Here is a 144,179-nt window from a genome sequence, read left to right as displayed (position 1 = left end):
GGTCGGTCAAATTCTATTCTTCCTTGCCAGCACCTCCTACACTCCAGTTCAAAGTACAGGGGATGTGCAGAGCATGAAGATCCACTGCCCTAATCTGACTGAACGCCAATCGCATTCATATCTTCTGTGAGCCTGTCTAGTCCTTTCCCCTCAGCTCATTTATAGTGTTGGCTTTTGATGCTGTTAGTGAGGAAGAAAACCTTCAGCCAAGCATGCACTGTGTTAACCATTAGTCTCATTGTTGTCCACTGCTTCTGTAGTTTGTTCATCACACAACAGCACAAAGGTGCGTATCACAACCACATGGACTCTATTCTATCTGCATGGTAGTAAGATACCATTGGACGTGAAATGAAAAGCTCTGTGAGAAAAAGCATTTAAAAGCACACATTTGAGGACTGACTGTGGCTTTTGTTCTCCCAATGAGCCACAGAAGCACATTCTTGTGGCTGAGACTGCTGGTCCATCCAACCCTGTAATGCTTGCTCTAGCTGACAGCAGCTCTCCAAGATCTCAGGCAAAGATCTGACCCAGACCTTTGTTTTACCCAGAGCTGCTTGAGGTGTTGAAATATGTGCAAGTATGCCCCAGGGAAATTTATGCTTTGCATATTTTTTGCATGTCCCTTCAGGATTCCTACAGAGTCCTGCTGGCTCAGGCCAGAACAGCAGTTAAATTGGTTGAAAGTACGCTGAACAAAGCCACCTTTTGTCAAGAAAACAATCGCAGCATTCCTCTATTCACAATATTACAAATGGCAATGAGGAAGAACAAAATTCACATGATTATCCACTGAACCTGAGCATGTGATCTACCACTGATATTAGTGGGGCCATGTATTCTACTTTACAGGTGACAGTCCTCTCTTTGAAGGGCAGTCTGTCTTGATTCCTGTTTAAGATTTTCATATTTACACCTTGACAGCAGACTGAGGGGAAACATAGGTCACCTGGCCACAGTCTTCTTTGCAAGGAAATGTACCCCTTTTTAGTGATACGTTTCCTCTTTTTTGGCAGTGAGTATATGGTCAACCTGGGACGTGGGTGGCACTGTGGTCTAAACCACTGAACCTCTTTGGCTTGCCAATCAGAAGGTCGGTGGTTCGAATCCCCGCGACGGGGTGAGCTCCTGTTGTTTGGTCCCTGCTCCTGCCAACCTAGCAGTTCAAAAGCACATCAAAGTGCAAGTAGATAAATAGGTACCGCTCCGGCAGGAAGGTAAACGACGTTTCCGTGCACTACTCTGGTTTCACCAGAATCAGCTTAGTCATGCTGGCCACATGACCTGGAAGCTGTACGCCAGCTCCCTTGGCCTTTAAAGCAAGATGAGCGCCACAACCCCAGAGTCGTTCGTGACTGGACTTAATGGTCAGGGGTCCCTTTACCTTTTTATATGGTCACTTTTGTTGACTTCTGGGGCATTTGTGTACTACCTTTGGGGCTTTTTTAGTTCAGAAAAAAGGCAAGTAAGGGAGAACATGATTTATTCATTTTACTCATTTAGTAAATTTGTATGCCACCCTTCATCTGTAGTTCTCAGGACAGTTCACAAGATAAAATTACAAGGGGGGTGGGACCCACAAAATGCATAATAATAAAAAAAGAACAAACCAATAACCTCTCCCCACACAGGCAGAGGCAGTTTTCCATGGTGTGGAGGGTTAAGTGAGGTATGTTTTTTCACCTTCTCTTATAATCTTAGAATGAGGGGAGCCAGTGTGGTGTAGTGGTTAAGAGCGGTGGACTCGTAATCTGGTGAACCGGGTTCGCTTCCCCGCTCCTCCACATGCAGCTGCTGGGTGACGTTGGGCCAGTCACACTTCTCTGAAGTCTCTCAGCCCCACTCACCTCACAGAGTGTTTGTTGTGGTGGAGGAAGGAAAATGAGATTGTTAGCCGCTTTGAGACTCCTTCGGGTAGTGATAAAGTGAGATATCAAATCCAAACTCCTTTTCTTCTTATCCAACGAAGCTTCACGTTGAGAGAATCAAGATGAAGGGAAGCATTTCTTCATACATCACAGACTTAAATGATCAGATTTGCTTTCCCGAGCTGCTATGATGGCTACCAACTTAGGCAGCTTCAAAAGGAGGATGAGGCTTTCAGTGGCTTCTGGTCAATGGTGGCTGTGTACGTTCTCCAGTATCAGAGCCAGTATGTCTCTGAAGATGAGTTGGTGGGGGCCACCAGTGGAGAGAGCCCTTGTGCTCCTGTGCTGCTTACAGACTTCCCACAGGGATCTGGTTAGCCCCTGTGAGAACAGGATGCTGGACTCAGTTGATCTTTGGTGTGGTCCAGCAGGGCTCCTCTTCTTCTGAGCTTCTTCTGTCCATCAGGGGTTTTTGTCCTTTCACTGCTCAGCTATGAAGCTAACTGGGTGGCCTTCAGTAAGCTACTGTATCTCCATGTAACTTTCTTCTCAGATATTTTGAGGGTGGTGAATAGGACAAGACTTGTAAAACATGTTATATTCTGGAAGAATGCTAAGGAAGTTCTGAAAAATACACTTCTGTAAAGTTACTGTCTTTTTGGCAATAGTTTACCAGATTGCCGTATGTTGCCAGTAAATAAAACTTCAGTGGATAACCACTGTCCCATACAATGCATACAAACACTTATTAATTGCATCCTAATTAAATCCCTAACACACATATTGGGAAACATACTGGCCAATTAGTTAAACAAAGTTGCCTTGGCCAAGTTCTCAGTATTTGGCAGGTTGTTGACATTTCAATCAACACATACATCAAAAAAGGAGCAGGATATAATAAAAATATCTCTTGCTTTTCATAGAATAACTCTGATTCACTCAGGCCTGAGGGTGTGCAGAGCCAGGCCCCAATTTTAGATTTCCCCTTTCCTCCAACACAGAGTTCACTACTTCTAACGTGCTAATTCAAAACGTGTACAATAGGAGGGATGTGAAGGTAGATTTGGAAGTTGGAACTCTTATTCAGCTATTTTCCCTCTTTAATGTCATGCATAGAGTGTGTAGGAGTATGAGTGGAAACCACCCAGCATGGATACATTAAGAAAAAACATACATCATAAATTATCCCTGATGCATATGCCCTTTTGCCCCATTTCCACTATGGCTCAAAGGAAGAGATCAAGCAAGGGACCTTTTTCAGGTAGTCAATACATGGGTAGGGTGTATTTTCTATATCATTTGATTGTTGATTGTTATGGAATTATGCTTTTATTATGGGCTAATCCCATAGTGCTAACCATGTCCATGCAGAACTAATTGCTATTAGGTTCAGTGGGCTTTAGTCTCAGATAAGTGAGGGTTAGGACTTTATTTATTTACAGTATTTTAAAAATATTATATACCACAATCCCCTCCCTCTTTAACTATCTGCATAAACCTGGTGGCATAGAAAGGTTTTCAGCAAATGTTTAAGAATTAATACTGAAGACACCTGCTGAATCTCTATTAAAAGAGCATTCCACAAGACCAGATTGATCCCAGAGAAGGGTAGGTTTTGTGTTGAGATCAGATTAGCCTTCCCAACTTGGGGGACAACCTAAGATGCTTCTAAAGAAGGCATTCTCAACTGTGGGTACTCAGAGGCTGTTGGACTACAACTCCCATCATCCCAGCTAGCAGGACCAGTTGTCAGGGATGATGGGATTTGTAGTCCAACAATATCCAGGAACCCAAGCTTGAAAAAGGCTTTTCTACAGAGTATCTCAGTGATTAAGCAGCTGGGGAGGGTGGGATATAAATAAAATATTATTATTATTATTATTATTATTATTATTATTATTATTATTATTATTGAAGGGCCCAGATTCTCCCTAAGGTATTCTGGTATTAATTGTTCAAAACTTTTTATATTGATGCAATAACTTTGAAATTGGTTTGGTAACAGAGGGGCAGCCAGTACAGATTGCAGCCAAAGTGTAGTTTTTAATTACTTCGAGTTTGTGAAGGTGATTGTAGTAGGGGTTTTTTAAAAAAAAAATCTGTTTTTATGCCTTACACTGTTAAATTTTTACTCTGCACACCACCTTGAAATGGTTATTAACCAGAAAGCCAGGCGTCATTGCTGAATTGCCACTTTCAACACCTGCCCACTTGAGTGGGTGGATGAGTAAATGTAGCAACAATGTGAGAAGCAGCATAAACAAGTCAGGTGTTAGAAGTGAGCCTTCTGGGGCTTTTTCAGCTGGTTGAAAATGTGACCCTCTAGTGCTGGCCCTGGTTGGGCAGGGAGCCACATAGGGAAGACATCTGCACCATATCTTTAAATGACTCTTATATCATTTTAACAGTCATGACTCCCCCCACCCCCAAGTATCCTGCAAAATGTAGTTTGTTAAGGGTGCTGACCCCACATGGCTAAGGTTTTCAACAGCCACCATTGTTGCAAATACAGGACTTTTTTGGGGGGGGGGAGGGATGGTCCAGTAGGAAAATGCCATAGGAATTGTCAACCTCCTTTTCCTGTATAGGCCAGTTCCAATCTGGATTGGTGGGTGGGCACAGCTGCTACTTCTAAACAAGCACGGGAAAGTAACTGCTTCAGGTCTGGGGGCTCCATGCAGCCCTTTGAACATCTCTGTGTGACCCACGAGACTCTGCACGGGGCTTTGTACCCTCCTTGCTTGGGTAGAATGTCTCCTTGAGCCCTGATAATGCTCCTGAATTTCTTGGGTGAAACACAGAGAGGGCCATGGGAGTATGAAGAAACTATCCCACTGTACAAAAGTAAAATTTGCATTTACTCCTCTGCCCATTTTTGCCGCTGGTCCTGCCTACCATTTGCCCAGAAGGCTGAAAGAGAACCCTGCGCCCCGTTGTAATAAATTCCGCAATCGAGCCACATATAGAAGTGAAAATGTGATCACTTCTTCAACGTTAGCTGTTGACACAATATTTTGGACGATTGATTCTTGTTCTATTCACAAGGGCAACCAAGACATACACACCACCCATTTAAACATTCACATTTAAATGCCCTCGGAACCACCATTCTCCATGTGTTACAATTCACCATGCGGGGTCACTGAAATTTTGAAATAGAATGATGAATGACAAGCGGATAATAATGAATATCAGGCTGCTGGTCTGCGTGTGTGTGAATAATCCGTTAACAGCACCTTCAGGATATGTCAACCTTTTCATAAATAAATCAGCAGTCACACAAGTGGTCACAAATGATTAAACATATGTTGCTACAATGACAAAGAACATCTTAATGAGGGCATTTTGTGGCCTGGTCTTCAAATAATACGGGTAATATAATGAGGTGACTGCGAGCCAGAAAAGAAGGGAGTAGAGGACCTTTTCACTGGCTCAGAAATGTGTCATGTTAAACTGGAAGTTGCTATAGTGCAAATATATGATTCATAATTTAGAACCAGTATGCTCTGACACTAGACATGTCACACTCTGCTAAAGATCTATTCAAATATCCTTTCCAACAGCTGGGGAAAATCCTCTTTTCCCTTAAGATATTGGCACTGTTTTGAGAGCGTGATAAGTCATGGTGGGGCTTCAGGTTTGTGTACTGCCCCTACCATCCCATAAAGAAGTGTTTGAGATATTTTTGCTTCTGCTTTTGATTAATTAAGCTTGTTGTGTTATCCAAACCTGGCAAACTGTGGTTTCTGAGCACAATTCAAAGTGTTGGTGCTGTCCTTTAAAGCCCTAAATGGCCTTGGTCCAGTATTCCTGAAGAAGCATCTCCCCCCACATTGTTCTGCCTGGACACTGAGATCCAGCGCCAAGGGCCTTCTGGTGGTTCCCTCACTGCAAGAAGTGAGGTGACAGGGAACCAGACAGAGGGCCTTCTCGGTAGTGACACCCGCCCTGTGGAACGCCCTCCCACCAGATGTCAAGGAAATAAACAACTACCTGACTTTAGAAAACATCTGAAGGCAGCCCTGTTTGGGGAAGTTTTTAATGTTTGATCTTTTATTGCTTTTTTATTATTATTAATATTCTGTTAGGAGCCAACCAGAGTGGCTGGGAAAATATGGTAGTAGTAAAAATAATAATAATAATAATAATAATAATAGATGTTGCAATTCAGATCACAGTGTCCAATGCCATGGAACTTTCCTAGAAACAGCAAGCAGTGCAGAATGCGGTCCTGCCAGGATATTACAGCCCTGCTCAAAGATCTGTGCTGGCTGCTGATTTTACTATTTCACTGTTGGTATCCCTTGACATCTGAGGACCACTTTACTTGAGGGATTGTGTTGCCCCATATATGGCTGCTTGGCCACTTCAGTCTGTGGACCTTGCACTTCAGCAAGTGTCATACAATGTTCATTCCATATCTGAGGGATAACTTTAAATCTCCATGGGAAGGGGAGATAGTGGAGGAAGTGCAGAAGTGCGGGTTGTCCTCCCTTTATATAGAGTCCATGACGTATAGCCACGCAAAGGCAGTGATCGCCCAAAGATTAAGGGATATTGCGAGACAGGAGGACATAGCCCGTGTGAAACCTGGGTTGTTTCTGGGGGAGCAGTTGTATCGGGCTGCTCCAGCTCGCTACCTGGCGGGTATCCACTACGTGGAATACCGCAGACTATTTACTGCGGCTAGGCTGAATGTTCTTGACTCGGCGGTTCTGAAGGGAAGATATGGAGGAGTCCCATATGATCAGAGATTATGCCATTGTGTGTTGGGTGAGGTAGAATCCACAGAGCACATTTTACTGAGCTGTCCCTTCTACAACGATTTAAGACAGCATCTTATAACCCCATACTTACCCCAGCTTAGTCCCCGACAAAGAGGAAAGCAGACAGCATATCTGCTAAATAAGTCTTCTAGGAAAACAACTTTGTCAGTGGCTAAATTCCTTTTCCTGGCACTCAAGCGTCGGAAACGTACAATTGAATGCCTTGATGTGGGTTATCTGTGAGAGGTTTAGTGCTGTGGCCCTACCTTATTCATGTACCCCTATGATGTTTTAGTTCATAATTCTATTGTGTTTTATTTCTGTGTTTTATTTCTGACTATCGGTCGAATAAAGGAAGTTACTTACTACTTCTTCCATATCTGTGAAGAGTTTCTCTTGTAGTCTAGCAGCGTTTTTGCTTTGGAATTCCCTGCACGTGGACATTCAGCAGACACCTTCATTCTACAGTCCTACCTCAGGTTACGGACGCTTCAGCTTGTGTTTTTTCGGGTTGCGCACCATGCTGAACCCGGAAGTACTGGAATGGGTTACTCCGGGTTTTGGCGCTCACGCTTGTGCAGAAGCGCTGAATCGCGACCCGCGCGTGTGCAGATGCGGCACTGCGGGTTGTGTACGCTGCGGGTTGCGAGCATGCCTCCCACACAGATCACATTTGCAACCCGAGCGTCCACTGTACTGTTTTAGATCCCCACTAAAACCTTCTTTTAATTGCAAGAAGTTCATCCAGATATAAACTTTCATTGTGTTCATCAGGAAACTCTGCTAATTTTATCTGTATATCTTATTATACCACTTTATGTACCTAAGAAGGTTTTTTTTAATCAAATAGTGTATAAAAATTATTAAATAGATGAGGCATTTCCATTTACATGTTTCAAAAAGTAAAGGCATTGAATGTACATTGCTCACAGTGAAGGGGGTGGGAATCAGCTTGTCAGAACTGATAAATATACATGGTTTGATGGGGAAGGGTGGATGGCACAAGTCAGGGATTTGTGGATCTGACCTGATTCTGAGAAGTTAGTATTGTGGAGACTCTTTTGTCTACTCTCAAAATTCCACATATATTTTGCTTGCTGGTGAGCCTCAACTTTTGCATGTGGCAAACTGGCAACAGATGAATAATTCCTCCTTTGATAAATAATGCCAGTCTTACTGGGACTCCTTTTTCAGAGAAGTTAGAAGGCTGAAAATATGCCCATCATTCCACAAAAGTTCCACTGTGTTACAGACCAAAACATTTGCTTCACGTTTTGCTTTTAAGCGAAATTTCAGCGGCAGCTCCTGTGTAGCAAATGGTTTAACCAGACACTGCAAGTGAAAAAGATTATCACTGTCTAGGATGGTTGGTATTGGTCTGTAACAGATTGGCAAGGTCCATCAGTGCTTCTGTCTTTGAAGTGAATCCACAGGTGCAGACACACCAATTTAAAGCACATTTTCAGCACATTTTCCCCTGAAAGAATCCCGAGAACTGTAGTTTGTCAAGAGTGCTGGGCTTTCTAGCTCTGTGAGGAGTTTACTACAGTTCTCAGGGTTCTTGGGGTGTGCTTGAAATATATTGTATGTAGTATGTAGGCAGCCCATATCTCTATGTACCATATTTTTCGCTCTATAGGACATACTTTTTCCCTTCCAAAAATTAAGGGGAAATGTGTGTGTGTCCTATGGAGCGAATGCAGGCTCCTTGGCTTCAGCAATAGCAATGTGAAGCCTCCGAAGTGCAGAGGGAGCGCTCCCTCTGCGCTCTGGAGGCTTTGCGTTGCTTTCGCTGAAGCCTGGAGAGCGAGAGGGGTCGGTGCGCACCGATCCCTCTCGCTCTCCAGGCTTCAGGGATAGCTGCCTGAACCCTTTGAAGTGCAGCGCAAGTTCCCGCTGTGCTCCAAAGGCTTCAGGTGGCTATCCCTGAAGCCTTTGAAGCGCAGCGGGACCTCATGCTGCACTCCAAAGGCTTTGGGTTCCTTTTGCTGAAGCTGGGAGAGCAAGACTCCCCTGGCTTCAGCAGAGAGGGAGAGCTCCGCAGTACCCCTTCAGCAAAGGGGGAGGAGAAATGGAAGGGGCTCTCTTTCTCCTGCTGCTTCGCTGAAGGGGTGCTGAGCAGAGACTGGGAGAATTTTTTTTTTCATGTTCTCCCCCTCTAAAACATGGTGCGTCCTATGGTCGGGTGCGTCCTATAGAGTGAAAAATACGGTAAGTGCAGTTTTGCTTTGATGATCAAGCTGCCTTTTAAAATGCAAAGGCCAGGGCCCACATTCATGGCAGCCTTTTTTCAAGGACCTCTTCCCCTCTGCCTACTTCCATATTGTTTTCTTCCTCATTTTTTGCTTTAGAAAGGAATGAAATATTTGAAAATACAATCACACACATGGAAGGAAGAAACAACAACACCTGAAGGTCAGGGCAAATAGCTGCCATCTGGCAATCTCGGTGCAGCATAGCAGTGGAAGACGTTTTAAAAGAAAACAGCTCATTTCACTTACTAATGATTTCCCTCATGTGTATAATTATGGCATTTAAAATGTCCTTAATATTTGCCAGTTTTCAGTGACTTACTGGTAATTTTACTCAAGGAAGCTATCAAAAGACCCAGTAAAGGGCAGGGAGCCATGAATAAACTATGAAAATTCCTTTGAGCATTCCTTTAAATTTTAAAAAAAACCACACACACATACACACACACACATGAATCTGTCAGCCTATATAATTTTTTTTTAAGAAAAGCATAAAGCTATGAGCAGTGCAGTGCAGATGTCAGCATGTTGTCTCAGAGCTGCCCATTGTATAGAAGAATTGGATGTCTGCATATGAAATATATATAAAAAAATTAAAAATGTCCAGTAGCACCTTAGAGACCAACTAAGTTTGTTCTTGGTATGAGCTTTCGTGTGCATGCACACTTCTTCAGATGCATATGACACTGATGACAAATGCATATGACACTGATGACAAATACATAATAGAGCAGTAATTGGGGGCCTATGCATATAACATAGGCATGGGGCAGATGCATATGACACTGATGACAAATACATAATAGAGCAGTAATTGGGGGCCTTAAAGGGTAAAGGTAAAGGGACCCCGACCATTAGATCCAGTCATGACCGACTCTGGGGTTGCGACGGTCATCTTGCTTTATTGGCCGAGGGAGCCGGTGTACAGCTTCCAGGTCATGTGGCCAGCATGACTAAGCCGCTTCTGGCGAACCAGAGCAGCACATGGAAACACCGTTTACCTTCCTGCCGGAGCGGTCCCTATTTATCTACTTGCACTTTGATGTGCTTTCGAACTGCTAGGTTGGCAGGAGCAGGGACCGAGCAACGGGAGCTCACCCCGTCGCGGGGATTCAAACCGCCAACCTTCTGATCGGCAAGCCCTAGGCTCTGTGGTTTAGCCCACAGCGCCACCCGCGTCCCAATTGGGAGCCTTAACTTCATTGTAATTATATGGTTCAGTAGCAGACATTTGGGCTGAAAGCTTATGGCCCTGGGCTAAAGGATAGACTGGATCTCCCCTTCCAAGGTCAGAGAGGGAGATCTGAAATGGCATTTCCCTCCTGGCTGCCGTGGCAACTTCCAGACCTGTGCAACTCTCATGTTGATAGGGCTGAAGAGGGAGTATGTCAGGGGCAGTTTGAGGGGGGGGGGGTTCTCAGAGGAGGATCCTTCAGATCAGAATCTTCCTAGTTCCCTGACACGCCTCAGTCCCATGGGAAATTTATGCTGCCAGGCTTGGAGCCAGCGTCCAGCCCTTATATTTCCCTCCCATTGTTCCCAATGCGAGGGAAAGAACAACAACAATCAAAGATTACAAACGCAGAAAAAAGGGCCCCCTCACTTCCGTGTTCTGGCAAGTGAGCAGCACAACTTTGGATCAGGTTGTTAAGCTGCCTGCAGATTTCTCACTCCTCACTTTTTAGGATCGCACTGTTAAGAGTGAAATTTTCAATATGCTTATTCAGAAGGAAGTGCCCAATGGACACAAGAAGACTTCCTTCCAGGGTCAAGAAGTGAGAAGGGCACCTGCCTTTGGGCAGCAGCCCAGCAGTTTGCTGAGAACAGATTTAGGAAACTTACTCATACATGTGTCAGCCAGGCAGGATGGACTATGTTATAGGTACACTGAGGCAAACAATGTTGTGTGTCATCATAATCACACATTGGGTCGGATCCAGACCAAGTTAGCTGCACTTAGTTCCCATTAAAATCAATGATGCTTAAGGCATGAAAATGTATTTCAGTGTGAACCAAGTTCAGCTAAGCTCCCATCTGCAATATTCAGTAACTTTAAAGTAGTAAGTATCATACCACTTTAAACAATCATTGCTGCTCCCCAAGAATCCTGGGAACTCTAGTTTACAGTCATACCTCGGGTTGAAGTAGCTTCAGGATGAATATTTTCAGGTTGTGCTCCGCGGCGACCCGGAAGTAACGGATTGCATTACTTCCGGGTTTCGCCACTCGTGCATGCGCAGATGCTCAAATGGCGTCATGCGCAGGCGCGGAAGCGGCAAAACACAGCACATGAAGACGCATCTTACGTTAGCTTCAGGATGCGAATGGGGCTCCGGAATGGATCCTGTTGACATCCAGAGGTACCACTGTATTATGCATTCAAGATTTACCAGGAGACGCTTATTCTCCTTACAGAGCTACAATTCCCATTGTGGTTTAATAGTCAACCCCTCTTCCCAGGGAACTCTGGGAATTGAAGCTCTGTGAGGGGAATAGGGAATCTATTACAAACTACAGCTCCCAGGATGCTTTGGGGAAAGCCATGTCTCTTTAAAGTTGTACTGCCTTAAATTTATGGTGCAGATATGGCCTATCTTACAGCATGAGCCACCTAACCATGACTACTCAGAAGTAAGCCTTACTGAATTCAGTAGGGCTTACTCCCAGCCAAGAATTGCATCCTTAGTTTGGATTGAATTCATTTCAGAAATATATTCAACTAATTAATTTAATAGATTTATAAACTGCTTCACAGCCAGAAACCACTGGTGGTTTATTATTAATTAGATTTGTTAGTTGCTTTATTTTGCCCAGGGCAACCCAAAGTGATTTACAAAGAGACAGACAATAAACTCTACATAAATACATTAAAACCAAGAGAAGAGAGAGATACATTTTTTTAAAAAAGCAATCCACTTTTAAAAGGCCACAGATAGTTAAAGGCCAAAGGCCTGGTTATAGCAGAAAGTTTTTCCTGGCACCTAAATATACCTAGTGATGGCACCAGGCAAGCCTCTCTGGGGAGAGCATTCCACAAATGGGGAGTGAAAGGCCCATTCTTGTGTTGCCACCCTCCAGATCTCTCAAGTGATTAGTGCAAGGTCTGGGTCAGTTCAAATGGAGAAAGGTGGTCTTTGAAGTATTGCACTCCTGAGCCATCTAAGGTTTTATAGGTCAAAACCAGCACTTGGAATTGGTCCCAGAAACTAATTGACAGCCCCACATATACCGTATTTTTTGCTCTATAAGACTCACCTTTTCCCTCCTAAAAAGTAAGGGGAAATGTGTGTACGTCTTATGGAGCGAATGCAGGCTGCGCAACTATCACAGAAGCCAGAACAGCAAGAGGGATTGCTGCTTTCATTGCACAGCGCTTCTGAGATTCAGAATTTTTTTTTCTTGTTTTCCTGCTCCAAAAACTAGGTGCGTCTTGTGGTGTGGTGCGTCTTATAGAGCGAAAAATACGGTAATGTGTTGCAGAGGAAACAGGGAACTGAAGAACCAAGGCACTAAATGTGCTTAGCAAGAAGCTGCATGTTTCTCGTGGTTTCTCCATCAATGCCACTGACAGGCTGGACCCAGAATTCATATTAACAGCAGGTTGATTAACCAGGATCCAATCAAAAAGAAAAGAGCCATCACCAAGTGGGGGGGAGGCAACATGTGGATTCTCCCCACCTTCTTCCATGGGCAGGAAAATAATATCTATCTTTCAGGAGCTAATGCACTATACACGGCCCAGTATACCTGAAGGAGCATCTTCACCCCCATCGTTCTGCCCAGACACTGAGGTCCAGTGCCAAGGGCCTTCTGGCAGTTCCCTCACTGCGAGAAGCAAAGCTACAGGGAACCAGGCAGAGGGCCTTCTCAGTAGTGGCACCCGCCCTGTGGAATGCCCTCCCATCAGATGTCAAAGAGATAAATCTAACATTTAGAAGACATCTGAAGGCAGCCCTGTTCAGGGAAGTTTTTAATGTGTGATATTTTAATGTATTTTTAATCTTTGTTGGAAGCTGCCCAGAGTGGCTGGGGAAGTCCAGCCAGATGGGCGGGGTACAAATAATAAATTATTATTATTATTATTACAACAGATGTGATGGTTTCAAACCGAGTTTTTCGTTGTTTATTTTTTAAAGTTGACTTATAACATGTTGCAGTAATCTAACCTAGAGGTTACCAGAGCATAGGCAACAGAAATTAGGCTACCTAAACAACAAGACAATATATATGTTTGTGTGTATATATTGGATCAGTGTAAATAGCTTGGGGGGGGAGTGCAGCGAAACACAGTAAATATGTGAAATCTGGAAGGCCAAGAAAGCTTCTTTCCCCCTACTCACCCTATTTTATTTCGTTTCTAAATTGGTTCTCTAAATGGCTAAGAGGATGGAGAAGACCAATTCCAATGTGAACAGCAGGAACCATGATAGTGGAAATAAGAATTCGCCAGCATAGCATTTATTTCTTTCCCATGGAGCAATTCCCTTTGTAGTTATTGTACCAAAGAGAGAGAGAAACTTTCTATGTTATACTGCAGACCAAGCAGGTATGCTTGTATTGAGTCAACATAATTTTGTTTGGGCAACACTGGTTTATAGCCCCAACAGCCAGACCTTAGGAAAAGCATTGCCAGGTCTCACACTGCATCCTTAGAGGTCAAATATACCTTTGTGGAACCAAAACATATCAAAAGAAATACAATTCAGAATTCCCCTGACGGGGACAGGATTTTGGGCGTTTCCTTGCATCAGACATGTTTTTATACAATAATGTTTGCCCATAAAATGGGTTGCCGAAAAGTTACAGATGAGCAATTGTTTTCAGGGCGGGTAGGCATGAATTACCACTCTGTTGCCAAATGAGTGTACATTTCACACAAACTGTAAAAACCGAATGACATGTAGGGTGAAGTCCAAGGTTGAAAGATAAAGAGCATCACACTGTTGGTTTTACAACTTGTGACAAAAGAACTGTGTGTTGGTTTAAGACCAATAAAGCACAATAATATTCATCATCTATAAAAAGAAAATAAGGAAGAGTTATGCCAGGACTGTCATCACAGGATTCTAGAAATAAAATGCGGTTGTTGTTTTTAAAAAAGCTGTAGCTGAGCCAAAAAGAAAGGGGGAGGGGAAAGATTCCAAACATATACAGAAGATAACTCTATCGAAGAATGCAACACAGGTACATCCACACCAAACATTTAAATCACTATTAACAGTCACAGAGAATCCTGGGAACTGAAGTTTATTGAGGGTGCTGGCCTCACAGGATTCTCTGTGACTATTAAAGTGGTATGATAGTGCTTTGAATGTAGGTATGGATGGGAACAGGCATGATCGCAACGTGTACCTATGGGACCGCCTCTCCTGGCATGCCCCACAGAGGACCTTAAGGTCCACAAATGACAACATTTTGGAGGTCCCAAGTCCAAGGTGGTTAGATTGGTCTCAACTAGGGCCAGAGCCTTTTCAGTACTGGCCCCAACTTGGTGGAAAGCTCTGTCACAAGAGACTAGGGCCCTGCGGGACTTGACATCTTTCCGCAGGGCCTGCAAGACAGAGCTGTTCCGCCTGGCCTTTGGTTTGGACTCAGTCTGACCCTTATGTTTCCCTCCTCTTATGGTTTTGATCTATGGGCTGCTTTTAAAATGAGACTTTATCAAGGGCAAGACAGCCACTGGCTGGAATTTAAGATGTTACTTTCCCCCTCTTCCCTCCCATTCATTTTTCCTCGTGTGTTATGTCTTTTTAGATTGTGGGCCGAAGGCAGTGATCACCACTGAACATCTTTTTTGTAATCCACTCTGAGAGCTTTTTTGGCTAATGGGTGAGGTATAAATATTGTAAAATGAATGAATAATAGCAGATGGGGAGGATTCTGAACCCTCCCCCTGCCTGCTAGTCCACCTCTTTAAATGATCCCAGCCACACATTAGGATTATGAAGGAAACACAGTTTCCACCATTATGTCTATTTCCTCAGTTGAAGGGTGTTAGTAGTATTAAAGCACAAATGGATGACCACTTGAAACAGTAATTTTATTTTATTGTTTTTTTATTGTCTGTAAGCTACCTTCAGTTTTTTCCCCATACAAAAAGGTGCATATAGCATCTAATATAAATAAATATGCATGCATAAATTTAGTTTGTTTCATCTGAGCCACAATTAAATCAGTGACCATGCAGTGGGGTTGACTAGTATCATGCTGGGAAAATAGAAGGCAGGAATTAACGGTGCCCCAATACTTTTTCTAGCGCCGGTCCCACCAGGGCTGGGGATGTATTTGGGTTCTTCTTCATGCAGAAAATTGTCATGGGCCGGCACTGATTAAATCACTAAAAAATGGAAGTCAATGAGTCAGGAGGAATTAAAAACGCCTAGACTGCCAAGACTTTACATCAGCCGTGCAGATGCCAAGCGGGCTCTAAAACTTTCATCAGCCACACTGAGGAACTTAGGAAAGGGCTGTTTTTGAAGCTGCTGTTTTCCCTTCCTCCCTCCCAACTTGGGGTATGTGGAGAAAGGTTGTTTCCAGCACCTCATCCCTCCAAATTTCTGAAATTCTTGCCCATTGCTATTTCTTGGTACAATTGGGCATTATTTATTTGTGTCCGTTAGCCTGCTTGAATATATGCAATCATGATTGGTTTTGCTTCTTAGAATTAGGGTCTGGGTCTAGATGCCAGGTTAATTTTGCCCACTATAGAATTGCTCCAGGGCACTGGGCGAAATTAAAATGGTGGCGACACCTGCTCAGCACCATTGGACGCATCTAGAATGAGAAGGAAAGTGCTGACCTGGGCATCAGCTTCTGGAAGCCCAAGCCTTTCAGGCACCCACAATATTTGGGGGGTAGACCCCTCAATTTCCCAAAAAAATCAGGGCCATATGCGGAGCTAAGCGTAGCACAGTGCAGCTTCAGTGGCCAGCTCCTTCGCCTGCCATGGAGGGGAAGGAGGAAGCAGCCCCTGGGCATTTCCCCCCCCCCCATCTCCCTCACAAGTTGGTGCCTCTGGTGGCGACCTTCTGGGCACTAGCCTGTTGATCCCTTCAAACCTGGCCATCCTTGGTCATGCAAGAAGATGGCTGTAGGGGGATGCAGCAGCTAGGGTGTGCCGCAAGCGCAGCCACATGCTGCTTTTGTCAGCAGTGTGCTGGGCTCTTGGAGTGTCTGGGTTTGCATGCCATCTTGAGCGCCGTGCCCAGCATGCTGCCCCCAAATGTAAGTGCCGTCAGTGGCAACCTACCTGGTCCGCATACCCTGAGCTACGCCACTGGTTGTACAACGATGAGTGCCATTATAGTGGCATAGGAAGAGGCTACAAGGAAGCAATTCTTGTACTTGGAGGTTTTTAAGCAGAGGTTGGGTGACCATCTGTCATGCATGCTTTAGCTGAGATTCCTTCTAACTCTATGATTCTGTGCTATGACACAACTGAGGACATCTGGTTTATCTAAGTCAGGGGTGAACTTGTGACCTCCAGATGCTGTTGGGCCCCAGCTCCCATCTGCCCCAGCAATCATGGCCATTGTGTGCAGTCCAGCAACAACTGGAGGACCAGCAGCCAGTGGCGTCACAACGGGGGGTGGGGCACTCCTGGTTCCATGTCTGCGGGGGTGACAAGAAGACACCCCGCCACCGCAGCACAAGCAGCCATCGCGCTGCTGCAGCCGGGGGCAGAGGATCCCGGGACCGTCTGTACGGCGCTGGAGCGGCACCAGCAGCAAACCGCTATGTGCAGAGCATGTGCGGCGTTGCCACGTATGGCGCATGCATCGTACATAGCAATGCCGCACATGCACGCTATGTAGCGATGCCCCACCCCGGGTGTCGCCCCTGCCAGCAGCTCCCATTCTGGCTCAAACTGGTGCTTAGAAAGATGTGGCTCTTGTCCACACTACTCCATGTTTCTCATGTACCAGTGACTTTGTGCTGCTATTCCTACCTATCCTCCAACTTGGCACACTCCAGATGTAGTGGACTATAGCTTCACCCCCCCCATTTTTTAATTGAATTTATATGCCACCCTATACCCTTCAGCCCCAGCCTTGCATGGGAATGGGATTCCAGCAACAACCGGAGGGCACCCTGTTGGTTAACCTTGGTCGTTCACAACATAGGCTGTGGGAATCAGTGATGGTTGGGCCTTTCACATAGCTGGTGTAGCTCTGGAATAGTGGGGTGGGGTTTTTTTGTTTTGAGGTCCAGCACCGAGGGCCTTCACGCATTGATGGCTTTCTACGCTTCTGGTTTACCACTAAGTTGCTGAAGTGAGAGGACAGGAAGTTGTCTGGACGTGCCTTAACTTTGTGGTAAAGGCTCAGCATGCAAGACCTGGGAGAAGTGGGGAGGGGGCAAGTTGCAGGGAAAAGGAGCCTGACAGCATGAATTCATTCTGTGCAGTTTGTGGTCTAAAGCCAGACATGCTTGTTTCAACCCCATTTGTTTCACAGAAACCACAAACAGTCCATTTATGGCCACTGCAAATCATATGCATTTTCTCTCCACACAAAGCACGTTTTTGTGCTTTTCCGCATATGTGAAATTCTACACACAGTTTGCAGACCCCCCCCCCCCGAGGAATGTGTTTTGCCAGTAGAAAATGCATCACACTTTAAGTGTCACTTACCCTCATATCACTTACACACACACACAGTGCTTACTCTCATTTTCCTACTCATATTGAAATACTGCCCTTCAATGAGGCCAAACTTAGATTCACAAAATGTTTAGGGGTATGCGTACCCCTGCGTCCCCCCATAAAAAAAGCACTGTATGCATACACCATATCGTTATTGCAGTATGCATATTTCTATATGTGTTCTATTAAAAAACAATCTGTACCTCCCTCCATCCTTGGTTCTAGAGTGGTGTACAGCATATTAAAATATATATAAGACAATCAGCAATAACAACAAATCAAACAGCATAAAACAAAGGTAGCAACAGCAGGAGGCAAACATCACAAAGGACTTTAAATATTTTAAAGGCCTGGGAGCAAAAAAGAGGCTTTGCCAGATGCCTAAAAGTTTAAGATAGTTGCCAGGCACATTTCCCTGAGGAGGAAGTTCCACAGATGGCAAGCCACAGCCCTCTCCTTGGTCTCCACCTGCTTTACCTCTGATGGTGCCAACAGAACACATCAGCAGCATGCACAGCCAGGTTGATGTGGGAGCAGGTGATCCCCTAAAGGCAAGGGAGGGCAAGAGGTAGATCAGGATCTACTGGCAGATCTCCAGGTGATTTGCAGTAGATCAGTCAGGATTCAGACAACAAAAAGGCACCGTCTCACCTCCCAGGTGTGTTGTTTCTTGTCTGATTATTCTTAATTGCTGTAGAGCACGATCTCAAAGAGCACAGCATATTTGGCAATCCAATGGACCAAGATGTACTTATTCCACATAAATATTTGCTTGGTGAGTCTGGTTGTTTGGCCTCTTCTTATGTATAATTTAATGAACATTCTTCAATGGCAGCATAATAGAGGATGATTCAGCTGGTTGGTAGTTAATAGATGGTGTTTGGATTACTGGAATAAAACTAGAAAACCTCCCAATGTAATTTTCTGCAGTTGCTTTTCTTTAGTGTGTTTGAATGGAATGAAAATAAGTAGCATAGCACTTGACTAAACCTCATGAAACTCCATAGTTACTATCCCATAGGGGGTCAGTTATTGGTAGGTACCTATATTATCCCCATATAAATTTGGTCTCAAGGGCTGCAATAGGTTGAAGTGACCCGCTTCAGCAACACAAGGGGACACAGAGGACAAACAAAAGCAGACATTGGTGTCTGAATAGTGCAGCAAGGCTTTTATGGTGTTGTTGGCCTTGACTTGCTTTGTATTAAAAATTTTGAGCAAAATACAGTGGTACCTCTGGTTAAGAACTTAATTCGTTCTGGAGGTCCGTTCTTAACCTGAAACTGTTCTTAACCTGAGGTGACATGTTAGCTAATGGGGCCTCCCGCTACCACCGCACCGCCACCATGCAATTTCTGTTCTCATCCTGAAGCAAAGTTCTTAACCCGAGGTACTATTTCAGCGGAGTCTGTAACCTGAAGCGTCTGTAACCCGAGGTAGCACTTTACATAAATTAAGGTTGCAATCCTAACCATGTCTACTCAGAAGTCCTACTGAATTCAGTGGCGTTTATAAGAGCGGTTGCAGCCTAAATGCTTTGCAAATTACCGGTAAGGATCTCTGCCACGCACCCACCAAAGCATTTCTTTCAAGCACAAAGCTTTTAAGGAGAGCTAAAGGCAAGCAGCTACTAAGACATCTGCTTGAGACTGGGAGAGTTTCTGCTGGTCAGAGTAAACAATAAAGGCCTAAATGGATAATGAATCTGAACTGCTATAAGACAGTTTCTTATGTCCCAAGATTGAAACAACACTGAGAAAGATAATCTTGTAATTCTTAAATATATAACTGCACAGCCTCCCCCCCCTCCAATTTATGCAATTTGACCTTTTAATATCAGTTTAGCCCCTTTGATCTATGACCTACCTGGTGGTTCAGCTGGTGTATTTGAAACATGTACATGATTCACTTCCCAAATTTGCTTCATAAAAGATGTGTATTGACATTTGCAAAGGGAGGCAGTAAATGCAAATGTAATTTCATCTTCCTTTGATCTCCCTGCTATTCAGACTCCTGCACTCCACCCACGATAATTATACCAGGAGCGCACGCCAGCAGGGCCTTAAAACAAGACATCTCTTTCCCCACATAGTGAAAACAATATGCAGGTATTTTAAAAACATTGTTGTTTGGGTTTATTTGTGTACAAGACCAATAAACCAACAGAGAAAACACCAAAGAGTTCTCCGACTTGTGCTCCAGTGCTGTGTCCATGGATTGGTGAAGGTGTGGGTTGCTGCTAAATTCTTGGGGGTCTTGGAGGCCTTTTTCTTTAGAAAAAAAATATTTTCAAAAATAAAACCCTATGGTTAAAAAACTAAATTTTGATGCAAAGCGGCAGCAGAGTGGAGAAATGGGGGAGCTGTTGATTCTCTTAGGCAGGTGTAGGCCAACTCGGCCCTCCAGATGTTTTGGGACTACAACTCCCATGATCCCTAGTTAACAGAACCAGTGGTCAGGGATGATGGGAATTGTAGTCCCAAAACATCTGGAGGGCTGAGTTTGCCTATGCCTGCTCTTAGGCCACAGTGTTCTCCTAAGCCGCAGGGCCATTGATCTCACCTTTGTGGGTTTGTTTGAACCCAATACAGAAAGCTGGAATTCTCTGGAGATTTTGTAGTACTCATGATGTCTTTCATACCATGGATGGCTATGATACAGCTAGATCTTAATCCCAGAATTGTGTCCTTGGTTTATACAACTGAGGGAGAGAAAAAATGAGAACAACACAGAGAACTTAACACTTTTGGACAATCTCATTTTGCCCCAAATGTTGCATGTTCTATATACATAGGCTGTTGAAAACAGGAAAAATAAAGCAGATGTTTTCTTGGATTGAGACCTTGTAGTTGTGTAATATCTGCAATTAGATAGTGACAAATATGGGAAACATTGTGGGTTCCCCCCTGAAAAACTCAGACGTGAGCTGTGATGGAAAAGTTTATTACTGTGTATTATTGTCACCAGTTAGGAAGTTCTGGCTTCCACATGTGATGAAGTGGTTCTGCTGGAAGAAACTAGAGAAATATGATGAAAACAGGGCAAATTTTCAAAAAAGGAGCATTTGCAAAAGTTTCTTCTGCCAAACTAAACAGCTAGACTATTTAAAAGAATCCTAGAGTAAAGTCAATTGTGGTAGAATGCCACATTTTTTAAGAATAGATGCTTTCCTCATTATCATACGCAGCTGCTACTTATATATCCATAACTTAAAAGTCTGTGTATGATAATGTAGCAAGCCCCCCACCCCCTGCAAGGACAGACCAGCAAAACATCTTTATACAGGGTATAAAATAAATGTGTGATCTCATTTTATGTTAATAAAGTTTTATGTTAATGTCTGCACCTGTTGAGAATATTAAGATCCTAATGACTAATATCAGTAATATACGCACACACACTGCCATTGCTGAACTAACCATACACTTTCAGGGGTCGGCAAACTTTTCAGCACGGGGCCGGTCCACTGCCCCTCAGACTTCGTGGGGGGCGGGACCAGTGGCGTAGTGTGGGGGTGCAGGGGGGGCCGGCCGCACCGGGCGCAACAGCTGGGGGTTAGGGTTAGGGGGCGCAAATCCACGGGTTAGGGGGCGCAAATCCACGGGTTAGGGGCGCAAATTACTTGCCTTGCCCCGGGTGCTGACAACCCACGCTACGCCACTGGGCGAGACTATATATTTTTTTTGGGGGGGGTGAACGAATTCCTGTGCACCACAAATAACCCAGAGATGCATTTTAAATAAAAGTACACATTCTACTTGGCTGTCCAGCTGGCATAGACTTCCCGACCATTACCTCTTTCAGTGCCTCTGGCGGGATGACTTCGTTAACCCGTGGGAAGGAAAAATCCATGCTAAACTTCTGAGCATCGGAATTTCCCCAGCGGACTCCTTAAAGATGAACCTACGCTCAGCCAAAAGCCTTATCGAGCAAAGATTAGCAGACATTGAAAATCAACACAATCTCTCCAGGGGTGGGGGTGTCTGCTCCCCCAGGTATCACGGAATAACCCCACCACTTGGCCTTCCATCATACATGTCATCTCTTTCATCTGTACCACACCGACTTGCATTTATTCGTGCAAGGTTCAATGTTTTTCCATCGAACCTGCTGAGCCACAGATTTTCCAAGGGTTTGGTGTCTCCGCTATGCGAGTGTGACGGGAAAACAGTTGAATCTCTTCCACATATAATGTTCAACTGTCCCTTACATAGCATAGCTAGGACTAAATTCCTGGGTCCTGCCTTACTGCGCTTGGTTGGCAGGCCTGTTGAGTCACATGCCGCACTGCTTTTGCAGGATACAGATCCTTCTGTAACTCTGCAGGTGGCGAGATTCCTGAATGCGGTTATCTCACTCACAAAAACCACCAAAAAACAACAACAACAACAAAAACTAATCGGACAGTTATGATGAGAGTGCATGATGGATCTCGTCTCCAGTTCTCCTTTTTCTGTGAACCGTCCCTTGGATCTTTCTGGGCCCCAAGCTGTTATTTGTCACTGCTCAATGACCCACCCTTGCATCGTGGTGTTCCCCTTCTGTTGTTAGATGTATTGGTTTTTTGTGCTTCTGTGCTTTTATGTTTGTACATATTTTATGGGCTAATAGCCGTAAATAAATTTGAATTGAATACACATTCTACTCATGTAAAAATACTCTGATTCCTGGACTGTCCGCAGGTCGGAATGAGAAGGCGTTTGGGCTGGATCCGGCCCCCGGGCCTTAGTTTGCTTACCCATGCTTTAAACATTAAAACTTGTATGCATAACACAACACAATGTATATCACACAACAACTTTATTGTATTCACACAGTGTTCGCTTATGATGCACAATTGTGACTGTGCGTAATAAAACGAGGCTGCTCCGTCATACTGTTGGATGTTCATATAGAGTGGGCAAATCTCAGTTCACAGCACAAGTTCACAAGCTGTTATTCAGAAGGGTGCATGCCCAGTGGCGTAGCGTGGGGGGTGCAGGGGGGGCCAGCCGCACCGGGCGCGACATTTTGGGGGCGCGCGCTCGCACTCGCAGCTCTCTGCCCCTACCTGGCTCACTCTCTCTCTCTCACTGCACTGCTGGCTGTGCGAATCCGACCCGAGCTGCCGGGTCGCCGCCCACTGTGGAGGGGGTGGGTGTGAGGCGTGCGGTGCGGAGAGAGAGCGAGGGACTATCTGGGGGAGGGATAGTGCAGCGGCCGCCCGGCGCAGCGCTGAGCGCGGGAGAGAACCACAGCAGACCAGCCCAGGCAGCAGCAAGAAGAAGCTGGCAGCGGCGGCAGGTTAGGGGTTAGGGGCGCAAATTACTTGCCTTGCCCCGGGTGCTGACAACCCACGCTATGCCGCTGTGCATGCCTTGAACATAAAATATATACGTGGTTAAGAATTACATTAAACGTATGCAAGATGGTTGGACCCCAGGGCCCCTTCTGGAACACCAGGCCCCAGCAATTTGTACCGTTTCCCCAGCCCAGCCCCCACTCTTCAGCTCTGAGTGTAGCATAGCGGTTCAGTCTTATTACCTGATAATAAGCTGCATTCAGCTCACTGAGGCTTCCTTCTGAGCAAACCTTTTAGACTTGCATGAGAATAAGCAGACAACCAAGTCTCATAGCACAATTCCAGCCATGTCTACTCAGAAGTAAGTTCTATGGAATTTGTGGGAGTTTAGTTCCAGGTAAATGGAGTTAGGATCATAGGCATAGCCATTAACTCTTAAATGGCCATGGTTGAGCTGCTAGGTAGACTCAGGCCCCATTTGCAATATGGGAATAATAATACTAACCTACCAAATAGGGTGGGACACAGGTGGCGCTGTGGGTTAAACCACAGAGCCTCGGATTTGCCAATCAGAAGGTCGGCGGTTCGAATCCCCGCGATGGGGTGAGTTCCTGTTGTTCGGTCCCTGCTCCTGCCAACCTAGCAGTTCAAAAGCACGTCAAAGTGCAAGTAGATAAATAGGTACCGCTCTGGCAGGAAGGTAAACGGCGTTTCCATGCACTGCTCTGGTTCGCCAGAAGCAGCTTAGTCATGCTGGCCACATGACCCGGAAGCTGTACGCCGGCTCCCTTGGCCAATAAACGAGATGAGCACTGCAACCCCAGAGTCGGTTACGACTGGGCCTAATAGTCAGGGATCCCTTTACTTTTACCTTTACCAAATAGGGTTGGTGGAAAGACGACTGAGATCTTCACAAAAAATTTTTTTCCCTTCCAGTAGCACCTTAAAGACCAACTAAGTTAGTTCTTGGTATGAGCTTTCGTGTGCATGCACACTTCTTCAGATACACTGAAACAGAAGTCACCAGACCCTTCTATATAGTGAGATTTTGTACATGACACCCATTGAACACTCAAAAGTGCTCCATACATGTTAAATATTGCCATCCTTAATGGTGAAATTGATTACGAGAGATTAAAAGGCCATAGGAACTGATATCATGAATCTGAACCCCCAGAAAACGTTTGTGACTATAATCAGTAGGAATAGTATATGTACATATAGTTCCTCAATGAACTGTAATACCCCATTCACCAGTGAAGGGAGGAATGGGACAAGTGCTAGCTTCAAGTTCCTTTTTTGTGGGAAGGGCTTGAGCAAGATGATTTCCGTGGTCCCACCTCCTTACCAGCATCCCGTTTGTTTGTCCCCACTGTCCCATCTCTGGGCCAGTCTGCACAACCATCTGGAAAGATTGTGCAAGGCCAGTGGAAGAGGATGCTCTGTTTCCTCACAGTCTCTATTTGTGACTCATGAGCAGGAAGAGGATGCTGCAAACCATCAGCTGTGGGTCCTCTGTCCAAGGTACGTCTCAGCAGATGGCCCACCGAAACCAGCCATGAATGAGATTGTGCCTATTTGTCCTGCTTCCAAATTGTATGTGCATGAGCTTTGTTCACAGGTTCTGGTGACTGTAGGGATGGAAGAGTAAGGAAGGTCCCCAGTGCCCACATGCATGTGTTCTTCGCCAACACATTTCCATTCAATTTCAAAGATTTTTAACAATTTAACTTCAGATTTAATACAAATTTAAAAGAATTTTTATAAGTTGACTTCCCACCCTTTCTCCCTGGTGTTTCCACTCCTGCCCTTTCCTGATGCATTACCGGTATGTATCATACTTTTATCCATTGCACTTAGTCCAAATTACAAGGAGGCCAGTCACTTACGTACATGGTCACGCTCCGAAGCTTCTCGGTAACAGAGTCAACTAGATGCCATCCCACGCCCTGCCCCTCCTTGCCTGTAACAAATTCCTCCATCGCCATCCAAGGCAGTGAGTGGAAACAAATGGTGCAAGTGGGCAATCTTCATCATCCTGATACCTTCAGGGTGCTTTAAGGGGGGGGGTGTTTGCCTTTGCTACCCTCCCTCATTCCTCCACCCAAGACTTCTTTGAGCTCAGAGAAACTGCTTCCATGTTTGTGACATGACCTGGAAGTCCTCTCATACATGCATTCCATGATGACACAGAAAACAATTCAGGCATCTCAGGGCTTCCATTAATTGAGGATGGGCAGGGAGGAAGTGGGTTCCTGTTTTACAGCCATTGCTCCAAGGGAAGGTTTCCCAAAATTGGATGTCCAGCTGTTTTTGGAATACAGTTCCCATTATCCCTGACCACTGGTCCTGCCAGCTAGGGATGATGAGAGTTGTAGTCCAACGATAGCTGGAGACCCAAGTTTGGGAAACCCTGCTCTAAGGTAAATTCACACAATTATTGTCGCCTCTACAAAAGTTTTAGTATCAACTTCTGCGAACAGACTGCTTCAGACTTTTGTTATCAGACTTTTCAGATATATCCTGGCCAACAATGGAATCCATTTATGCCAAGCCACATAATGTGTAAGTACACCTTTCTGTTATTATTTTTTCAGTCCAATTATTAAGCCAAACAAATTTGTGTGTACAATACTTCTTTCATTTTCTATAGTGTGGAAGGTTGTGATTCTACAGCTTTAGGTATAGATGTATAAAAAATGAATGTATAAACTGATTTTATTTTAGGTTCAATCCTAATCCCAGTTGCCTGGAAGTAAGCCCCATTGAATTAAATGGGGCCTACTGCTAAGCAGACATGGTTAGGAGTCCTGCCGTAGCTGTTAGGTAAAGGATATTGGGATGTCATTTAGTTTCATGGCCTCCTTACTCATTTGATACTATACATATTTGCTGTCATATTTTGAGACCAAGCCTTTGTTATATTTGTATATTAAATATGCAATTATATTAAAATTATGATGCACTTTATTTTTGGTAGTGAATTAGGGTGTGTGATACAGCTCATCTAGTGTCCATGGCCTCTATACATACATATAAATGGCAAGTAGCACTGTTGGTCCATTGCAGGGGACTCAAAAGTAACAGTAATAATGTCTTTATTAATCCCTTTATTAAAGGTAAAGGACTCCTGACAGTTAAATCCAATCACAAACGACTCTAGGGTTACGGCGCTCATCTTGCTTTACAGGCCAAGGGAGCTGGCGTACAGCTTCTGGGTCATGTGGCCAGCATGACTAAGCCGCTTCTGGTGAAACCAGAGCAGCGCACAGAAACACCGTTTACTTTCCCGCCGGAGTGATACCTATTTTTTTAATATAATATTTATTAAAGGTTTTTTAATTACAACACAGAAAACAAAACATACAAAAATATCACATTTTATAACATATTTTCTTATCCTCTTTGGACTTCCTCACATCTCCCGCTCCTACGTTCCAAAATTATAAAAATTAATCCAGCAATTTATCACCTTGTCCCCACCTTACAATCTAGTTTTCCAATGTTATATCTTAAATTTTAGATATATTCATTTCACTCTTTAAAACATTAAGCTTGGCCTAATCGTTATCTAAAAAAATTGGTTTTTTCGTGAATTTAACTTACCTTCATAATTCACTTCATCTGATTTGATGGTGCCAAATTGTTTATGATCAAGCATCCTGCTTAACATTCATACAATTTACAATATTTTTGCAAATAAATCTTAAATTTTTTCCAGTCTTCTTCCACCGTCTCCTCTCCCAGGTCTCGGATTCTGCCAGTCATCTCGGCCAGTTCCATATAGTCTATCAGTTGCATCTGCCATTCTTCCAGTGTGGGTAGATCTTGGGTTTTCCAATGCTTAGCAACGAGTATCCTTGCTGCTGTTGTTGCATACATAAAAAATGTTCGATCCTTCTTTAACACCCCTTGGCCAACAATACCCAAAAGGAAGGCCTCTGGTTTCTTAAGGAAGGTATACTTAAATACCTTTTTCAGTTCATTATATATCATTTCCCAGAAAGCCTTCACTTTGGGGCAAGTCCACCAAAGGTGAAAGAACGTTCCTTCATTTTCCTTACATTTCCAACACTTATTATCAGACAAGTGGTATATTTTTGCAAGTTTGACTGGGGTCATGTACCATCTATATATCATTTTCATTACATTTTCTTTCAAAGCATTACATGCAGTAAAATTCAGCCCAGTAGTCCATAACTTTTCCCAGTCCTCAAACATAATATTATACCCAATGTCCTGTGCCCACTTTATCATAGCCGATTTAACCATTTCATCTTGTGTGTTCCATTTTAACAGCAAGTTATACATTCTTGAAAGTACCTTAGTTTTAGGCTCTAACAGTTCCGTTTCTAACTTCGATTTTTCCACCTGGAATCCTAACTTTTTGTCAAGTTTAAAAACTTCTTTAATCTGAGCATAGTGTAACCAATCTCGCACTTTGTCTTTCATTTTCTCCTGACTCTGCAATTTCCAGTTATCTCCATCTTTTTCTAAAATTTCCAAATACTTCGGCCATTTGGCCTCCATATTGGGTCTTTTCCGGGCCTTAGCTTCCAATGGTGAAAGCCACCTTGGAGTTTTATTTTCCAATAAGTCTTTGTATTTTGTCCAGACATTAAACGATACCTATTTATCTACTTGTACTTTGACATGCTTTTGAACTGCTAGGTTGGCAGGAGCAGGGACCGAACAACAGGAGCTTACCCCATCGTGGGGATTCAAACCACCGACCTTCTGATTGGCAAGCCCAAGAGGCTCAGTGGTTTAGACCACAGTGCCACCTTCATCCCTAATCCCTTTATTAGGACCACTTAAAATATCCACATATATCTGTAAGCAGTCATTTGAGCTCCCATTTTTCAGACCAGATGCCAAACAAAACAAACTGGTAAGTGAAGAGAAAGGTGGCAAGGGTGGAAATAAGTAAAAAATGTTGCAAGATGTTACTAAAAATTGCTTTACTAAAGGCAGAAGTTGCACATTTCACCACTGGCCTGCGCCAGCAAGAGAAAGTGATGGACTGGCAGGTGGTCTTCATTATGCAGCTCATTCACAACGTCAAGAATCTTAGAAAGGTGATACTGCACCTAAAAGGTTATCAGGTTGGAGCCAAGGAGTCTAAAACAATTTCTTTGACAATACTGTAATGGGGAATATCTCTGACACCTTTCCAAGATCTTACCTGGCATAATACATTAAAAATGGGAAAGCACAGTGCTTTCCAGAGCCTTTCTCTGTTCCCTTATCTTTTTTTACCCCTTCTATCTATAAAGTCTCTTTCAAAAAGCTTTCTCATTCTTTCTTTGCTTCTAAGCACCCTGCAAAGGTACTGAAGTTGTAAGGGAGCTATTTTAATTATAAGCATTACAGTAATGAATTCAAGTACACTAATTTATCATAAATGACTTCCCCATCTGTCTCTAAAGTATGCTCCAAAAATTATGTGAATGTGATAATATTATGGTTCAAAGTTTACCACATTTTCCTTGTCAAGAATACAGCACATGTTAACTTTTAACGTTACAGAAGTGTGTGTGTATGTATGTGTGTGTGTGTGTGTGTGTGTGTGTGGTCTCTTCCCTAATTTATTTGCACTTCAACCTATTGGGATCAAACATCAATCCCTGTAGGCAAAGGAAGATTGGTGAAAGAGACAGACATATGCCCCCAGACACAGAGAGCAAAGCAACATCTGAAGTGCTGCAACTATTCCCCCCCCCATCCAGCCCACTGTACAAATTGTTCACGAGCATGGAGTGCTTCCAAAAGACCTAATTAGCAACTCACTGCAAACATTTTTTGCATTAGCTAATGATCCAGCTACACTTGTAAGTAAACAGCACCAACATATCTAATCAATGCAAAAAAAGACAGAGAGAAGGAGAAGGCAACAGAATGCCTATTAAACATCTGGATGCAATTTTCCAGTTTGGCTTAGAACAAAATGAAAACACATGACGGTTCTTTTGATCTATGCCTCAACAAAGAAATTGTTGGTCTAAAAAAAACTATAGCATACTGGCCCAGTCAATGTGTCATTTTCATAAAACCTGGTCATTTTTCTTCCAGCGTTCCCAAATTAATTCTGTTGGTTTCCTGCAATCTCTAATTTTACCATATTGCATGAAACCAGAAGAGATTCTTGGGGACTGATCTTATTTTTGTTTTAAGCGCTCGTGATCTCTGCTACTGTTCCCCCCTCCCTTTGCACGTGAAGATTCCCCCTCCCTCCCTTTTTGAGATCAAACACAAGGGCTTCATTGAGACAGCAGTGACTGTCTTAACTCTGTAACGTTGCTAAAATGGAAAGATGAAGGAATCTGCTTGAATGAATTGTTACCAAGTGGCATGTGGCTTCCCACAACCGTTACACTTCTGGTCTGTGTCACATGCTCAAATCCTGCTAGGCCTTGGCCTGCCATATGGCCTGATTGAAATCGTTGTAGAACCTGGCAGTTTGTGCGATTGGCGCAAATACAACAACACCACACAAGAAGGCAAGGAAGAAATACATGAAGCAAATGTACAGCAAAGGATAGGTGTGCCACTTCTGTGAATAGGGCCACAACAAGTCTTGAGCCAGTGAGGAATAGCAGTTAGTGTCCAAACTAGGGAAAACTGGTTCAAATCCCCATCACTCCACCATGAAGCTCACTGGGTGATATCAGGTTAGTTTAGGGGTCGGCAAGATTTATTTTGCCTGGGCCGGATCGGTCCTGCAGAGATCCCTCCCTGGGCCGAATCACCGCCTACCCATGATTTTCGGTGTTTGCGTCTGCAAACGTAATTTTCGGTGTTTGCGTCTGCAAACGTAATTTTCTGCATCTGTGCATGCGCAGACGTGATTTCTGGTGCCACGGAGGCAAGTCCCAATGCCACGTTGCACTGGTTTAGCACAGCACGCAAGTGGGTGTCTCGGTTTGGGGGCAGCTCAAGAGCCAGTCAAACGACCTCCGTGGGCTGCTTCCGGCCCATGGGCCTTCCGTTGCTGACCCCTGGGCTAGTCGCTGTATCACAATAAGCTTAATAATTGCTGGCATCACAAGGATGTTAATGTCAGCACCAGGTGGGCCTTGCTGGAGAGAGCATTCCATAAATATGGGGGGGGGGCACCACTGAAAATATCTTCTCTCTTGTCACCACCCTCCAAACCTCACTTGAAGGTGGCGTCCTGAGAAGATATTATGTGTTCCTCCCTTTGCCTCCAAAATTGCCTGAGTACTCTCACTATGTACTTTACTGTGCAATTAATCTATTAGGTTTCCACCCCTCCCCTGTAAATTAGATGGCAGTAACATTCTTAGGATAGAAAAGTAGGCATGAAAGGAGAAAACAGAAGTAATGGGAAGCCACTCAGTGCTGGATGTCGTTTCCACATGCTGTTCATTTATTGCCCAGAGAAGACTGAAGCTGCTGGTGTCTCTGTGCCTTTTGAAGTTCTGCGTGAGGAAGTGTACTATAATTATCATAGTATGGGAATCAAGGGGAAGCTATGACCTTAAACCCTATTAAGTTTCAAATTATGTTCTTCATTAGTGTTCTCCATTAGGCACCACAGAATCAGTCCCGTTAAGGCATGATCTTGCTACATCAGGAGGTATTTGTATCCTTATAAAAATGGAGTAACCTTTTTATTTGGGCTTAAGCAGTCCCTTTGCTAGAATGCAGAACAATTGACCATGGCTCTTTAATGTGGCTGGCCTGGTGGAAACGTGTTTTTCTGTTACTTGAATAGATAATGTACTAAGAGAATCTGAAAGGGACTCAGAGCTGGGATCAACAATAAATTATCCTGCAACAATAATTTATTTACACATACACTATTTGAAAGCAATAGAATATTAATTCTTATAACTTCTCAACCATATTTTGATCATTGGTCTTCATCAGTAACTTTTATGTAATAATGCATATCCTGTTATGAATTACACTGAGGAGTCCTGCCTGGCACAATATTAAGTAAAAGTGTTTTTAAAAAGCAGAATAAATCTTCTATTCTTAATATAGCCTCTTTCACCAATAATGTAGATGTAAATATGGATAGGGGAGCATTATGTCATCATCTGGGAGTGATATTTGACTGTCATATAGAGTTGTTTTTGTAAGTTGTAGTCTACTGAGAGTAAGGTGTTGTTTTTTTAAAAACTTTTTGAATAATAGTTATAACATGGTAAAATGTGTCTTTAGCAAGAATATAGGAGAAGTGTCTAAAGAAAAAGACAATATTTAATTATGTTGCTTGAAACTAGTATCTATAAAAAGGCTGAGAATGTTCGGATATATCTGGGAGTAAGAATTGGCTGCCATTGTAAGGCTTTTTCAAACAGGTTCTTAGAAAGACTATTACAAAACAGATTGTAAAGGGTTGCACCATGCAATTTGAATGGAGTAGGTAAAGATCACATGACAGTGCTTCTTCCCATACAGCAGCTCAGTTATTTTCTCCCTGAAGGTAATGAGAAGTCATTAGTCTGGTATGACAGAGGGTGTATGCGTGTATTCATGTATTCCACTTTGTGGGTGCAAGTTACTCTGTTTGCAGTATGAGCTTCTGATGGTGCTTTTAATTAGCAAGGCAAAGTTTAGTGACTATAATTAGTTTATAGGCTGAATTGGCAATTGCCTCTTCAACTTACAGAAACTGGAAAGAAATAGGATTGTTATGTAATGATTTGGTTAACATAATATTTTAGCATAGGCTGATTATTAGAATTAATGACACTATTAAGTTTCTTTGGGCACACACTCTTTGAGTTAGGCTGCAATTGGAGTCCCATTTACCAGGGAGTCGTCTTCTTCTTCTTTGGCAATCACTCATAGCCAAGTAACATTGTCTTCCATGTCCTTCCACAGTGGGGCCATTGGTTTCCGGGCAGGAGTTGATCACAGTGTGGATTTGCTAAATGTGCCTTCCTCTTAGCACATTTCTCCCTTGCGTCCTGAGTTCGAGTGTCTTCAAAGCCCATAACACCTTTGGTAAAGGCTGTTCTCCAACTGGAGCGCTCACAGGCCAGTGTTTCCCAGTTGTCAGTGTTTATACTACATTTTTTTAGATTTGCCTTGAGACGGTCTTTAGACCACTTTTGTTGACCACCAGCATTACGCTTTCCATTTCTATGTTTGGAAGCCCCATTTACCAGGGAGTAACCCCTCACTAAATTCAATTGGACTTCTGAGTAGGCATGGTTAGCATTGCATTTTTAGGTTATTATCTTTGGGCATGCTTCTTGATAATGCTACTGTACTTTTCTTTATCGTGGAGGAAAAGGTTGACCTTCCAGGGCACAGAGTCTTTTTCACAAGATCACAAAATGGTGTTAATAATGTGAATTGGGGCCACATTACTGAGCATGAGCATTATATTTATTAATTTAGAAAAGTATTTATACACTGCCCACACCATAAAATAATTCCAAGAGTGACTGCCTCATTTAAAAAAAGGCAACCAAAGATCTGAATAGACGTGTGTGCATTAAAAAAAAAAAATCCAACAAGAGATGTCTGAAGGTTAACACTGAGGATGGCTGCTAAATATCTGCTAGGAGAATATTTCCACACGAAATGTTCAACTCCCAGTTGAGGACAGTTGAGCCTCTGCAACACAGGGGAATCACTAAAAATGTTCCTTCAGGTGATATCAGCGATCAAGCTGGGATACAAAGGCTCAAGCAGTCCTTAGGGTAACTTGGACCCAAATTGTCAGGGCTTTGTATATTAATAACAGATACTTGAAATGGTCCAGTAAAATGCAGGTAGATGTTTTAGTATAGGTATCACATCCTGAGCACCATAAACTACGCGCTGCAGTCTACCTGCTGCATTCTGCACCATATATTTATTTCTTTTAGTTATATCCCACCTTCGCTCCAAGAAGCTCTCAAGGTGGCAGACATAGTTCTTCCCCCTTTCTCCATGTTATCCTCACAACAACTCTCTGATGTACATTAGGCAGCCACTGGGCCAAAATTACCCAATGAGCTGTGTGGCTCCTAGTACAACACTCCAAACCGCTATTCCACGGGACTGGGAAATTTGGAAATCATGGCTGGCCAGTGTAGTACATGCTGAATTATATGCACAAACTAGCTCCACAGGAAATATCCATGCCTAGGAACGGAACATATTGCTCAGCAATGGTAAATATATACATATTGTCCAAATTCATTAATAGATAAAGCTTCAAATGCCCCTGACGGGTGTGTGTGTGTGCCTTAAGCAACAAAAAAGGCCACGGTGAAGCTCTCGTCAATTTAATTTGTGAATCAGCGTAATAAAGAGGAGATTTTTATGAGCCCACCATCAAATGAACAAGAAAAATAGTTAAATATGCAAATGAGCCGGCATTTATTGCATTAAATATCCCACTGATCTCCCGCTGTCATTTCAATAGCAGAGACTGAAGAAATGTTCTCTGGTATCAAAGTCAAAATCTCAGGTGGCTCAAAAACACTTGTTCAGAGCAACATGAACAACGTGTACTTTCAGTATGTGTTAAAACATGCCCTGCAAAAATTAACTTCGATCAATAAGATTACATAAAGCTATTCAGCATCTTTGCAGCAAGTCTGAGGAGGGGAAAGGCTCTTGCTCGTGTTGCAAAATACATTATTTGAATTATCTCTTTAGGTCATAATAACAAACTTGTACCAGCAGGTTAAACATAAAGCCTGTCTTAAACTTAGCTATCATAACTCCACACTAACTTTGTTTCTTGGTGTGTGGCTCCTACATACGCATATCACAGTGCAAACCTATACAGATCTACCTGGAAGTTGACACCATTAATTTCATGGGTACCTACTCCCAGGTAAGTGTGTACAGATTGTGGTCTCAAGAACATCCTTATGTGTGTCTACTCCCTTTTATAAAGGGTACTCAGCCCATAGCTGAGCATCAGTTAAGATACCAGAATCAATGTAATTATATTATTTAGTTGCCACTGTGCTAATAATTGTTTGTTTAATCTGTTACATTTATTTGCCATTCAATAACAAAAGTACTCATTGCTATAATATATACAACTTCCCTCTTTCATTCCCAGGCATCTGAATGCCACACACCATTCCACAGTGACTTCTTTTGGTAAAGCACGAGATTGCTAATCTCAGGGTTATGGGTTCAAGCAAAAGATTCCTGCATTGCAGCGGGTTGGACTAGATGACCCTCATGGTCCCTTCAAACTCACAATTCTGTGATTCTGTGATATCTGTGCAGTAGAAAATCCTGGCACCTGTTCCAGTCAGTTCATAATGTGTGCTAATCATTGACCCTACTGGGACTCAACCTTGTATTTTTTATTATTATTATTATTATTATTATTATTATTATTATTATTATTATTATTTATTTTATACCCTGCCCATCTGGGCTGAGTTTCCCCAGCCACTCTGGGTGGCTCCCAATCGAGTGTTAAAAACAATACAGCATTAAATATTAGAAACTTCCCTAAACAGGGCTGCCTTCAGATGTCTTTTAAAAATAAGATAGCTGCTTATTTCCTTGACATCTGATGGGAGGGCGTTCCACAGGGTGGGCACCACTACCGAGAAGGCCCTCTGTCTGGTTTCCTGTAACCTCACTTCTCGCAATGAGGGAACCGCCAGAAGGCCCTCGGCGCTGGACCTCAGTGTCCGGGTTGAACGATGGGGGTGGAGATGCTCCTTCAGGTATACAGGACCGAGGCCGTTTAGGGCTTTAAAGGTCAGCACCAAGACTGCTAGTGTGCCCTGGAACAAACCCAGCCGTTCCCTTGAAGAGAAAAATCTGTAGTGGTAGGCAAGCTTTCAGAGAAGCTTGTCTATTGTCCTGTTGTAATCTCTCTTGATCAGCTTCTGAAGAACCCACATTGCAACTTGGAAATCACAGTTGCAAGCTGTGACAGGTATGAAAATTGATTAAGCTTTGTATTATTTGTGCAATATAGTAAGCATGGTTGTTGTAAATATACAGGCCAGGATTCAAAGCTCTGCACCTGGTGTTTCACCTGCAGGCCAAACCTTTTCGCTGACAGTTGTGTCACCTGAAAAGCCACAAAGGGCTGAAGAAAAAATGGCCGTGTCATTCTACAAAGGGGATAGAATTTGGCTGGCATAACAGCAAGCCATTAACAATTTAGAATGGCCCAAGATATTCTGCTGCCTGAGATAAAGGACAAGATACAGCACCCGCCTCTCAACTGGATTCGCACCTGAATCTTCAGCAGTGGTGAGAAGACATCACCCTCCACCATAAGACCAGCAGGCTAGCTTAGTGGACACGGGGCAAGCTGCAGGGCACACAGCTTTGTCCTTTAGCAGAAGGGAAGGCCAGAGGGGGCTCATAAGAAATGTGGTTGGGACAGTGGCATCAATGCACCACCCCAGCATCTGGCGCCTGAGGCAGCTGCCTCACTCTGCCATAGGGCTGGCTGCATGGACAATCCAGAATTCATACTGCTATGAACTTCAGCCCATGTACTGTACTGACAGTCATGATAACCTTTTATAGGACTCAAAAACATGTTCATGCTAACAGCCTGGTTAGGAACTTTGAAGTTGGTCTTAAAGTGTTCAGTTATTTGCAGGATCTAGCCTACAGGTGGGTGGGTCTTCACTGGCAAGGATGCCGCACACAGAAAGATTCTCTCCACATTTTGTTTTGTTTTGTTTTGGTAACCTCTGTTGAGAACTTAGCTAGTTAAAAAGACTCTTGCATTGCATCCTCATGGCACTCCCTGAAAGGATCCACTCCGCAGTGCCCAATATAACATGGGCATCATTAAGTCAGTGTAGACTTTAATCATACCACATTTTTCCTGTTTAGATAAGATCTCAGAATTATTAATTGTGGAAGTGTGCTGAATGCAAGAGCAAATACTGCTTTAGCAGAGGCTTAGAAACATAAGTGTTGGACATTGCAGCAGACACAAAAATCAGCAAGTGGGCATAATTAGATTATAAGCCTCCAGATCAGAAACGGTGTCATTTTTGCTAAGTATGAAGAGTGAGGCACTCTCATCAACTTCCGAGACTGCAGTTCAGCGCACAATTACGCGGAATGCCATGTATTTTACTCCTGAGTAAACATGCATAGCACTGCCTTGCAAAATTGGTATATGAAGAAATCCTGACCCAGGAGCACACTGTGAATTGAGCCACTTACGCTTATGAAGAATTTGATCTACAAACTGATATTTTTATTATTAGGCATTTGAGGCAACCTATCACCTGTGACTTCTGGTCTTTGAGACTTTTTGGGACTGGGCCTATTGAGCTATAAAACACCCAGCTGACATGGTGCCTCTCAGGCTAGGAAGCTGACACTTGCTGGCTGTATGGTGAAGAGATTTGTTACTGAGAACACCCCACCACCCAGTAACCTTTCTTGCTTAGCTACACCTGCAGCAAAAACCAGCTCCTTGGCAAGGCCACGGAGGTTGCTGTGACTCTTTTCAGGACTGGACATTGCAACCTTCAAAGGGTGGTGTGCCCTTTTTTTAGTTTAGTTTTGTTTTTTTGTTTTTTTAAAAAAATAGGCCAATATGTAAAAGTGTGAAGTTGTATGAAAAGTTAATTTTTTGTTGGTGGAGATGCTAAGAACCGTTGTTTCACCTTCAAGTATGTGAGCTTGTTCTTGTGGATCCTGTCCCCTGCACCCTCATGGGAGAAAGGAGAGGGCTGGGTGTTGCATGCTAGGCTTGTAGATTTGTGTTTATCCCCCCCCCCCAGCTCTGGTTTTTGTAATGTGGAGTTAATGAGTGTTTTGTTGGCTAGCTGGCTGGCTGCAGTGTGATAGAGAAGTGGTTTCTGCTTTAGGGCGAGAACATGTTAGTGTAACCTGCTCTCTGTGTGAGAGAGGGAGAAGGAGTGTGTGCACCCTAGGGGTGTTTGTGTGTGTGTGTGTGTGTGTGTGTGAGAGAGAGAGAGAGAGAGAGAGAGGGAGGTTTGCCTTAATTGATGCCTTTTCTGTTTCTTGCTGCAGGGTTTGCTGGAGTTCCTAACACATATCCAGTGTGATTTATGGGTATTTTGTATGGTTTTGATTGATTTATTGTAGATTTCTTTTATATTAATGTGTTTTTCACTGCTTTGGGTGCCTTTTGCCCCAAAAGCGGTATATAAATAAGCCCGGGCATAGCATTCTCCTTCCACAAAGGGCACCTTATATGTCTATCTGAAGTTGAGTGTAATTTATTGCTAGGTTTAGTCATAAGAAAGGAGTTGTTACTGTGGCCAAATTAACAGTGGTAGGACTGGACTCTCGGGCTCTATTTTTAAATGTACACACGGAACTGTCTTGCTGAAAGTGGGCTTTAAAAAAAAAGCTGGGAAAGGGGGAAAGAGGGGGTACCTACGCTCTTAAACCTTCATTCTATGGAACACTGTGGACAGAATGCCACTACGTTGCATTTAGTAACTTAAATCCACAGCCCTTTTGCTTACACTGCGTTTTTTTTTTAACCCAAACAGGGATTTTGAGCCTATCCTATCAACAACAGTCTCTTTAAACTCATTACTGGTGGGTTAGCCGCTGCCTAAATTCCTCTTTATCCCACGAACAAAACTTCCAATATGCCTGGCAGAGATAGCGGGGACATCAGAGGTCAAACATGCCTTTGGTGTTCTCAAAAGTAGGGCAACGCTGGGCTCTATAGGGAGCTGGCAAAGAATGGTGTGGCCTTGTGTTGAGTGCTTTTATATTTTTTATTGTCACCTAAACAGATAGGCCTAAATTCAAAGGCCGTTGATCGGGTTAAAAAAATAAAAATAAAATAAATGTTTGACCAACTGTTAAGTCTTGATATTGGCTAAATACACTTAAGATCTCAAAAAGTGACTCGTTACTCTTTCTGGCTACGTCGGTGCTTCAGTAAACACACGCGGAGAGCCTTCTGACAAATTAAAGATAAAACCGTTGTGAGAGGAGGCTACATTTTTCTGAAGCCCTGGAGAGGAGTTGTTCGGAGGAAACTTTGATACAGATCGCTATGAACACGCCGCCCTCCAAGGCCACATCATGGTCCTCGTTCCTCCATTAGCTTAAACAGGCCAGCATCTATCTGACTCCAGCTCCTGACTGTCCTGTAGCAGGAATGCATTATTTATCTCTCTCTGTTATTTTCACAGATTTCTGGAGAGAGCGGGGCAAGGTAAAGGAATAATAATAATAAAAGAGAGAGAGAGAGAGAGAGCCTAGCCTATCCTCCCCCCCCCCGTCTCTCTCAAAAGCCCACGTTACTTTGATTGACAGCTCAGCCTCTCCACTCTCCTTCTCCCCGACCTTCCCATTTTCCCTGCCTGTCTGCCTGCTCCGCCGCCTCCCATTGGCTCGCTCGGAGGGGTCCTGCAGCTCCGCGAGGAAGCCTTCCCTAGCAAAGGCGGGGGGGGGGAGGAGAGGGAGAAGGGGGGAGGCGAGGCCTGCCAGCGCCGGCTTCCCATTGGCCTGATGTCACGGCCCCACGTTGGTTCCCGAGCAGGCGATTGGGCGCCCGCCCCTCCTCCCCCTCTCCGGGGGCGGGGCCAAGGGGCTGGTTAGCTGGAGGAGTGTGAAACCGCGTGTTAATGTAACCAGCGCGGGCGGATACTTTGTGTCCCGTTTATTGCGATCCCGCCGCCGAGCTGGGCTGCGCGTCCCGCGGAGTTTCCTTCTTGCGCGCCGAGCTGGTCTCCATGGAAGAGGAGAAAGCCTTGTGATTATTTGCGGCGGGACGACGAGGAGGAGGGCGATCGCCTGCTCCGCTTGGATGTTTCTTCTTCGAGGGATCCTGGGGAGAAGTTTGGCCCGGGATTGAGCGAGGCGGGCGGGCGGCCGGCCGGCGGGAGAGAAGCAGAGGCCGCGCGGGAAGGCGAGCGGGGATGCTGCCGCCGCCGCTCCGTCCTTTCCTGGCGGGGCTCTAGCGCCGAGGCCGCTCGGCGCCGTCCGATGCGCGGCGGGCCTACGGAGGCAGCCCGTCCCTTCCTTTCGGCCCCGTGCGCGGCGCCTGGCTGCGGGGAGAGGAAGCGAGGCTGAAGCGGCGCTGGTGGGGGCGGGCAGGCGGGGGGCGCTTTTCCCTTTGCCCCTCTCCGGGCGCGGCTGGATCCCCCGCTTCCTGGAGCCGCTTTGCTTGGCGCGCCCCATCCAGCACCGCAACCCCCCTTTCCGTCCCCGGGTCCCGGGCGCGCCCGGCCTCGAGTCTCCCTGCCGGCAGCCGCGTGGCCTTTTGTAGCGGGACGAGCCAGCCCTTCCGTCGGACTCGGACTCCCTTGGATTTTCCAGTTGCGAAGAGATCGCAGGAGTTTGGGGTCTTACAAGTGCACCGCGCAAGTTTGAAGCCGGGCGAGAGGAGGGAAAGAGGAGATTTCTTGGCTGGGGGGCGGGCGGGCGAGGAAGGCGCCCCGTCGGAGGAGGAGGAGCACGGGCGACCGCGACGAGAAGCGACCCCCTTGCCCGGCCAGGGCTCCCCTTCCCCGGTGACATTCCCCCCCCTCCAAAAGCTCACAACAAAGGAAGCGGCTGAAGCGAGGATGGTGCAGCTGAGCCGCGCGGCCGAGTAGGGGCTCCCGGTCCCGCTCCGCTCCCTCCGGCTGCCTTTGGTGCGCTTTCCCCCTCGGGATTTAAACTTCGGCCATTCAGCTGCGAAGGAGCAAAGCAGCAGCAGCAGCAGCCCGAGTCATGTTTCCGCAGAGCCGGCATCCCGTAAGTGGCCCCCCTCTCCCCGATTGCGTGTCTCCCCCCCCCCAAAGTGCGTGCAAGGTCGCTTCCCAGGCACGGGCCCCTCTCGGCCGCCTGCGAACTCTGCCCGTCCCGCCGGAGGAACTTGGCGGGCCCGCGCCTCGGCCCGCTCCCTCGGCCCGCCGAGCAGCGCCGGCTCCTTTGTTTATTCTGGGACTTGTTTGTCTACCAGCCGACAATGGCGGGGAGTGGGGGGGGGGTCTGCTGCTGCTGCTCTGGTCGATCTCCGCTTTCCAGCCCAACTGCGGGGCTAGATAAGAGAGACGGGCAGCCGGCGCTTCTCCCCCCCCCCCACTCCAAAGAACAACCTTGCCCATGAAACCTAGACGCCCCCGAAGTGTCTCCTGAGATGATGGTTCCTGCAGAGAGAGCATATTGCCTCTTGAGGATCTCCCAGAGCATTTTGCAAAACTGTTTTGAAAAGGAGGAGCAGACGGGTCTTCTGTCCCCCAGTAAAACATTTGAGCCCCCAGGTTGTTGGACATTGCCATTCAAATGGTGTGTCATGGACCCCCAATATATTATTCAAGTCAGCATCCTTAACCAGCAGGTTTTTAAAAGGTAGGGAAGAAGCACCAGGCAGGTGACCATGGAAAAATACTTTTGAATCTCCAAAAGGATATTTCTGTGCCAGGTAACTAAGCTGTGGCCCTCCAGAGGTTGCCGGACGCCCACTTGCCTCATCCCTGGGCTGATGGTGGGGCTTGGAGTCCAACATCATCTGCAAGGCCCTGTTTCCCCAGTGCTGCTTGAAGGCCCCCCCCCCACTTTTTAAGTGTCATGTGCCCCTGGCCACTGTCTCCTTGGGTTGTGCTCTGTAGTTGGACTTTAGCTGTAGAGATGACTTTGCGTCTTATCTACACAGATTCCTCCTAACTCTTTGTTTTCTTGCTCTTCCTCCAGACGCCACACCAGGCTGCAGGACAGCCTTTTAAGTTCACCATCCCAGAATCTCTAGACCGTATCAAGGAGGAGTTCCAGTTCCTTCAAGCTCAGTATCACAGGTGGGTGCGGCCTGGTCCCTTCTTCATTCCTGCCTTCCTGTGCTCTGTAGGCCACGTCTGATTTGGGGATTTCAAGCTGCTCCACAGCATGCTTGTTCAGTGGGGTGTGTTTTGCTTGTTCAAAATGTACTTTGTAGTTGTGCCCAGGTGGTGGCGTGTGGAGTCAGTTTAAGGCTGTCACTCACTTAAAAACAATGGTCAGAACCCCCCCCCCCCCCATTTTTTTTTGCATAGGCTCACCAGTTCAGACGAACGTAATGCACCCTCCCCCAGAATGTGCTTTCAGAACTACACAGGAACCGTCAATATTTGCTTTGGAAAGTTTTGAAAGAGACTGAGTTGACATTTGGTCAGCCAGTGTATTCTTGTCGTCATATTCCTGCATTCCACTACTAAATGGTTGAAACATCGATTTAAACTTCTGTTGTTTGGGAAACAGAGGCATTTGGATACTAGGAACTTGTCACCACTGCTAGTAAAGGGTTCAGTTTTTCCTGCCTTGACAAAATGGTGTTTGAACACTTACCCAGGCCGCTAATAATTTCATCATGTGCAAGTTCACTTAGAAGTAACTCCCACTAAGTGCAGTGAGACTCACTTCTTAGTAAATATGCAAAGCCAAAACAGCAGCTATGGTATTGGAAGTGATATGGTGTAAAAGTGAGGTAAGTCTACTGTATGCAAGTCCTAATGAAATCAGAAGGGCTTTTCCAAGCAAACATGTCCTAGACTTGGTTTGTTAGCGTACTATCTTAGTTTGTAACAAAACAAACACACACATACTGAGATCATGGTATTTAGCTTGAGGTTCATGTGTACACAGTTTTAACTCTTCTAACTCAAAAGATCAAGCCAATTCAGATAAGTAGTATTCCGAGACAGCAAAGTTTTAAGATAGTATGAGCTGATCAGGTATTCTAGCACACCACTGCAATTACCCTTTGAGAGAGAGAGAGAAGCAGCAAAACAGTTTGAGTTTCTAAAGGATTTATCTTGATGGCCTATAGACTTACATTTTGAATTAACACACTTTCATTGCAATCCCAAACATGGGAGAAGTAAGTTTCCATTTGGGGTTCATTGCATGTTAGAGTTTTGTGCTTACTTCAGAGGAAATTCAGTGGTGTTCGCTGGGACTTGCTTATAGATATGATTGCAGCTGGGTAGCCCAACCTCTCCACAGTAAATGTGCACAGAATCCTATTGTGGCTTTACTTTCATCTGAAAGGCATCAACTACTGGTGTAGTTAAGGATACATGTGATGCCATAATCTCTTAATGGCATCACTTAAATCACACTATGGTCCACCTTATAGGAGAAAAGCATGCATGGGTTTTAACTGATGTTAATTTTGAGAAGGGCCGGTACCTAGCTATCATTTAGGTGCTATTCGATTATGCAAATTCATACTGATTCATTTCTTGCTTAGTTTTTTAAACAGGTAACTTTATAGTGCAATACTAGGTGGAAATGTACTAATATTGAAGTAGTATAGTATAAATAGTATATAATTTCAGGTAGTTTTTGCTGTTTTAAAGTGATTGCTTAGAAAGAACATGTAAAGATGTAAACTGCTATAATTAATCTGAACTCTAGTGTTTTATCTTTGGGATAGATGTACTAACTTTCTTAATATTAACACTGGCAAGAAATCAGGAATTGTACTTCACTGCAGCCTCTACCAATCATAGATCCCTACTGGAACCATGGCTTCTATACATCATCTGAGTAAATGTGTGTTTAATTTGTTCTGAGTTGATATTATGTACTCTGCATATTTGAGCTTGATCTTCCATATTAAAGCAGTATGCTACAGTTTCTCTGTATTTACACTGTGATATATTATGACAGCTCTCCAAACAACTTTCTTTTCAGAATGCAAGCAATGGCAAATACTTGAATTGACATACTTAAAAATACCTGTGTCGTGGTTGGTTTGTTTTTTATTTCAAAAATATATTGTTCTCTTCCTAGCCTTAAGTTGGAATGTGAGAAGCTGGCAAGTGAAAAGACAGAAATGCAAAGGCACTACGTGATGGTAAATACAATACAATCTTGTCTCCTTATTTGTTTTGATGAAACACTGAAATTATAGCATTGGAATACCCCTTAGGAGGTCACCCAGCCTAGCCCTAGCCCCATGCTCAGTGAAAGATCTGCAGTGCAGGATGGAACTATTCCAGGCAGTGTCCTCTCTTTAAACAGCCCCAGCCAAGGAGAGAGCCCATGATCTACAGAGATAGACAGTCCCACAATTGAGCAGTTCTTCCTGTTTGGAAGTTTCTCCTTATGTTAAGTCAAAACCAGCTCGCTTACAATTCTGTCTATCACCTTTTGGAGTAGTAGATTGAACAAGCCTGCGCCATCAGCTTTGTAAGAGCATTGCTGCCTTTTGCATGATTCTAACACATTTTTTCCCTCTCTTTTTTCTAGTACTATGAAATGTCATATGGGTTAAATATTGAAATGCACAAACAGGTAAGAAATTGATATGATACATAATTGCAAAACTGCTAGAGTGCTGTGGTGCAAAATGATTGTAGTTTTAAAAAAACCATAGTGTATGTAGATGAACTCAAAGATGGGAGAAGGGGAATGGTGTAAGTATAATGCATAGCTTTTCTATAAACTACCAGTTGGCCATATGAGGGTTGGCATAAATACGAATGAGTTATGATTGCTACTCTGTTCTAAAAGAGTCTTCAAAAATATTTCAAGTTAAGTGCTTTCAAGGAAACCAATTTCTAGGAGAAAACTCCACGTTATAATCTTGGGTCTGCCTAACCAGTCTCTTATGTCCAAGCGCATATGTTGATGGTTGCTCAAATCCTAGCAATTTAAAAGCATGAAAAGATTAGTGACTTGGAAAGCTCTTGGTTATGACTGAGTTTGCAAGTTCCCATAAAATTCACACTTATGGCCACTATAATGGTGAATAAAAAGAGTATTGAAGTGGAACAAGGCACTAAGAACCTCATAAGAGAAGAAAAGCTAAATGATTGCTCAGCCCAAAGGACCTTCAATTGAGTAGTTATTGTCTGCCAAAGAAAGCATTAATGGCAGGGTGTAAGTATTCTGTAGATATGCTGACATCCACTTTTTCATCAAGATGCTGGTACAATAAGTCTTTTAGAAATCGATGGCCTCTTAAAAAAATTATCATTAGATGAAGTTGCACAGTTGGACACATTTCAAAGTGCAACAATACGATTCTTTCTTGATGTATATGTGCTATTTCATCTAAAACTCTTGTTTCATTAAATTAAAGAGCATGGCTGACCGGCTAGGGCACAGCAAAGAAATTGATTAGTTCAGGCTTCACATCTTCAGTATATTCAAAGGCTTCCATTAAGCAAGTGTGTTTCAGTGCTGAATTCTGCTTTGTAACTCTGAACTCTTTGATTTTTTTTGTCTGTAAAATCCATTGGATGTAAGAACATCGTATTTGGTAATGCGAAGTTATCACTGTGTCAAAGGTAGATGCTTTTTAGCTATAGAAAGTGCATTTGGTAATACATGTTTGCATTCAAAGTATTCATTCACATAACTACTCCGGCAGCTTTCAGTATTTGGATGTATTGCTGAATTTTAGGAAAAAGCAACAACACGCCTTTCCTGGATTCTCGCTCTTTATTTTGTTGCCTGTATTTCTTTTGAAACTACTCGTCTTGTGTTGATACAGATACTAAAGTTTCTCTTGGAAAAACAAAAATGTCTAAGCTGCTATTTGCTGACACCTTTTATTTAACAGAGGTCTAAATGCAGCCAGCTTGTTACAAATCATGGGCTTTGTGAGCTTAATTGGTAGTACTTTAACATTGTGACTGACATTAAATTATCTTCTGGTAGAGCAGAAGAAAATGTGTAATTTGGAGCAATGGATTGAAAACTGACTTCACTTTTTAAAGATTAAACCCCCTAAATTAAAGAGCCCTGGAGCTGAGGCCTCTGCTTTCGCCATAATGTGTGTATTTACTATAATAGCTTTGTTTTCTTTTATTTTATTTTAGCATGCATCTTATAGGCAGGGTGGTATTACCTGTGGCAGAGACTATATTTTAGGCTACAGTATAAATTGCCAACAAATCGCTTGCAAATTGGCAAGAAAATGTTTTAAGCCTTTTGTAGAAGTTTGCGTACTCCTTACATTGTATAGAGTGGTAGATAAACCAATAAAGAAACCCATGTTTCAGTTTCACAGACTGAAACCAATCCATACCCCAGCTAAGCAATCGCTTCTGAAAAATGAGAAGTTTGACTTCTCAAGTCTGTCCAAATCATCATCTTAAAAATTTGAAAAGTGCGGAGGAAACTCCCTGATCTTGAAACATGGACAGTATGTTCTTGGGCATTTGGTGGAGAGTAATCATAATTCTTATTAAAACTGGTGATGTGTAGCCCCTGGGGTCTAGCAAGGCTCAAATTGATGCTTTTTGCTGGCTGATCACCAGCATGGCCTAAGTGCTCATTATGTTGTAGAGAAGGCCTTCAGAGCTCTCATTACGTTTGACAGGAATTCTCTCTAGGGGGAAACTGGGCATTAGCTAGACTCCTGACAGGCTGAAATTATTCCTGCTTTATGGCTTATAACCAAATGCTTAGCAAGGCATCATCAGGGGACACAAAAGTTGTCACTTCTGACAACATCTTTTTCTATACATATATACTGAAAAATGCAATGATGGGGAAAGTTTTTCACTAAGCTCTAATGTTAATGGGATGGGGCCTGCATCTAGTGTGTTTTAATATGGTCCAGATATGTTTTTCTCCATGCCTTCCTGTGTTAACAAAGCCTGAATATAGTAAAACACTGCCGTTATCCAGACTGTCAATTCAAGGAGAAAAGTTATTTATTGCATACATTTGTAGTTTCTTTTCAGTGTTGTCAGTGTTCTCCCAGGATGGATTTCAGTGTCGTCATTCTGCTTGAGGAATAGTTTTCTTCCAATGTATGCCTCTGTAAATGGAAGAAGAGGGGAAGCAATATTCTGTGATTCCCCCTAAACCCCTTCCGTGCTGTACCAGAGCGTTCCTCAGCCACCTAGAACACACTTTATGAGGAACAGCAGGAGGAAGGAGGAATATGTGTAAATTCTCTCCCCTCCTCTTTAGCAGAGATTTCTGCAGGACCAGAAGCTGCAGGCAGTAGCAGAAAGGATCCCACCTGTATAATTGATGGATTTTATAAACTCACTCTTGACAATAAAAGGGTGGAGGCTAGTGGCCTGTGTCCTGTTGCCCAGCTTCCGCCATGTCCCCTCTTAGAAGTCATGGGGAGCTGATATGGGCAGCCACTATTACATCCCCACTGTGTGATTCTTTCATGGTCCTTCCATGCTGCCCATTTCAAGGGGCAGTGCTGGGGTTTCTGTATACACATGGTATGTAGCTAGCTCCTGTTCTTACAAATGTCAACTGCTTTAGCTAGGTTAGAGAAGTCAAGCCTCTACCTGTTACTCAGAAATGCCCCCCTCCTCTTGATTTCAGTGGGACTTGTTTCTCAGTGTGTGTAGGAATGCAGTCTCAATCTATTTTTAAGAGGTCTTAAAAAGGTACTTCATTCAGGCATATTTTGCCTAGTAAATCTAAACTGACACTGCACTTTAGCCTATAAAGGTAAAGGGACCCCTGACCGTTAGGTCCAGTCACAGACAACTCTGGCGTTGTGGCGCTCATCTCGCTTTATTAGCCGAGGGAGCCGGTGTACAGCTTCCAGGTCATGTGGCCAGCATGACTAAGCCGCTTCTGGCAAACCAGAGCAGCGCCTATACAACCAGCTTAATACCATGAAACATCTTCCATCCCCTCATTGGCTTGGATCCTGAGCTCTTTTTTTCATGAATCGGAATCTTTAGCTGGTACAAATATAGCAAAAAGGGTGTTTCCTTAGAAGATGGCATGTTTTGGCTATGTGGGATATTAGGACTAACCAGTGGCATAGCGTGGGTTGTCAGCATCTGGGGCAAGGCAAGTAATTTGCGCCCCCTAACCCGTGGATTTCGGTAGGGGCAGAGAGCTGCGAGTGTGAGCGCGCACACCCAAATGTTGCGCCCGGTGCGGCCGGCCCCCCCTGCATCCCCCACGCTACGCCACTGGGACTAACCACCTGGCTGACTTTGAGTGTTTTGCGGTTAACTGCACACTTTTTCATATGCAGCAACTAGGTTTTTCCCTAGCTTGCATTTGGAAGTACTAAGCTTGTACTCCATCGAAACCTGATGTAGATCATTCTAGGAAGCAAGCTGTAAAATGTATGAGTTTCATGCCAATAATTCATTTTTAAAAGAGTTGCTCATTATAGCAGTCAGGGTTAGCAGTGGTTACTGTGGTAAAGCTGGTGCCAAGTTGCAGAGTTTTCTTGAATATTATCAGCCACACAGGAAGCATTCTCTGTGTGTCATTCTCGCCAATCATGTCTGTTGGCCTTCAGAGTAAACCAGAAGGTAAACCTTCTCGTGTGTTAAAACCCAAATTGTTTAGGTGTAAGATTAGCCTTTGTTCAGTGGCAGTCGGCCAAAGAAAGATTGATCACTGCTGAACCCACTGACAGACTATATAAACTACTACAGTGTTTGAGTTCCAGCCATCCTAAAACTGACAGGTGGGCCTTTGTCTGCTTTGGGTAGATTGCTATGATCTTTCTGACCTGCCTTCAGGCAAGCTTGTCACTCTGCCCTTCTATGTTTTCTCCCCCTTTTCTGTCTGGCTTGTTGCCTTCTCACTTCCAAATAATTGCAACTTCAAAAACGGTGCATACTGCTAACAGCACTATTCTTCTCCTTCGTTTAAGGAAGCACTCATAAAGCTCTCTGTATGCAAGACTCTTGCTGCAAAAAATCTCTTCCTGATTGCTCATTAAATCATCAGTAGTGGATGTTGACAATAGTGGGTTAAACAGAGTGACAATTTAAGCAGTGGCGGACCTTGATTTCTCAAACTTCAGTGGCACTTTCTGCGGTGCCAAAATCTGCCCCCCACTTCTCGCCTTCCATTGGATATCTTAGTTGCAGCACCCCAGAAAATCTGCACCCAGTCTGGCTGCACCTTTTGCACTTTGCTAGATCTACCTTTCATTCAAGAGACATCCTTGGTTCTCTACACCTTTCTTAAGAGGCGTAGTAGTGTTCACCTAGTTCTCGCTGAGATAACGGGGGAAGGCTCACCTAGATATCAGTAAATATATCGAGTTTTCTACATGCAGGGAATTTGTTATGTAGGGAAGAGGATCAATCATGAGGATCCAGGCTCAGGCTATAATTAGAACATATTTAAAGATAATTTCTCCTTCCTTTGGCTGCTGCATTTTAATTGCTGTCATAAAATGTTGTCTGAATTTCTGCTGAATGCATTGATTCTCCATCTTTGTGGAATTAAGCTGAACATATTTTTTAAACACTGGTGTGCTGAAGAGCACATCCCAGTCTAGTTTGGCTCAGGGATTTAGACAGGCATTTGGCCACAGAGCCAAGGTTTCGGGGGGAGGGGGGGAATGCACATCTGGGCACTCCAATGGTGGGGAAAGGTGATGCAGAGGAATATTGAGAAAAGAGCAAGGGTTAAAATCTTGCCCCTCAACTGTTATTTCTCTGGAAACTAAAATTCCCAGCGCCACCACTCTTCAGCTGCTCAGTCCTTAACAGGACTTTTCACACACAAGAAGAGCTTGAAAAGTGAATCTCTTCTATTAAGCAATCCACTGCATAAATTCGGGGGGGGGGGGCAGCCACAGTAGAGGACAGCACCGCATTCCCCTTCCAAATGTTTGAGTTGGCTCTGAGAGAAACCTTCTCTTGAAATGTGTGACAGTTGGATGTTCCTTTTGTAACCTCAGCAATAGGTTTGGCTGGCAGTGTGTAAAGAGTTCTTACCTGCAGTCTGACTGTGGTTAATTGGGGCAATCTAAACAATTAAGACTGATTGGAAATGATGAAAAGTAGGACATGGCTGGTCTGCCATGGGCCATGCTTCTGGAGCAGTGACACAAACCTCTGGCTAAGTGGCAGCTCTTATGTCGTAAGGCTTTCAAAAATGATTGGACAGAAAATCAAGCCACACTGGATTGTTTCTTGTTCCGTTTCCAGCCTTTTGATATCTTGGGTAAACAGTCGGTCAAAGCAGCTTATGGAATAAGGTGACCAGTCAGTGTATTGACAAGAACAGACACAATAGAAAACTGCATTAGGAGGCAAGCCATTGGGATTTGCAGTAAATATATTACTGAACACAAGTGAATTGCCAATACTGCTTGTTTAGCAGTTTGCAAGGGCAATGGCAGTATGGATTTTTGAATTAGAAGGGAAGGACTGTTCTTTCTCTGTGCTGGAACATCTAGTGGATGGCTGAGAAGAAAATTGATTTAGGGAACAAAATGCTGCAACCTCTGTTTTGTGCCATGTGAAAGGCTTCTATGGATTAGTGAGTGGAAATACAAAGGTAGCTTTCAGTTTAGTAGAAAGAGAGCAGAGCACAAGGGGTCTTTGTTTGCTGCCTGGTCAAGATGGCATTCAGTTAAGCCTAGGAGATGTGGGGGTAAGACATATACCCCTCCCAGCTATTACAAGGACTTCTTTAGCTTATTTGGCTTTCTTTGAAATTGCCTGAAATAAGCTGGTTGTGTGAATGAGCTTCAGTGAGCACTGTCACCAATCTGTTGGTGGTGACAAGTTCAGTTTCGCATTGACAAGAGCAAAGTTCCACACTTTTTTTTTTAAAAAAGAAAATAATAACCCACAGTGGTTCTGTGAATAGGCTCGTAGAGTGATCCATGTATTGACATTGCTTCCCTTAGCCACCATGCACCTGTAACTTGCAGCCCAGTCAAATACATGTTTACTTAAAAGTAAACCTCACTGGTTTTAGCTGCAAGCAGCTATATGCATATGGTAGCAGGCTTAGGGTAACTTCATAGATGTTTGTTCTTTCAACAAGAAGTGATATTTGCAGATCAGACATAAGGCAGTGCCTTCATAATACTTTATATTACCCCAGCTACAGAATTGTTAAGTGCAAGCACTTCAACATTCAGTAGAGTGTCATAACTGACTGAGTCACTATATAGGTATTGGCACTTAGATTACCATTTTAAGCAAACTATCTTATCAATGGAAGAATGTGTTTTCGAGCTATAGCCGATAAACTATTATTTCTTGTGCCACCCGACTAACATTATGTCATAATGTTTTAATGGGCATCAGTTCTCTTCCGTCAGATGAATCAAAGATGACTGAGGATGTGAACAGGGTCAGAAAGGAATGAAACCTTCAATTAAATTCTTTATATAATATAGCATAGCGGATAGGCTAAAGGGCAGAGCACAGTTTAATGGCCCACCAATACCTTTAACAAATGTTACAAACATTGCTGAGCCAAGGTTTTGGGGTGCTTGTGGGCAAGGGACCTATCCCCTTTATTAGTGTGTTTTGGCAGAGTGTGTGATGCTGTGCTAGGGTAAGAGCATGTGACCCTTTAAAAAGGGGCTGACCGATTATCACTTCTCTGTAGGAGCTGCAAATTGTTATTTGACAACTAGGGTGAGAATTTAGTTCCTCTGCCTTCAACACCAACCCCAGTGTGAATGGGTGACCATGTTAGACTTTCATTGATGTTGGTGGAGTCCCAGATTAAATTTGGTTTCAATCTCGAAGCATCCCGGCTGCTAATGTTGTGCTGTGGTCTTTTGTATATGCACCTAGGGGATTCTTGGGATCAGTAACTGTTGAGAGTGCTTTGTGGGGGCTGATGTAGGTTGATGGCAGTGATAGATGTGGAATGCATGTGGGTATTGAGTGAGTGGAAACCAACTTTATGGATGTTGTTTTTTATGTGCTGTATTTAATTTTGTTTTTCTTTTCTTATCTGAAAAGTAGTATATTAATGAATGAAATGGGGGGATAGTACTATTGTACATCAGTACCAGTCATGAATATATAGTAAATTACACTTAAGCTTACTTGGGAGAAAGGGAGAAGGGGTACCATGTGTGAAAATAAGTGAACTTAGACTTGCTTCATATGCCTGCAGAGGTATTGTGTAAGTCATGTGACAACTTCAGAAATGTGCATAGAGGGAGAGCGAAAAACACACACGAATGTTGGGGATCCCCGGCTGGCCTGTTGAGGTGACAAAAGAGGCATGTGCATGTCTGCATTTGCCACGTGTGACATTACCCATAGTTTCCTGTATGGAAGTGAAACTTATTTTTGGAAACTAATCTGGTGTAATTTAGCCCTCACAAAGAGTAGAACACTCATGGCTTGAAAATAAATGAAAAGGTGAACAATTAACAGTACCACCCACAAGCCAGTTAGGAAAATTAAATCCACTGAATCAAATTGCTCTGGTTTTAACTGGATCAGAATAATGAACAAGGACAAGAGGAGCATAATACAATGAGTATCCCTTTTTGAGTTTGGCATCCACTCACATTAATGCCACCCAGACAAACACAAAGGCACATGCTAGTCAAAACGGTGGTAATCTCAATTTCTATGCTGGGTAGGGGCTGATAATGCTATTTTGCCATCCTGTTATGTGAATGCAGTCACTACATTGGATCTAAGGAGGCTGGGGAAGTTTGAAGTGATGTGTTGCTGTTGCAAATGTATCTAGACAGCACCTGATCAAAGCTCATTTGAAATGGATATGTATTCCTGTTTATCAGTTGAGTTTAATCTGTTTGGAGTAAGTTTTCCCACCCCTTTCTGTTGATGATAATATTGACGGTGACAGCACTGATAACTTGAAATGTAGTTGAAGGCCACCTTCTATGGCTTTTGTGTGTGTGATGGTTAATATGGCTGTAAATAGGAGATGAATGTGGCTACTTTTCTAAGTCTATTACTCAGGAGGCCTGTAAACTTGATTGGCTGTTACAATTCTAGCAGAATCATTCGATTTGAGAGCAATAGAGAGATAAGATATCCAATTACCCAAATGATTTGCAGGGCTAGCCAATGTTGTCATGGCGACGTGAGTTGGAACAAATTAAATTTTAAGCAATAAAAATAATCTTAAAGCACGTCTGGGAACAAGAACATTTGGCAGTGGCACTTACCTGAATTGAATCTTAGTTTGACATGCTGTTGTTTGACATTGATATACTGTGGGGGTTTAAACTTCTTGAAATGGCACATTGCCTCTTAATGTGTTGCTGTCACTGCCAAAATAAGAGACTAGCATATTTTAGCAGGATTTTTTCCCCTTAAAGGAGGCTAATAATGCATGTGTATTGGAGGGAGGGGGAATTAAGTAATGGTTGCATATGGCAGGATATTTAGGGAACTAGCAAGTTCAAATGTCTGAAATTCAAGACTTACCTACAGAAACATTGCAAATTGTATGAATGTTAAGAAGGATGCTAGATTATAAATAACTTGGCACCATTAAGCTAAGCAAAGTGATATATGAAGATAAGTTAAACTTAAGAAAAGACAAATTTTGGATAATTATTAGGCTAAATTTAAACTTTTAAGGTTTGAATAAATGATATTGAAAATTTGAGATACAACATTGGAAAATTAGATAATAAGAATGGAAATAAGGTGATAAATTGCTGGTTAGATATTTATAAATTAGGAACGCAGGAGCGGGAGATGTGAGGGAGTCCAAAGAAGTTAAGAAAATATGTCACGATATGTGTTATCTTGTTTTTTTTATTTGTATTGTAATTTATAAAAAAGAAAACTTTTAATAAATATTTATTAAAAAAACAAAACAAATGTCTGAATACTTAATTTCTAACTACTTCAACTTTGCCTACAGGTCCTGAAAAGTAAATGGGCTGTAGATACTACCAGCATGTTCAGCATTTCACTGTGACTTTAACTCTTTGGCTGTGCACATGTTGACTGCTTTTGTTTGACTTGAAGATACTTCTGAACATAGGAAACCTATAAAACAAACTGGCTTGGCTCAAGTGAGCACATACAGGAATTGGCTATTTATTCCTCTCCCAACCCAGCAACTGGAAACACTCCTCACTTGGTATCTTTTGCTCCAAATCATTGTGTCTCAACATTTTTTTTTTTAAGTTAAGAAAAGAGACTTTGAAAAATGGGAGTATTTCAGATAATAAAGAACAGCAATCGAAGTGTGTTCCAATTGTACAAAAGGCTCCCGTTTCCTTATTAATGTTCTATCAGGCTGAATCCTGGCTTGCAATGCTTTTTTTAAAAGAAAAAAAAAATCTAAGAACACCCTATAAAGAGCTTTTATCTTCATGTCTGTTAGACAGATGGAGACTAAAATTGGTCTGAGGTCAAGCCATTTGCTGCATACTCGCAGCCTTCGATTTTCCTCACCACAGATCATCTCAAATGATTCAGTAATGACCAAAAGTGCAGCCTTGACCTTTATTCCCTGGTGGATTACTGTTACACAGTGTAAATGGCAAGAAGAACATTTTGTTCATTCAGATGGAGTTTTCATGTCTATTTTCCCGGGTCTTCTATAGCATAAGCAAAGCATTAAGTCCATTTGGTTGCTGGTTCTGTGGCAAGCCTGAATGTATCATTTCAATTAGGTGATAATAGTGTCCTTTTTAACGATGATTTCTTTTTCCAATACCCTAGAGGGTCATACTGTATTTTTAAAATGATTGCTTTTATATGTACTTCTAGTAAAGAATTAACTCTTATGTTGGTGAACATTGGGGTTCTAATTGTCATTATTAGGTGTTGCTAACATGTTTCTGAATGTGCTCTATTGCCTTTTTTCCTCATAGTTTTTCTTCTAAGTGTTTTCTAAGATGTAATTCCAGCTCTACATTACTTGCATGCAAGGCACAATCAAGTACAGCCCAGAATGAGGTGGCACTTTTAGCCCTTATGCCAGGAGATCTTTAACAACTGTGCATTACATGGTTGCAACCAAGTGATACAGTCCCACAGAGCCTTTGAATGCCAATGGGAGCTACCACATTGGGCTCTCTATATAGGCCACCACATACTATACATGGTTGATTGCTGGGTGTGTGTTTTTATTTAAAAAAACCAAACCACCTGCTGTCAGAGGTGTGATTTCAACATAGGACTGCTCCAGTCTGTACCCTTGTTATGTCTTCACATGAGTAAGATATACACAGAGCTCCTGTTTTCAGCAGATGCACTATTTAGCAACTGGATTTGTTTGGAGATTATAAAGATTCGTATAGGAGTTAAAAGACTGCTTCCTCGATAAGCAGATGAGGTTTAGCCTTGTGGCAACCGCTAGATTCTGGGGTATTTTGTTTTTGTTTGTTCAAGGATGTTCAGAAGTCTTACCACATGTTGTGGTGAGTCAGATAAAATGTTCATTGGAGCAGGAGAAACTAGTTGATATCCCCATGAGTAAGACCTAATAAATGGCTGCAGCTGATTAATCTTATAAAATTAAGTAATAGCTGTGGAGCAGAAGTAAAATAATGATAATAATTAGACTTGGTTGTTGGTTTGCATTTGTCTTTCTTGGGAGACAATGGAGGAGCGTGCCTTTGGGGATGAAGTCAAGTTGTTGGAAGGTTGCAGCACCTGTTGTAGACACCAGTATGGGAGAGACATGTTTTGTTGCAGCTGGGGAAGATGGTGTCTGGTTGTGCTGGTCTACCATGGCCATTCTTCTCTCTGCATTCCTCCTCTGGCCACCGCTGTGACTCCATGACCTGACTGTCTCCAGACACTGCGGTCGTCTGCTAGGGGTTCCCACACGGCAGTGTTGATGTTGCCAGCCTTCACATCATGTTTGCAGACATCTTTGTAATACAGGGTTGGTCTGTCAATGGACCTGGTACTTGAAGCCAGCTCCCTGTAGAGCATGTCCTTGGGGATTCTGCCACCTTCCATTCTGTGTACATGACCAAGCCAGCAGAGATGTTGGCTTGGCAATTAGAATAGATGTTATTGAATTCTCTCTCTCTCTTTGCATTTGGTGCTTTTGCTGACGTGCCAGAATGTGGAAGGAAAAGGTTATGAAGTTTTGAGGCAGCTTTGAACTTGAAAGACGCAGAGGTAACAGGAAGTGTGACTTGCGCGTTTCTTCAGTGGTTGCTTCCCCTCAGATGATATGCAAAACTTACTCCCACATACTTTCAGTACATTGCTTAGTTGTGTGCCACCCCCACAATGCTGCCTGCTTCAGTTCCCCCCCTCCCTACTTTCGTGTGTAAATGTAAATTGGTCCCAAATGAGCAATTTGATACGTGATCACCATGGGCCAGCACTGCTTCTAATCCAAGGCAAACTGCAGTTTGGGTTTTGCAGCTAAAAGATTGCGCAACAGATCCCACAGCTAGATTGACTTCTTGGAAATTGCTTCCTAAGTTCCCAAGTTTTAGGTTTGTTTTCAAATGATTTCAGCATACAGAGGTGCCGACTTGTGCCCCATATTTTTTTGGGGGGTAGGGAATTATGTCACCCATGTGTGTGTGTGATGCTGATGCCTCTGCTTTCCAAGTCTACAATTCTATGATTCTGTGACTTTTGCATACCCTTGCCAGTAGGTGTGAAAAACAACCCAAAAGGATGTGTGGGGAAATGGTTGCAAAATGTGCCATGCACACTGTTGTTTATAAATAGGTAACAGCCATGCTGATCTGAAGTTCTCTCCAAGGTAGTTGAGCAATTACAAGCAAAGTGTTGTGTTCAAGGAGGAGAAAATGCATGAAGGAAATATTTTTTAGCCTCATGAGAAGTGGCTGTCAGATGTTGCATTGTAATTATGCAACAAAGATTTTATTAAGATGTTTTAGAAATTTCATACTTTTATAAGACCTATGCATGCATGCTCCATAATATACACATTTTGCTTCTTCACTAGCTGGGGATGAGAGTTTGATGATTTTAAGGTGGGTGGAAGGTAGATCAGGATCTACAGTCATACCTGGGAAGTGGAATGGAATCCATTCTGGAAGTTTGACTTCCGAAACGTTCAGAAACCAAGGCACGGCTTTCAATTGGTTTCCGATTGCACAGGCACGCCAGAAATAGCAGAAACCGCGCTGGACGTTTGGCTTTCCCTAAAAAGGTTGAAAACTGGAACACTCACTTCTGGTTTTAGATCGTTCGGGAGCCAGAACGTTCGCCTCTCAAGGCCTTCGGGAGCCGAGGTACAACTGTACTAATAGATCTCTGAGCTGTTTCCAGGAAATCTTCAATTTTTTGCTCCTAATTGTTTAATAATGACAAAAAAATGATTCCCCAACCCATCTGCTTGCTGAATCTAGTTAAAAACGAGCTAGATCCCACAAACCTGAAATCTGCACACCACTCATTTAAGTTAGAACTTCAAGATAGCTTTTATCACCTTGAGAAGAGAGAAAAACATAAATTCATGAGTTGGGTGAATGGGACTAGAATTTGTCACCCACATGCCTGTTCTGGCCAAGAGAATAAGTTTTATTGTGTCCCTACCCCCTCTTGTCTTCTAAAAACATATTTTGCTGCTTACATCAGGATAACCAGCCGCAGGTAAAAGAGCTTTTAATGGTGAGCTGCTTAATCACCATAATTGAGTTGCATTTTATGACAGTGAGAAAATCCAGTTCTCTCTGCATCTCTCCATTTCCTGTCCAGGCAGAATGTCTCCCACGTTTCAGGAAGTGCGGCCTGTTTCCTTTGGACTTCTTTTTATCACTTTAGGACTTGGCTGTCTAGGCAAAGAAAGTCCTCCTTCGTTGAGAGTTTACAATGATAAAATTATGGAGATTGGCGCGTATGTTCAGTGGCGTAGCGTGGGGGGTGCAGGGGGGGCGGCCGCACCGGGCGCAACATCTGGGGGTTAGGGTTAGGGGGCGCAAATCCACGGGTTAGGGGGCAGAAATTACTTGCCTTGCCCCGGGTGCTGACAACCCACGCTACGCCACTGCGTATGTTGATGAGAAGCTGTTTGTGATAGGAAAACATCCTGATTTTGGCGTTCAAACCCCCCAGAATGGAGGGCGAGACTTCTCAGCTGTTTGTCTTGGATTTGTTGTTTGTTGCTGCTAATGTACTACAGGGATCATTGGTTACGAAGAACATCTGTGATTCATTTTTCAAGATTTAAGAATCTGTTGTCGAACGGGAATCAAATTTTGCCAATCTTCCTCACACGCAAGATCATGCTTGGTCTGTGCATGTAGCAGAATGAAGTACCACTGTTGAATGTGTTTTGAGCTCCACTCTAGCACAGCAGGCAGAGGGTTGGTCTGGTGTTCAAACATGGCCCTCCAAACTTTTATGCTGGGTCCTTGGGCCATGACCTGGCTGGAGTATATCCTTGAACTGTGATAATGCTTCTTCCTTTGCCTGGTAGGAGTCTGGGGGTATGTTCATAGAAACCTCTTGCATTTTTTGCATGACTGGAGTGTAACAGGCTGTACGGAACTAAATGTCATATCCAATTCTCTGCCAAATTTGCATTTGGTCCCACTTACCACTGCTGTGGGCTGAAAGGGGTTCCTCGCCTAGGTTTAGAAGGTCATTCTCTTTCATATGGGCTATTTTTGTGTGGGGGGAAAAACATTTTAAACTGGGGTGCATTAAAAAGAAGGCTCCTTGGCCTGTTTGTGCAGTGCCACTTCAGGACTCCACTACCTCATTCTGCTGATGGCAAGCTTCATTGTTAAGCAAAATAATAGATTTGTGTGTGTATGCTACCCAACAGCAGTTGTAGGAAGCCAGCCAAGAGAGCGCATGGACCCTCCCTCTCTTCTGAGCTCTTAACTGCTCCACTTGTCAGGCAAAGAGCAAGGGTGGTCCAGTGCCAGCACTGGGCTTTGAGGGTAAAATAAAATACAAATAGCACCAGGTGCCAAGTGACACCTCCCTCTCTAGCACTGTTGGACAAGTGTCTTCTTGCATTCGTGGTAGTTTCACACTTAAGACGGCAACACACATAAAAGGCCCAGGCAAAGGTTTGCTTCTCAGAGGGCATAAATATAATTCCCAAGTGCTGCAAATACTCTGAGATACAAGTTTCTCTATGGGATCTTGCATTGTGCAGACATACCATAGATTATTAAGCAAAGTTTCCAGTTTGAACTTGGAAACACGTTAACTTTACACATAGTTTAAATATCCACTAACGAAAAACCAGTGACCTATAGAAACTTAGAAATTTAGGGAAGGGTTTGCTTAAAAAGGGTATCACACATTTTATCACACATTAGTAATCTGGTTAAATGTATTTGTTTCCTGCTGCAGAGCGTGTAGGAAAAATTGGGTGCAAATTTAATAATGGCCATTTTTTAGCTTATTTAAAAGCTGTTCCAAGTTGTGTGGGTAGGTGGGGGGGGGAGAGGCACTCAAGAACTAACATCTGACATAAGACAAGTACTGGTACTCGCAGCTAGCTACATTTTAGGTCAAAACACTTTTCATTTAATAAGAAGAACTTGCAGACACAGACTCAGAAGTGACAAAACAACTGCAGTCTTAACTGCACATTACACAATGCAGCTGAATTCCTTCATGTTGATTTTCCTGATGCTTCAAAAAGGAGGGCAGCACTTGAGTCTGGGGGCCAGCAAACCTGTCATTTGCAAATAAATCAAAAGGCCATCATTGCTGATAGCAAGGTCTAATGACTGCAGTTTCTGTGTACTCTTTGATAGGCCCCACACTCAAGCCTGCTATTAAAAATGAATGCATTCAAGAGGCCTTGCATTAAGAACATAAACAATTAAGGGCACTTGAGCTGCTCCACAGAAAGCTGCTGCCATACAAATGCGAGCGAGGGCTTTCATGTGCAGCACCGACCTCTGCAATCTGCTTTGCTAGGGAGCCAGAGAGAACGTGGGCAATTAGTGTTGGTGTATCTGCAAGGCCTTCCTTCTTTAATCCCCCATTGTTTTAACTGTCCTCTATATTTGCAGATCAGAAATCAAACGATAAGCTGTGTCAAACTGGTGACAGCTCAGAAGTCATGAATACTACATGAACTTTAGAGTCTGTGACAGCCTTTCCAGAGATTTAATACCATATATATTTTATAGCCCATCTCTGAAATATGGCTTATATTTTGATTGGCTGACTGGTTTTAGTTTGCTGCAACCTTTTTATTGTTCTTTTTTAAAAGTTGAATTCTGACTTCAGAGTATTTGTGGAATATGGTTTTTCTGGGTTTTTTTTAAAATTTATGCGAGCTTGTGGGTTGTGTGTCGAATTAAAGTCTGGAGTAGTTTGGCTTTCTGGTGAAGTTAACTGAACTAGCACCCTTCAGATGATAGGCAGAGGATAGGATGCTTAAAAGTTTCCTTTTAAGTACATTGGTACCTCTAGTTACAGACTCGATCTGTTCGGTGGTGCTCTTCGCACCCCAAAAAGTCTGTAACTAGAGTGCCGCTCCTGCGCACGAGCAGGGTGCGATAGAGTGCTTCTGCGCACACAGCAAAACCCGGAAGTATACACTTCTGGGTTTGCCGCGTTGGCAAGCCGAAAAGATACAACATGAACCTAACGCAACATGAGGTATGACTGTATGCTAATTGAACACTGCAGATGAAGACAGTAGCATAGGAATGAGAAGAGTATTCAGTTGTTTCCACTAAACAGGAACACAATACAAGAATACACTCCTACTTGAATCTAGGTAGAACTGTGGCTTCCAGTTGGTGGCAGGAGCACGTCTGAGCACACAATCTCCTTCTGGTGGCTTTGTGGAAGTGAAGGTGGTCATACCCAGCTTATTTCTCGCCTCATGGAGGCCTTCAGTAAACCGAGGAACATCAATGCTACTGGTTCCTCAGAATAGCCTCAAGCAAATGAGGAAAGTTGAAGTATGATATGGTAGGCCTCACATCATATGCTATAAAGCAGGATGGCCAGTTCATAGCCTCCAATTCTTCTAGCCTAAATTTGGGGCACACCCACCCCCTGGTGTGCTGCTGGCCATCTGCTCAAGCCAACTTTCGCCTCCCCATATGACCTTACCACCACCACCACCAGAGCAGCACACGGAAACACTGTTTGCCTTCCTGCTGGATTTATCTACTTGCACTTTTTGGCATGCTTTCGAACTGTTAGGCTGGCAGGAGCTGGGGCTGAGCAACAGGAGCTGACCCCGCCCAAGAGGCTCAGTGGTTTAGACCACGGCGCCACCTGCATCTCTTAGCAGCATCTTCTAGGAGGGATTAAAAGCTGGCAGAACACAACTGCATTATCTGGGCCATCCCTCATTACTCAAAAGTCCTAATTGTTAGCAGCCTTGAATGGTATAGTAAATAAGGAATGGTCTAATTTTTCAAAATAAATAAAGTGAAGTGCAGAAATTATGCAAAGGGGGTTATGCAAAGAGAGGCATTTGTGTGTGTGTAAAATCTCTTCCCTCCAATAAAGTTTAGTATGGTAACATAAGAATGTACATCAGAGTTCTATGCTTAACTTGGAATAAACAGTAATATTCTTTATTAGCCCTGTTGGTACCTTTGTGCACGTACAAATGTTGTGGGGTAAATATTACTGTTCCTTGGTGTGTTCACTCAAGGTTTTCCATCTCTTAAGTTTAAATTGTGGTAAGCTCTGATACATACGGATGGCATCTATGTTAAATATTTAGAAGTGATTCAGACATAGAGGTGTGAAGGCCCAGGAGAAATGTGCAGTTATCCAACCTAGATAATTTTTAACCCTGGTGAATATTGTGTATCTTTGAATTCCAGGTGAGCTAGGTTTCTGTTTCTCCAAAGATACCCTCTGCATTGTTGTCATTCACTCTTCCCCATTCTCAAGGAATCATCTGTATCCTGCACCCCTCTGCTTTATCTTAACCAGAGTTGAGGTGCTGAAACTGAACTAGCAATTTCCCTGAACTGAGAATTTGAGTACAACCTAGCCTCAAACTAAGCCAAAAACAATTCCCATACACTTCAGCCATAATTTCATAGGAGCACAGGAAGCTGTCTTTGTACTAAATCATACTTTTGCTCCATCTAGTTCAGAAATCATCACTGTCTGGCTGTGGTTTTCCAGGATGTAGGGGGCAAGGGACGTTCTCAGCACTCTCTAGACATGCTGGGAATTTTACTCGGAACTTTCTGTGTACAAAGCAGATGCTATATATCAGGGGTGGCCAACTCCCAAGAGACTGTGATCTACTCACAGAGTTCAGGTCAAAGTTGTTAATTGAGCTATAGAACTGACCATTCCACTTAGACTGGATTTAAAGTTTAATCTAGTACCTTCTAGGTCATGATGGTGCTTGACTTCAGATAAGGAAACCCCTCCTATGGATAAGAGTTTATTGGAAAATAGTGCTTAATTGATAAAGATACTTGCTACTAAAATATTGTTCTTTCCTTAAGTTTGATCAGATGGTTCCTTAAGACTTTGATCAGATGGTTGCCTCAACCACCACCCTAGTATTTTGAAGATGCTATTGTGGCAAATGTTTTCATATCCTATTCTGCGTGGCCAATAACATGGAAGAACAATGGATTTGTCAGTCTAAAGGGATTTAGCTCATGCTGGATTTTAACCAATGCTTTACTTGCTAATGAGCTACTTATAAAGAACAGATTTGTGCTCTAATATATGTAGATATGAGGTACTAGAGGCATTAACAGATGTCCTTCAACAGACTGAAACCTGCTCTGATTAATCACATACACTCTAGACTCCACCTAATGCTGGCCTACTTTAAATGTTCCTAATATTTGTACTTAATATGGTTTTTGTAAATGAACTAATATATAATGGCATGTTTTAATCTAAATATTTACTTTTCTCTATAGACAGAAATTGCCAAGAGATTGAATACAATCTGTGCACAAGTCATCCCATTTTTGTCTCAAGAAGTAAGTAAAATGGTTCAGCTGTTAAAAAGTGAAATTATGTTGCATCTTTGTTTTTAAATTAGCTAGTTTTTAAGATGTTAATTTTATCAAAATTCACAAGAGTGAGGAACATCTGTTGTAGCTGAAGAACGCAAGCCCCCTGTTAATTTGGAATAGCAGATGAGAGAAGAGGCGCACCAACTATATAACTGGTGAAATAGCTCAGTCACAAAATTATTCTTTCTAAGGCAGCTAACCATTTGCTAATTTCTGTGTAAATAAAAATGTCGGCGTTTAACGATAGCACGCTATACAATTTGAGTGGCATTTGTGAAATACAGTTCCTAGAAAAGTCTAATTATTATTATTATTATAGAAAGAGAATTCTGATACTATATTCATGCATAATTACACAAAGACACAAAAGAGGTATGACCATGTTGCTGGAAAGTTTGTTGAATTGTCATGGGAAAACCCTTTTTACTTTGCATGTAGGATTGTGCCATCTGACATAGTGGAGAACATAGAGGCTGGAATTGTTCAATCCTATTCTCTTTACATGCTGTATTTTTCGCTCCATAGGGCGCACCGGACCATAGGGCGCACCTAGTTTTTAGGGGGGAAATCAAGAAAAAAAATCTTATTCCCCCCCCCCAGCCCCAAAGAGCAGCGTACAGGCTGCACAACCTCTCCCAAAGGGGTTGCGCACGGCTATGGCACAAACCAAGGATGGATGGATCCCGCTCGGTGTTTTGGCTTCCTCTTTAGCCCTGCGCTAACTCTCCCTTCCGAGAGAGGCTGCGGGGCTAAAGAGAAAGCCATAGCCCCGTGCAGTCTCTCCCTGCCAGAGCGGCTGTGCGGAGCTATCCCTGAAGCCTGGAGAGCGAGAGGGGTTGGTGCACACCGACGCCTCTTGCTCTCCAGGCTTCAGCGAATGCTACGCACTCTTTAAAGGGGCCGCGCAGCTTCTGCTGGCTTTTCTAGGAGGTGGGAGAAGGGACTGATGTGGCCAGTTAGTCCCTTCTCCCTCCTGGGGAAAAGCCCCCAAGAGCGCACGGAGCTTGTGTGCGGCTCTTGGGGGCTTTTCCCGCCTGCCTCCCCCCTGCATTCGCTCCATAGGACGCACACACATTTCCCCTTGCTTTTTAGGAGGGAAAAAGTGCGTCCTATAGAGCGAAAAATACGGTACTTGATTGGTGGGTAGGAATGTAATGGTTATGCTGGTGCACTGGACACTAGTCTAGTGCTGCAGGCTATGTTGTTGAGCAAGCAGTTGCTGTTGCTGTTCCTGAATACAGCTTGCAGATTACAACCATATTGTCACCAAATATTTCTGAAACCACACAATTATAATGTGTATGTGATTAAAGATGTAGCATCCTGGAAGAGTTTATCAAAGTTGTTCGTAAGGTTCGTCCTCTCCTTGGCTGAGTTTGCATGTCACAATAAGCCTGGGTTGCTAGCTTATTGTGGTGTATTTGGGAATGAGCATTATGCTGCTTGATTACTTCCACGTTGCTCCTTCTCTGGCATGAATGGGAGAAACTAACCAGGAAGCTGCAATTAAGTGTGCCTCTCTGTGACATCTGGATGTAGGATGCTGGCTTGTTGCGCCCGGACAAGCCAGGATTGCTTGCCAACCTTCAACGTGGTTTTTGTTGCCTTATGAGGCCAAGCTCAACTGCAGTTTCCTGGCTTATGAAGCAAGAGTATGAATTAAGGCACCAATTGTTCCTGGAAAACCAGGAACCTAGGCTTATTGTGACATGTGAATTTGGCTTCTTGACCATTTATTTATTTACGGTGAACAGAGGGTATATGAAAATTGTCGGTCTCACTTATTGAAGAGTTGTAATAAGAAACCTGCTGTTTTTTAAAAAAATCAAAAGACATGTGCTTGCCTTTTCAAGTCTCATCCTTTCCTCTTTCCGCACAGAATGCCCATATATACTATCTTGCAGGGTGGCTTGGAAACACTCTGCCCCTTGATCAAATGCCTCTTTGCTCCAGCTTAGTTCAGTTAGGTTGGTTCTAACAATGGGAATGATATGTTTGTCTTTCCAGCATCAGCAACAAGTTGCTCAAGCAGTAGAACGTGCCAAACAAGTGACCATGGCTGAGCTGAATGCCATCATCGGGGTACGTGGCCTACCAGGTCTACCTCCTACAGTGTGTATAACCAGCTTTCCTTTCTTATTGCATTGGTAGTTTTTGATGTGTTAAATGTTTGATTTGTAATAGTTTTGATACTTAACGCTAGTTCTTCAGCATTATTTGTCTTGGCACCTGCATCTCTTCAAAATCTGGTAGAATTACTGAAAGCATAATATTGCCTGCTTGGGCCTCTGTATTTCCCCCCATATTTCTAGATTTCTGCTATTGATCTGTCTAGTTTGGAGTATGGGAATTAATAGGCTGCAAAAGCTTTCTCTTCTGAGTCTGCATCCAATATACTGAGGTTTATTCATAGTGTATGCGTCTGAGTTTTAGTTGCAAGTAACTTAACCGAGCAGCCGGAGTGGAGAGTGACATGGTCCACCATTTTCAACACACTGCAGACTTGTACTTGTTGAGGCAGGAGATGAAGAGTGGGTGACACTTTCTCCTTTTTTTTAAGCCTGAAAGACAAACTTTTGCAAAATTCCCTCTATTGAAATCAACCAAAGGGGGAATTAATTAAACCAGGTATGTCCAACCAAGTAGCATGTGATCTACAATCCAGTATCAAAAACTGGCAGTGATCTACCACCTTCCAAAGTCATGTTAGTTAGTTAAATCTATCTATCATCTATCTATCTTTATTTCACAGAAACAGTAGATATGTTTGGACATCATCACGACAGATCCCAATAGTTTTGTTAGATGGACAAGGAGCTAAACAAGTGAGAAAAGTCAAACTATATTTTTATATTAGTTTACACAGATATGAGGAGCCAGTCAGAGTGTACTGGGCTTCTCCATCTTTCCTCTACTGTTGCTTTAAATCACAGCTGACTTCCTGTCAGCATCCCCACGCACTTCCTCCACCTTGTCTTTCCCCTACTGTTGCGCTAAAGCCTTTCCCTCACTTAAACTCATCGAGCGCTAAGGGGACTTTCCCCCATGTGTTTTGTTCTTCGCCTTCCTCGCTGGTGAGCAAACGGGTAAGCAGGTATGGAGCTTTTTGTTTCCTGCCTCCACCATGTCCCCCTCACCCCACTGCCAGAGCTCTAATGCCTGAGAGTGCAGAGCGGGTGGCGGGGAAGACTCAGGCTTGCACGAGATTGGTGGCAGCAGCAGCTGCTGCTGTGTCCAAGACTGCAGAGAAAGGCTTTTCTTTCTCAGCCTTCGATCGATCAATATCTGTCCCAGGATCTCCAAGTCAATCGACGTCTTGGACATGCCTGAACTAAATCATCTCCAAGCTTGTGTAGGTGATGAGCCTGCTCCACAGGCCCCTTCATGCCGCTGTCCCACATCCACACACCCCATGAAACACACCATTTGTGGATATACAGCAATGATACTACCAATGGTAGATCCAAAGCTTTGGAGCTTTCTGCAGGAGTGGTCCATAGCAGACATGCCCACTGACCAGCAACTCTGAGGATTAGGATTGCTCTGTAACCTATTTTGCATTATTGAAGTTCATGGGCCATGACTTCATTTCCTAAGCCCTGCTGCCATACTCTAGAAATATCACTAATCTTTACTGCCCTTCTACAGTAAGTGGTCCTCCTTCTTCTTCTGATTTTATTCATATGCGAGGGCTTGAGCAGATTGAAATTATTCATTTATCAATTTATGTTAATTGCTTGTGAGAAGATGCCCTGCTGGTCTTTAGAGTTCCCTCAGACACTTTGTAATGATAATTAGACATGCTGCTGTATGGATTAACAGTGCCATAGTCCAATGACGTCTACAGACAATGGAACCAGTTAATCCATCTGTGCTTAAAATTACATCCCAACTGGAGATGGAAAAAAACATAAGAGGGAGGGAGGATTAAAAGAATGAGTCTCAGCTTGAAAACTCTCCTTTTATCAGTTTCTCAATTGTAGATCTGCTGTCACTTTGCCTGTGGTAAGCTATTGGCAGTCAATTAGGTGAAATAAACGGGGAGGGTGACCTTCATTTCCTTTTAATAGCTATTCCTCCCTGCAATGGGGAGTGTCAGTGGATTTTCAGCTTAAATTTTATTCAAGCTGCTTTATTACACTTGACAGATTAGCTTTGCATAAACATACCCCCCTTTTGAACCGAATCCTTGTTTCTCCCCCCTCCCATCCAATCAACTACTTAAAAAAATAATTAAGTCTCTATTTGTCTGATGTCTTAACAGACCCTGCTTGTCTAATAAATTCTTAATTTGAAAGTTCAGCTCAAAAGTTCATCTACCTAGTGTCTCAGTCTCTGTGTTTGTGTGTGTGTGTACATTGATTTAACAAACACCTCTGGTTAATGGGCACATTTTAAATAGTGGTTTCAAGTATACTTTCTGAGCTTTGTAGCAGACACAGAACAGTGCAAATACATTTCTTTCTTCTTCATCATCATCATCTTAGGAACCTTTTGACAATGGACCATGAAGCTTTTGTGGCATGTCTGGCTGGGTTTGTCTTTTTGCTACAAAGTGCCTGTCTACCTTGAGAAGGGCGTACAACTCTGACCCAAGCTCATTCTTTTACAAACTCCATTCAATTGACTACAAGTCGCACACTGCACTGAGTCCCTGCTTTGCGGCTCCAGCATAACATTTCTTGACAGTGTGTTGTTAAAGGACTCAGACTACCATTCTTTACCTTAATATGCTAACATAGTTTTAATCTGGGAACATTTGCTCTTTTTCTAAGTCCTCCAGCAGCTGTAATTTTGCTGGATGTGCAGTGCAATTCTGTGCATGTTTACTTGGAAATAAGCTCTGCTGATTTCTGTGTCGCTTACTCCTGAGTAAGTGTGTATAGGATTGCAGCCTTGAGGTATTAACATGTCACTGCCAGCGGAAATAAACTTCAGTTCTCAGTGAGTATTCATAAATACTACATTCATCCCTATCTAGCACAGTCAAACTCCCACATTCCACCCTTTCCCCCAATCTCAGCTTCTTGCATAGCTGATCTGACAATTCTATTATAGCCTGAAGAACAGTTGTGTGTGTGCTTGTGTGTGTGTGTATGCGCGCGTGCACACACACACACACACACACACACACTGGAAACCTCACTATTTTTCCCCCTTTACGTTTCCACCAAGTTGGTCCAAGAAGAGATCATCTCTCCCTTTGCCACATTTGTATACATCAATAATTATCCTATGCTGCACAATAAGTTTCATGCTCTGACATATGCTTGATTTGTTTGAAAGGGATTGTGTGCACTCTGGAAAATTGGAGTAGCATAAAATTGGGATGACAATTCAGTGGACCTTTGCTCCTCTTCATTGAACATGCACTGTGTCAGCCTGTCTCCCCAGAGGGGAGGAGGCATCAGGAGCCTGTCTGTTTCTGCAAGCAGCAGCTGCACTGAAAGTAAACGTGGCCCAGTTTGATAGCAGCTGTCAGTATTGTTCAGAGACCCAACTTAGTGTAAAAAAACAATAGCGGGGGGGGGGGCAGGGGCGCATGCTCTTAAACTGCAGTGTCTTTCAAGCTAATAAAAGAAATAGTAATTTAACGGTTTAGACGTCTATTGTGAGCGTGAAAGATCATGAAAGACTTCTTTTTAAAATGCAAATAAGGCTGGTGCATTCTCCAACATTTAGAAGCACAATCAAGTAGCCACTGGCTTAAGGGTGTTAAAAGAGGTTTCTGTTCCGTGAAAGTAGAAGCAGCAGAGGGGAAGGAGGAGAAGGAGCTTGGGTGGAAAGTTACCTATATTCCTAATAGGTGTTCTGTAAAGAGTTTACTGGGCATAGAGTCTGCAAACTTTATGCTTCTTGGCTTAAGAAATAGGCCGCGCTCCTTCACGTGAGATAATGGTGCCAAATCATTGCACATTAATGGAGCAGTAGAAGTAAGGGGAGGGGGGGTTTAGTGGGAAACAAACTGTTGAAATGAAAAAGCAGGCTGGGTCAGAGAGGCAGGCACATATAATGTGTGTTGTGGGGAGGAGAGATGCTAGGGGGAAGGAACAAAAGGAGCCCTCTACAAATGAGAACCTGTAAACCAGACATCTGCCTCTGCGTCTTGCTCCTGTCCGAATAGTACAATGTAATAGTCCTCTTCAGGCATTTATTTTCAAACTCCCTCCAATTGAAGAAAGTGCAATGGCCACTTCCCCCACCCCCAGCCAAGGCCCAGTCAGCATTAGCCTGAAGGGGGGATGCCTTACTCATGTGTAGGGTTTTTAAAAACAGAGATGGGAACCATTATGGTACCCTTATTTTCAGTATTTCAGCATGGTGTAGTTTTGTTTCATTTGGGGTTTGTTTTTTTTGCCTTGTAGTGAAGAGAATCTAGATTATGGCATGAAGGACTTAAATGGATTATCTTGGTATAATTTGAAGGGATTGGAAGAAGATAGTTAAGCAACAGGCTGGAAAATTAAAAGTTGTGCACGCCAGGAAATCTGAATGACACTGGTAGCAAATAAAACCACTTTACAAGATTGGTTCAGATTGGAAAAAAATTCTGTTTAAAAAATACTGCCACCTTGATGAATTATAGAAATATACCTAAGAGTGCAGCATGCAACACTCACAAGAAACAGGCAGCCTATGAGAGTGTTTTTAGTTTAGCTTGTTCAGAAAGAATTTAATACTAGCTAGGTATTGGGTTTCCTCCCTCCTCCTCCTCTCTGAGGTGTGCTGCTAATGGTTCTGTGAAATGTATCTCTAGGACTGACAGCACTTGTGAGACAGATTGAGTTGTCAGCCTCCAAAGGGCTTTCCATCATTGCATGAGGTGATTGACTAAAGGATTAGCAAGATGCGGGATTATTTTTCCTCTGCTTGGCTGTGGTTGCCAGCTATCTCTGAGATTGTAGTGTGTGAAGCTTAAGGGGATGAGGTTAACCTCTTGAGGGTTTATTATGAGCATGTAGTTAATCTTTAGAAAGCCTATAAATAACTAGGATGCATGTTTTTGTTGTAAAATAGAAATGTGGGCGCAAAGAGAAGTGAATTCAAAAGTGTAATTCTAGAACAGCTTAGCCTTGCATGATTTTTGGAATTGTCTGCACTGTGTGTTTAGTGTTGAGTGCTGTATTAGGGTTGGGGTGGGGTTGGTTGAGGGTATGGGAAGATAACAAGCTTCTGTTAGGGGATAGATGGAACAAGAGATTAAATCTTTAGTGTATATAGTGAGGCTTCCATTGGCTGAGACTCAGAACAAAATATATGATGTCTTTTGGGGGAACTACATTTCTGAAGTATGCAAAAAACCTGAATTTAGTGTGTTGGGGGGGGGGAAATACTCTGCTGTTACCCCTTATCCCCTTTTAAATGTGGACCTATGTTTATCACATCACAGATAAAGCTGTACCTCTTGATGGATGATGTGAGTGTGAGCTTTTTTAAAAGAAAAAGTTGTGAAGTACTTTACCAGGCAGATTTTTGGACTGGAGTACAGACACATGAGAAATTCATCCAGGCAGCTAAAAAGCCTGCCACGCATTTTGCACCAGAGTTTCCATTCCACCCTCGTTCCCAAGTATTTCCTAATTTGTTTTCAAACATATGGTGCTGTGTTCCTATTCCCTGTTCCAGCCCTTTTTCCAAGAAATGAAAGTTTCAGATGCATTTGTTGTAAATTTTGTAAATCTGGTTTGCTAAACATACTTGACAACATATACGGTGAGGTTCTGGTTTCCTTCCTTGGTTTTCCTATCCTTTTCCCACAGAAGAGAACTTTTTTTTTTTGGGGGGGGGAGATCCCCTGAAGACTTAAGCCCTGCCCGACTCTAAGAGTCATTCTGGTTCCAACACAGTAAAAAGCAAACATTTAGTTATGAATGTTTAACTTAGTTACTGTTTCTTAATTCTAGCCAAATGAACTGGTATACTGAGACCCTTTAGGCTGTGTCTGTCAATGGTGACAGCCACAGAGAGAGACCCATTAACAGTCTAGGTTACGTGATCCCTCTTTGGTTTTGCTGGTTGGAAGCATGTCATGGCTAAAATTGTAGTTGTAGCTGGTGATCCCTGAAATGTAACTTAAAGCTTGAAAATTTGAAGGAAGGCATTATTCACACACACACACACACACACACACACACACACACTATTTTTGCTCCTTGCCTGGAATTGGGCTTTGTTTGGAAAAGCAAATCTGCACCCCACCTGTTGCTTTACCTGCAACAATGACTCTAGAGGAGGGACCAGGAGACTGAAATGTGTGTGAGAATTTTGCAGTTCCACTTCCTTGGCCACCCTACTTACCACGCCCTAACTCAAACCTGACAAGTCTGTAGTTGCATATAAACTAAGTGTATGGCCCAATTTTATTTTATTTTTAAAATGTAACTTAATCATGTGAATCTTAATTGACTGACTTTTAGCTCTGTAAAAAAAATGAATAATGGCTATGAAAAAGAAGTACATTTCGCCTTTGAGATTTATCCATGCTTCATCACAGAGGCAGTCTCTCCTTTGTTTGAAAAAAGAGGCATGCTTCATAGGAAGATGCCATCTGCAACCAACATTTTTACAAGAGCCTGTCATGTTTGTAGACCAACCAGTTAATCAAATCACCGTGTCTTTTGCACCATAAAATTCACTTTTTTCCTCCTAGAAAGTAAGGGGAAATGTCTGTGCGTGTTATGGAGCGAATGCCTGCGGGGGGGGGGGGATCTGCTGCAGTCATGAGCAGAGGATCCATGGTTCCCCTTCCTTCCCTCCTCCGTGGTTACAAAGCATGGATCCACATGGATCCTCAGGATTTTTGCATTGGGCTACTCCAAACTCACTGTCAGATCACATGTCTGTGGCCACAGCATGAACCACAAAAATCATATATCCACTATTTCGTTTAGATTTTTTCCCCCCTTGTTTTCCTCCTCTAAAAACTATGTGCGTGTTATGGTCTGGTGCGTGTTATAGAGCGAAAAATACGGTAGTTCCATTTAAACGTTTCAACCCCAGTGTAAAAGTATATATCAGGCATGGCCCTCCAGATGTTTTGGGACTACAATTCCCATTATTCCTGACCACCGGTCCTGTTAGCTAGGGAAGATGGGAGTTGTAGTCCCAAAACATCTGGAGGGCCGAGTTTGGCCATGCCTGGTGTACATAAGACTAGCACTGCCAAAAAAATATATATGAGGAAGTAATGCAGTCCTTAGCCATGGTTGCGCTTTGCTTCTTGACAAGTGTGTACCTCATTTAAGGCATCATTCCACTCCCCTTTTCATTACTGGCATCTTTCTATTTAATGATGAACTTGCAGCATTGCAGTTGCTGTAGGCACAATGTTAAATTTGAAGACTAAATGGGAGAAGAGCACTACCTATTAACATCCTTGATAATGAGGAAAAAATGGACCCAGTATTTAAGATGGAATGCTGGAGGGGTGGGGAGTGGGGAGAAGGGAGACGGAGCTCATTGTTAGAGAAGATGTTTTGCATTCAGAAGGTTTCTTGTTACGCCTCTGGAATCTCCAATGGAAAAGGATCAAATGATAGGTGATGGAAAAGAGTTCACGAAGGCCGAGACTCTGGAGAGCTGTTGCCAGCCAGAGTGGGCAATACTAAGCTAAATGGGCTAATCCAACTCCAGTAAAAGGCAGTTTCCTATGTTCTTATACATATTTTCTCTTAATGAAAAGAGATATCTATTGTGTGTGTTTTTTTAGAAAGGCTAAATGAATGTTGCCATTGGTGAGACATTAGTTCACTTAAACTATGGATTAGTGTGCATGAGCACAGGGGCGGACTTGGTAATGGCTTTCTGAGCAAGAACAAAATTTGGTGCCCCCCCACAAATATTATTTTCACATTAATTCCTTATTTATTTATTATTTTGCATCCCCTTGGCTTGGTGCCCATATCAGTAGGCTTGCCATATTTCTAGAAGTCAAATTCAAAGGTTGTTGAGCTTTTTTTTAGGCAGTCAACCTAAAATTCCCGGACATTTTGCCACTGGTGCTATTTTGAGCTGGGCAAAGGCTCTTGCTTCTGCATGCGCTTATGGTTTGTCACAAACCCTGGCCAGTTTCAAATGCAACCAGCTATAAACTATGGGTTATGAAATGGGCTTGTTAAAACATGTCTGCTAGTATATCTAGTGTTTAGCATGCTGTGCCTTGTTAGAATGCATTTAGGATTCTCATTGAGAAATATTGTTGTAAATATCCTTTTTACAGCAGTTGTAATATGAAATGCTTGTCCTCGCAATAACTCTTGCCTAGCTTTTTAATGTTGGGGTGACTGTAGCCGAGCTCATGACTTGTCCAAAGCCACCTATTGAGTCTTTGATTGCTCAGTGTTTTTATAAACCGAGCTCTCTTAAGTCCTAAATTTCATTAGCTGTCCAAATGCCCCATCTTCAAATTTTAAATGATAAATAAAATGGAAAATTAGGTCTGTTCATCTGAAATTCTTGATCTAAGGTACATAGAAGAAGGGGGGGGGGATTTCTTCTATATTCTCCAGGTTCAAGTTCCTCTTAAACTTGATACTGAACTCCTGTTTAGACTTATAATAGACTGTTGCAACCATTTTGCTTTTTAAATCAAATTGTAACTACTAACCTGAAATGAAGGGGGCAGTTGGAGATTGGCATGTTGGTGCCACAGGATGTGTCCAACACAGGACCTGGTAGTGCTCTCAGCTTTGGGGAATATCTGCTTGCATTAGAGAACTTACAAACATAAGTAATTTTATCACATTTTAGAAATGAGAGGATTTGGATCGGCCTTCAAGTAGACTAAGCTGCAAGGTTTAGAATATTTCCAAGTAAATCTCAGATGTAACGTACTGAGGATAACAGTAATCAAAGTGAACTTTTCATTCAGACCAACCATCTGTCCTGTCAAGTATTTAATGCAGGAGTTAGTTTTTAAGTGTGGTTGGGAGGAAGAGGAGCAATAGGGAACATCTATAAATGCTGGGTGCTGAAATGCATTTGGAAGGTAACACTCCCAGCTGATATGTTTTGCACAGGAAATACTCCTAGTGGAAGCTGCGGTGGAGACTTATTTTAGACCAGACTATCCAAGTCACCACTTTTAAAAAATGAATCACGCAACACAGTAGTAGTGGAAATTAGTTTTTTGGGTTGAGTAGGAGGAATGTGTGCAAACTGTATAGTTTTGCCTGCACTAATTTTGTTAATACGGGGGTGGATTTGGAGAGGTGCCAGATGTCTTCAAGCGTCTAGACTGCACAAATCTCCTGTTAGTCAGGCTGTAGATTAAATTACAGGGCTCAGTTCTGTAATACAAAGGAGGATCGATATCTGAGGAAATATTCTAGCAGTTGTGAAACCTGGTATGGGGCGATTATTTGAAGCAGGTTGAAGTAGTGTGGGCTTTGAGAACTGGAAGTAGAAATGAGTTCAGTTGGCTAACCAGTTCTCCTTTTCTTTCATCCCTCCCAATGGTCTACGTGCCGCTGCTTCTGCCTGGAAATACCCCACAAATAACAGCAACAGCAGTTGCAGGCTCAACACCTCTCACACGGCCATGGACCCCCAGTGCCTCTAACCCCTCACCCGTCAGGACTTCAGCCTCCTGGGATTCCTCCGCTTGGCAGCAGCGCTGGCCTCCTTGCCCTCTCCAGTGCTCTAGGTGGGCAGTCTCACTTGGCAATAAAAGATGACAAGAAACACCATGATGCAGACCACCACAGAGGTGAGAGGCATGGAAAGCCCGATTAGGACATTGCAGGGTGCATCTTTGCACCTTGCTGCAAATGGCAGGCATCTCTAAAGAAATTGCGCTTATGTTGAGCGAAAGCCGAGAGCAAACTGGTTGCCAAACGTTTAAGAATGGCACTCTGCATTTATACCACTGAAGCAAAATTCAGCTTGAAGTTTTCAGTCTTTGAAGCTGGGAGATCGCTAAGGATCCCTTGCTTTTATGAAGTGCAGGACATTTTGACATCCTGACAGATGCTTAGTTGTAACCTCAGTGGTCCGCACAATATTGTGGAAAATTGTTAAAACAGAATAAATGGGTAATTTTATCTTTTTTGATTAAAGAAAGTGATCTTTAATGGGAAGAGTCCTGGGGAGGGTGGGCAAATGACGGAGTCAAATTTTGAGGTGAATGTGTTGAAATGAAAGTTTTAGAGCATTAAAGCTGTTTTGTAGGTTTGTTTAGGACACCTTTAAATATTGGGCAAAATTGCACTTGAATAATTTTTGAAAAAGAAAAAAGTAATTTATTCTGTCATGGAAAGAACTAGGCTTTCTGTATGGTTAAACTGTAAATCATGTTTACAAAATGTAATTTTCAGGAAATCACTGTATTAGGAATGTGCAATGACTTATATTAATAAAAGCCATTTTAAAACTGTTCGCGGCTTGTGTTCTAATTTTCACCCCTTTTTTATTTCTGTTCTTGCCTCTGTGTCTGAACGGGCATGTCTGTGCATTTCTTGGTTACTACGGGAACAGACAGAGATGCGGGCACAGTAAGTACCAATATTCCTGCTAACATTAACATTTTTCAGTTACTACAGTAGTAGATAGCCAGATATTCACATTTTCTTCCCTGTAGGGCTTACTTGCTACATCTCTCCTAGTTTAGATAATGGGCATAGTGTCTGTGGTATGAATACTGCAGTGCTTTGTTGGAATAATAAAAATAAAAATAAAATTTCTATTGAACAGCTTTTGTAGCTGCTCTGATAATATCCCTACAAACTAATCTGGTTTTGGATAGCAACTGCTCAAGCCTGCATTAATTGCATTACATATGTGTGTACTTGTGAAAACAGGTGAGATTAAAAACTTGCACATTAGCCATACCAGGGATTTGTAGTTTTTCTAACTTTGTTTTCATATACATATGTGTTAAGTATCTGATTAGCATATCAGATGTTTCATATCTAATCTGCCTTTCCTTTTGTGATTAGTATATCAGACATTTCCCATCTAATCTGTCTTGTACTTGGAATGTATTGCTAGTGTCACTCTTAGGCTTTTCAAAAAAAAGTGTTCTATTGATTTTAAAAACCACTTACTCACCCTTACATGGTTCATCAGAGAACTTTTTTGTTGGTATCAGGGGCGGTATCAGGGGCCACCATGATTCTTTGGCCATGTATACGCCTAATTTAGACAATATCTCTGTCGTGCAGCATATCTGTACTACAATCAGTGCCATTAGATAGCATTTTTTAAAATAAATTTTTATTTGATTTTGGGATGTCCCTTGAAACTAGATTTTCCAGGGTTTTCACACATTCAAAACTGTTTTGTAAGATGTGAAAGGAATGTCTTTCTCATCCCCTCTCATATTTTTCCAGTTTATTCCACACTAGAGTGCAGGAACTTCAAAAGTGCATTAGAGTATTAGAAGTACAAATTCTGTTGGGGTTGCTTATGACTTTCCTCCGGATACTTGAAAGTCTTGAGAAGTCATTTGGGATATCTGCTGAAGTTGTGAGGTCATCTTTAGTTCGTTACATTCCCCAAGAAATATAACTGGGTTGCTTTAACCTTTCCATGTGTGTCATTGAGCCATCTAAAGATTCGTGCCATTTGCTTCAAAGCCTTGGGCAAAGGTGGAAGAGCAAACATGTTGCCCACAATAGCAGGGCTAGATCAGGAGTGCAAGACACTGTGTGCAGGAGGCGAGGGAGCATTGTCACAGGGTCAGGATGCATCCCAGAAGCACGTCCATCCCTGTGAAGTTGTAGAGGGTACTGTGTTTCATTTGCAGTTGAAAGAAACTGCTGCTCGTTTTTGGTTAAAAAAAAAAAATCCTTTGCAGTATAGTGGACACTTGGGTTGCGAACTTGATCCATGCGGGATGCATGTTTGCAACCCACAGTGGCACACCTGCACACACACGGGTTGTGATTCGGCGCTTCTGCGCACATGCGACCGCCGAAACCCGGAAGTAATCCGTTCCGGTACTTCCAGGTTTTGGTAGTCCGTAACACGGGTGGTGCTGTGGGTTAAACTACAGAGCTAGGACTTGCCAATCAGAAGGTCGGCGGTTCGAATCCCCGCGACGGAGTGGGCTCCCGTTGCTCAGTCCCTGCTCCTGCCCAACTAGCAGTTTGAAAGCACGTCAAAGTGCAAGTAGATAAATAGGTACCGCTCTGGTGGGAAGGTAAACGGTGTTTCCGTGCGCTGCTCTGGTTCGTCAGAAGTGGCTTAGTCCTGCTGGCCACATGACCCAGAAGCTGTACGCCGGCTCCCTCGGCCAATAAAGCGAGATGAGCGCCACAACCCCAAAGTTGGTCGCAACTGGACTTAACAGTCAGGGGTCCCTTTACCTTTACCTAATCCGAAAAAACACAACCTGAAGCGTCTGTACATTCTTATTTTACTTATCACCCTCAGTGTATGTTGCGCTGTCCTTAGTCTACTTGTATGTTTCAGCTGCTCAGACACAACACTGATGTAAGAACTCTTCTCCAACTTCCTCTCCTAGCTATGAGATGCTTACCTTCATTTGTGGGCAGTGCATGTCATAGAGCAGGGGTCAGCAAACTAAGGCCTGATGTCTCCACGACCCAGGCCAGTGGCATGGACTCTGTGCCCCGCCGATACAGAGGATGACACCATTGCTACCGAAGGCGAGGCAGCGGCGGCGTGAGTGGTGTCAGGGGCGGGGTTGGGGTTCCTTTGGGAGAGGGTGGGTCTGGCTCTCCACAAGGTCTGAGGGACAGTGGACCAGACCCCTCTTGAAAAAGTTTGCTGACCCCTGTCATAGAGGTTTAGGATCTAATTTCAGTCCTTTTACTTTTTCTTCTTCCACTAGCTTCTTCAAAGCGTAATACCTCTTCACTGTATATTAAAGGGGTCACTTTTTAATCTTTCATAAGTGTGTCCTATAAAACATAGCCTGGATTCTGAGTCCCACCAGCAGGCAGGGTGAATGATTGGTCCAGTTTCTCTATTCCCCCTGCTGTTTCTTTCCCCCAAAAAGCTATTCCAAAGGACTGTTCTTTCCCAGAACAGTCTGGGAAAGAAGTCAGTGAAATATTTGCTAGTGTCCTATATAAGTTGGTTACTTAGAAGTTCTGTGCTTCCATGAGCGTTTGCGCAGGCAGAAAAAACTAAATCTTGGATTTAGTTACTTCTCTTCTACAGAACTCTAGCACAGGGTGTAACACAGTTCCTCCACCCACACGTGGAAGGACACTTTGAATTCAACCAAATACATTATTTCTTGCCATTTTAAAAAGTATATTGGAATGGGAATCAGATTGCTTCAGCAATAAAGAAGGTTTATGCTCACAAGTGTGAGCAAAAAACAAACTCTGCTTAATTGGAGAATGTAAAGCAAATGTACTCTGTATTCTCTAATAATACCTCAAATATTACCTTGGTGTTCATCTCTGCATGGCAGACATTTTATTCCACTGTAAGTATGCTGATTTACTCTTCCTGCCATCACACTTTTGGAGCTGTTCCTGAAAAAGAGAGGAGGTGGGGTTTCCTGATTTAGCTGCAAGTATATATTATAGTGGACAGTAAGAACCATTGCAGGACCTGGACTGTCAAACTGCTGGAGTAGTTTTTCCTATCTGGCTAGGAACTACATTTCTGGGTGCATTGAAGGGAATCCTAATAGACACCCCCTACAACAGGACCAATAAACTTGGTACATCATACCAAGACATAATTTAGCACAATGAAAATGAGCTGCAGTGAACCCTGGGCTCACACAGCCTCTCATCTCCCCGGAGCAGCTGCAAGGAGGAGTTGGGAACTTTCACCTAAACAGCCTTGGCCCAGTATACCGGAAGGAGCGTCTCCAACTCCATCGTTCTGCCTGACACTGAGGTCCAGCTCCGAGGGTCTTCTGGTGGTTCCCTCGCTGCAAGATGTGAGGTTACAGGGAACAAGACAGAGGGCCTTCTAGGTAGCGGTGCCCGCCCTGTGGAACACCCTCCCATCAGATGTCAAGGAAATAAACAACTATCTGACTTTTAGAAGACACCTGAAGGCAGCCCTGTTTAGGGAAGTTTTTCATGTTTGGTGTTTTATCATGTTTTTTGATATTCTGTTGGGAGCCACCCAGAGTAGCTGGGGAAACCCAACCAGATGGGCAGGCTATAAATATTTAGTTAGTTAGTTAGTTAGTTAGTTAGTTAGTTAGTTAGTTAGTTAGTTTTCTATTAACCACAGTTTAGCTTTGCATCCAAATCTGAAACCATGGTTGCCATTAACCATGATTTGTTTAATCAAACCACTTTGGTGACTCATCTTTTAAAGTTGGTTTGGGCAACAGATCATTGGTTTGGGCAAACAAATCATTGGTTTGGGCAAACAAATCATTGGTTTGGGCAACAGAAAAATAAATGATTAAAAATGGTTGTGTCTAAACTCCTTGCAGCTGCATCAGAAGAAGAGATTAGAGGGACAAGCATGTGAACCTGAGACTTTCTGCAGCTCATTTCTGTTTTGCTGACTTTGGTTTAGTGTGGCATCTGAATATGGCCCTACAAGCCATGAACTCTGCCAAAGATGAAATATGGAACCTTCTTAATTGCTTCCCCTAACAGTCTCAGATTCCATGCAAGCTTGGCTCCCAATCTGTTCAGGATAATATGCTCCAGTTGTACCAGCATCAAATGATGACTGACACCCTTCCCTTCATCATTAACTACTGCCCCTCATAGTTCGATAGTTCGGGGGCTGGGGGTTTACAGTACCAACATTCCTGTCCTTTATTATCTGCTTCTGAAGCCCAACAGACATGCCTGCCTATAAAGGAAATAAGATTTCCCTCTTCCATGTGCTTGCCATTTCAGCTGTGGCCCTACAATTGTGGGTTGCAATTGCATGCAATGTCAGACAAACGCCAAACTCTGCATGTCTGAAACAGGCCTTAAGGTCCAACTGCCTTCAGCCACAAGGTCGCTCTGAGTTGCAGAACTCCCCAATTTTATTCCCTGATTTTGATAATGATTCCTGATTCTGTTGGATATATGTTGGTCTTTTGGCTTTTCATAATAGTTTTTAATACATTTTGAGGCGTTTTATGATATTTTGTGGTTTTAATTTTTTTTATGTTTAAGTGGCTTGTTGTTTGGCAAAAAATTTTTGCTTTAAAAGCAGCATGCAAACTCATTAAATAAACGTGGACTTTAGCCTAGAGCAAGCTTCCTCAACCTCGGCCCTCCAGATGTTTTGAGATTGCAGTTCCCATCATCCCTGACCACTGTTCCTGCTAGCTAGGGATCATGGCCAAAAACATCTGGCCAAAGAGTTGTAGGCCAAAAACATCTGGAGGGCTGAGGTTGAGGAAGGCTAGAGGGTTCATTTTATGCTGGGACCTCAGAGTTGAAAATGTGGGTTCTACTATTGCCCTCCATCCTTGTAAGAGTATACTTTCTAGCATGGCCTTCTCCAGCCTTTAGTCTACAGAAGTTTGGATTTTACATCATCTGTGACCATTAGCTATGCTGTAGGGGGATGTAGTCCAGGAAATGTGGGGTGGGGTGGGGTGGGGTGGGGAGAAGAGAGAGGGTTGGAGAAGGCTCCTCTAAATGATATCTCATTCTCCTGGCCTTCGTTCTGCCCAGACACTGAGGTCCAGTGCTGAGGGCCTTCTGGCGGTTCCCTTGCTGCGAGAATCCAAGTTAAAGGGAACCAGGCAGAGGGCCTTCTCAGTAGTGGCACCCACCCTGTGGAGCGCCCTCCCACCAGATGTCAAAGAGAAAAATAACTACCAAACTTTTAGAAGACAACTGAAGGCAGCCCTGTTTAGGGAAGCTTTTATTGTTTAATAGGTTATTGTATTTTAGTGTTTTGTTGGAAGCCACCCAGAGTGGCTGGGGAAAGCCAGCCAGATGGGCGGGGTATAAATAAATAATTATTATTGTTGTAACCTGCCCCCCTTCCATTGGCTGAGGCAGCACTAGACTTTTGACTCCTCTACAGAGAGTTGCCATATGTCTTCTTTTTCCAGGACCCGTCCTCTTTTTCATGGGTAGAGTTGTCATAGTGATCGATAGTTGAAAGCAGAAGTTGGCAAATGTGTCCTCTTTTACGCTCTTCAAAATATGGCAGCCCTAGCAGGCCTGACTATTTTCTCTTTCCACTTCAAAACAGGGTTGACTACAATAGCACCTGATCCTACATCAAGTCTACTTTATGCCAAGAATCTGCTGGTGCTGCCACAAGCTGTCTTTGAACACACACTCAAAAACGAGTGGCAGGAGCCAATTATGTCTCTTAATGTAAACAGAATCTCACTTAAGCTTCAACCCCTTCTCTAATGAGAGAGAAGACTTGTTTTCTTCTCTCAGGGAAGAGACTGTGGTTGTGGCTTTGTCTAATGCTGCAGCCTGCCTTACTGCTGCAGATAATAAATACCACATTGACTGCAAGTTAGAAAACACATTGAAGAGAGATGTTGATGCCTCAGCTACAGCCCTTAAGGCTTCAGGCGTAAGCTCCTACTCTGCCAGGACTGGATGAGCTTAGAGATCAAATTCAGGGGGATAAAAAGATTAACCCTATTCGTAATCTCTCTTATGGCTGCCTATATGGCAGACTCTCAGCCTGTGTCATGTCAAGCGATGTACTAGCCAAGGCTGCTTTGGCTCAGATGTTGGAACATTAGACCCCCTCATCCACTGCCCACCTGTTTAGGGCCTCCTTGATAAGCTTCTAATGGAACTAGCAGAAAAGAGTGTCTCCTCTCAGGAACTCCTAAACCCTCAATCCCAGGGGCAGCACATCCTTTTTTAAAACCAAAATATCTTACAATGACTATGTCCAAAGGCAGACACAATCGGGCAATAAACAACCCTACTTTAGCAACTACTCTTAATTGCCAGCCAGAGACCAACTTGTCTTCCGCCCTCTCCAGGATCCATTGGGAAGAAGGCTGTCAAACCTCTCTCTGGAATGAAACCTAAAGATGGTTGTATGTTAGGCACTATCTCTAATCACAAAACTATGCCACTGAGCTATGGCCTTATTGCAAATGCCCCCTTTCTAAGAAAGGTGATTGCAAGTATTTTTAGATCAGTACACTGGTGGTGTCCATTTGAACTGGGAGGGGTTGTGCAAGCCCTGGACCACTATTTGGACTTGGAGGTGGTCTGGATGAGGGCCAACAAACTGACTGAATCCTCAAATCTGGATAACTGGTGAGTTGCCTGCTTTGGATGGGGTTACATTCCCCCTGGAAGTGTAGTCTGGAAATGATCCTGGATGCATCTTGGTCCCTAGAGGCCTATGCGTGCAAGATAGTAGCACTCCCTTCCCCAGCACAATTGCTGTGCTTAAAACTGTTAAGGCAAAGAACTTGCAAGTAAGCTGAAGAATGACTTGCTGAAGCAACAGTGTCCACCTTTATTAACACCCATTCATCAATAATCAAATACTAGCAGCTATTGAAAGACTGTAACTCTTACAGAAGCATTCATGGGGCAAGTCTGAGCTCCTCTTTGAGAAAAGAGAGGAGTTAGAATTTCATGATGAGTAAATATTGGTTATTCTGGGTGCAAACATTTTGCCATCCCGGCATTCATCAGCATACATTTTCCTCTGCTTAATATTTAGCATAATTATAGTCAAGCGTGGGTGTGCACACATGCACATTCTTATAAATTTATTTACAGTTTGACTCCCTCTCATACTTCAGAGGCCTTCATTTGGCTCCCCAGGTCAGAAAGGGTCTCAAGTGGAGAAGGGAGTATAGCTAAGCAAATCCATCTGAACAAAGTACAGTGTTGTGGGACCTGCATTCCCTTGTGTAGATTTCCCTTTTAGTTTTCCCCACTGTTTTAACTATTTACAGAAGAGCCACAGGGGCCTTAGCATCCTTGAGTGCCAGTATGATATAGCAATTACTAGATTGCTGGGTTTGGGTGTGGAAATCCCATATTCAAACCCATGACGCTCATGTGGGAAGTTTGGGGCAAGTTCTTTTTACCCTAAAACACCTCACAGTTAAAATGAGGTCAAAGGCCACCCCGGAGCTCCTTGAAAGAATAAGAGTTTTGATGTAATTAAATTATTCATCTTGTTTGCAATAGGACTAACTTAATGTGTAAGACCCCTTGAAACTAATGGTAATTCCCATTCAACAGAGTAGGCCCAAACAAAGGAGAAGCTACACTTTGAATTTATAGTAGAAAGGAATCTTTGAGTAACAGCACCAAAAAATTGGAGTGGTGGTGGAATTACTCAAAAAATTGATTTAATCACTTAGGCCAATCTGGATAAATAATGTAGACTTCATGTTCTTAATCCCTGATAAATTGGGTTCTGACCATGAAAGCTGGGATTATCCTCAATTAAAATGTCTAGTCTACTGAAATTAAGATGAAACAAACTGGTTTCATGTTTCTCTTAGCAAGGTGGTAACAATTATTTGACAGAAATGCAATCAATTTAGATTGCATAACTCAATGAAACGATCATACTGCTTTGTCTACCCCAGAATTTTTAAACTTTGGACACTTCTGCAAAAATTGGCAGCATTTGTGAGCAAAGGAGTGAAGCTCTCAAACTGGGGATTTTCCACTATAGGGGAAAATAAGTGTTTCTGAAGCAGTCACCTACTGGAGTTGAAACCCTCCCCATTTTGTTTTGTTTCATTGTGTTTTTACTACAAAATAGTTATAACTATAGCAGGTATAATTCCGCAGTTAGTATATGACACATTGTGCTTTCACTTAGCAGAAATGTGGAATTTAGTATGGAGGTTGAAATGTGGAATTTAAGTATGGAGGTTAGGCCTAAGTCTTGCTGCTATCACATATAAAGACATCAGTGGTGCAAGTATCACACCTGCGTTGCAGTCAGCTGTAATGCGATGGTGAAGATAATATCAATCAATTTTATCATCATACCTTTCTACCAAAGTGCACAAGACTCCTTAAAGCAGAATTGCAACAAAATAAACTATTGAAAATACTAAAGATCAGGATGCTTGCTTTGGAAGCATAGGCAAATGACAGTTACGTAATTTCATTTAATGATTTGTACAGTGCTCCTTTAGAATTCTAAAGTGGTCAAAATAAATAATATTAAACCTCAACCAAGCCACATTAATAATTGCTGCTGTAGTTTAGCTGCTGATTTAACAAAAACCACTCAAATGTGGTCAAGACTCCATAACCTGTCAACAAAAATATTGGTTATATGTATGCAAAGTTATTTCCTGTGGAAGTACAGCGCTGTTAAGGAAAGTAACCCACTATAAAGGGAAATACATATGACTGCCACTTCCATTTCTAACTGCTGTGCTGTGAGGGAGCCCTGACCCTCGGGCTAAGGCAAAATGCAATCTAGGACTGAAGGCATCTTGATGATGGTGGGTGGGGAAAAAACCTACCCACAATTGACCTCCTTTGGCGATGCACATTTCACTTCTATATTGCCAGAAGTTTGAACTGTTAGCTCATTTCTACCTGACCACTGCTTCAGTAGTTATACCACAGTGGATGGAGGATAACTTTGGACAAACGTATTGGTGAGTCTGCAAGTACTTCTGGCAGGAAATGCATAAAGTTCCTAAGTGAAACAGTCCCCCCATCCCATTTTTTTTCTGTTAGTTATTCTCATTACTCACTTCAGTGTGTTGCAAACCACTAGCAACTTGAGTGGAACTGAATATCTTTGCCACTCTGCCTCCAAGATAAGATTCATACCACAATAAAAAAGATAGCAAAATTAGCAAACACATTTCCTTTCTTCTGAATGAACATTATCACTGAGCCTGTCAGAAGTGATATTTGGGTGTGTCCCCCCCTTTCCCCCCTCCCCACCCCCATTGCTAGCTCTGTTGCTCCACTCTATATTTTGCTCAGGGTGTGTACAAATCACTGTTGTGTGAGTTGATTTATTGTCTGTTTTTCATAAACATTTCTGTATTCTTTTGCTTTGGTAAACTCCAGAGAATGATCTCACATCCTACTGAGTCACGATCCATTGTGTATCCATAACACTGGCAAGATTACGTGAAAGCACACAACCTAATCTCAAAAGATAGAATTGGGTGATGCTGCTGAAAAAGGTCTGGATTTTGACTTCTTGGTACCTCAGGTTTCCGTACAAAAGCAGCTTCTCTCATAGACTTTTACAAAAATTGTTATATTTTATTCACCATCTCTCTTCCCATTTGCTGCCTATGACCAAAACCTTTATTTTAAAAAGAATTACTATCTTCATAACATTATCAGTCTTTAAAATTGAAAGTCTTGGGGGGGGGGGGCTTGCTTCCCCTCCAGGTATAGGGCAGTATATAAATTCAAATAACCAACCAACAAACAAGAAAACTTGAGGTGGAGTTTCAAGAACAGCATGGCAGCTGCTCAGAACACCCACATGTCTACTGCCTGCTCATAGCCAGCTGATTGTCTGCAGCTGCCACCATGTGTAGGATTGAGAACCTTGAAAATTGCCTCTGGAGGGGTCTACACAAGATCAGCAGGCCTACAGGCATGCAAATCCAGTAGTCATCTAGATGTTGCTGCCAATCTTACTCAAAGCCTTCCTATCCTGCTTTTCCTATTGCTCACCCAAGGCAGTTTACAAATAGTAAAACTACTTGAGAATGAGTGAATTGCTCGCTACTGTCTGCACTGATGGCGGCAAATCTCAATGGTTCTCTCTGAGTCTATCTGGAGATGCTGGAGAATTCAACTGGGACCTTCTGCATGCAAAGCATCTGTTCTGCCACTGAGCTATGGCCCTTCCTCACTAAACATTAGAAATCTCAATACACACTCCCAACATAAAGTGTAAAATGCAGATTAAAAGGGAAGCAGTGACAATAAGTACGCATCAAATACTCAGGGAAAATAGAACACTTGGCATCAGTCAGTGAAACAGGTGGCAAGCAAATAGTTCTAGTCAGAATATTCCATACGTGGAGCAGCACCTCAGAAAAAGCTTTATTCTTGGTCACACCTGTCAGTACATTTCTATAACACTTGATTTGAAGAGAAACTTCTGGTCTCTTCCCCCCGCTTTTTCAATCACAGTATTGTACTACTTATGGAATTATAGAAGCATTGCTATGATAACATTACAACAGATAGTGCTGGTGCAAATGCTGATTATGAGAATGGTCTTGTAACCAATGCCAAATTGATTTCAAACCATACTTAGTATTATAAATTGCAGTGCATGATATTAAAAATTAATGTGCTTTCAAAATTTCATAAGGTAAGCACTGTAGATCAATAGAAATTGCCAGCAATTTTGAGAGCGTTTGTTTTCTGTGAAGCAGTGAAAAAATCAGAGCTGTATCAGTGGACAAGTCGTTGGGGTCCTGTTGTAATGTAAATAGGAATCTGCCTTAGACTGAGTCAGGCCAGTGATCCATCTAGCTCAGTATGGTTAGCACTGTCATTGGAGCTTCAATCTAATCTTGAGCCTGAGGCCCTGCCAATATAAACCTTCCCAATGAGGTACAGCCTTTTTCTCTGGAAAGTTCTGAAATTCTGAAAATTTCAGAATTTTTGTCTGATCAAATTCCATATTTCCCAAGGCAAAATTCTGGCATGAATGTTGTAATTCCTGCATTGCAGGGGGTTTTCCCCTTTGTCCCCTTTCAGCTCTATTGTCCTGTGGTAATGGTGAGCTGCTTCATTCTTTTATAATGCAAGATGTTTTGCTAGATTAGGAGGTCTGTCAAGGGTTTTCCATCCACCAGATGCTTGCAAATGTCTCCAATGGCGCAGGCCTCCCAAGAGGATTTTGGGCCCCTCATGTGCCCCCAGGACCCTTCCCAGTGTAGACTCTTTCAACACTCCACATGCCTCTGAGGTTATCACAAATGACTCCCAATGACAGCGGGATCTTGGCTTTCTAGGCTCAACATGAATTTAGTGTCATCTCTTGGGCTTAGGGTGATAGTTTACACATTGCCCCCAAAGAAGGGACTACTTATTTCCAGTTTTAGCCAGGGCAGAGGTGGGCAAATGCACCTCAACATACTTGGTATTGGTTTCAAGTCTTTGTGATAAGAATGCCCATTTCAGCCACATGCTTCATGGAAGACCTGGGAAAAGATCTGAGGTTTAAAGAAACCAGTGGTGGCAGCACAAAAAACATTTTGGGGGAAGATGTTCAAAGCATAAGCACCTGCAAATAAGAATTGATATTTTAACAGAGAAGGAAATTTTAGGGGGGCTGGAACTGAGTTGTAATGGTGAAGGCTGGGTGGAATATATTGAGATGCTGTCTTGGGACAGTGAATATTCATGAAATATGGATCTCTACACACTTGGTGGGTCTTATAGCTTTTCTCTCTCTCTTATACACAAACAAACATACCTGTCTTCTAGCAACGTTCTGTAAAGTATATGTGTGGATGTTTGTGTTTTGGTATTAAAAGATCTTTCAAAATGGGAACTTAATATTTGCTCCCAGTTTCTCCCTTCAGCCTTCCTAGTTTCCTTGAGTCACCCAGGGGGTAGAAAACAAAAACCCAACCTTGTATATTTCAAGCTAATGAGTTCAGTGATCCTACAAACCTGCCTTTTCAGCCACAGAACACTGCGGTAAAGACATGACTGTGAGCTGCTTTTTACTTGATTTCATTAGACCCTCCCATATGCTTTGTGTAAGATCCCTAGTGTGTGTTGAGCTTGAATAGTCAGAAATAAAAGGGGTTGAAGCTTGCTTTTAAAGTGTGATTCTTGGAGTGCTGAAGAAAGTTCAGATTGCTTTAGGTGCCCTTGTTTGTCTTGTTTTCTTTTCTCCTTGCTGTTAAGAATTGGTGTATGAGGACTACAAAGCTCCTAGGGTGGTTGTCTTCAGGGGGGGTTGGTCGGGGGGGGGGGAGAAGCGCTTAGTAATATTACCTTTTTTGCTTTCAGGTGTAATTATTAATATGCGAATAAGAGTTTTCTTTGAAGTAGTGGTGCGGGTAGATTTTTTTTTTGTATACCTTTTGTTAAAGTATGTTAGCATTATGCTTCCTTGTAAAGATGACTTTCAGAAATGAGGCTTGTCAGGTCTTTGTGAAAAGAGCCCTCTTCTCTCCCCCCCTCCACCAACCATTCATTCAGCATTGTTCATGGCATTAACACACCATTGAACAAATTGCCCTTCTTGCATATGCTAATCCTGAACTTAAAAGAACCCATTGTGACATGTTTAATGCTTTTGCTGGAGGGAAGATGAGAATTGGAGGCATGTCAAATTATCATGTGACCCAGAAATATCTCAAATGCCTCTCTTCCCCTTTGGGTCAACAGTTTGTACTTAGCATTATCTAAAAGAAAGTAGCCTGTAGATTGTGGACACAATTAGTTCTTGCTTTTGTATTTCGGCCTTCCTTTCACATTCTGAGTTTTATGTTGGAAGTGGGGTTTTTTTTGTTTTTTGTTATTGTTATTTTAAAGAAGTGCTAAGCAGTAAATTGGCTGAGACCAACCATTTGTGTGTTTTATCAGTTAGGCACTAAGGTCATTTCGCTTCGTACTGCTTTGTGTTTCTTCAGTTTATGATTCTTATGGGTGATATCCAACATTAGTCATACTCCGAGCAGACTCACTGAAATAATTGGACTCAAGTCCATTAATTTCTCTGTGTCTGCTCTGAGTAGGATGACACACAAGCAGATTAAAGCTTACATTTGTTTATTTACTTACAATAATTTATAAGCTGCAAATACAAAACATTCTTGATTGGTGTACAGCATATTTAAAACAAAGCAATATAGGAGTAAAGTATAAAACAGGAAAGATACATGAATCTGAAGGACGCATTATATTCTTCTTGTATGGCTTGATAGTTGAAAGGTAGGAACCTGTTGTGAACTGCCCTGTGGTCTTCAGATGAAGGGTGGTACACAAATTTAAAAATAACCACCGCCTCCTGTAAACCTCCAGATCCTGGTGGGACTACATCTCCTAGCATCCTTGACTATTGGCCATACTAGCTAAGTGTGTTGGGAACTGAAGGTCCTCTGGAGGTTCACATGTTCCCCACCTCTGTTATACCAGTTTCTTCATAAATCTTTTTGCTGAGTACAGAGAGATGCAGGCATATCAAATTTCTATTTATCTAGAACAACATGGCAGCCACAGGTATCTGCAAATTCCTTTTCCACCTGCCCTGCCCAAAATAGGCTTGAAAGAAGCATTCTGTTGTAGTCAACAAAATATATTTTGATGTCGAGTGCCTGATGCCTGTGGTTTTCTTCAGTTTCCAAATGTGCACCAAAAAGGTTAAAAGGTAAAGGTACCCCTGCCCACACGGGCCAGTCGTGTCCGACTCTAGGGTTGTGCGCCCATCTCACTTAAGAGGCCGGGGGCCAGCGCTGTCCGCAGACACTTCCGGGTCACGTGGCCAGCGTGACGAAGCTGCTCTGGCAAGCCAGCACCAGCGCAGCACACGCAAATGCCGTTTACCTTCCCGCTATAAAGCGGTGCCTATTTATCTACTTGCACTTAGGGGTGCTTTCGAACTGCTAGGTGGGCAGGAGCTGGGACTGAAAGACGGGAGCTCACCCCGCCGTGGGGATTCGAACCACCGACCATGCGATCAGCAAGTCCTAGGCGCTGAGGTTTTACCCACAGCGCCACCCGTGTCACCAAAAAGGTTGGTGTCCCTCAAACTGCAGCCACTCTTAACTGTTTGGCTGAGATCTAAACAGAGCTGGCACTCCTGCTATCTGGTCCTTTCCACAGGCTTTCACTTAAAGGAGGAGTAATATATTAACCATTAGCAATGCAAATTTTAAGGCAGACTGTAAATTAAGAGGAGATTAAGACAAACTCCTTTTCAGAAGCACAAATGCTTTATGCTTGGCTGAAATATTTTTCATGAGTAAATAGCCCCTGAATTTCTCCCCATAAAAAGCATTCGAATAAGACTATATGTAATAACAAGCTCTTTGATTCAGGTGACTTGCACAAACCTATTTCCTAAAACAGCTGCTTTGTGGGTATCTGAATCTGCTTTTAAGGTTTTTATGTTTGTAAAGTACTATCTGGAAATGTGGGACGCAGGTGGCGCTGTGGGTTAAAGCCTCAGCGCCTAGGACTTGCCGATTGAAAGGTCGACGGTTCGAATCCCTGCGGCGGGGTGCGCTCCCGCTGCTCGGTCCCAGCGCCTGCCAACCTAGCAGTTCGAAAGCACCTCCGGGTGCAAGTAGATAAATAGGGACCGCTTACCAGCGGGAAGGTAAACGGCGTTTCCGTGTGCAGCTCTGGCTCACCAGATGCAGCTTGTCAACGCTGGCCACGTGACCCGGAAGTGTCTCCGGACAGCGCTGGCCCCTGGCCTCTTAAGTGAGATGGGCGCACAACTCCAGAGTCTGTCAAGACTGGCCCGTACGGGCAGGGGTACCTTTACCTTTACCTTTATCTGGAAATGTAATTAATGTACTTGAATAGCGAAATGCTATCTGGAAATGAATGCAAGGGTATCATCTGCCTATTTCAAGCTTAGGAAATGTGTGCAAGGAGATCTTTAAGGTAAATGTCTACGACCTTGTGTTTGTGTTTACAGAGTAACTCACTCTTGGTTCCGGATAGCCTGCGGAGCACAGATAAACGAAGGAATGGACCTGACTATTCCAATGACATGAAAAAGAGAAAGGTGGATGATAAGGACTCGAGCCACTATGTAAGTAAATCTGTCAACAATGATTAACTTACTTTCAGATACTGTGCATGTATGGAGGAACTCATAGCTGGGCATCATATGGTCATGTATGTGAAAGAGCGAACACCGGCAGCCTAACTTTTGCTTCACATAAAGGGATGTCAAGACTTTGATCTTATTAGTTATGAATTGTGGTTCTTTCCCTTCCTTTCCTCACCACCTTCTGGGTCTCTCAGCACCTTTTCTCTGAATTCTGTCAGGTTGCCAGGATACCTGCAGCTCTCATCATTCCAAGAGTGCTGTCATTAAGGCTGCCATTATGTCTGAACTGGGCTTTTTCTTGTTAATGAATGACCTTGCTTCTGTGATCCTTGATAACCATACTAACAATAGGATATCTTTAGCCCAGATAATGCCTGAAGTGTAGTTCTGCTGCCAAACCTAAGCCTGTCTGGCAGTGTGTGCTGTATGGATGGGAGACCATTTGAGAGATTCCCAAAGTAGAAACAGCAGAATGGTATAACCCACAGGTGAAGAGCAAAAGAAAGAGACTCATGGGAGAGTGGAGATCAGGTGCCACTTTGTATATCAGATTATCTAGCACAGGCACGTCCAACAGGTAGATCTACCAGTAGATCACTGACCTGAACCCCCAAAAGGGGGTAGATCACTGCCAGTTTTTAACTGTGAGTAGATCGCAGTCTCTTGGGAGTTGGCCACCCTGATCTAGCACATTTGTCAGGTACAGTATGTTTTTATTTTTGTACAGAAATTGATGTTCTCTTTTTATCTGGTTATGATCCATCCATCCATCCATCCATCCATCCATCCATTTCTTACCTGTCATTCACCATAAGGTCCGAGGAAAGGTTGCTATCATGTACTCATCCAACTAAAAACAAATAAAACAGTTTATACAGTTATGAAAAGAAGTGAAATCATTCCACATAAAAGCATCCCAGAACAATAATGATTACTAATAGTAATTCAGTTTATAATCTTCTCAAAGAAGCCAATGACAACAAACATTGATATCATAAAATATTATAACAACAAATTAATACATTCTTTGAAAATGTTTTTAAAAACACATTTATCAGCCAATGATTTCAAGGTTGCCAGGAATAGTAACATATGGTCATCAAGTGCTTGGGTAAACAGGAATATTTTTAAATTTCTCTTGGAAGTCAGTAGTGAGGGAGACACTGTATGGTATCAAGAAATGTGGTCCAGTGCCCCAGTGGAAAAGTTAACATACAAGATGAAAGCATTTGGAAAAGGAAATGAAACAGACAACGCTGGTGATATATGGTACCTTTTTTAAAAAATTGCATGCAATAAAGAAAACAATTTTATATCTTTTCAAATGCATATTAACTTATGGTTAACATTCACAGATCTTGGTTAACTGTATTGCTTTCTATATATTTCTTTGTATTACCTTATTATAATGACCATGTCCACACATCAGCGATATTGATTTATTATACTTCCTTTTAAAATGATGCATTACATTTATACCTACTGTTTGTATCTTTATCAAAATCAAATAAATACATTTTAAAAATAAGGTGGAAGACAGATAATCTTCATCAGGCGGGGCTTTTCACAAATGGGAAACCACCAACGAGAAGGCTCTGTCATGGGCAGAGATGGGATGGCCTGGAAAAAAACCAGAAAAATTGGGGGAGGGAACCATGCCCCCCCCCTTTTCCCCAAAAGCCTTTTTTTTCTGGAAAAATTGAAAAAAGCAGTTTGATATAGTTTGAATATTCCACACATATTTTTTTTCCAAATTTTCCGGGGGAAAAGGCTTTGGGGAAAAATGGAAAAAACCTGGTGCCTTTTCTGTTTTTTTCCCCAGGCCTTCCAATCTCTACCCATGACAGAGCCTTCTCTTGGTGGTTCCCCATTTGTGAAAAGCCCCACCTGCTGAAGTCATGGGTCAGTGCCAACCAGGCAGCCCCCAGTAGCAGCAGCACCAAGGACAGAAATTAGCAGAACAATAGAAGCTGGCTAAAGAGGGGCACCCTCAGCAAAGAGCAGAAACTACAATGAAGATGCTAGATGCACTTCTTTCTCTCTGTATCCAGTGCTTTTTTTTCTGGGGGGGACGCAGGGGTATGCATACCCCTAAACATTTTGTGAATCTAAGTTTGGCCTCATTGAGGGACAGTATTTCAATATGAGTAGGAAAATGAGAGTACCCCTAAACATTTTGTGTGTGGAAAAAACCTCTCTCTCTCTATATCTATTTATATCTCTATATCTCTATTTGTATTGTTTAAGCCATGGGCTTACAATGTATTCGATCAGTATTTATGTTTGGTATTTACAGCTAAAGTGAATAGACATACTATAGCAAAGTGTACTGACCAAAAACAAATACTTTGTTTTCAAATTTAGGACAGTGATGGGGACAAAAGCGATGACAACTTAGTCGTGGATGTGTCCAATGAGGTACGTTGCTTTGCACTGGAATGTATATAATTGGAAGTGGGGTTTTTTCCCCCCAAGGCACTGCACCATGTTTCTGAAAGTTGTGGATTACTTTTGCTTATCTTGGTGCCCCGCAAGACGAACGCCTCGCAAGACGGAAAACCCGCTAGACAAAAGGGTTTTCCGTTTTGGAGGCGCTTCGCAAAACTAATTTCCCTATGGGGTTGCTTCGCAAGACGAAAAAATCTTGCGTCCCCCCGCGGGGTTTTTTCGCTTTTTTCACCCTTTTCCTAAGCCGCTTATCAGCTGTTCCGCTGATAAGCCGCTTAACAGCTGATTGCTGAAAGCCGCTAGACAGCTGTAGCGCTAATCCGCTAAGCTGTCAATGGGCACTGGAATGTATATAATTGGAAGTGGGGTTTTTTTCCCCCAAGGCACTGCACCATGTTTCTGAAAGTTGTGGATTACTTTTGCTTATCTCTGGTTGAATATCTGAGCTACAGTAGTCCTCCCTGTGGTCACTGGTCTCTTGGATAGGCACAGGGGAGTGAGGCACAATACAGTGGTGCCCCGCAAGACGAACGCCTCGCAAGACGGAAAACCCGCTAGACGAAAGGGTTTTCCATTTTGGAGGCGCTTCGCAAAACAAATTTCCCTATGGGGTTGCTTCGCAAGACGAAAAAATCTTGCGTCCCCCCGCGGGGGTTTTTCGCTTTTTTCGCCCTTTTCCTAAGCCGCTTATCAGCTGTTCCGCTGATAAGCCGCTTAACAGCTGATTGCTGAAAGCCGCTAGACAGCTGTAGCGCTAATCCGCTAAGCTGTCAATGGGCTTGCTTCGCAAGACGAAAAAACCGCTAGACGAAGAGAATCGCGGAATGGATTCTTTTCGTCTAGCGAGGCACCACTGTAGTAGTGATTTTCCATGCAGAGGCCAGAATACTTTCACCACAAGTCATGGATGGTTTGGAGTTCTTAATCTGAGGGCCTTCTGGTGATTCCCTCACTGCGAGAAAGCGTGTTCTCCTTCATGGAGAACACGTGTTGCGGTGGGGGCCGCCAGGACACCCCAAAGTTGTGGGGCGGGCTAATTGATCGTTGGCCACTGATGCGATTGGGCTTCCCTTGTTGTTGGGAAGAAGTTAATGTTGCTATTTGTTGATTGACAGCCAGAAATGCTAAAACTCCTTGCACGAGGCTTGGGCTTCCTCTTTTCGCCCGTGCATTGGATTTCCCGCCTGCCCCCCTATATTTAGGGTTGTTCGCTTTGACCTTGCTATGCCTGTCATGGGGTCGTCTGCTCTTGGGGCAGGGGCCTGGTAGGAATTTTGTCCATCTGGCTGATTGGCTGGGGCCATTTGCTTTTTGCCTACTGTGTAGCAAATCGTCACAACTTGTAAGGTTGAGGTTAGGTATTGGTTTATGGTTTGGTTGGTTGAGGGGCATGGATTGGCTGTGCCTGCCCCTCTAATGTTGCTGTTGCAAGGGATTCTGTTAAAGGAATCAGGGGCTAACTATTGCTTGTCCACTATGTCAAGGGAGCTCAGGCCACTGCAAGAGCTCCTGGCTGCATTTGGGGAGGGCTGAGGGCAGGTTCTCTGCTCCGTCACTACCCCCAAGTGTATTCCCTGTTTCTGACTTTCGCAGGCGTGCAGAATGTCAGTCTGTCCCCCATGATGGGGGCAGATAGTCGCAACCAATGCCTAAGCAACCACTCACGTGTTTGTATTTTAATAAAGTTGTGGCCAAAATTATGCCAAAAACCTTAAACAAAAAATTTGGTGTGATGTGTGAGTTATTGGGGTGGACCTGGGGACCTCGACACGCAAGTGAAGCTACAGGGTATTAGACAGAGGGCCTTCTCGGTAGGGGTGTCCTCTTTGTAGAACACCCTCCCATCAGATGTCAAGGAACTAGATAACTATACAGCTTTTAGAAGCCATCTGAAGGAAGCCCTGGATCAGGAACTTTTTAATTCAGTGCTTGCTATTGCCTTTGCCTTGCCTGCAAACCATCCAGGACCCTTCATCTCCACGGGCAAGTCCTGCTCATTCACCACGTGAGAACGGCATAGACAAGAACCGCCTCTTGAAGAAAGATGCCTCTAGCAGCCCAGCATCCACTGCCTCATCTGGAAGTTCTACTTCCATGAAATCCAAAGAAATTGGTTTGGTGAGTGTTGCCCCTCTGCCCTGACCACTGTTGTATATTTGGATGCCTAATAATTATCTATTACAACTTCATGTGTAAATGGTACATGTCAGGGGGTGGTGTTAGATTGGGGGAGTGAGCCACCACCTAAGAAACCATAAGGTGGTTGTGCAACTAATAAATGAAATGCCTTCTAATCAAACACTTGCTTAAACCCAGCTCTCTCAAGATCAGTGAGAATTTTGCCCTTTCAGTTCACTGAGATATGGATTGCAATTCTGTCAAATTAATTTGTTGAAAGTCAAAACAGTTAAGTTTTCTAGGCTGCAGCTCTCAACAGATTGTCAAACACACATTTGTCTCTAGGACCTTTGGATTAATCTGAGAAAGTATTCAATATTTAGACACACATTTTAGGCATTAGGATCTAAGCAGTGTGATCTTCTGTCATTAGCATCATCCCTTGACCCTTCTGTACATGGGTGATGTTGTAAACTAATTTAATACCTTTCAATTATTTGAACTGATCAGTTAACCAAATGTATGAATATTTTGACTCCCGACCAGACAAAGCAGCATTGATTTCTTTTTAGATTTTTTTGTGACTATTCTCCTAGATTTTCTAAATGTTATGTTATGTTTTATTTATATCTCTTATGTTTTATTTATATATCACTTTTCGGCCCCAACCTCTATTTAGTTGCAAACCATTACGTTTTTATTGTTATGGCAACCAGTTAGTATGCTATACAGGTAATGTGAATTTTCAAATTGGAATCTTGATTTATATCAATGATTTAAATTGGTCTTCTCTCTCTCTCTCTCTCTGATGTTTAAATCCTAATTTAAAAGCTCTCGTTTTCACATACAGCATAAATGCTGCTAATGTTCCTTGGAATTTAGGAAAATAAGTCTAGAGAATTAGGCAGGTAGCACTCAGCATCTCAGTTGCTGTTGTGATCAATTGTGTAACGGCCTGGATAAAAAGCAATGTTTCTTGATACCAGCATGAAAAGGGCAGCACACCGGTTCTGAAGTCCAGCACACCAACCCCACGAAGTGATGTGCCAACCCCAGGAACCAGTGCCACTCCAGGCCTTCGTCCAGGCCTTGGCAAACCTCCATCAATGGACCCTCTGGTCAACCAAGCAGGTAACATAAACCTCTTTTGATGTTGTTTCCTTCATGGATACTTATAATCACTATCAAGAAGAATGATGTGTTAATAGCTCCCCTAGCTTGTGTCTGTCTCTCTCTGTTTCTGATGTGTTTGCATGCTGCTGCCTTCTGAAATACTAACATAGTTTGAATTTCTGATCATTATTCCAAGTGCTAGTTCCTTTCTGAAACTATTATCCCATATTTGAGACTGAGACAGCTAATGTTTGTTGAAGTGCGCATAATGACAAACACAGAACGGCACCATGTGCATCTGCGTGCTAACTGCAGTCAGTTACAGCACCAAATGTTATAAATTATGCCCAGTCTCGAAAGAAATATGCCCAGCGACCTCTGGAAGTGTTTCTCATGGGGTGTGGGGAGTGTGAGAGAGAGTGCTGCAGGCAGGCAGGATGTGATGAATATTATCTACATTTTCATGTGCCTCTTTACATCTGCTTCTTTAATGGGCAAATGTTAAAAGCTATCACATTCAGCATTGTTGAAATGGGTTTATCGCAATCGTATGCACAGTTCTATAATAATTTTTTTTGAGAACTAGTAATTGATCAAAGTTAAAATTATAGAGCACTTAATGGAATTCAACTATGGAACACTCTAAAGCATATTATTTGCTTCAGAGAAGAAGGAGGCTGTGCCCTCCCCTCACTTCTACCTGTCAGTCCCCTTTTACTATAGCAGCCATCTCCTCCGCCCCCCGATCATTGCTGGGGACACGGCTTAGGCACCACTACCCTGGCCAACCTTGGGGTGAAGGCAACAGGCCCCTCTGCTCCCATGTTTCGGGAATCCATAAATATGCAGGTTCTGGTCTGCACAGCTGCAATTTGGAGATGATGTTAAGCACAGCTAGCGCTGTGGACACAATAGTTTGGGTTTTGTGGAAGAAGCACCCATGTGGAATTCCAGGGTGCCTGTTGCTTTCTGTGAAAAGGGATGACAAAGGAAACTGTCCTGAGCATCAGTATGTCTTCTTATTGTGCTGCAGCTGCTGGCTTGAGGACACCTCTTGCTGTTCCCGGACCGTACCCTGCTCCGTTTGGAATGGTACCACATGCTGGCATGAATGGAGAGCTGACCAGCCCAGGAGCAGCCTATGCCAGCCTACACAACATGTCCCCGCAAATGAGTGCTGCTGCAGCCGCAGCTGCTGTGGTTGCCTATGGGCGATCCCCTATGGTAGGCTTGCAAACTGAACTGGGTGGGGACAGGGCTCCCCGAGAGAAACCTCTATGCAACATTTGGCATTGTCAAGCTCCTGGGATATAACAGCACCAGAGACTTTACTGCTCTGCTGTCTGGCTCATGGCAGGAGCAGCTGAAACTACTTTCCCCCTTGTTTAAAAAAGTGAAGGGTGTATCTGTCCTATTTATGCATGCTGTCTAGTTTTTGAAAGCAGCCTTCATTGCCTTGCTCCATTAAAAGGTAGCTTGAAACCATAAAATTGTTTCATTGGTTTGCTGAGCACTTGATTATTCTCCTGGGGAAGAAGATATATACACTTAGTGAGTATCTGACATTCATTTTGTTGCATACAGGATTTTATTTTTCTGTTTCTGTTTTTGTATCATTGAAATAGAGCAAAGATGGGAAACCTGTAGCTCTCCAGAAGTTGTTCAGCTCCCATTAGCTCCAGCCATCAGAGATGATGGGAGTTGTAGTCCAACAAATACATGGAAGGCAACAGCTTCTCCATCCCTGAAATAGAGGGTCCTCCTCCTTGTAGACTGTATTGTAATGGAAGGGATATATCATAGAAGCACACACCCATCACGTATTGTCTCGGCTTTTTGAGACCCTAGTATTCCAAATTCCTCAGTATGTGGATCAATTTCATCATGTGGTGAGATTTGTGTGAAATTTTGGCTACGTTCAGGTGCAGCATTAAACTGTAGCTTAGTTTTTATGAGAGTGTGCAAATCTTCGGCTCAAGAGCTCCTTCCTGGGCTCCTCCATCACAGCCATGACACAGAGATGGAAAGATTCTGCTTCCTCAGCTATCATCCAAACCTTAAACTGTGGTTAGTCTTGATTGTGGTTAGTTGAAACAAGTGGACTTCATAAACCAGGGAATGCCAACTCTTTTGGACTAATGGATGCATTTTGAATTTTGAGAGTGTGCTGAAGGCAGCAGCCACAAAATTGCTACCATAGAGAGGGTGTGGCATAACATGAAATGGCTCCCAAGTGGAGCATGGTATAACACAAAATTAGAGAGACTGTTATTCCCCCAGCAACCTTAGGTTTACCATGGTAAGTCAGCTGTGTGTCAGCTGATTTCTCACTTACATGCACACTGATTCTGTTGCCGTCTGATAATAACAGAGAACGTCCCTCAGTTCCAGGAAAAGTATACAATGCAGCTATACCACTCTCCTTTCACAGAAATCACTTAGACGGTACCTGCACATTTTGCCCCATAACCTGCTTTCTACGAGGGTTAGAGACTTATTTTTAGTAGTAGTAGTGGTAGTAAAAAGGTAAAGGTAAAGGACACCTGACAGTTAAGTCCAGTCGCGAACGACTCTGGGGTTGCGATGCTCATCTCGCTTTATTGGCTGAGGGAGCCAACGTTTGTCTGCAGACAGTTTTTCCAGGTCATGTGGCCAGCATGACTAAGCTGCTTCTGGCGAAACCAGAGCAGGGAACGCTGTTTACCTGGAATGCTGTTTACCTGGAACGCCATTTACCTGGAATGCCAGAGCAGTACCTATTTATCTACTTGCACTTTGACGTGCTTTCAAACTGCTAGGTTGGCAGGAGCTGGGACTGAACAACGGGTGCTCACCCCATCATGGGGATTTGAACCACTGACCTTCCGACTGACAAGCCGTAGGCTCAGTGGTTTAGACCACAGCGCCACCCATGTCCCAGTATAAGAAGAAGAAGAAGAAGAAGAAGAAGAAGAAGAAGAAGAAGAAGAAGAGGAGGAGTCTGGGACACCTCTGGAAGTCGTCATGAGCATAATGGCACCCACAGGCATTTGATTGGTGTCCTCTATCATAAACTTTGACTAGACATTGGCTTGCTTCAACTGACTATCAACCACAACCACTGTTGGTCAAGGTTCGGATGACATAGCAAACTGCAGTTAAGTCTAGAAAAAGAGAAAGCTTCCAAACACCTCATGCCACACCAGAGGAGGAAGGGGAAGCACAAATGTTCCAAACTCACTATAGATCTCCCATTATGTCCAAATGAAGCCAATATGTGGTTTTTCAAGGCCTTCAGAAACATGCTTTAGACGTATGTCTTGTCTGTAACCTTTGAACACACACACTTACTTTTTGTGGTGCACAATATCATTCATTATTAAATTGTTTTGTTTATAACAAAAATCCACATTCTCATCATCACTACAAAGGAATTATAAATTCAAAAGTGTTGATATTTACTGCAGATAAAATCAATACAGTAAAGTTGATCAAGGCTTCAATGTACTTTGTTGTATGCATGATTTGCCTACAAAATGAGGCATGCACGAATATAATTTACCTATTTACCTTAGCCAATGATAAACCGGCCCACATGTCTGGTTAACGTGGGTTTTGAACAAGCCATTTCATTGTTACATTCACATGAGGTATAAAATCAATGCCTGTCTTTCTTGAGCTTCATGCTGTGAGAGCCATTGCTTATGTAGCCAAAATGGCAGCAGCCATGCAGAAGGGAGAAGTATAAGCAAGTTTGCACAAAACAAAAACAAAAACAGAAGGAGGGGCAGGAGATTTGCAGAACAGCCCAGCGAAGGCTGAGCATGCCCAGTGGCTCTGGAATGCAAATGCTTTTTGTTCTGGTGCAGCCAATGGGGAAAGTGTGTTTTCTAAATGGTCAGTGAGTTCTGAGGCATCTATTTGCTCATTATCAGGTTGGATTTGATCCTCCTCCTCATATGAGAGTACCCGGCATCCCTCCAAATCTGACTGGAATCCCTGGAGGAAAACCGTAAGTAATGTCTGACAGCATAACTAAGTCTAAATCAGCCAGAGCTCATTCTGTTTACCTTTTGTGAGCACATGACAGTTCCACAGGGGAAGGTACGTGGAATTTTCCAGAAAGGTTACAGCCAGCTGCTGATAAGGATGTTCAAAATACAATCACTAATAGCATTTTCACACTGTTTTTATTACTAGTGCATGCCATTTCGTTGGCATGTTAGAAGCAATTGGCAAGATCTGCTTCTCTTTTCCTAGAACTTTGCCTCACCAGACTGCTGAGGAGGAATTTCGTACTTGGGTGGAATAAAGAAAATATGTCCTTGTTTTGATTTGTTTTTAATCTGAAAACCTCTCCTGTGAAGATAGGAATTCCTGTTTCTAATTTTAGTATGATCTGAAGATTATTTAATTTTTAGGAAACATTAAAATGGGAATCTGTACTTCTCACTTGCATGTAAACATGGCTGTGCATTCCATGCCATTTGTGGCTTTTGTATGTAGATTTTGAGAGCTTCTACTTCTTTATTTTCTGGCCTGTGTGGTTATTCAGAGAAATGGCAGCTGATGCCCACTAGACCTAGAGGAATAGCCAGGTTGTTGGGGGTTTTTCTCCATCCCCATCCCTTGCAATGCTACTGTGGACACTTTGGCATTATAGTCTTAGAAATAGTACTTCACTAAATTTTCAATTTCTTGTGTGGGTTCATGCCAAAGAAGCTATGCATTTCTTAGAAGTAAACCACACTGGATTTCATGACTTCGCTCCCTGATAGGTATGCATAGGATTGCAGCCTGAATTGGTTCATCTTAAAAGTGCCAAACAGGATTGTTAACAGGGGAACAGATCTATGGGGAACTACAGTGGTGCCCCGCAAGACGAAAAACCCGCTAGACGAAAGGGTTTTCCGTTTTGGAGGCGCTTCGCAAAACGAATTTCCCTATGGGCTTGCTTCGCAAGAAGAAAGCCCATAGGGAAATCTCCGGGGACCTCTTTTAAATGCTAGCGGTGGGGAGCAAAGCTTTCCCCCCCGGCCTTCAGAAGAGGTCCAGGAAGGCTGGCGGGGGCCGAAAGGCTTTGCTCCCCACCGCCAGCATTTTAAAAGCAGTCCGGGATAGCAGGGAAGCGCTTCCCGCTATCCCGGATGGCTTTTGAAGGCAGGCGGGGGGGGAGCAAAGACTTTTGCCCCCCGCCAGCCTTCAGAAGAGGTCGGGGGACAGACTGTCCCCGGACCTGGTCCGAAGGCGGTTTCCATAAGAACGCATTAATTGATTTTTAATGCATTCCTATGGGAAACCGTGCTTCGCAAGACGAAAAACTCGCAAGACGAAAAGACTTGCGGAACGAATTAATTTCGTCTTGCGAGGCACCACTGTATTGTGCATTCCTCACCACCCCAAATGTGGAATGGAGAGATATAAAGTGGACTGAGACCTGGGAGTCAAGGGTTAAAATCAGCCGTGAAACTCACTTCCTGTGTGACGTTGCACCAGTCATTGTCTCGCAGCCTAAACTGTTTCACAGGGCTACTGTGAGGAAAGCATGAGGTGAAAGACGACCCGTGTATGCTACTTTCAGCTCCTTGGAGGAAAGGTGGAATGGATATACAGTGGTGCCTCGCAAGACGAAATTAATCCGTTCCGTGAGGCTCTTCGTCTAGCGGTTTTTTCGTCTTGCGAAGCAAGCCCATTGACAGTTTAGCAGATTAGCGGTTTAGCGGCTTTTAGCGGCTTTTAGCGGCTTATCGGCTTAGCGGATCAGCTGATAAGCGGCTTAGCTGCTTAGAAAAGGGGGGAGGGGAAAAACCCGCAGGAACTCGCAAGACATTTTCGTCTTGCGAAGCAAGCCCATAGGGAAATTCGTTTTGCGAAGCGCCTCCAAAACGGAAAACTCTTTTGTCTAGCGGGTTTTCCGTCTTGCGAGGCATTCGTCTTGCGGGGCACCACTGTAAGCATAATACTGATAAATAGGGGGAAAACAGAATAAAAAGTCTTATATCTGGCAATATCCTGAATTTGGATTGGATTGGATGGAACACAGGCTTGCAAAGACATGCACCTGATTGGGTGGGGAGGCTCCCGCTAGCTCTGCCCCAACGCTGGGGCACTGCCAGGGTGTTTCTGAGGGACTTGGACTGACGAGAGTAAATTCCCCAAGAAACAAAATCAACATGGAGGGGTTCAGAGGGGTTCCCTGGTACTCCCATTGAAATTCTCCACTCCTGGAGACAGGAATGGGGCATAGAGGTGATTGTGATTGGCTGTGCCGCCCAGAGATGTGATTGGCCAGCACAGGAGATGAAGCATGTCCAGAGTGTCTTGTGATGTGAGGTACTGTATCAAATATGAATGTACAGAGCAGAGAGGCTTTGAGGCTTTACGGTGGGCAGTGCCCCTCCTGTTGGACCAGCATAATTTGTTGCGATTGTTTAAATTGCATGCTTGCAAAATGTCAGGTGCTGAAAAACTAAAACCAACAGCAATATGAAGCTAAGGACTTTTGGTGTCCTGAACAGTTCAATCACCCAGTGGCTGTTATTGTTTGGCCCATGTTTCTTAGAATTTATTTAAAAACAATACTCCATAATACCTAGTGCTACTCCCCTCCCCTCTCTTTTCTCTCTTTCTCTTCGCTGGACGCAGCTTCCATCTTAGCCTGTGCGTACTATATAAATAGACAAGATAAACTTTGAAAATCCTAGGTGCTGAGCTGATCTCCTTTCATTATTTGCCTTTGAACCGAGGCTGACGCTACGCCTGATCACCCCAAGGCAGCGGGATGCCTTCAGTTACCCATAGCAACTTTCTGATGGCATATCCTTATCTGTGATAGATAAGTCTATTGAAAATTTCTGGTGTAGGACTACAGATAATGCACCGTCTGCCACAGATTCATATTGACAGCAGGAGAGTTTTCAGCTTCAGTCTGAAAAGCTTGCTTCTTTCAGGCACACAAATCGAGATGTCACATTGAATTTATTTTGTAAATGGGATGCAGCGTCCTTGCTGTGTATCCTCTTCTTAGTAGGGGGGAGATTTCCATTCCCCTCCCAAACAAATAACTGCAACTCCCTCCGTGTCTCAGCTGACTGGTGCTCTATTATTTCATACCCGGAGCAAGTTGTGTGCTGCCTTATGTTTGGGTTTGTTTTAAAGCCATGTGTGCTAGTTCTGTCTTTCCTGAAAATAGCATTTTTGTACAAGCTGATGACAATTAGAATAGAATTGGTTGCTGTTTTTTAAAAAATAAATCAGCCTCTTAGGGACACACTCTTGTTTTCCATTCTGCTGCTATTGAAAGAACTCCCTCTGGACAACCTGCTTCCTGTTTCTCCTCTACCACCTGACAACATGTTAACAGAATGTAAGGCCCACAACTTTTTTTTAAATAGCCTGGCCCGTGTCTTTAAAATCCTGAGGTTGACTTTGGGCATTAATGATGTATGCAAATGCTAGAAGCATGGGGATCATTCTTGCTGTGCTGATGTATAGCATTAACATCCAAACATACTGTAAGCTTCTTTTCAAAAATATAGTCTCCTTTCTACTGCTTGCCATTTTATATAGTAATCCTTGTACACAGTGAAACTTCCAAGACAGCATGCATAGAAAAATAATTTTTTTAGGTCAGCTTACAATTGGCCAATGCCACTTTTTAAAGGTAAAAAGTCATCATGCATAGGATAAGAGTCGTAGTGGCGTTGGCCAATTGTAAGCTGACCTAAAAAGTTAGGTGTCCTTCTGTACAGTGGTGTGGGTTTTCTGGAGAAATTTTGAACCAGAAAAATTTGCAGTACAGATTAGGCTAATTTGCATAGTATTCTTTGCATGGAACATGTACAGATCACATTAGAAAAGCTACTGATGCCCTAGAGAGTGCTCTAGTGTAGCATGTTTATTTTACTTTTATTTAGTAAGCAAAGCTAAAAACTTTGAAACTGTTCAAGCTTGCCTAGCATTCAATTTTCACTTGGCATCTATTTATCATTAGTAATGAACATGGAAAATTAAAGCACTTACATTTTTTCCAGCTCATATCACTGCTCTTTTGTTCTTTGAGGTACTGCTTCCCAAATTATTTTTCATGCAAGAGATTCCAGACTGCCTTTTAGACATCAAGACTGTAGCCTATTTTCTTTCCAAAAGAGTTTCCTTCTAAGCTTCTAGTTTATTTCCATCTTTCCGTCTAGTTGTAGTTGTGGTTTATTCTGGTGCAGCCTTTTGTAATTTCACCTCCATACAAAGTAGTAACCAGTGTGATCCCACAGCTTCCTAACTTGTGCATATCTGGATAGTGAAAATGGTATGTGGTCATGTTGATCTTCCGATATAACAATATTGGTCTAATGAACCATAGTTTATTAGTGTGACCCCGCACACCATAGACTGAGAATGAGATTTGTGCTCAGGCACTCTATCTTCACTCCCTCTCTTCTCATCCTTTTATGTGCCCAGCTTCAGTGCCACTGTGGAGGAGGGAGTGCATAGCCCACCACTCCTTCTGTCTAATAGGCCATGGATTAAACTGCAATTGTTAGGTCTGAATGGGGCCAATGTGTCTTCCTTGACCAGGTAGTTCAAAAGTCTTCAGGCAGTGTTGTTGAGAGAGGGAAACTAATTTCGGTTATATGTTGATGGTGATAGGTCCCTGGCCGAGTTTCCCTTTTTTTATAAAAAAAAAAAGGGAGCTCAGTCTAACTAAATTGCATAATCAATATTTTAAGCCCTACAGAGAATCTAGCAAATGGGTAACTAGCAGTAAGTGAAAGTATGAGGTGGATGAGGAGAGCACTTTATTTCCTATTTTACGTCCCTTGGTTCATGTGATGTGCTTCGGGCCTCTAAGCAAGTGAATGCATTGATTCCTCCCTCTCTCCCTTGAATAGCCATGCCTTCCTATAAATCATCTAGTGTTGGCATCTGCTGTGCATCACTGAATGGCCAAGGACCTTTTTCAGGGGGCAGGGGAGATGTTGTAGGGCCACAATAAGTAATCTTTAAGCACTGAAGCCATTATTCAATCTATCTGATCACAAGAGCATGGGAAGCTGCCTTCTACTGCCTCAAACCACTGGTCCATCTAGCTCAGTGTTGTTTACACGGACTGACAGAGCCTCTCCAGGGCTTCAGGCAAGGTACATTCATTCCCAGCCCTACCTAGAGATGCCAGAGGTTGAGCCCAGGGATCTTCTGCATGCCAGGCAATGCTGTACCTTGGAAGGTCAGGACAGCATCTCTCCAGCTAAATTTAGGCATCTGTTCATGTTGATTTGCGTTTTGCACTCAGGAATTGATATGTGTGAATTGCTGGGGGAGGCAAGGAACTAAAAATACATTTTCACTTTGCAAATACAACATTGCATCAAAACTGTGCCCACGTGGCTATTTCCCAAGCCAGGTGGCAGTTGTGTGGAAAGAAGCCACGTCACCAGCATTGCACAAGTGGTGAGCTTTCTTTGAACTGCTCCACAACATCTACCCTCCTTGCAAGTGTGAACTGGTACACAGTTACGACTTAGTAACTGAAATAGGCGAGCTATGTGACCTGGGGCTCCCACCTTCTTCTTTTCATCCCAAACAGAGCATACTCATTTCACGTTACTGCAGACGGTCAGATGCAGCCAGTTCCTTTCCCCCCAGATGCTCTCATTGGACCAGGGATACCACGTCATGCTCGCCAGATCAACACCTTGAATCACGGGGAAGTGGTGTGTGCCGTCACCATCAGCAACCCAACAAGGCACGTGTACACTGGTGGGAAGGGATGTGTCAAAGTCTGGGATATCAGCCAGCCTGGCAACAAGAGTCCTGTCTCTCAGCTGGACTGTCTGGTAAGTTTATCCTATAGAAACTGGAGTCCAGTATTGAAATATAGGAACCTGGTGAATTTAACTAGCTAACATCTGAACCCCCTAAAACAGCCTTTGTCAACCTGTGGGTCCACAGATGTTGTTGAACTACAACTCCCATCACTTCTAGCTAGCAAGGCCAGAGCTCAGGGATGATGGGAGTTGTAGTCCAACAACCTCTGGGGACCCGCAGGTTGAGAACCACTACCCTAAAAGGATCCCTAAGTAAAAAATGAAAGTTAAATGTTTTAAACAGTAAGTAATAAAAGCTAAACAATGGAGCTCAGTTGGAGCTCAGAGAGGTAAGGGTGGGTGTTTAAACAAGCCTACTGAACAAACATAAAATTTACATTTATTGTTTCACCCACTCTGGCCTTTGGCCCTGCCCAGGTAGCCCCCTGAAGTTTGCCCCGAAGAGCAAGCAGTTTCAGGCAAAGAAAGGTTCCCTGTCTCTGCTTTGCTTCTACATGGGAATGGCAGATAGAACTGGTTTCTTGCTCTCAAGCTTTGCAAGAACCAGTGCCCATCTTCTACAGCTACTTCATTTTCCCTTGTTGATTTTGGCACCCATTTTGCAGCCTTTACAATTTTGTACCCCCAGAAAGCGGGCAGTGAAGAAGTGAAACTCTTATGGGTCAGCAAATCCGGAGTTTAACTCTGATTTTGTTAAGGATTGCTCAGGCTGATCTTAGGTGAACTGTTTGCCAGATATAATATGGTGATGGAGTGGCTTAACAAATGTGGCATTTGTACCAAATAAATAAATATATTATTTATATTATAAAAAGGCCTTACTCCCAAGGTGCATTTTGGAACGCTATTTTGTTGGAGGCTCCATGGTTGAAGAGTGTTCTTCCCCTTTGCATGCTGTTCTGGAGCTTCTCCTGTCATGGGGGAAGAAGGAAACAGCCCTAGTGGGAGTCTTTTCATGGGCTTCTGATAACAGAACCAGAGAGTTGAATCTGACTCCATGAAGCTCTATGAAAGCAGTAATGTTGATGGTAGTTTTTAATGGGGGTGTTCAAGCCAAGTCCTATCTTTAATGTCCCCTTAATGTGTCTTTTTCTGCTGCCACAACGTTACCTGACACCAAAAGAGAACAGTCTCTTGCCATGACAGAATTTGGCTCTGTTGAATTAAGGGAAGTGTAGCACAAAGAAACACAAAAATAATTGCTTTCTCCTTGCTATCACAACATGATTTGTAACTAGTTTTATCCTCTTGGCTGCTTCAGAATTTTTACCACTCTTAATGTGACTACTAAAAATGAGCATAATGACAACTGCTGCATTTATGGACTAAAACCTGAAATAGCTGGAGCCTGGGGTTTTCCATTCCTTGATTCCCCCACCCCAAGCTTTTCAGCAACAGGTGTTCTTAGGAACTTGGGATATTAATTATCAAAGAGAGCTTCCGTAACCACTGGGGGCACACTGATTTTGTCCAAAGTGATTTCTTTAGCACTGCACCACACTGTTAGAAAACAAACAAACACTTATCTTGGATCGGGTTCTTTTTGCTATACTTAGTGTGCAATAAGATGCCAGAATTGCCATCGCTCATATTGAAAACAATATAAAGAGTTATGCTTTCAAGAGAGAAATTCACTGAATTTTCTTAACTGCTGTCTCTGCTTAGATGTGAACAGTAGAAGACAGGACTAGCAGTGACATGTGTGGGTTGGAAATTATATGTCCTGTTCAGATGATTGTGCAGAGCTACATAAACCATGGTTTATGAAGGGGGTGCGGAGTGTTCGCGAAAATCCTGCTTTGTATTAAGCTGGAGTTCTCCTTCTGAGCTGAAGGATGATATGATCCTGGCTTATTACCCTGGTTTGTGTTAGCTGACAACATTAACTCAGAGTTCCTTGGCTAGGACATAACAAGGAGCTCTGACTTAATACAAAACAAGACCTTCATGCCAAAGCCAGTGCAGGGTGAAAGGAAGAATGCTCAGCCCTGAAGCTAATGCAACTTTGAATGATTGTCCATGCCAGGCCAGTGAGGTTCAGCTTCAGAACTTACAGTGCTTAAAGTCTGGCTATTGGATGAAAACATTACCATTGGCATTATTGCAGAGAATGTATATTAATGTCATTGAGATTTGTACCTCCACAGAACAGAGATAACTACATTCGATCATGTAAATTGCTCCCCGACGGATGCACCCTGATTGTTGGCGGGGAAGCCAGCACGTTATCCATTTGGGACCTGGCAGCTCCAACTCCGCGTATAAAAGCAGAGTTGACGTCCTCAGCTCCTGCCTGCTATGCTCTGGCAATCAGCCCTGATTCCAAGGTCTGCTTCTCCTGCTGTAGCGATGGGAACATTGCAGTCTGGGATCTGCACAATCAGACATTGGTCAGGTTAGTTGCTGCTTTTCAGCCAATTTCCTTCCATTTTTTCCCCTTTTGTATGTGCAGTTACCATGCAGCAGTATTACACTGTCATGACTGAAAGTGCTAAATTGCCTAAATTAGCAGTTCAGAGTGGCCTGGCCATTGGGGCAAATCGGCAAGATTTTCCTAAGAGATCTATGAAATTTGTCTGGGTTTGGAGACAAATCGGGTTTTGTTCTTTTTGTTGTTGTTCCTGTTGCCCTACCCATTCCTTCTGTTGGATCCCACCATCACCGCCACTGTCATCAACCACTTGTATTCTGCTCCATTTCAGTTGAACTGAGCTCATAAGACAGACAGGGCAGTTGTAGCCTTTCAGGGAGGAACTAGTGCATTAGAGATGTCCTGAAGCCATCAAATGCCAAGAACTCTACCAAATACACCCATTGTGGCTACAGAAGCCTATCATAGCCAGAAAAGTGGTTTGGGGAAAGGGCAGCCAGCAGAGATGGAAGAAATGCCACTGCCCCCTCAATGACTCCAGAGGTCAGCAGACATAAAATTCTAATTACTTCCAGCAACCAGGAGGCTGTGCTTCTGAATCTCCCTTTGTACGGCAATTAGCAAGCCAGGAAGGGTCCTGTCGCGATGCCCTCCTTTCTTGTTTTCCTTGCTCCTAGCTCAGAAGTTCGTACATGTGCTTAGCCGTTTTCCTTGCTGAATCAGTTCACCACTTTCCCCCTCATCTGCTGTCTCATCTGTAAACGTGTCTGAAGCAAAATACATGTATCTTCAAGCTGCCCTTTGCAGGGTTGTGTGTATTCTACAATTCAATGAGAGCTCTGGAAAGCTGCACGATTTGGATACGGATGGAGAATTCAGCCTCCAGGGAACCTTGGTTTTCTTTTGTTTGCTTACACAACCAGATTCTAGCGCTTGTGGTTGTGAGTGTATACTCAAAAGTGTGTGAATAATGCACACTGAAACCCAGAAGCCTGAAAAATGCCTGAACAAGATTCTCAACAGCAGAGGAATGGGCTCAATGCTCACCATGCCTATCAAAATAATTATGCAAACTAGCAAAAATGGTAGAATAAATGATGCAGCATTTCTTCATTTGCATAATTTGTTGAGAATTGAGATTTTCTTGGTGCAAAATTTAGATTACCTTTGGCCTCAAATCCTTCTGTGTTTTAGTGCCAAGTGTGCAGTGCAGTACCTTTTCCCCTCCACTATACCCACTAAACCGCTCTTCCAGATTTCCAGAGCATGGAAAAAGCCTAGTTATGTGTGTGGCGGCAGCATGACCAGTCACATTCAGGATACAAACTCATAGGAGATTTGGAAACATCTACCATGTTTCCAGCAGTCACTCACTTAGCTTGGATTTAGATAATGTTGTTTATTTACATGTAGTCACAAATCAACATCTCTAGCTTTCAAAAAAACAGACAAAAACCCCCAAACTGGCTGCTTGCCATCTTTGCTTCCTCAAAGCACAGCAGGTGTGCTCTGCAGACCCCTCTGAAAATGCTGAATGGCCAGAATATTAATAGCTCATTTTCAGGTTATCTGCTTGCCCTCAATTGCTTTCGGCATAGCATGCATCAGGGGAAAAGAACAACAAAAAAAGTCCTTTGGTTTGTCTGCAAATAATGAGAGACTGAATAATGAGAGACCAATTGAATTTGCTTCCATCAGGGACAGTTGACAATGTTATAGTGAAATTATGGCACTTCCTGCCCTGCTTTTTCTCCCCTATTTCTATTATATGCAAATTATGGGCTGCTCCTTTATCACTTTTGTTGTCTTCTAATGGGCTTTTTCAGGTTGCGTTCCTCCCATCTGACCTTTTTTAAGTTACCTGCCTGGTGCACCTAAATACCTTTGCCTATTTCTACTTACTGCTCTACTACCCATATCCTTTCTTGGTTCCCCTCCTGGACATTATGCCACTTCCTGTTCCATATTCCTGAGTGCCACCCACAACACTCATCTGCTTCAGCCCTGCCAGCTAGCTGCGTTCCTGCTCTGAATCACTGAGACATTCCTGGTGTACTGTTTTGCTATTTGAAAAATAATAATCATGAAATATGTTGAGAATTTAAAATGACTCCTTTTAAAATCCAGTTAAGTAAGATAGGAAACACATACTAAAGTACTGACTTTGGCTATAGGAAATAAACCCTTTTTTAGTCAATAAAATGATGCATTTTGAGAGCTCTGATCCCTTAAGAATGCACATAGCTCCAGTGTGTGTGTGCTGCTGGCATCTGCTAATAGCTGAGCTCAAGTCATCTTTCAACATGGTCATTTCTACTTCAGAACTCTTTCAGAAACTATTCCAGTTCCTCTGGTGTGAATTCAAGGATATAAGTCTTACACTGTCCAGCTGGATATCTTTGAAAAAGGCCTCAGCATTTCTGCTCTAGGTAGAAGCCAGCTAACCGAAACTTGGTGGTTTGCAGCTTCTGTCTCTTGGCATTAAGTACCTTTTGCCGCCAGTAACCAGTATTTTTTAAAACAACAACAACACCCGTTTAATGCTTATACTAATGTTGAGCTATCCCAAAGCTATTGGCAGTATAGGTACAAATGCACAAGGCAGCTCTTAAATCTTCTATTTAACTAAAAGATAAATAAAAATTAGAAATTAGCTCACAAATCCTGTGTGTTCTTTTCCTAGTATATTTTTTGGCAGCTAATCAGCCTTCTCTCACCAGCCCCCCAGAGGCTAAGTGACTTTTCTTTTCGAAGTCTCTAACACTTCCAGGTTTGGAAGCTGGGGAGTGTGATTAACATAATGTCCACATAAGTAATTTCCTTTCAGGCCTTCAGGATTAAAGAATGAATGTGTACGCACACCTCAATGCGAATGTCTTGGCAAGGCAGCGACTTTTAACTGCTCAAAATAGCTTTATAATATGACAGTGTTTGGTGGACCACAAGACCAACTTTTCATACATCTCAGCTCAATTGGCAGCAGCCCACAATAAATCTCAGCAAGCACAGCCGACATTTGCACCTGTCTTGATACTAATGAGTGGCTATTTAAAGCATCAGAGTTTGGCTACTTAGCATTTCTGGACACTTACAGGCTGAATGAGTCATCTTAATTATGAACTGGGCTGTGTGAACATGGCACTTAAAGAAAATGTCAAAATTCTACAGCAAGGTAGTTCAAAATTCAAGTAAATCCAAAACTTGCCACCTCTGTCGCCTTTATACAAATCAAGCAGCTTTCCATGCCTCCACTTATTTCCTCCCCCCCCCTGCCCCCCGCTTTTTGCTAGTAATGGAAAAGGGCAAAGAGCTTTTCAGGGTACTGAAATCCTAAATCCTGACTCCTGGAAACTGTGATCAGCTGAATATCTTGCTTCTAAAACTACAATGAAGCGGGAAAATTGGAATCCAAAGGCTGTAAAATTATTATTTATATTTATCTTATTTCCATCTGTATTATGTTTGAAAGGGGGAAACTCGTGGAAGGGTATAGATCGATCTTAGGGGATGAGAATTTGGATAAATTGGGTTATTGATGAAGAGTGTAATTTGGGGATAAGAACTTGTTGAATTTAATTGCTTATTTGGAAGATTTGGAACACAAGAGGGGGTAGGGAGGGGAAGTCCTAGTTATTGGCAAAAAGTTTATAGATTGGATCTAATTTGTTTTGATTTGTTTTAATTTGGAAAACCTTAATAAAAATTATTATAAAAAAAAAATAAAACTACAATGAAGCACTCCCTTGCTAAGACGTATACTCAGTATTAGTTCATTTTCTTTATTTAAAAAATGCTTGTATTATCTGGATGGCGATTATATGCCTAATTGCAGTTTCTGCTTGTGTGTGATCCATGAGGTGTTGTGGAGTGGCCCATGAGAGGAATTCTGCCTTGTGTCTAAAGAGCAACACATTTGCTCTTGATATCTGTGTTTGTCTTAGCTTTGCTCTCCGCAATCCATAATTGTGCACCAACTGGTTTTCAGTCTTTCTTTACTGTGCTAATTGCATAGTGGACCAGACCTTTTCAGTAAGTGAACGTTGTTGTCAGACAGTGAGGCTTGTTCACTGGAAGGATAAATCACAGCATTACACAATCACTTTATAAATGTTACTTTCGAGAACACAGAAAAGAGGTGCAAAAAGCACACTGTTTAAGACTCCCATATATTTAACTTTGGAATGGTCAGACACACGAGCCTTGCCAAATTGACTTTTAAGATGCATGGAGATAAAAGCAATGTCTGAAATGACTTCCAGGAGTGGCTTTGTAGTTCTTTCTGCTCACATCCCCTGTTGTTTGAACAGTCTTACACGTACTTGCACTTTCTAGGAAGAGGTGTGCAAGTGCTGTGCCAAGTTAGTGGCACACATAGATCATGACTAACTTCCTTCATACTGACCTCTAATGCCACTATAGGACCACAATCATATTGTGTTAGTTGGCTGAGTTCATGCAAGAGAAGATAGATAGATGGAGCTTTCTTGGACAATAATCCAAGGTAATTGTTGGATGGTGAGCTCTAGATAGAGAATAACTGGGCATTTTTATGTATGTATCAATGTATGTCTTTTGAAAATCTACCCTGCCTTTCATTGGACCACATGTGTAAGTTATGTATCATAAAAACTAAACCTAAACCATCAGATTAATTCATAAATCAATGGGAGCAGCTAAAACACCACAGTTAAAAGGTCCATCTTATAGCTGCAGAGCAGATCTGATACTTCCAGCCTGAACCTACAGCCTAGCAACCAGCAAAAGCATGAGCACATAAAGGGACATTTATATCTTTAAAACACTTTTGCCTACTCTTCATTGTAAATACAGTTCTAGAGAGAGGGTTGCAGTTTAAAATACAAGTTCATGAACACAGCACAACAAAGATGGTGAACCTGTTGCTCTCCATAGCTTGTTGGACTCCAGTGCCCATCAGCATCGCCATTGTGGTTGAGAAAAAAGGGAGTTATAGTTCACCAATCCCTGTAAGGCCACACATTCCACATCCCTGAAATAAAATTATGATTTAAGAAAGCCAGGTCCATCCTGGCACTAAACCCCAACAAAGGTCTGGGCAAATAGCTTCAATTGTCATCAGAATCTCAGTAAGGACAGTGCCAGTGGTATCTCAAGAGGGTAGAGAGCTCCAAAGCTAAGGCATCACCATAAAAAAGGCTCTCTCTTGCGTTGCCACACAGCAAGTCTCAGCTAGAAGTGGCACTGCCAAGAAAGGGAACCGATCTCTTTCTTGAGAGGGTGCCCAACTACACCTCTGAAGGGAGGGCATTTCACAGAAGACACCACAGTGTTCAAGCACTCTGCATATTTAGGTCCTAGCTCATACAGGGCTTTCTAAGTAACCACATGTCTATACTAGACATGGAGAAAGCTTGGGGTAGACTGGCTCACCTGTCATTTACCTGAGCAAAGGAGGCAGCATAATTTCCTAATGTGGGCTTCTGGAATAAAGAGCTTCTGCTTACTCTCTTGTTGCAGACCTTGTGACTGGAGCAGCTTAGTTCTTACCAGGCTTCCTAAGTATTGGTTGCCAATTTGTTGTGGTTCACTTCTTGCCCTTGCTTGTGTTGGTAAAAAACAGAGAAAATAAAGGAGAGCACGAGCTGATAACTCCTTGAATTTTCAGACCAACGACTCCAGACATGCCATGTTGATTCATAGGGTGTCCCATGGTAGTCGTTCTGCGCCTTCCTCTTTTGCTTTTAAAGCATGAAGCTGAAGCTAATTGCTGATGGTAAAAGGCAGGCAGGCGCCTAAGAACATTCCAGTTTAGGGATTAAGGAAGGCTCGAGCTGACTCTTTGTTACCAAGAGTAGGGATTTCCAAATGCCGAGATTTAAAATGTAAAACATTGTTGAATAATGATGGCTGCTCATGACCTGTTTGCTACCAAGGGCATCATTTTGCAGGCTCAGCCAACACAAGTAAAAAGATTAGGTTTATTGGATCCCTTCCTGCATGTGTTTATGTAGCTGAAGTATTTTTTTTTATGCTCTTGATTCACAGCTTAAACAAAGCCTATAAATAACTGCCTGCCTCTGTTGAGGCAATTTGTCCTCTGTACTTTGAGTTTAGCCTAGGAGCCTGTTAAGTTTTTTTTTTTTATTTCCAGGTGTCGTCATCGTGAATTACATTTCAGTTTTTCAAACTGTCAACTTACCTTTTCCAAAATCTCTGCTAATGTTCACTTAGTTCCTGTTTAGACGATTAGTGGCACATTCCATGTGCTTTGGCACCTGCAAAATAGTTTTTTGTATAGTGTGGTATTTTATGTCAGGTTGGGGTGGGCGAGCAGTGTTGCTGCTTGCCACACATCAGGTGATGTGGAGGAGATGACACACAGAGAAAGTCCAAAACTAACAACACAACAGTGTTTACCTTGAGTTCTGGCAGGAAATCATTATTCAATCTGGTTTGTTTTATCAGGCAATTCCAGGGCCACACAGATGGAGCCAGCTGTATTGACATTTCTAATGACGGCACAAAGCTCTGGACGGGAGGCCTGGACAACACTGTGAGATCCTGGGACTTGAGAGAAGGCCGGCAGCTACAGCAGCATGACTTCACATCCCAGGTGCCTAGTATTCCTTACTGCAAATTTCAGGCACTGACTGGTGTACTGAACAACTTCCATCTTATCTTGGTTATTAACTTCAGAGTGAAGTCAGAGTATTAATGCTAGCAAAATTATTAGCACCACATCTCCTTTTATTATTCACATAGGCTTCTGGTATAGTCTCAGGCTGCTTTCAGCCAAAGCATTTACTGTGGAGCAAAGCTGTTATTGTTAATGAAGCATCCATTGGGGTAATCCGACAGTTTTGGAATAAAACGGTATCTGAAAATACTGGACTCTGCTAAGAATGCAGTTTGGCATTTTTGCCGGGGATGGGGTGGTGAAAGCAAAGGAGGTGGAAATGCCCCAGGACACTGACAAAGCATGTGTGCCATTGCTTCACATAATTAGCATGCACCCTTCTTATTTAATAAACAATCAGTGCTGCCATTTGGACTCAAATAATGATTTCTTGTTCTAAAAGAGATGCAAAATGACTTGTGATGGCACAGTCAGCAATAAGTCCTATTGAATTTAATGGGGCTTACTCCCAGGTAGGCGGTTTATGATTGCAGCCCTAGTTTATTGTCTCTTGTTTCCTTCCTTTCTTGCTAATATTTGCAAGAAAAATAAAGGGTTCTTTCTCTCTCCCTTAAAGATTTTTTCCCTTGGCTACTGCCCCACTGGTGAATGGCTGGCTGTGGGAATGGAGAGCAGTAATGTGGAAGTGCTGCATGTAAATAAGCCAGACAAATACCAGCTTCATCTGCATGAGAGCTGTGTGCTGTCACTCAAGTTTGCTTATTGCGGTAAGTTGGAAGAACAGCTCGAAGTCACCAGTATTACTACAAGCCAATCACACCTGAGCTGAATGTCTCAGGGCAAGGCACCTGAATGCTTCCATTTATTTTGGTTTAACAGCTGGAAAATAAAGGTAACACCCTATTCCCAGCTCCCCCAGGAGGTTAGTGAGAGGTAGCTCATGCCTATAAAGTCGCAATATCATCAAAGCAGCTTTCATACGCAGCTGGTGGCCCATAGTTCGCTTAGGTTGTGAGGCTATAGAATGTTGGCATATCAAGAGTTTTGAATGATGCCCATTGCTTTACTGAGCTAGTTATGCCTTTTTAGTTAAATCATTTATAAAAATCCACAAAGGTGGATTTGTCCTGGATGAGGAGAGCTTGGGGATGCCCTGCGGCTGATTTCAGGCACTCTGTGTTGGTTAACCATGCATCAAATGCTTGTCAAAATGACAGGCCTCTGAATTTAGTAGGCTACTCTACTGGTTTTCTGTAAAGTGACTTTGTGCAATCTTTCACAGCCTACCCCCCACCCCCACCTGCAAAGCTGTTAACATGGGGAACATTTTAGGCATATGATAAAAGTGCTTTTAGATACAAGATAATATGGGGAAAAAACACATGCAAGTGTGCCTGTTGGTGTCAATTATTTGACTGTGTTTTCATTGATGGTCCCATTACAGGCAAATGGTTTGTAAGTACTGGAAAAGACAACCTCCTAAATGCCTGGAGAACTCCATATGGTGCAAGCATATTCCAGGTAAGAAGAACAGCATATCAATGAAAGGGATTTGAACCTCGTGGTGGTGGGTGAGGTGTAAGAACAAAGATATTATTACCAGTCTTACTTAACATTTGTGTCTCGCACTTTCACCAAAGAGCTCAGGGAAGTGGACAAGGGGTTATCCTGTTCTGTGCATGTACCTTAACACAAGTGACTTTTTAAACCAGAACTTGTATGTTCTAGAAAAGAATAAACAAGAGGGACACACCGACACTCATACTGCGTACATTTATACTATAACTCTGTTCTTTTTCTTCTAGTCCAAAGAGTCATCTTCTGTACTTAGTTGTGATATCTCCGTGGATGATAAATACATAGTTACCGGCTCTGGAGACAAGAAAGCTACTGTCTATGAAGTTATCTACTGAGAAATTGTGTTGGAGACATAACGAGTTGAACTGGGCCAAAACATTCTTAATGTGTAGACATAGAAAGATTTTACCTTTCTTAATTAAAAAAAAGAAAAAAAAGAGGAAGAACTTGATTTCCACAATGTCACACAAAGCTATTCAACGTGTATTAAACAGAAGGCAGACTTGGGTATCCAGCTCCTGGATCGATGTGAAGCAAGAAGGCAAAATGGATTAATGTAGCATAGTTTTGATGGATTTTAAAAGCAGAGTCTGCTGAAGATTGTTGAAGCCTTTGGGTTGGTTTCCCCCCCCCCCTTTATGACCTCATAAAAATCATGCTCATTGCTTGAATATGCGGGATTATGTTTCAGCACTTGCAATTCCACCTGCATTCTTGTCTTGTGTAGAGCAGTGATATCTTGGATAAACTTGTTTCCTGGTTTTGCCTCTTGGGATATGGGTTTTTGTATTTTTTGTTGAAGATCAAACATTTGTATAAATTGTAAATATATTTGGTTTAATACAGTAAAGGCTTTAGTATCAATAAATGGTCTCTTTTCTCTCTCTCTACCCCAATGTCCCTTAAGTCATTTTTTTAAAAAAAATCATTTTATGGTCTAAATTTTGTAACAAGCTAGAGTAGAGTTTTTGCAACATTTGATAAGGTCTTTCTAGGGTGCATCAATTACTAGTTCTAACAAGAGAAGATCCATTGAAATTCAGAGGCATGACAAATTTGAGTCCATTAATTTCAGCACATCTCCTTTGAGTAAAACTTAGTTGGATACAACACTCTGTGCTGAGCTCTGAGGCTTATTTTACTAAAAGCAGTTTTCTTCAAACAGATTGGATTCAGAATTTACATTTGTACTGCAGAAAACAGAAAAGCAATAACTTTTACATTCAGAAAATAATCTCATTTTAAATTTTGAGGAATTGTTTATTCAAAATGTTTGTAAGTGAATGTTTAAGGATTGAAATGCTATGGTAAACAAGCTTGTGGTTCATATCCCATGGCAGTTTGCTACTTTGCAGCAAAAAACCCCAAAAAGAAGCCCAAGGTAACCCCTTCTGGGCCATTCCATTGCTTTCAAGGAAAGAAACAAAGTCAAGGGCTTAGGGAAGAATTACCAGTACATTATTTTCCAAGTGCAGGTTATCTGCTTTTATGAAAGTAGTACAGGTTTGCAGTCTTAGAAAGTGAAGGAATTGTTTATGCTTTTGAAGGTTAGCTTCATTGGGCATTTGCCTACTGGTTTGCTTGCTGATGCATTGGCCAGCTTCTTAACATTGATGCAAAAGTGTCACCTGGAAGCCAAATCAACACAACATTGGCTTAACTACAGACACAGCTTCCTATTTGGAAAAAGATTTCCTTTCTTGCATCTAGTGCCTAAAGAGACATTAGTTTTCTTTTCAATTTATATGCTCATTCTACCGAATCTATTTTATAGCAGTATGGAATGGTAGTAGCCCTAATATATATAACTCTGATTTCAGAATGTAAAATGTTAACTATTCTCAATAGCCTCATTTGATGGCCTTTAAAATTAGTATTGTTTTCTACCTATCGGCACATATCAGATGTGCAGCTATATGAACATGGGTGGATGAGCAGATGTGGTTGTAGCATTTGGTTCTGGGGTATAGGCTCCAACATTATGCTTTTTAACCATTCAAAGCCCTGTCATGTATCGTATCAAGAGTATTTCTAATGGTTTAATCCATTTGGATCATCTTTCTCCCATCACCCTACTGTTCTTGGACTTCATGGTTTCTTCGCTTTTCAGAAAGTTTTGCAAATCCAGGTGCTTAAAGGCTTAGAAAAGAGTCATTGGTGTGTGTTTTGTAAGTGTGATGTCTCTGGCTCTCAGGATAAATAAAGCAGGAATGTGCATATATACAGAACCCTATTTTTTTTCCAGAAATTGGGAAAGCATATGGCTGCTGGCGAGTGCTTAGCAGATTAAGTGAATATATAGAGTGCCCAATTTGCACAATTCATAATTCTGTTGCAGAATTTGGGTTTCTTGTAGCATTACAAATTGTCACAGAATTCCAGATGTTCTTACTCTGATCTTTCAGCAGCACTTTATTTTGATGCCTTGGTCCAGAAAGATACCGTTATGAGGCTTAGCATAATATGCAATGAACTGGCTATCCTTTAAAAAAAAATAATATTCTGTCTATCACATTCTCAGATGAGTTTGTGTACATGCTGTCTGACCCTCCTGAAGTAGATTCACAGCAACCACTAATAGTTGACACCAGGAGGCTGATTCTCCTCTGTAATTTTCAGTTTAAGGCTAAAACTTTCCCCATTTTCCTTGTAACGTAGAGACTGCTGGTAGTATTATGTTTTTTTTTATCACATAGATAAACACTAGTTACCTAGCTGTTTCCAGGTACAATTTACAGTACTGGTCTTGACCTATAAAACCCTCGGTGGCTTGAGACCAGAGTATACCAAGAATTTCCTTTACCTCTACAAAGTTGCCCAGACACCATGATCCACTTTACACAGTTCTCCACTGTCTGATATTTGGCAGGTGACACAAGAGATTGGAATTTAGAGCAGTCTCCTCTGAGAGGTCTGCCTGGATTCTCACCTTTCAGAGGACAGGGAAGGCTGTTAGATTTCAGTGAGCTTTTAAAAGGTGCTGTTTCTGACTTGAGTAGCTTTTGGTTTTTATTGCTGGGGTGTTTATTGCTTTATTTGTATCTTTTTATTGATTGTTAGCTGCCTTGATGAGGTGTCATAAAAACCTAGGGTAGAAATACTGTAAATAAATAAAATAATGGCCATGAAACAGAGATGCACACATAGCACAATGACCTGTTACTTTAATCATGTTTTGTTAAATGTTGGTGTACCTGATTGGCACCAGAATCTGCAGTAGTACCAGCCACCTGTTAGGCAAGAATGGGGAAGCTCCAGTCGTGGGGCTAAAAGCATCCATACCCTGCCTGGGCCTGCTTTTCACCATCCTCTTGCCATTTTACCAGGTAGGAATGCATCTCTGAACTGTGATACCATACCTCTCACTAGCCTGGATGGAGAGGTGTATATTTCTGATCATCCCCATCATTGCTAAGTGGCCCCTGAAAGGTTATCATGAGTGAATGCAGCCTTTAGGCTGACAAATCGGGTCCTCCCTTAAAGAGGGCACGTATTGCAGTGAGACCTGGAAACCAACACCCTGTGTTGTGCGTGGTCAGCCACAACACCCGATTGGTAGGTCCCTCGTAGCTGGGTGCAATCTGGCCAATGGGATGCAGTCAAAATGGTTCAAGGGACTTATTTATACCCATGTACATGACCCACAGCTTCCTCTTTTGGCGCGTGCATTCGGAACACCGGCCCACCTCTCCCTACTTTTAGGGCTTTGCGCTTGACCTTGCTATGCCGTTGTGTGTCGTCTGTCGTTGGGACTGGGGCATGGCAGGAATTTTCCCCACTTGGCTGATTGGCTGTTGCCATTTGGGTTTTGCCTGCCGCATAGCAAATCGTTACAACTTGTAAGGTTGTGGATAGGCTCTGGTTCAGGTGATAGGGATGGGAAAACACTTGCCATCCCTATGTGAAGGGTATTCTGTTAAAGGAATCCAGGGACTCGATGGTTTGGTCAACCCCTGAGAGGGGATTGTGCCCGTTCTGGAGTCCAGGGGGACATTTGGATGGCAGAGGTAGCCTGTTCCCGGCTTTCTGCTTATCCAGGTGTTCACCCTTGACTGACCTATGCTGGAACCCTGGGTCAGTGCTACATGCATGACAGGGCGCTAGTTTAACCAGAGCCTATGCAACCAGTCACTTTCTGTAATCAATAAAGTTGTGGCCTAAATTCTGCCAAAAACGAAAACCAAAATTCGAGTCAAGTGTGAATTTATTTAAGGGGGTGGTTTTTGGGTCTGAACACACAAATGTTCCCTGCCCCTGTATTAGGGCAACTGTTTTTAGTATGTGTCCTCTCTTCCTATGATCAATGTGCATTATCAAATGACAGTTAAGCACACATGAAGTGGGTGCAGCTCTGGGTTATGCTTATGGTATTCCAACATGGAGAGGTATCCCATCCCAATTCCAAAGAAATTGGGGGGGATAGAAATAGTAAGCTGTTATCAACCTTCCTAAGTAAGGGGTGTGATCAACTTTATTTCATTTAAAAAAACAACTGAGAATGTACTATGGCTGAAGATAATAGATTGTTTCACAACTTAATTACTGAATTGATTGTGTCTGAGCTTTCAATGTGCTCCCAAGGCCAGTTTACACGAGATGGGTTGCCTACTTTGAACTCTGTCTTGTATAGGAAACTCTGTGATCACAGGCATGTTCATTTTGCTGTATGTGAGCTTGATCTTGAAGGAAGCAGGCCTTCTAAACACAGAGGCTGAAGATGGTAGCTTTGCAACGGGAAGTAATAAGCCCTTGTACTCCTTCAAGGATTGTGCTTAATGACAAGAAAAAAAATTAGCAAGCAGTCTGAGAAGGTCACAGTGGGAAGTTAACCCATAACATGGAAAACTACAAAATCACTTGTTACATCCCAGGGAGTGGGCTTAATTTGTTTAAAATCAAATCCATCTGTTCATTTCACGCGCTTTGTTCCACTTCCTTGCAGCAATCCACAGCGGAGTACTCTGTTACTTTAAAAATTGGCTGCAATTATGATAAGCTAATAACTCTTATTTTTTGGTTAACTGCATCAAGATATTTTGGATAACTTCCAAGCTTCCCCTTAATTTTTCTGAATTATCCAATTTATCTATTGGCCCAAGTATTCACTGCAAAGCTAGGTTTAAAATTAATGTACTATTTTAATATTTATAAATTCTATATTAGTGCTGTCATTCAATTACTTGCTCCTAATGAATCAGCCATGTATTTCTGCTTAATATGACAGTAACCTTAATGTCAAATTAGTATTTGCAAATGTACTGCATATATTATTGAAGAAATTGCACATTAAGATTTTACTTGTCCATTTCAAATGCATATTTCTCTCTGTCACTTGCTTCAATTGAAGAAAAGTTAGGCACTGCCAATGCACGTCTGTGTAATCAGAAGAGATGTTAATCAGTTGCCCTGATTCCAAACTTCCCCTGCTTCCCAAACTGAAAAGGCTTCCACTTGCAGACAGCTTCATGCCTATATAGCAAGGAATAGATAATGATGGTTCCTCTCCCATTGAGATAAATGGAGAAGCCTGCTACACAGGGGGTCCATGTATACCAGGGGTGGCTAACCTGTGGCCCCACAAATGTAACTGCTGCACCACTGGCCATGCCATCATTAACTGATAGGACAACATCTGGAGGGCCATTGGGTTGACCATCTCTGATAGACACAGTGAAGAGCACTCAAGGCTCTGGGTCATAATGGTGTCTTGAGTCTACTCATGCATTGAAAGAATGTATTGGAGGATTGTACTGTTTAGTCCTGGACGACTGCTACCATGCTGGTCACCCACCCACCCAACTGCAGATTCTGTTGCCATGTAAAAGGATGCAATGCAGATGCAGATGCAGGCACATAGAACACCATGCAAGGGGGGAGCTTGATGGATCAGTTACTCAGGATCTACATAGAAAGCTTATAATCTTTGGGGACTTCCAGTTTATTAAAAAAAAGATTAGTGTTGGCGGGACATCATAATGGTATATAAAAAATATGTATGGCAGGCACAGGCAAACTTGGCCCTCCAGATGTTTTGAGATTACTACTCTCATCATCCCTAGCTAACAGGACCAGTGGTCAGGGATGATGGGAGTTGTAGTCCCAAAATGTCTGGAGAGCCGAGTTTGCCTATACCTGATGTATGGTATGGAGAAAGTGGATGGAAAGTTTTTTCTCCCTCTCGAATAATAATAGAACCCAAAGTTCTCCAATGAAGCTATATGCTGGAAGGTTCAGGACAAACAAAAGGAAGAACTTCTCCACACATCATATAGTTAAATACTATAGGATTCAGTGCACAAGATGTATTAATAGTGACAAACTAGGGTGACTTTAAAGGGGGTCTAGACAAATTCATAAAAGATAAGACTATCAATGGCTGCTACCAATTATAACCCTGTACTTTGCCCAGTTTCAGTCTGTTGGTCCTCATCCAGCCCACTACTGCATCTAGGCACTGGTTCAGCTTGGTTCACCTTTCCTGACTCAAATTTGATGGAGGAACAAACAGAGCTGGGTATCATCAGTGTACTAATGACACTGCGCCCCAAGCCTCCTGATGGCTGCTCCCAGCGGCTTCATATAGATGTGAAGCAGCACTGGGTGTCAAATAGGGCCATGGTGTAGAGACACAGTACCCAGATGACAGCAGTGATGCAAGAAGAAGCTGAACTACCACAGAACAGCACCTCCAGTCCCCAATTCACAGACAGAAGTAGTTGTCAAGTGTCTCAGGGTCCAGGGAAAGGGTTTAGTTTTTTGCAGGAGTGGACACACTAGGACCACTTTCAAGACCATGGGAACTGTTTCCTCTCACAAGGATGCATTAATCACCCCTTGAATCCATGCGGCCAGCTCCTCCCAACCCGCACAAACAGACCAGAATGCACAAAGGACAAATGGACTTCTGGCGTGTGGAATGGAGTAGGTGGCTCTGTAGCTCCCTGAAATGTTGGGTGAACATGGGAGGGTGGTCGTGTGTCCTGCTCTGTAGTCTTTCCTTCAAAGGATTCTTCTTAGAAACCACAACAATGAAGATTACATTGATGCAGTATACATATATCTAGTTACTGGATGGCAAGTGCCAGAACCTGCTGATTCAAAGATTTTAAACTGCAGGTGAATCTAACTGAAAATGGGCCCAGGTGTGCATTTCCATTCTCCATGATCATTTCAATTCAAATCATTTTCCAAGTCAGGATTTTTAGAAGCTGTATTCCTGCTGCAGCTGTGCGCGCACTCTCTCTCTCTCTCCTCATGTTGTGTGTGAACAGTTACATTGAGAATGGTAATTATTGGTGTTTGAGTGCAAGTAACTAACTTTCTTCCATCCTTTGAAAGAGCAGCACTTCATTAAAAATACTAAATATGAAACTGTATATTAAGTGCTGTGTGGTTTTAAATCCAAGAATTGGAATGAAAGGCGGTTTTGACACTTTCATGGTAACTTTACATTTTTCATTAGTGAAGTAATTAAGCTCTTTAAGATTGAATTTATGGCATGTTTTTATATTTTCTCCCCCACTGGGAAACATTTTACTTCATTGGAAATTCTCATTTTACCTTGTTTGCCCTTGTTTGAAGATGATGGAGAGGGATCTTCATAGTTCTATTAACTTTTACCATACTTGTTTCGTTTTTGTGGGGTGGGGAGGGAAGCTAACTTTAGAGTTAAAGGTTTTCTCATATTTAAAAGGTGCATAGAGTTGCTATTTTAAATTCCTATCATGAATTGCCCAGTAATTCACCCCATAAGAACAGTTTGGTGATGCATTCTCTTTATTTTGGCATTGCCAGGGTGGGCCCCCTGGGGAGAGAAGGAAGTCAAGGACAACTTCCCATTGTTTCCTTAGCATACGTGGACACAAAGGACCTCATAACTGACTTCAGTTTCTTACCTTGAATTTAGGGTCTTTATTCCTTAGTCATTGTTTAGTCCAGAGCTTTCCAAACTTTTCACGTTGGTGACACACTGTTAAACCTGCATCATTTCACGACACAGTAAATCAGTTTTACTAGTAAACCAGAGATTAAACTATCCCCTTTCCAACCCTGGGAGGAGCGTTCGTGCGACACACTACACTGCAACCGACACACTAACGTGTCACGACACACAGTTTGGAAAGCTCTGGTTTAGTCCTATGGTAAATAGGTGGAATTGCCAACGTTCCATGGTACCTGCCAAGTGATTTGTTCACACTTGTAGCAGTATTTAAATGACCTCCCCATACTTCTCCTCTGGCTGCTTGCAGTTCCTTGTTAGGCCCTTGGCACAGCCAGCCACTTCCTTTCCAGTTGGATGGCAACAGGCCTATGGGCTGGTTGGAAGGGGCAGGCAGTGGTTGAGCTCAGTTTGGGTGTGTTTGGCTTGAAGGGGGGGAAATAGGGAATGTGAAATGAAGAAAGGCAGAAAACAGGGTGGATGGGCGGGTGGGCAGGCAGGCAGGCAGGCAGGCAGGCAGGGAGAACACAAGAGGTACAAAGCAAGAAAAGAGGAAGGCAGGACCATGGGGAGAGAGCAGATAGAACAATGAGAGGGAGACGGTTGTGGGAGAGAAAGGGGGGCAGAATGGTGCTTGCTGGTGAATGCACGGTTGCAGTGTATGCAAGAGAGTCATGAAAGAGAGGGGGAGATGGGGGCAGCAAGCTCATCTAAAGTTGATTTAGGGAAATTAATTCACTTGCCTTCTGGGTGTTCTGTTCGTCAGAAATGTGACTGTATATGAATGTTCTTGTCTTCCAGGGTTCATTTGTACATTATCTGGGGCACATTTTACCTTCTTTGAAATGGGTACACAGAAATCTGCAGCAGAAAGCTTTGGAATCACAGGTGTCCCTTTTTTGTATTCTGCTCTATTCTTGTTGCTTGTGACTAACTTGCCCCCAACAGCCATTTTGTGACCAGCCAGAGCCCTATGGCAATCATGTTGTGTTGCTTTCCAAAATAGTTTTTTTGAATTTCCCACTAAAAAATGAAATAAAATGAGTACTCAGAAAGTTAACTGCGTACTGTGCTCTCCCACAATCATGCATACCCAGACTTATTTAATGGGTATGTGTTTGCGCAGTGAGTCTTTTAGAATTATGGCATTTCCCATGAAACTTCAGGAAAATTAATTTCTCCTATGGTTGCAAATCCTCTGGGATGACATGGGCTGCCTCCTCTGAAAACAGATTCGAAAGGAAAACATGACTGTGATATCCAGATGCAAGTCTATGCATTTTCCTGTTTTGAATCTGAACAATGTCTAGAAAGCTATTTGAAAGGCAGTTAAACCACTAATCGTATACAATCTATTTTGTAACGGGGGGTGATATGTGGCGATAGCAAATTCAGATGGAAGAAGAATATGAAATTCAGATAGCAGCTTGAATGATTTGGTGTTAGCATGGGGCCCAATAACACTACAAAGCTATAAACTCTGTCGATCTAGATTGCCCAGTTAGGTGGCAGAGATGCAATTTGTCTTTTCTGAAACCGCCTGCTGCTTGCTAGCTCCATCTCCTGTCACAGCCTATTAGCTCCCCGAGAAAATTGGTGGGAAATTGCCTGCAGATTGTAGGAAATTGCATCTCCAGGCCCTGGAAAAAATGTAGGATAGCACAACACTGACCCTCCCAGAGCAGCTATTAATACAGCAAAAGCTGACCTTTGGCTTGGTGTGAAACGGCTTTGCTATTTACTGAATAAAGGCTGTATTATGTGCGGTTGCAGGAAGGTACAAATTATTAGCTAGGCTGGTAGCCACCCTCCTTTGGAAAGCTTTTAAGTGTTAGAGATAGAGACTGCCTCACATCTTGGAAATGGCAGAGAACAGTTGTTTGGGGACTTGAGCATAAAACTTCTTGAAAGGATAGTCAGAAGTATCCTTGTGCTTTTATTACATTTTTTTTTTAAAAAGTTTGTAAACAGCTTGGCATCATCATAGCCAAGAGACTGCTGTCCATTCTCTTTTCTTCTTTTCCTGTCATGATCTGTACTGCATGATGAAGTGAAAGCATCTGTTTCTGAATGATCAGGATGATATTGGCTGATCAACAGAATGAGAAGAACCAGAACTGAATTCAAAGAGCCAATTTTGGGTTGGTTTCTTTTCTATTTTTTACATAGAAAGTAAAGATGGGGAGAATGAATGCTTATCTCAGCAGTTCCCCACTAGACACAAAAGTAGTGTGGTTAAACTGTATATTGGTCTCTGGCATTTAGTCTATAACCATCTTAACTTAGGTGAGTTATGAAGTATACTGCATCATCTCTGAATAAGAGGTCAACATTTTCAGGTGGACATAGTGAACACAAGACCACCTTAACAAAGAAGTGAAAATAAACTTGTAGAAGTAACCCACTTTTTTTGCCAAGAACCATGCACAAACCAGTGTTCTGATAAGTAGACTGCCTTAGCACAGCCTCAAATGCCTAAATGGGAGGGTTACAAGAGTCATTTAAAATGGTGTGCGCCATGGAACTGAGTGATTCCAAAATCACCTCAGTCTATTGGAAATCTTACTTTTCAGAGAGAGAACTGTTATCAGTGTGCTGTCACAATTTCACATGGGACATAACTAATCACTAGCTTATTTGTCCTATTAACAATGGTACATCACGCAGATTAATGGCGCATGTGACTGTGGGAAGGGAAGAGAATAGTTGAAATGGGTATATCTTCAATAATATTTGTAGAGCTGCTGAGCAGAGAAGGACATCCGTATAGAAGCATCAACTGCTTTAAAACAGAAATTCCAAAGCAAAGATTAACAGAAGCCCTCTCTGTTCAGTGGTTTGGTACCCAAGGGTATTGGACACATGACTTGGCTTTCAAAAATGCCCCACACCTACCTCCTAGATGCTGACATATGATTGGTGTCAGTCTGAAGGGTTGGGTTTGTGTGTACAAGGCTCCCTTCAGACAACGGATGATCATACATAGCCTGGGAGGGCTTGGCCAGCATGTGTGTCTGTGTCTAGGAAGCCAGTAGGACACATTCCTGGAAGCCCAATTGTTCCTACATTCAATACCTCTGAGTTCCAAACAATTGAACCAGGGGTAGTCTCACAGGGGAATTTTATACATTTCTACTCGACAGTAAGTAGAAGTTAGTTTCAGTGGGCTTTATTTCCTGAAAGTGGGTGCAGGATTGCAGTGTAAAAAACAGGTTTGTTGTCTGTTTATCATTGTTTCTTAACCCAAAGCTGTGTAGATAGTGTGAAGGAATGAAACAGCTCCAGCTATTTTGTGTTTTGCTTTGAAGATGTAAAATGATAGCTTTCTGTCTTAAAGGCTCTTCTGAGGAGGGTTAAATGTTCAACCTAGGAAACTGACACCTAATGGGGGAAATGAACCTTAAAACACAATATAGGTTGAGGGAGAGAAACAATGAAATTATGGGAAAGAGTGAACCCAAACATAGCTGTATTGTCCTTCTGGGTGGCCAAGGGTTGGGGATCAGAAATAGAAATAATTATATAAGTAAAGCTGGGCAATAGAGTTGATTAGAATTGAAGTTTTTTGCTCTTAAGGAATGAAGAACGAGCTGAAATCAGAAGAGAAGCCATGATGGAGAGAGCTGCAGTGGTCCCAGAATACAGAAGCTAAACCAAAAGGTCTGGAAACTGCTTTATTGGTAAATATTTGCTTGGGTGGGGAAACTGTGTAGACTAGATAGAAGTGCTTCCCTGTGTTATTTTCATTTGCACTTAAGGTCAACTGTTACAACTGTTTTATAATGAGATCACCCCTTTCTTAGAAATATATTCACAATAATTTAGGGCCTTTCAAAAAAACTGGATATGTTTTTGCTTTGCTTTACATGAAGCTCCTGAGTCTAACTGCTCTTCTACAGGACTCCAGTAAAAAGAGTGAGCTGGATCAGAAAGCAAAACCCAGAAAGGGCTGCTTTGAGTAGAAGCAGCCAGAAAAATAAAGATTGCCACATGGTGGCTGCAGGAAAGACCAAAGAAGAGTTGAGAAGGCTTTGTTGGTTTGTTTACTCACCTTTCCCTGCTTTCATGGTGCAGGTTACAGCCCTGGCTGTCTCTAATGAGCTGAGAATCTGTGGAGCAAGAGCTTGTGGAAGGAGTCTACTTAACCCTTTTCCTCTGGTCTTTTTCCAGCTGAAAATAATCCCCTCCCCAAATAGCTTTTTCACATTTGCTATGGAAATAAAACAGCTGTGCTGTTCTTCCACACAAGACTTCCACCCCACCCAGGCTCTGTGTGTGTGTGTTTTAAACAAATCATGGAAAAATCTAGCATATGTTTGAGCCTTAGAAGTTCTGCTCAGAATAGACCCACTGAAATTAATGGACTCGAGTTAGTCATTTCTGTTTATTTCAATGGGTCCACTCAGACTGTGCATCACGCTGCATAGAATACTTTGTCTGTAAATCATAATCTTTTTAATTGATGCAGGGTAGATACCACTTGATCTGGAAATGACTGAGTCACTACTGTATATTACAGGAATACTACTAGGCTAGTTTTAATTTTTTTCAGCACAGAATATTCTATTAAACTATATACCTGCAGTATGGAAATGATCAATAGGACAACGAAAATGGATTTTACGTGCCCAAGAGACTGATACTGATGAACTGGAGAAATAAAGATATGATACCCTTTAATGGATTGGTGATATGATGTCGCTCGCAACCTATGAATGGACTGCTTACAGGTGCAGACTCTGTATGGATAAATACGATAATATTGGGAAGGACTTAATACAAAATGTAGAAGGCTATTAACATTTACATAAGTATTAGGATAATAACACTATACCAATTTATATATGATTGTATGGGAATATCATATATTGCATTTTTGCATATTCTTTTTTATATTTATCTTCGTTGTTCTTTTTTCTTCCTTACTTTTCCTTCTTTTTTCTGTATTGCTTTATTTCTTTTAGTTGACATCACTTCAATAAAATATAAATAACATAAAAGGAATACTTCTAGGCTGCTATGATAGTTACCATGTGGGCCAATTAAGAACCATGAGTCAAAATTCAAATATGTGATATTAGCCACCCTAGTAGGATTAATCATATTTCCCTCCCTAGCAATGTGTCAGATTTCTCATTTCCATTTCAGAATGGAAATGTGAACATTCCCTTGGCTTTCCTCCCAAGAAATTCTCCCCAACCCCAAATGGCTAATTATGAGGAGATGGTTGTTATGGCTATGACTGCTGAGCATGGTCAGTGTTCACTGTCAATAGGCCCTTCTCTGTTTGACTTTACAAAACACGTGGTCAGGATGTTTTTGTGTTCTGTACACCGTTTTTGAATGCTTGCTCTATCTCAGTGGGTTTCCAGATGAGGAAACCAGATGTCTCTGTTTCTCCTAGATTTTCAGATTATTCCACTGGTGGTGGTGAGCAATCTATAGAACAGAATATCATTTCTTCCCCTCACATGAAACCATACATTGTAATGAGAGAACAACATTGCTGCTTCAAGAAAACAAATGCATTATTTAGGCCTTCCTCAAATCCACTATTACTGTAACACACTGACAAATGTTTGAAGTTGTCTCTCCTCTAGAATAGTACCATTTGCTCCTTAGTGCTGTTTTTATAAATAGACAAGGAACTGAAGGCAGCTTAATGTAAGCTGTAACCAGCTACAGCCATGGTGTTTAGCTGAGTATGGACACTTCGGCATAGTGATTTTGAGAGATGCTGGCAAAATTCTCCTGAACCAGACTCAGAAACTGACTTTGGAAGCTCTATGTCAAGGCTGGGGTACCTTTTTCAGCTTGAGGGCTACATTCCACCCCAGACCACCTTTTGTAGGGCTGCATCCCAGTGGCGGATGAGGCCAGACACCTCTCCCTTCCTCAAGGCAAGCAAGAGTATTATCACAGTTGGAGGCATTGCAGCCAGATGGGCAGAGTCCTGTGGACCAGATAGCAATGCTCACAGGGCTGCATTCTTGTTTTTTTTTTTAATAATATTTATTGAACATTTTCAAATATAACAGAAAAAAGAAAAGAAATAAAACATCCATTTTATAAGCTTATTTTCATTAGCATCTTTCCAGGACTTCCCCACCCCACCCCCTCTTATATTCCAATTCCTTCAAATAGATTCAGCAAGTTCTTACCCCAAATTTTAAACTTATTATAATTAACCCAGTATTAAAAATGTTTTTCCATCCCCTAAAATCGACCCCGCTCCCTTCCACGAGTTCCCCTCTTTAATATGCAGAACAGATTAAAATGAAAGAAAATAGAAAAATGAATAAAATATAATTTAACACCCTTTGGATTCCAAATTTCCCTCCCCCCTTTCCCGGTTATGTTCCCCAATGTCCATTAATGCCTGTTGTTATCCTGGAGATCCCACATCTAGGCCGAAATCCTTCACAAGTCCACTTTGCCGTCTTTTTAATAGTCTTTGCCATCTTTTTGATCATCTTTAGTTTCGAGCGTCCAATCTTAGAAAAACTATCTCAAAAAGGTCCATTTCTTCCATCCAGATCTCTGTATTTAAGAATAAAAACTCCAATTTTGTTTCTTTAGACCTTTCAAATCTGGATGTCCCAAATGTTCCCACTCCCAACTTTGTCCAATTCTTGTTGTTCATGTTGTTTTTATTGTTCTCTCTCCTCACTTTCCTCTAGTTTCTTTTCCTGCTCTCCTGCAAAAATGTTCCAATTCCAAAAGCTTCTAAATCCCCTACAGAGGCTTTGTTATTCAGGAACAAAACTTTACGTCAAGTCCCTTCCATTCTTCAATAGATAAGTCTATTGTCTCCTTTGGTGTAGAGACCTCTGTAGACAAAATAGTGTTCCATTTCTGCAGTTTCCCAGGAGATAAAAAGTCCAATTCGAATTCCATGCCAGCAATACTTGTAGTGTCCCACAGCCCCTCTAGAGGGATTATAGTAACTCAGTTTCCTTCCAGATCACACCCAAAAGTCAAAGTAACTTGTTATTTCTTGTTTTATACAATTTATATCTAATTTGTAACAAATGTAACCGGCAAAGTCCTCATAACACAGTTCTCTTTTTATTCTTCAGCTTTGACAGCTCCTTTGACAGCTGTCAAAGCCTCTGTTTCTCCTCTCCTGGATCACTCCCGGTTCCCGGGGGGGGGGGGGGGTTTGCATTTTAGCTCACATTCTACTTTTCTCCTCCAGCCCACTCTTATAATTTTCCATCGTGAAATTAGTAACTTTGTCAAACTTAGGTAGCACTCGACCTTAGCTGTTAAATCCTTTGCTTTAAATCCTCTACAACAGGGGGGAGGCTGACTTCCTTTTTGCACCTCCCCCGCTCGCTCCGAATTTAAAATTTAAACTCCCCCCCCCTTTTTAAGTCCAGTTTCCAATTACTCACGGGTTGTTCTTTTAATCCGAATTTTCAATGGAAGAAGTCAGCGCTCTCCGCCAAATGCCATGCGGCTTCGCTCGGTAGGGGAAACGGAGGACTCATAGCACCACACACCCCCCCGGCACCCGCTCCGTAGCCTTTAAAAAGGCTCCTTCGCGGGTCGGGGGGCGGAAACGGTGCCCGCCGAGTCACCATGCCCATGGGTTTCAGCGCCCATGGTTTTTAAGGGTCCCCGCGACGCCGACGCGGTAGAACCCAGCCCCTGCCGAGCAGGCTCCCTCCAGAGCTCGGAGGGAGTCCGCCATTCGGCGATGGCGCCAACCCGGAAGTCCACAGGGCTGCATTCTTGGACCTGAGGTTCCTTATCTCTGCTCTGAGACTTGAAGTCTAAAAGCCTGCCCTGAACAAGAGCCAAGCTTTTATGGCCCCCAAGTTCTCCATTTGGGATCAAAATCTTCACTGGAGAATTTCCTATTTTCCCTTGCTGGCTACTGCATCTTTCCCTTCTCCTCTCAGATAGCAGCTCATAGAAAACATTCCCACCAAAAAAGAGAGAGAGAGAGAAATGCTGTAAGCGTAAAAAGGTAAAGGTAAAGGGGCCCGTGAGAATTAAGTCCAGTCACAAACGACTCTGGGGTTGGGGCACTCATCTTGCTTTAAAGGCCAAGGGAGCCGGTGTTTGTCTGCTTCCGCAGACAGTTTGTTTCAGGTCATGTGACCAGCATGACTAAGCCGCTTCTGGTGAAACCAGAGCAGCGCACAGAAACGCCGTTTACCTTCCTGCTGGAGGGGTATATATTTATTTACTTGCTCTGTGTGCTTTCGAACTGCTAGGCTGGCAGGAGCAGGGACTGAGCAACGGGAGCTAACCCTGTCGCAGGGATTCAAACCGCTGACCTTTCGATTGGCAAGCCCAAGCAGCATAGTGGTTTAACCCACAGCGCCACCCGCATCCCGCTGTAAGCATACAGAACCCCAAAAAGGATAAAAATGAAAACATTCCCACCTTTCCTTTCTCTTTGAATTACTTCCAGGCCTCCATCTTTTAATGCATTCCCCCCCACCCCCTTTCAATGCTTTGTGCAGTTTTGTGGCTGTATCCCAAAATACTTGAAGCAATATGCTGAGGAGAAGAAATGGAAATGGATTAATACTAAAATCCACATTCTAGGATTGTGGGAAAATGCAAGTGGATGAGGAAAGGGGAAGAGGTTATAGGGGGGAAGTTTAAGTGAGTTCCCAGCTAAAAAGCAAAGTAAGGCTTTGCAAAGAGGGCGTGAACCCATTTGGCCTTTGTTGCCGTGGCTTGCATTGGTTGTCACAGGTGCATTATTGTGATGGGGATTTCGGGCCCTATCTTTGCATTGTGAATATTTGAATGTTAGAAAAGGGCATGTGTCTACCTCCCTCTCCTGTGAAGAAAATAGTGACCCGCTATTTTATTTCTGCAGTGTGCTACAGTCTGTGTTTATAACAAGTGTTTCACACTGTGCTACTACTTTAAAGTCCTGAGCTTGATCCATAGCAATTTCCCACATTTTTGGTGCAAAGCCTTGAAAAGATGCCTCAAGCAAGACATTCAATCAAAAATAAAACATGCCAGTTATTGACTGTGTCTCCAGCTCCTTGGGGTGGGGGTGGGGGTGGGGGTGGGGAGCTTACTGCTACACTAGTCTGAAGAAACCCATGTTATCAAAACCAAAATGAAAGGAAGCAGAAATTAAAGATAGGAGCTTTGTCTGGGTGTCCCACAGCAAGAGAGAAAGAGAGAAAACCTTTCACTCTTCCTACAGAGATTCTTTTTCTTACACCATAAACACTCAGGCAATGATCTAGAGACTCTTCCGACTGTGGAAACAGGGTGCTATGTATGACGCAGTGCTTTGCCTCCTATGACCACATCCAAACAATCTAGTCCACCTGTAGAAGGCATGGGCATGGATCTCCATGGAGTGCTTTTCTTCTACTCGCAGTCTGGGACCCTTCATCAATGGAAATATAATCTTATAGCCATTCTCTTACCTCTGAGTGTATTGGGTGAAAATGTAACATCCGCGCCTATACAAAGTGTTCTGGGCTGTGTTTATTTGTGTCACACCTTGGCCAGTGACCTTGGAACTATTGTAGATCCAAAAAAAAGGTCTTTCCTCATGGCCAGACAAGATGGGATAGGACACCTACATGTACTTTGTGCACTTTATCTGTTCCATCCGCACACAAATCAGGGAAGGACATATATTCTTTACCCACCCCAGAAAAGGAGCATGCAGGGAGGAGAGTTAAAAACGCTTCCTCTTGCCCTTTGAGCTTACCATGCTCTCCTCCATTGCTTTGGGAATTCCACACTCTCACCTGTTTCTGAGACTGGAAAAGCTGGGTAGAGGTAAATTTGCTAAAAGCAATAAGTGCTGTAAGGTCAGTAGGAGTACAATTGATTGTTCTTGTCAAGCTCTTGATGAAGTAGACAAGGGGTAACCATTGAGGTGCCTTCCAGATCTTGCTGGATTACAGCCCATGTCAGCCCTGGCCATGTTGACTGGGGCAAATGGTGTTCAACAACACCTGGAGGGACACCATGTTGGCTACTCCTGGAGCAGATACAAGAATAAAATGCACCAGCCTGCCATGTCGTATCTGGGCCTGCATAATGCTAAACCATGGTTTATTAAACTGTGGCTTAGTGTTTATTAACTATGGTTAAAGCTTGCTCATTAACCAAGGTTCCCAGCCATTTTTAAAATCTTTATTTTATGTTAATCACAGTTCAGCATTACAGGTGGACCTGGACCTTCTCTTTAACTATGGTTAAGGAGCTGCCACCGTCCAAAAGCTCTAGACATGTGAAAGAAGAGTGGCTGAAAAGTCGAGCCATGATCAAGACTCAGTCACTTGCTAGTTGTTTTAACTATTCTGTAATATCACAAACCAAGGTTTAAGTGATCATCTGCCAAACACATCTTCTTTAACTATGATTAACTGTAGTTAATGTTAACCCTGGTTTAGCATTATGCGTGAACCAGACCCTAGTTTGGACCTATGAGCTGTGAATGTCATATGCTAGAGCAAATGTTCCTGCTATTCTTTTCCTAATCACTGAGGTACATTTTGCACACCTTAAATGTTTTAAGTGTTACAACTGTGTCATATTCATCAAACAGCAAAAAAGAGAAACCAATCCTAGCTGAAGTTCAGTAACCCTAAAAGATATGTCAGGGTTCACTTTCTTTCCTGAAAGGCTGCTTTCACATATTGACTGATTCACCCTGCTTTCATTTGTAGTTAGACTTATACTTTGCTCCTTTTCGTGGTGCTCAGTGAAGTGTCTTTAATCTCTGTTGGCTATATTTGTATTCAGCTCTTCTGTCAAGTAGCTCAAAGAAGCATTTTAGCCTCACAACTCCTTTTTTGAAGTCAGTTCAGGCGTTATATTTGATTGCATATGTTGGGTGGCAGTCAACTAAATTTTACTCAGAGTAGACCTATTAAAATTAATGGACCCAGTTTAGTCATGATCATTAATTTCTACGAGTCTGCTCTGAATAAAAGTTAGCTGAATACCACCATGTTGTACACCACCATGCTATGTTGTATGAATTGGCACATATAAATACAACTAAAATGCACAGTGATGCCTGGCTATTGAACCTTGTAGTAGCTATTGCCTTTAAGAGTGTCTGGCCTAGGTAAAGCTGAAGAGTAACCACTGAGAGGGCCTCTCTGTACATTCAGTGTGCCTCTTATATGCAAGGAAGAATCTCTTCAGTCTTAGCTGGTTGTAGATTCTGGGATGGGACATCAAAGCTAAGGTGTTTAGGGCCCAATTTAAGAACATAAGAAGAGTCTTGCTGAATCATACGCATCTCGCCCAGCATCTTGTTTCTGTCCATGACCAACTGGATGCCTATGCGAAACCCACATTGCACAAGGGCAATGATCCTCTTCCACTGGTGTTCCTGGACTCAGAGGTATTCTGTGTTTGATCCTGTAGGAAGTATTCAGCTATCAGGAATAGCAGACATTGATAGCTTTATCTTCCATTAATGCGTCTAATTCCAGTTTAAAGCCATCTAAGTTGAGGACCACCACAACATTTTATGGTGGAGAATTCCATAGCTTCATCTTGCACCGTGTGAATAAATTCTTCCTTTTGTCTGTCCTGCATCTCTCACACTTTCACTTCATTGGGCCATGGGTTCTAGTACTGTATTATGAGAGATTTAATACTTTATAAATTGTGAATTCCTATATGAATGCCGAGCCCTGTGTCCTGACTTTGCTACTTAGATGACTTAAAGATACAGTGTTTTACCTAAGGGGGTTGAACCACAGGAAAAATCAGCCACCCACCCCTGGATTACCTAGAATGTATAGAAAAGTGTGACTGGGCCCAGAAAGTTTAAAATATGGTTTAAGAGGAAATACGGCACATCATTTTGTGTTGTAGACACAGCTGAATAAACTGCTCTAGGAGTGTTAAGGGCCACTACAATGTAAACAGAAAACAGCAGTGACCTGCACTGTATGCTTGAGACACAATAAATAAATTCTTTCATCCTGTTGTTTGCCTTTCTGCTGAATCAGGTCACCATAAAGCACCGTGGGTATTCTTGGCATACCAAAAAAGTCAACCTAATTTTCCATATTTACACTTTCCAGAATTGTGTTTGAAATGTTTCAACTGGAGTTGTCAAAAGTGTATCTGTTGTAAGTTATGCTGTTGGCAGAACATCCATGAAATATAGCAGTTTGAGCAAGTGCAGCCGAGCTCTAAGTAGATGGTAATTGCCCAAACTGGCATAGATCACTGTTGAGTCTCATTGAATTCTTATGAAAGACTTCGCAAAGATTCATTACATATTTTATGATGTTGCACTTTGCTCTTTCTTCTAACAACGCCACATATACATAAGATATTCTTATGAGTACATTTCTGTACCTACAGTGCTATTCTTCTAACTGTTGTCAGTTTGCAGTCTTGGTATATGCCATAAACCAGTTTGGAATCTCCACTGGTGGTATTGAGAAGTTCACCTAGAGATCATGCTCTGGAACATCAATGTGATGTGATGGTGACATTATTTGGGACCTGGTTGGACAGTTCTGGAACAAACCACCTTTATCTTCCATGAAGTGACCTTCAGCCAACTACTCTGGGCTGCCACAAGCATTCATGCAAAGGTGATTATATAACCAAGCAGTTCTCCATGCATGTTTACAAAAAAGATTGTGAACACATTCCTGGCCTTGAAGCTTTTGGCAAGTAGGGCTACAGTCTCCTTGATTGTGTATACTGCTGTTTTCCCCTGGGGCAGGAGAAGGTGGAAACAGCAGTGAGCACTCCCAGGCCCTGGCAGAGTATCTGTTCTTGCCAGAGGTTTGAATGAACAGTTCCAGAATTTCTGGGCAGGAAGCTGATGTTATGCATACTATTTTCCCTAAAGAGAAGGACTTCAGCCAGGGATTCTGGGACTTGTAATTCTAGTATCAATTTATTCTATTCTGCTGGGACTTGAGGCTCTCAGTGGAGGTGGTAACAAGCTTGTTTAATTAATGTCATACCAGATAAAAAGTTTTCTGGTATGATCGTGTCAAGTAAAGTCTCAGTGAGCAGATTTGAATCATGTAGAGTCAGATTCAGGGGCACGTGGCTTGATTGGACAAGATAGTGATAAGCCTTATCAGGACCAAGAAAAGCTCCCAGTGAACCCTTCTGGCTGTGGCTTTCTTCTTCCTACAGGTTATGAAGAAATGTTGCCTCAGCAAAGAACTGAGTCTTATGAAGGCTGCTATTCTGCACTTGGCCCCATCTCCCCACAGAATCTGGCTCTTGTTTAGTTCTATAACTGATGGTTTCTGTAAGGCTGGGGATATACTGTATAGACACTACTGGGGACTGATCCCTGAAGTAAGAGGACAGAGGAAGGGTCACATCCTCAGGTTGGGAGAGTAAAGAAGAAGGTGCTAGATGTCCCCCTGGAGTGCAGAGGCCTGTATCTCTTCCTCACCCAAGTCGAAGGCAGTGCAAGGGCTGTGTTTTGGAGGTCATAACACAGTCCAGACTGATAACTGACAACCACTCTCTTGTTCCCAAGAGTAAGTTTTTGGGCCACACTCCAAACCCTGTAAGCCCAAGGGCAGCCAACATGGTGACCTGACCTCCTTATGTTATTGGATCCCAACTCCCATCAGCCTCAGCCCCAGCTTGGCCTATGATGAGAGCTGGGGTCCAAGACCTGGGGGTGTGCGGCATTGGCTAACCCTGCTCTAAGCAGTGAAGACTGTAAATATAGTCTGACTGTCCATTAGGTCTAACACCTATAGTTTGCCTTGTCCAGGCTAAGCATTAGTAAGTGTTCATCAAAAGGAGCCCATCCTAGATTGCTGCTGTGTTAAATGCAACAGTGCTAAGATATATATGGAAGTTCTGGGTGACCGACAGCAGCAAAATACCTAGCAGTTTGCCAAAACCTAACACACATGGTCGCATTTTATGTGTGCTTCAAAATGCAAATGGTCTCTAGTGAATTCATTAGAGCCCCATTACTGCTTCCCCCCCCCCCAGCATAACGTTAGTGTGTAGGTTAAATTTTTGAGCGTCAAGCCATATCCTTTATAACAAAAATCAGATGTTTTAGATTAAGCAGTTCAAAGTCAGCAACTCCTTTACCAAAATTTAGTTTATCTTTTCTAAATTAAGCCCAGGCCTGGGCACTTAAATTATGGGATACACTGTGCCAGGTTTTCGTGCACTTTTTGGTGCACATAATAATGTGTAATGAGTGCAATAAGGCTATTGACAGGGATAATTATGGCCATGACTGGTATGAGAATAGCATGGCCATTTCCAGACTGAGTCGTACCTTCCATAGGAATAAAATAAGATACATATGGATTTATTAACTGTGGAAAGAAATAGGGCTGGAATTAAAGCATTCATCTGATGGCAGCAAGTAAGAAATGATAATTCTGGGTGTTTGGTTATAACTATTGCCATAGCAGAAATCCCTTGGGGCAGATCCAGTATTGCACTGGTTTTTATTATATCTACACTGATTTTCTGGTATATATAAGTATTAGAGCTGAGTTAAAGCTGGGCAGGGGATCTCACAACATTTTTCGGTAGGGTGCGTCTATCTTAATTCCAATAACCTCCTCCAACCCCCGGCTGCTACAATGATTCAGTGGGCAGGTTCCATTTAGTGCTTTTAAGCAAGGTAATTGGTTATATATATCCTGGAATGAAAAAGTGATGGGAGAGTGCAGTACCAAACCCTGATTAGGTGGTATCACCCATGCAATCAGAATAAAGAGGGTTACCATTACTCTAAATGGAGTTTATTTAGTGAGTTTAACAGATAGTTTTAAATCCATGTACTGTAAATCATCACATTCAGCGTGTATTCCCTGTGACCACTTGAGAAGGAATGAACCAGAGAGATTAAGAAAATAGTGGGGGGGGGGGGGGGAAGTGTTGACAGTTATGAATAACAGTGGGAAAAGGCCTTCTCCCTCCCAAAGTCACTACTTTCAAGGGGGAAAGTGAATCATCTCAGCCATACTTTGTATATATGATCATATTAGACCACAGACTGATCTAATATGGTTCCAAGTAGCACACAGAAGATTGCAGCCTTAGGTTTACATCATTGTAACTAAACTGCAGTGCCGAGTTCTCTTTTCTCCTTCTAAGTCTAGCACCAGAAACGCCACAAGGGCGGACACTTTCTCCCTTCCCCAGGTACAATTTATTCCCTCTGCAAAAGCTGCAGCGTTATTGAGTGTGGGAGCACCTCAAGGGAATTAAAGGCAATTTGGTATCAATGGGACTACTATATATTTGATACTACTATATATTTGCTGTGGGAAAATTGATAAAACGATGCAGGTGATAAGTGCAGAAAAGCACATTTTATTTAACACTTTGCGACTTTTACAGCCATTCATCTTAAAATGGATGCCGTTCTAGGTATAAATTATTTCCTGGTGTTCTTCAGCACTCGAGAAACACTGTAGTTCCTGTTATTATTACAGGCTGATAGCCAATGGAGTCCATCCACCAGTGGAATGGAGACTGTGAAACATGTTTTTGTTCCCCTCTCAGGACACTGAATTTGGTTGCCACAATTTTTATTAAGGCCGTCACTTTTTCATATCAACTATTGTGTGCCTATCTTTAGCTTTCAGAACCAACATCTTTTCAGAGTTGGTTATTATCTCTCATGGGTTTGCAATATAACTGCTAGAAACTCCTCCTAACTTGGTTGTTGTTGTTTAGTCGTTTAGTCGTGTCCGACTCTTCGTGACCCCATGGACCAGAGCATGCCAGGCACTCCTGTCTTCCACTGCCTCCCACAGTTTGGTCAAACTCATGCTGGTAGCTTCGAGAACACTATCCAACCATCTCGTCCCCTTCTCCTTGTGCCCTCCATCTTTCCCAACATCAGGGTCTTTTCCAGGGAGTCTTCTCTGCTCATGAGGTGGCCAAAGTATTGGAGCCTCAGCTTCAGGATCTGTCCTTCCAGTGAGCATTCAGGGCTGATTTCCTTCAGAATGGATAGGTTTGATCTTCTTGCAGTCCATGGGACTCTCAAGAGTCTCCTCCAGCACCATAATTCAAAAGCATCAATTCTTCGGCGATCAGCCTTCTTTATGGTCCAGCTCTCACTTCCATGCATCACTACTGGCCTCCTAACGTACCTTCTATCAAATTACACTTCTGTAGGGCCAAACTAAGTTTAATCACAGATTTGCCCTTTAGTGCACAATTTCCCTTTTAAAAATAGCCAGCCAGGGAGATGGGGCTGATTGAGAACAGGATCTTGATATGGAGGAGGGGTCTGCCATGTGCTCCCTGAGCTAGCTATTTCATCCACTCAAAGTCTAACAACATGATTAACATCACATTTAGGGTTTCTCTCTCTCCATATGATGAGGGAAAGCCCATGGACTCCCAAGTTTCCCTCAAAAAATCCTGCCACCTGTGACTAGTTGCTCTTATCTCTGACATCATCACTGATCTTTGCCTCCACTCATTGTTCCATCTTTCGCTGGGATGCTGACAACATGTATTTCTGTGGAGCTGAAATTTGTTTCTAGTTTCTGTCTGTTTGCTGTCAAAACAACAGTTAAGGAGTCATGGGCCAGGCCACAAAGATGCGTTTGTTGAAATGTACCTTCGCCACCCTGTCCCATTTGGGTCTGTCTACTGGTATTCTCAGTTCAGACAATGAAACAACAGCTCACAAGGTCAACAAGTAGGAGCTTTGCTTGGCATTAGGATTCCTCATACTAGACAAACAGTACACCCAAAAAGTTGTTCTTAGTGAATCTTGACAATGGTAAAGAAGCAGAGACAGAAGCAGTTGGATATCTATCTTATAAGGCTACACCTGAAATTTCCCACTGGAACAGATAAGTTTTAGCTGCCAAGCACAGTGGTACCTTGGGTTACAAACACTTTAGGTTACATGTTTTCAAGTTGTGGACCGCGGGAAACCCGAAAGTACCAGAAAGGGTTACTTCCAGGTTTTGCCTCTCACGCACGCACGGAAGTGCTAAATTGCGCTTTGCGCATACACAGAAGTGCCAAATCGCGTTGTGCATGTGTGCAGATGCAGCACTGCAGGTTACAAACACTGCGGGTTGCGGATGTGCCTCCGTCACAGATTATGTCCGCAACCCAAAGTTCCACTGTACAAGGAGTGACTGGACAAGATAAGTTTTCTCAAGAAGGTTGTTCCACTATCTCAGAGCTACCATATAAATGGGCCACGTGCCACACATTGAGCTGCCAAAGTTTGTTGGGTGTGCATTGGCAGATCATTTCTTTGGTGGAGGCCATTCTTGGTCATACATTTATACCACTTTAAGAGTCATGGCTTCCCCAAAGAATTTGGGGAACTGTGGTTTGTTAGGAGTGCTAAGAGCTGTTAGGAGACATTCACAGAGCTATAATTCCCAGGATTTAAAATCCAGTCCCAGGATTTGAAGGGGAGGCCATGACTGTCAAAGTGGCATAAGAGTACTTTAAATGGATGGTGTGGGTGTGACCAAGGTCAAATAGGGCTTTCTAGGACAAAATCATTTATTTGAATTAATGTAGAAAACAAATCAGTGGCTAATGAAGGCGGTAATATTCAGAGAGAGATATTTTTAAAAATTATGCCCCTTACTGAGATTTCTGAAATGCTTTCAAAGGAAGCCCCAACCAAATTCAGCACACATCATAGTAATCGCAATTGGAATTAACTAAGAATGGACAATGGACTTAATGGTTGCATTGCCTCATGGACAAAATTCTGTGGGGTTGAATGCCGGTGAGGGAATGGAACAAGGCTAGTAAATGATGCAGTCTCAGGAAGAGGGGTGTGGCCTGCAGAAAGGCTTTGTTTGGGGAGAACCTTGAGGGCTAGATAGAGAGGCATGGATGGCCACATTTGTTCTCCACTTTTGATCTACTGCATGAATGACAAAAGCCTGGTTTGGCTTCTTAAGCACAAGAAGGTGCACCAACCTTAGCTGGTAAAAGGTATTCTTAACTGTTGCTGCAGTTGAAGCACAGGTGGTCAGAGCTGGTCCTACCATTAGGCAGAGCGAGGCAGTCACCTCAGGTGGCAAATGATGGAATTCAGCAGCGGCAAGCCCCCTCTGCAGCTATGACTCACTCGCAAGTGAGTCACTCCCTAAGTCAGAAATTCTCTGACTGAGCTTTTCTTTCCAGAATGAAGGAAGCCCACAAACAGAACCTGAGTACAACAGCACACCCCCCACTTATGATTCCCAGCTGATGATATTCAGAGGCATGGTGCTTCCAACAATTTAGGCAGGACATACCCATCATGGCTGATAGCCATGATTGTAGCCTTATCCTACATTAATTTATCTAATCCTCTTTTAAAGTCACCTAAGGTGGTGTCCGGGACGCAGGTGGCGCTGTGGGTTAAAGCCTCAGCGCCTAGGACTTGCCGATCGAAAGGTCGGCGGTTCGAATCCCTGCAGCAGGGTGCGCTCCCGCTGCTCGGTCCCAGCGCCTGCCAACCTAGCAGTTCGAAAGCACCTCCGGGTGCAAGTAGATAAATAGGGACCGCTTACCAGCGGGAAGGTAAACGGCGTTTCCGTGTGCGGCTCTGGCTCGCCAGATGCAGCTTTGTCACGCTGGCCACGTGACCCGGAAGTGTCTCCGGACAGCGCTGGCCCCTGGCCTCTTGAGTGAGATGGGCGCACAACCCCAGAGTCTGTCAAGACTGGCCCGTACGGGCAGGGGTACCTTTACCTTTACCTTTAAGGTGGTGTCCATTACATCTTATGGGAGCAAATTCTATTAGTTATGCACCGTGTGAAGAAGGGATTTGTATTTCAATATTCCCAAGTTCTAATATTATGACAGAGGGAGAAAAACTTCTCCCGATCAATTTTCTCCTGGTTACCATCTCTTTCTCACTCATTTCCCCGGAGGCTGGAGAAGAGAGGGAGCATGGAGACAGGCCAGCCTAATACAGCTAAGCTGTTATTTTTCTCAATTCAGATCAAAGCTGGTTTGGCAGAAACACATCAACATGCAGTAAGAAATGGCAGGATAGATATGAATTGGGGCTAACTTTTTGTATATACCACTTCCAAAACCGATTGTGGGAGCACACAGGATGCAGTGTAAATGGTAGTGTGTACATAGCCAGAAAACCTTACTAGATAGGCTCCGAAGTTATGCTTGCCTTTCAATCAGGACCTGCCTCTCTTGGTCCGCTGAGGGAGTCTGAGATGCTGACTAGAAGGCAGACACACATCGGTTCAGACTGTGGTTCCTCACCCCTACTATATAGTCAAAAACTCTATTTCTAGCTTTCTGTTATTTCTCTTGTCACTTAAGGCCCTATTATCACAAACAAGTGGGTGAGGTGGAAAATCTAAGTGGTGCCATTTCAGATCGTTTGAACATTCCCTGCATACAAAAAAATGTATGGAAAAGTAGCAGTCAGAAATAAATGTCCAAGCCTAGTTCCCCGACATCCTAGGTTTTCTATACATAGGAATATATTTTCATGTATTCAGTCATGTGAATCACCTGCAGTTCAAAGTGGCATAGTCCAGACACAGTTTTACTGATGCTATTTGTGAAAACCAGTCTTTGGAGTCTGAATAGTCTCTGCAAGTGCTCCTTGATTGCCAGTTTTCTTTCTTTGTCAATTTTCTATGGAGAAAAAAATAGACCGTTCACTCTATGTAAGGGGGCTGATCAGACCCTCTGTGTGAGGTCCTTGGCAAAATAATCCCACTCCAAAGATCTAGGTGGCTGGAATTCCCCACCCCCTGCTTTTACCTCCTTTAATACAAATCCTTAAGCATTAAGTGAGGCAGAAAATGAGTCTACTCTACATTTATCTTGCTGAATGGCAGCCAACTCCAGCCTAATCTTTCAACATATATTTGTTGAATGAATAAACAGATCCCATAAGCTGTTCGGTAGGCGGGTTTCAAAAGGTGTCTGCCTGTATTTGATTTTTACTGTTTTTTGACCATTTTGTTTGTGATTCTAGAATAATTGATATCCCTGGAATTAGTGTGAAGGCATCCATTGCAGGGAGTCTCCCTTAAGCACCGAGTGCTGTATAACAACAACAACAACAACAGTATTAGTAGTAGTGGTAAATATATGTGTGTGTGTGTGTGTGTGTGTATAAACTTGTCTTGTTTCCTCCCTCAGTAGAATTGCTATAATCCACTCTCTTCTGGAATAGAAGAGATTTTGTTAGTAAATATTGAACTGGCTTCAGAACTGAAAACTGCTTTCACATGTAACTATATCACTGGATCTATCTCTAAATTATTTTTGTGCTGCTACTGTAGTTCTAGGGAATCTAAAGTCTTTATGCATTCTCACTTTGATAACAAGGAACAAGCATCTTCATCCAGCCTTGAAGTTGAGGGAGCATTAAGCATTGTTGTCATTGGATACCCATTGACAACCAAAGTGGTCACCCAAGACAACTTAATGAGTTAGTCCTCTTTGTTACTACAGCCATTCCCATGATCACTTCACCCACTGCCCTCTCCCTTCCCAGGCTTAATCCATGGGCAAGGAGCAGCAGCAGAAGCAGAAGAAGCTGACCTGCTCTTCAATCTGGTCACAAGCATTTTAGCAGGGGTGCTTGCTCAGATGCTCACCTTATTCATAGTTGGAACCCTTTCCCTTGACTTCCACATGCAATTCAGATCAAGAACCTAGCATGGCAGTAAGACAATTCCCATGCCCCCGATATCACCATTGATCATGGATGACGGGAGCAGGATTGTAGAGTTGGAAGGGACTGTTGGCTATTTGCAGTATGGTAGCACTGCAGAGAGCTTGCTGGGGAGACCATGCATTAAAAAAAAAGACTCAAAAATAACTTAAACAAGGTTTTAATAAGAAAAACAAAAACTCCTTATACACTAAATACATCAACAACAAACCAGACCCAACCACCAACCCTTCCCCCAGGGTAATGGGAGAGCTAGATGCTGCCCCTTATATAATACACCCAACTGCTGACAGAGCTTAATCAATACAACTCAGCAGCACCTGCTATGTTTCACAGCTGTAAAGCTGGGTCTCGTTATTTTGCTCTGGCCCCTTAAAGACATACACATCGGGTGGAACAATGGTGAACCTTTACATTTAAAGAAACCATTCACCAAGGACCACAAGCATCATCTAGTCCAGTGTTTCCCAACCTTGTGCCTCCAGATGTTTTTGGCCTACAACTCCCATCATCCCTAGCTAGCAAGACCAGTGGTCAGGGATGATGGGAGTTGTAGGCCAAAAACATCTGGAGGCACAAGGTTGGGAAACACTGATCTAGTCCAACCCTCTGCAATGCCGGGATCTTTTGGTCGAACATAGGGCTCAAACCCATGACCCCAAGAT

The 144,179-nt window shown here is 42.9% G+C and overlaps 1 protein-coding gene across 2 annotated transcripts; it reads left to right on the top strand.

Annotated features, from left to right (window-relative positions):
- The first annotated feature begins 38,338 nt into the window (after window positions 1–38,338).
- Window positions 38,339–115,814, top strand: LOC310826738 (transducin-like enhancer protein 1). Of its 2 annotated transcripts, none has more exons than XM_083702010.1 (20): window positions 38,339–39,467; window positions 40,407–40,507; window positions 42,483–42,546; window positions 42,942–42,986; window positions 61,192–61,254; window positions 63,298–63,372; window positions 72,793–72,997; window positions 73,765–73,781; window positions 88,762–88,878; window positions 91,264–91,317; window positions 93,313–93,465; window positions 94,452–94,596; window positions 95,612–95,802; window positions 98,493–98,569; window positions 104,141–104,390; window positions 106,529–106,776; window positions 113,197–113,344; window positions 113,985–114,135; window positions 114,813–114,889; window positions 115,174–115,814. In XM_083702010.1, the coding sequence occupies exons 1-20, from the start codon at window positions 39,444–39,446 to the stop codon at window positions 115,279–115,281; spliced, it is 2,313 nt and encodes a 770-aa protein (XP_083558136.1). In that variant the 5' UTR covers window positions 38,339–39,443; the 3' UTR covers window positions 115,282–115,814. The 2 variants fall into 2 exon arrangements, with proteins under 2 accessions (XP_083558136.1, XP_083558135.1); XM_083702009.1 differs by having other exon boundaries at window positions 63,298–63,402.
- Window positions 115,815–144,179: the final 28,365 nt, after the last annotated feature.

The sequence above is a fragment of the Podarcis gaigeae genome, assembly GCF_964106915.1.
Source record: "Podarcis gaigeae genome assembly, chromosome: 11".
Lineage (NCBI taxonomy): Eukaryota > Metazoa > Chordata > Lepidosauria > Squamata > Lacertidae > Podarcis > Podarcis gaigeae.
This window is presented reverse-complemented; position numbering and strand designations above follow the sequence as displayed.

Bases quoted from the DNA above. Each gene is read 5' to 3' on its own strand.
- LOC310826738 (XM_083702009.1), top strand. From the start codon at position 39,444: ATGTTTCCGCAGAGCCGGCATCCC. The intron at 94,597-95,611 runs GTAACATAAACC...ATTGTGCTGCAG, and splicing joins CCCTCTGGTCAACCAAGCAG to CTGCTGGCTTGAGGACACCT. The intron at 98,570-104,140 runs GTAAGTAATGTC...CATCCCAAACAG, and splicing joins GGAATCCCTGGAGGAAAACC to AGCATACTCATTTCACGTTA.